The sequence below is a fragment of the Ananas comosus genome, linkage group 22, assembly GCF_001540865.1.
Source record: "Ananas comosus cultivar F153 linkage group 22, ASM154086v1, whole genome shotgun sequence".
Classification (NCBI taxonomy): Eukaryota; Viridiplantae; Streptophyta; class Magnoliopsida; order Poales; family Bromeliaceae; genus Ananas; species Ananas comosus.
The window spans coordinates 10,105,860-10,242,181 of NC_033642.1; the positions used below are offsets into that span (position 1 = coordinate 10,105,860).

Sequence of the window (136,322 nt, forward strand, 5' to 3'; positions counted from 1 at the left end):
AAGCAGCGCGCACCGCAGGAAGATCGCGGTTACCCGAGCAACCAAGGCATCTCAGGGCTCAACGGAAGTGAGCACGATGTTCAGCACGACCTAAGGATCATCGTGCTCACTTCCCGAGGTCAAAAAGACCATTCGGATTGCCGAAAAAGTTACCGGAAAGTGGGAAAACAGTGCTGGAAAGCATAAATGGACACTCACAGTGAGGGGGGAGCTAGGGTTGGCCGCCGGCGGTATTCCGGCAGGCGGTCCGGCTGGGGAGGGGTGCACCAGGTGGCGGGGCTCCGGGGCACTCCACGTCAGGCGGCGCAGGGCGGCCGGAGGTGCGGCGGCGGCGTACGGAGCCGACAACTCCTTTGTGGTTTGGTGCGTTCCAACAATTGCCGGCGGCGACGCGGCGGCCGGGGCAGGTCGGGGCCGGTCGGGGATGATGCCAGGGGTCGAGGCGGTGGCCGAGCTTGCGTCGGCGGGTGGCGGCGATGCCCGGGAGTGAAGGCGGCCCGCGTTCGGCCCCTACAGCACACAGGCGGCGGCAGGGGGCTCCTGCGGCGGCCGGCGGCCCTCGAGGGTGGCCGGGGTCGGGCGCGGTGGTCGCCGGACGGTCGGTGGAGACCTCCGCGGCCGTCGGGAAACGGCGGCAGGGCTCACACACCCGAGCCACCCAGCTTCGGCCTGGGTGGTGTCCCCGGGGCCGCAGGCGGCTACGGCGGCTCCGGCGGCGCACGACGACGGTGGGGGTCGGCGGTGACGGTGCCGGCGGGGGTGCCTGGGTCGGGGCTCACCTCACCCGAGGCTTGGCCGGCTCAGGATGGTGCTTGGTACTTCCTCGGCCAAGGTGGAGGGAGAGGGAGGAAGGTTGGAGCTTGGGAAATCTTTTCCGGCGACGGCGGCGGCTGCCGGCCGCCGAGGTGCAAGCACGGCGTGGGCAGGGGGGCCTCCTAGGCGGCTGGTGCACAGGGAGGGCTAGGGTTAGGGTTTCCACGAAGCCCTAGGTTCCAACACACATATAAATATGTGGCAATATGCAATTTAGCCCCTCTAATAAGAATATTTCTATCCCAGCCCTTCACAACGCGTGAAATATGCGCGAATACACCTTCACAAACAAATTCACGCGAAACGGCACATAAAATATCGCACTTTTTGCGAAGTTACCCTTTTGCCAACACCGACCTCTCCTCGATCAACGTGCGATCTCCGCAGATCCGTCCGTCAGATTTGCGAACGGATTGCACCAGTGCGATCAGCACCTCGGAGACAACAAAGCTACGATTTTGTTTCACCACGATCGACCACGGATTCACGACAAAATCCAAACTTTCTTTCCAATAGAAGGAATAACACATAAATACATATAAAACACGTATTTTCGGATTTTCTCGAAATTCGTGGATCAAACTCAAAATCCGTCAGCGCCAGTAGTTCCAGAATAGCTGAACCGATCGAAACGAGCTATTGGACTGATATGAACGGAGTCCGATACGCACCAGAAGCCAACTCTACTCCGTGGCTTCTCCGAAAAACCGGAGTTACTATTCACTTAAGTGAAAACTAAAATCGCGTATCTTCTCCATTTTAGCTCAGTTTCTCCTGAAACTTGACGAGTGCTTATGTAACTAGATTACACACATAAACATCATCAACCGAGAGTTAAGTTGCACAGTCAAAAATCTCAATCCTTACATATAATGAAGGAAATTTTATTTCAAAGTCACCTATAATTATGTTGAGATATTTGAGAAATTTATGGATATTATATTGCGAAAGAATTGGCGGTGCGGATATTACGCGTGAGAAGAAAAATATTTATCTTTATTTGGAAATAAATTATTATTTAGTTAATTATTTAAAATGATTGATTGAAAATTTCTGGACATAAAAATATTAGTAAAAAAGGATAGAGGCATTTTTGGAAAGAGGAAAAAATTTAAAACTCACATCACTCCTGTAATTTTCTTCGCTCTTAAATATTGATGCTTTAAAATAGAACGTATTATTTCCCTTCTGTCACTTCTGTAATTTTCATTTCGTAATTTTTTTTTCCTTCTGTCACTCATGTAACTTTTCATCTTCATGCAACAAAGTTTTTTTTCTTTATATTTTTTTGAAAATCAACATCTATATATTTTTGAATTTTAAAAGCGATAGTAGGAACATAATATATGTGTGCTTATTCTAATTGGTGTCAAATATGAAAGTTTAGTTGATCTCATTATATGCTTAAATATTAATGTCATTTGTAATTTTTCATATCAATTTTAGTTATCATTTTATTTCGCACATCAATATATAAATGTAAATTATTTTGCATACCAATTCATAGATAATAGAGCAGGATTAAATTTTGCATTTTAGTTGAATATTTACTTTGGTCCATTTTTTTTTTCTCTAGCTTGTGTACTTTAATGTATACTATAATTAAGATTGATAGTATATTTTTTTATTTATTAAAAAATATAAAATTAATTAGAAAATCTTTTTGTTATCATCATATAATAATTTTTATTATTCTATATTATTATATTAGCCGTGCATCGCACGGGTGAAAATCTAGTTACTATATAAGATGACAAAGATGACATTAATTAATGAATAACTATAAAAAAATAAGTCAATATGTTAACATTAATTAATTATTTAATCATTTATCTTTTTAGTTAATATATTAATTATATAAATTAAAATACTAATTATTTAAATAATATAAATATTAGTTAATGATTGAATAAACATATCATATGGCTAACTATTTAACTAGATAAATAATAATAAATTATAAATAAATTATTATTTAAATATTTATTAATTTAATAATTAAATAATTAATTAGTCGATTATTTAAATATTTCGGAATAATCCGTTAAGAGGAGAATAGTAGTTCTTGGCAATTTTTAACACGGTTTGAAAGAATAAAAGGAATAAATCCCTTATTCTTTCTTTATCCTTTGAACCAAGCATAGCTTTAGAAATCAAATTTTATATTTTTTCGACATCATTTACATTACAATCAAAAGATCTCAAAATTGATAATTTTAAACAGCTGGTATTAGACATTTGCTCTTTTAACGATGTAAAAGAATCGGAATTGATTACATTTTTACAGAAAATTTTATTTACTATCTAGATAAAGATTAATAACTCAGATCTTAAATTGAAAGATCCGATCATCCTTTTTTAGGAGGTCGTTCAAATTTGATTATTCATTTTATGCCCACTTAATGGACTTTATTATGATTTCGAAAAATTACGAAATTTATTTTTTAGAAATTTCAAATGCTCTAAATTTATTTTCTAGAAATTTCAAATGTTTTAGGTCATATTTAACGGTGTGGATCGTCGATTCGGAAGCTTCATCATTGAAAATAATTTATGAGGACAAAGAGTTTCATACTCATAAGAGTATAGTAGCCCTACTCTCTCTCTCTCTCTCTCTCTCTCTCTCTCTCTCTCTATATATATATATATATATAACTAGGCTGAAATGCTATCAATAGCACCAAGTTATTGGTGCTATTAGGTTTTCGACCCTTGGATGAAGAAATGTACGGTTAAGATGATGTGGGCCCTCTAAGGTTGAGTAAATTATTGGTTGAATTGTATAATCTAACGGGTAAAAATAGTCAAAGAAAACTCGGTAGCACCAAGTGCTTGGTGCTATCAATAGTATCCCAGCCGAACTCTATATATATATGAATTAGGCTGGAATACTATTAATAGTAAAACACTTTTTTTGCTATCAAGTTTTTAACCCTTGGATGAAAAATTGTAGGGTCATGATGATATTAGTCGGTTAGAGTTGAGTGGTCCCCCTAGGGTTGAGTGGTCTCCACTGGGTTATAGTATTTAATCAAATGGTTAGAAATAATGAAAAGAGTTGATCCAAAGGCTAAAAAACTGGTAGCAACAATGAGATTTTGCTACTAATAGTAGCCCAGTCCAACTAATATATATATATATATATGTATATATATATATATTGTTATTTATATGTCAGAAAGTTAATCTGATGACACTAACTTAAAGATATTTATATTTATGTCTATTGTTTAGCGGTGCAATATTGACATTAATCGTTCACAAGATCTTTATTTGAGAAGATATATTCCTAAGAGTTATAAATTTGATTTATGTATTTCTTTGTACAAAACTCCTTAAATACTACTAACCAGAGGAATATTATAGAGACGGTGATATTCTAGATAGACCGATGTATGTGATATTGCTTATTGAATGACGAATCTTAAGTCACTAGTATAGGAGCACTAGAGCAAGCATACAAGTGCTCGTTACAGAACAAATATGCTGAGCGCGACCATTTAGTTGAACAGTCACACGAGTCCATACTTGCCAAGTTCATTGTTGTAGTTGTATGAAGTACTCATCAGACCTGAGGCATTATGGTTGCTGCATGTATGAACAGTCGCACAGGCCGATCCATCGTCGATGGCAAGTTGGATGCTATTATTGTCAGGTAGTTTCTGAAATCTACAATTTGCAGAAGTTGCACTAAATCTTTTGTTAACATTTTGTTCATGACCAAATTTTTATGCAATTCTATGATAATTCAGTTCACAAGGAGACATAAGATTAACTCTATAACTAACTACCTTTGCCTAAAGAAAAGGAAATGACAAAGATAGTAACTGATTACTCAACTCCAACACTTCTACTTGACATATGTAACTCATCACACATTACTCATTATTTAAGTTGCAGTATTTTTAAATTTTGTTATGAATCATTTCTGGGCCAGCAAAGAGACTTTAAGTGGCGGACATGCTGTAAATAGGAAAAGAGCTGAGAAGGGTCTCCCATTGCTCAAGGTGTGCATCTTCTTGCCTTTAAAGTTCTCTGTTTACCAACAGTATGGAGCCGCAAGGGCTATAAATCTCGCTCACTTAGCTGAATTGCTTACAGGTTGAAGTAGTTGATTTAATATCCGGAGATACGGACGGTGAGAAGCTAAGCTCGACTACGTTGCGAAAGCTTGAGGCCCAGAGATCCCAGCAGTTGAATGCCCACGGTGATGCATAAAAATGGTTACGAAAGGGAACGAATCAAGCCTTGTATCAATTGTACACTTATCCTATACGAATCTCCACGAATTATTTACACTTATAATCACGAGCAGATGCCGTCGGTGGCTTCTGTGGCGTCAGAAGCTGTTAGGGGCAGCCCTCTACTTCTTCAAAGGCTAGAATTGGGAAGGCCAGGGCAAGTTCTGATCTTCGGCTTCTGAATATTTACATGTTCAATCTTGTAAACTGCCGTTTTTGTGTTCTCCCTCTCTTTCTGAGAGACACTCTTCTCATCAAAATGGTTCTTCTATTTGTACTTTTTTTGTTTCTTGTTTCTCTCGACACTTACATAACAACACCTGTTGTGATTAATTTATACATTGCAAAATGTTTTTGGGGAATGAATTATTAAAGGCTTGCGTTTTAAGTTAAATTGTAAAGATGCCCAACTAAACAAAAGAGCTCAGCTTCTGCGGAGGGAAAAGAATTAGGACTTGTTTGGATGCATAAACATTATATTTAGTGTGTGTATTTTTGTTAATATCGTTTGTTTGTTTGAAGGGTATGTGGTAGTTGTTAATGAGGTGTGAACAAAATTATGTTTGAATGAAATATAGATTAGATTTGTACAATGAAATTACAATAAGTTAATAATGTTTATTATGATTGAAGAGTGGGTGATGGGCCAGTTGGCTAGCGCGTAGGTCTCATAGTTTGTTTGAGTGATCCTGATGGTCGACGGTTCGAGCCTTCTCACCCCACAGTTCTTTTTTATAGTTACCGAATATAATAATTCCCCCCACCCAGGTTAGTACATTCCTACATAGAAGAAGAAAAAAAAAAAAAAAAAAAAATCCTGTATTTAGGGATTCATAAGCTTAACCATCCTTCTTCTTGTATTTTCAACATAAAAACAGAGTTGTAAACTAGAATATCATAATCATCTACTCATACATAAGTAATAGCAGTTAAATTTATAACTATTACTACAAACCACACACAGGCAAATCTTACATTAAAATTCGATAAAACAAAATAAACTTTTGCTTGTAGCAACATCTCTTCTTTTGGCCTCCACTTTTAGGCCTTATTTCAATGCTTGGACATAAGCCTTTCTTCAGTTCCGTCCTCTGATCTCCCTCAAGCTCATCTCAACCTCGCCGTCCTCCCCGGTCTCATTGTAGAACCCCCATCTTCCACCTCCATACAACCGCGCTCCTCGTCCGCGAGTTCACCCGCAGCATCCCTAGTTTCCTGCGGCATTTTCGGTCCTCTTGCGCCAAAAGGGCCGAGCGTGTATGGACATAATTTGCTGTGTACCAGCATCAGGTTGGAGGCACACTGTGTGTTTCGACTCGACACCGCCCAGAGTTACGCAGGTTTCTTGCTTCGGGCAGTGAAGGCCGTGCCAGTCGTCTGCTATTTTGAAGACGAGATACGCAGCATATGCAGTTTTCGGGGAGAGCGCGCTGCTTCCAATCCTGCCAACAATCTCCAACCAGCACACGTCGAGTAGCTCAGCAACCTCCCCAAACCTGATAAAAAATAGAAGAGTTTCACAGTATAGTTGGCATTGCATTCGTGTGGCTTCTTTTCTTAGTATGGAAGCCACAACACACTTTTCACATCTCAATTACTGCTACATTTTCAACTACTGCAAATAAGTCCTAAGATGTCGGCGACGGTAGATAAGAATTTTCGATCTGGGGTTCAACTACTGCAGATAACTTGTAACGAATAGGTTGACAACAAAAGATAAGGACTTTCGATCTGGACTAACTTGAGGCTGGGACCAATACCTGGGAATGCACCTTAGATTGTAGTTGTTAATTCGTAACCAAAATAGAAAGAAGCAAAACTTTTTAAAAAAAAGCCAGTGTATTTGCAAGTTAATGCGTGTCGAAGTAGAAAACAACTCGATCAGAGCATTTCAAAACCTTAGGCTCCTATTTTTTATGCAATTTTTCATATGTGTTGCTTGTTTCTCATGCTTCGGTGCACGGACGCAGCAAAAACTATACCCGCTATATTCTATGTAGGATTGGTGGTCAAATGTATAACTTAGTGCTAGATATAAATTTTACTTTAGGACAGTGCACTACACCTAACAACATAAGAGGTAACTTATCACGAGCAAATGCGCAACTGAATCAATATAGTTGTTCATAGTATATGGTGTAGTCATTTATTATGCTATTCGACAATCGACAAACAAATGATCCTTGCGCAAAAATGGAGAGAGGATTCGAGAAGGCGCAAACCTTGCATCAGGAATGCGATTCCACGCCCAATATTCGGGAGTATCGCCCCATGCAATCGACAGAGCTCTCGCCAACAGCATATAACACTTTGCTCCGCTCGATTTGTCCAACCAAAAGCTCTGCGATCACCACCACCAATTCACCAAATCTTTAGATCAAATATAACAGGAAAATTTGCAACAGCATTATATATATGAATATATCTGACGTTGCCGGAGTTACAATCTCTTTTTCAGAGACTAGTTAACTCATAACTAACTTTATTTGCTATTAGCCATTAACTATTAAATTTAAGTAAACAATTATTGATCGTAATAAGTAAGTTTATTTGATGAAAATCATATACCAGTCTAAAAATAAATAAAAAAGTTCAAAAGTTAAAAAGAAGAAGAAGAAGAAGAAGAAGAAGAAGAAGAAAATACGATGGGGGTGGGCGCGTGGAGGAGGAGGAGGGGGTGGTGGCAGAGGCGGAAGAAGAGGTCCTTCTTGGAGGAGCAGCCGAGATCGACGGCGGCGGCGGCGGCGGCGCGGGAGAGGATGGAGGGGAAGTCGGGCGGGAGGAAGCGCTGCCAGACGGCGTCGGAGGCGGCGGCGGAGCGGAAGGCGGCCGACACCACCGACAGCCGGCAGGCGTCGCGTGGGCTCGTCAGCGAGATCACGTGCGCGATGCACCCCTCCGGCACCCTGCTGAACTCCCCCACGCCCACGCCCTCCTCCATTTCATGACTCTCTTTTTCTTCTCCTTTTCTTTTTCTTTTTCTTTTTTTTGGGGGGGATTGTTGTTGTTGTGCGGATCTGTGTGCGTGTTTTCTACTTTCTAGTTCTGAAAAGGGAACGAGAGGAGGAGGAGAAGCGATGAAGGAGAACACGAGGCGAGGGACACGAAGCTTATCATCTAAGTAGTTAGTAATGTTTATTACGATCGAAGCGTGGGGTGGTGGCGCAGTTGGCTAGCGCGTAGGTCTCATAGCTTGTTGAGTGTGATCCTGAGGTCGAGAGTTCGAGCCTCTCTCACCCCACAGTTCTTTTTTGTACCGAATACAATAATAAATTATTTAAGGTAAAATTTTAAATTTTTTTTAAAAGTTTATCACCTCAACAATTTACCTGCTAAAAACCTTTTGCCCCCCAGGTAGTACATTCTTTCCTACGAGAAAAAAAAAAAAAAAGAAAAAAAAAAAAAAAAAAAAAATCCTTATTGTGTGGATTCAATAAGCCTTCTACCACTTCGTCTTGTTATGTCAACATAAACAGAAGTGTAACTAGAATGTTCCAACTCATCTTCATACATAAAAATAAGTAATAAGTTCCAACTTTACACTCATTCTACAAAAGCCACAAACAGGCAACTTTAATTAAATTCGAAAAGACAAAACAAACTTTGCCATAGAGTTAGCAACACTTTTTATGAGCTCTAATCTCAGGCCTTATTTTCAATGCCTTGGGACAATTAGCCCTTCTTCCAGTTCCCTCCTCTGATCTCCCTCAAGCATCTCAACCGTCACCTCCTCCCCGGTTCGTTGTTAGAACTCCCATCTCCACCTCCATCCAACCGTCGCTCTCTATCCGCGGAATATCACCGCATCCATAGTTTCTGCCGGCATCTTTTCGCTCCTCTGAGGCCTAAAGCGCGGAAGCACTAACACGCATAATATTGCTGTGTACCAGCATTCAGTTGGAGGACACTGTGATGTTTCGAGTCGACACCGCCCTAGAGTTACGCAGTTTCTTGCTTCGGGCAGTGAAGGCGTGCAGTCGTCTGCTATGGAAGACGAGAATACGCAGCATATGCCGTCTTCGGGAGACGCGCTGCTCCATCCTGCCGACCAATCTCCAACCAGCACACGTCGATAGCTCAAAGCAATCTCCCCAAACCTGATAAAAAATAGAAGAGTTTCACAGTATAGTTGGCATTGATTCGTGTGGCTTCTTTTCTTAGTGTATGAACGCACAAACACACTTTTCAATTCTCAATTACTGCTACATTTTCAAACTACTGCAAATAAGTCCTAAAATGTCGGCGACAGATAGATAACGAATTTTATCGATCTGGTTCAACTACTGCAGATAACTCTGTAACGAGTAGGTGATGAAACAAAAGATAAGGCTTCTCGAAAGCTCGGCTGGAATACCGGAATGCCTTAGATGTAGTTGTTATTCGTAACCAAAATAGAAAGAAGCAAAACTTTTAAAAAAAAGGCGAGGTGTATTTGCAAGTTAATCGTGTCGAAAGTAGAAAACAACTGCGATCAGAGCATTTCAAAACCTTAGGCATCTATTTTTTATGCAATTTTCATATGTGTGCTGTGTTTCTCATGCTTCGGTGCGCGGACGTCGCAAAACTATACCCGCTATATTTTTTGTAGGATTGGTGTGTTCAAGATGTTAACTTGGTGCGTAGTATATATTTTACTTTAGGACAGTGACATACACCTAGCTACTAAGAAGGTAACTAGTCAGAGCCAACATGCGCAACTGAAATCAATTTAGTTTTCTAGTATATCAGTGTAGTTATTATTATGCTATTCAGCAATCACAAACAAATGATCTTGCGCAAAAATGGAGAGAGATTCGAAAGGCGCAAACCTGCATGCAGGAGATGCGATCACAAACCCAATATTGCGGAGTATCGCCCCATGTATCGAAGAGCTCTCGCCGACAGCATATAACACTTTGCTCCGCTCGATTTGTCCAACCAAAAGCTCTGCGATCACCACCACCAATTCACCAAATCTTTAGATCAAATATAACAGGAAAATTTGGAACAGCACTGTATATATTGTTAAAGATATGCCTTCTTTTTTATTGGTTTGATCCATACACCGGATTTACGGAATATATTAATTCTTAAAGTTGATTCACGTTGGTGTAAGAGATGAGACTGAATCTAATTAATATTGGGATTGCATGCATCAAAATCATATTCGGTTTATACTTCTCAAACCGACTCCAATTAACATTGGTTGACTTTGACCGGATTAATTAGCACTATATATTCATGCTGGGGTGAACCGTACGATGCATCATGTGGTAGAAAACGTCATGTGGTAGAAAATTAATTAGTATCGGGCTAATTAATTCACAGCTTCCTATAGCCGTACGGTAGCAAGAGAAGGAGATGCGCGGTAGCACGCATGCGACGGATTGACGTTGGCGGCGGAGCGGCGGTTCTCAACCAATTACCAAGAAATTTGGTTAGAGTTTCTATACTTCTCTAATTTGGTCTTCTCGGTTTTACGAAAAGCTTTTTCGGTATTTTTTTGGAGTTTTCGTTGGAACAAGAAAGGTGGGATTCACCATAAGATTCTTGATTTTTTATCCGGAAAAGACATAAGGTGTAAGGTTGTACTTCTATTTTCTTCATATTGTGGAATACATCTCTCTCGCTCTTCCCGTGGACGTAGACAATTGCCGAACCACGTAAATCTTGATTTCTTCTTTCTGCATTTATTTCTTTTACCGTTCGGTCGATTTTTTTTATTTTTCGTGCATCTTTGTTGGTAGCACACGACGGACGATCCATCCGGTTCCCAACATATATGAATATATCTGACGTTGCCGGAGTTACAATCTCTTTTGCAGAGACTAGTTAACTCATAACTAACTTTATTTGCTATTAGCCATTAACTATTAAATTTAAGTAAACAATTATTGATCGTAATAAGTAAGTTTATTTGATGAAAATCATATACCACTCTAAAAATAAATAAATAAATTCAAAAGTTAAAAAGAAGAAGAAGAAGAAAATACGATGGGGGTGGGCGCGTGGAGGAGGAGGAGGGGGTGGTGGCAGAGGCGGAAGAAGAGGTCCTTCTTGGAGGAGCAGCCGAGATCGACGGCGGCGGCGGCGCGGGACAGGATGGAGGGGAAGTCGGGCGGGAGGAAGCGCTGCCAGACGGCGTCGGAGGCGGCGGCGGACACCACCGACAGCCGGCAGGCGTCCCGTGGGCTCGTCAGCGAGATCACGTGCGCGATGCACCCCTCCGGCACCCTGCTGAACTCCCCCACGCCCTCCTCCATTTCATGACTCTCTTTTTCTTTCTCCTTTTCTTTTTCTTTTTCTTTCTAGTTCTGAAAAGGGAACGAGAGGTAGAGAGGCGATGAAGGAGAACACGAGGCGAGGGACACGAAGCTTAACATCTAAGCAGTTAATTACTTAATTAATTACTTAATTAAGAGAGTCGCTGTCGCTGGACGAGTGAAAGGGCCAATAGTATCTTTACTCACAGAATAATGGTGCGGGCCTCCAGAATACACACACACACGAAAAAACGGGCCTATATATGATGGATTAGAAAGAGCATCGCTATTTGCTTATTATAGAATTCCAACCCAAAATAGATTATAATTCTAGATCACACTATTGAAAATTCGAAGCCTAATTAATTTATACTTTTAGTATCATTGATTAAAATTTTAATAGTTGATACTTAAGTTACTGAGTTCGAATTCTAATTATATTACATTTTTGGCTGAGTTCAAATCTAACAAATGAATAAAAAAACGGATAATTTATTATTTTTCTCTCAAACAAAAAAGTTTACCTTTTTACAACAAGTCTTATTTATTCGTAGATGATGGATCGTAGAAATTATGCTCTTTTTTGCATTTCTCGATAACAAATTTTGAACATCCATAACTAACAAAAGGACCAAGAGGACCAGTGGCTCTTGATCCGTTGATTATTACAACTAATTGATGTTTATAGTATAAATTTTATATATATAAGACATATTTACATTGGTTGTGATGTGTGGGAAAAATGGGTCCAGAAAATAAAGCTTTGCTACGAATTCTATATCATCACGCTTGCACTACGTCATCAATAACAAGTCAATCATCTTTCTTTTTTCAAACAAAAGTATAATAAAAATACTTTTTTATAATCAAGATGGAACATATATCTCTAAAAAGAGATTTTTGATTGATTTGTTACACCACATCACCATTCTAGAATTTTTCGATCCCGAGAGACTTTGTTTCGGTACAGGTGTTCCCCGTTCGCGTTTCGTTCACAAGGATAATTTGGTGCAATTGATTCGTACGACAACAAGTGTCCCCTCCCAAAAGGATAATTTAGTGCAGTTGATGCACACGGCAACAAGCGTCCCCCCAAATCGCATTTCACGACTTTGTGGGTGGCGCAAATTGACGAGCACCAACACATTTTTAAACACAATATTTACACATATTATCACTTTCCTTTTCGTTACATATTAATAAATGTAAGTTTAAACTGAAGTTTCCTTTACGTAAGTATAAGAAGAATTTCGATCTGATTTGATCGCAAACTTTGTTGCCTTTTTCCTTTTTTACTTATTATATAAAGAAGGCGACTCAGTTGCTCTATTGTATATCAGTTATTCGATTCCATTTTATTATATAAGATCGACAACTTCGTTGATCTTCTTTAATAAAATAAAATGGAATCGTATAAGATCAACATCCATTTCTTTTCCTCTTAAAAGTTTTCAACCTTTCAAAATGTCCGAGTATAATTAAAATAATGATAAAATATCCGTTGTAATTGATATAATATTTTCTGCTGAAATCAAATTATCGGGAAACAAGTAGCAAAGTTCGAAAAAAACACCAGGGTACAAACACCACCAACTAGCCTACAATGCTGTTAAAAAGGATAAAAAACAAAAAAAAAAAAAAAATCNAAAAAAAAAAAAAAAAAAACTACTAAAGTAAACAACCAGATGAGCCTTTTAAATATCAGTCCCTCCGCAATTCAAGGGGGAAAAAATAAAAATAAAGTTACTGAAGGTAGTAACACTGACCTACTATAATCAATCATACAAATTTCTCAGCCAAATCCTTTCCTATGATCAAGGGAAAGAAAAAGAAAGTGTAGTATACAAATTTCTTTCTCCGTTGTCATCCGAAAAATGCGGATTAGTTGTACCTCAGCAGAACATCAAAAATGAAACTACCTTTACATATGAATTGATAATCGCGGTTCAATCATCTTCATCTTCATCTTCATCTTCTTCCGGAGCTTCCTTCAGCCACTGCAGTCGAATTACAAAAGATTTATCGATGTATCACACTTTCTGATTGAATTATGGATATCAACATGCTGATAACTTCAAATATAGTTTTAATTAAAAAAAAATCTACAAGCAATTATCATTTAAATTAATCAGATTGTTATAAAAACAGAAATGATAAAAGAAGAAAGAAATCCACAAGCACAGTATCACAACTTTCTCATTCTAACCTAAAATGCATCTAATTTCAGCTTGAATTACTCTTAACAGTTGACAACCTCCAACAAACACTGTCAAACAATAAACTACTTTGGCAGCAGAGTTCAAGGGGTACAGTATTCCATAATATAATCCTAAACGCATACCGTGATGAATGCTTCTGACTGCTTAACAAATATTTTGTCAGATTCATCCGCTCCCTCTTTCTCCATTGCCCATGACAAAATTGCATCCTCTGTTATAATATCTTTATCGTACAGGCGGTGTAATATCTAGTGGAAAAAAAAAATAGTGCACAACAAACAAATATAAGTACACCGAACCTGAAAAAGTTTCAGAAAATAATGTGAAACGACTACAATCCTGAATCCGCTATAAAGAATCCAATTGTGCCAAATGCGGAGAAAAAAAACAATCAATTTGTATGGACAAAGTAGCACATTGCATTCATATTCGGTTTTTTTTGGGGGGTGCTGCTTTTGTGGAGTCCCAACTGTGAACTCTACATATAAAACTAACAATTTACAATATAAGCATAGTAATTAGCTCAACTGGTTAATCGAACTTTAATTCAGCATCTCAGACAATTATCAAAGATATTGGACTGTTCCCATCAGTCTCTCTTAGGCCGACATACTATTATGTTCTCAGGTGATGAGATGAATGTTCTACGACAGTTTTTCCTTTTCCTTTTCTCTTTTTTTTTTGAGAGAGAGAGAGAGAAAGAAAGGTAGCATACTACCCGTTTCGTTCATTTTTTTTGAGAAATGTTCAACGACAGTTTATAGCCAGCATTGGCTTTTTATTATAACAGTTCTAGCTCAACAATAGAGAACAGATTTAGTTGGTTAAGACAATTCTTCAGCCGCTAGTTCCCCAAGTCTATCATGGCTCTACTAGGTTAAAATAAACTTTGCAAATGTTGAAATTCCTGGCTTTCTGCTAGGCCTTAAGTACTTCTAGCAAGAGCAATTGATTCACGAGTTGATAAGGTACTATCTTATTAACATTATCTCTGGTGCATGTTTAGTGTGCTATCCTGTTACAATCATTCTCCATATTAAGAATAAAATATTCTGTAGAATTATGCACTATTCTGTAGGCTTGATTAATTTCCTACCGTTGCAAAGAGCGGAGAGAACTCTTTTGCAGTCTCCTGGCACATCTCCTCAAACTTCAATATCACCTCAAACTGCAAGAACATTACGCACAGCTAATCAAGATGCTTAAGAATAGAAGGGTGGTTATTATCAAAGAAAAAGGCTTCCAAGTCAAAGTAATTGAAACCATTACAGGAATCAGCTACTTTACCAAACAACATTAAGTGTTTTGGTTTTCAATCCAAACAAAGGTACAGAAAATATCAAGTCATAAAGGTATGAAGAAGAGTATCTAAAAGTCGCGTTAAATATTTTCCCATAACGCAAGTAGAATGGGAGAAGGATATGAATAATTCTTCCCATCTTAAAAAAAAGTATTATCAATAGTCATATGTTACAGCACTGGCACAAGAAGATAATTAAAAAGGAAGGAAATAAGGAAATTCCACAAGCATACCTGCTCATCCTCACTTTTGATGTATTTCCCGAGAAAACCCTTCCACTTGTCAATCACCTCATTAGTTGTCTGTATTAGATTACCTGTACACCAGAGTAATGTCATTAAGAGCGACTATGTTACCAGTCTCCAAATGTAAACAGTAGTAAAGGCTCACTGACTGCATGTTTAGAGAATGAGTCAAACGTATATTCATATTTAATTTTACACAATGCCCATAACAGCGGGATGATAAGATAAATTTTAATCTTGCACTCAGATGACACCTTTGTTGAAAAATGTGCAAGGACATTCTGGAGCAATTTCGAATGGGAGATCAGGCTCCGTTTTACTTGTGTATCTTCTGAAGTGATTTCATATGGAAGAAGTGAACTTTATGCAGTTATGCCAAACATATTGCAGAAGAGTTGCAACTTCCAACTAAATGCTTACTATTAGAAGATTGAGCAGCTGCTAATGCACTTCTCATTACAGAGTAAAACACAGCCCCAGCACAATCCAAATGCGACTTGTCGTATGACAACCTGAATATCAAAAGCATAAAGATACGGCGATTAGGATAGAAAACATTACTAAACAAAATCAAGGGGAAAAAAGTTACAGCCGACAGAAAAGAAGTTAAATAGGTTTTCTTTTATCAAAACTTCACCTAGCCAAATATTTTCAGTCATATCTGCCAGTAAAAATGCTAGTTCCAATACCAATAAGAGATGAATTAAATCAAATGTTAACCAGAAAAAAGATTTTACCTAAGAGCATTCATTTCCAATACCAAATTATCTTCATGCACACCACCAAGAGCTCGTTGGAAAGTTTCTTCCACCTGAAATAGAAGTAATAAAATAAGCCTCACAGATGGACATTTTGCTTAAATATAATATTCACTGTTAGTAACCTCTTTCTCAAACTTGGAATAAGTATCTCTATAATCTTCACCATCTCCCTCATCAAAGCCGGTACTCTCCGAATCATGTGCCAATTCTCCGGATTGTGGAATACTTAAATCATGATCTGATGCATCATGATCATCATAAGCCTCATTACAATACTCCATAATTTTTTCAGCTGTAATCGAAGCAATTGAATATCTCCACTCTTCTTCATTTCCTCCATCACTGTTTGACCATATATAACCAACTCCAGAAATCCCAACCTAGACAAAAAATTTCTCTGTATGATTTACGGGTTGGCAAGGAAACCATACCATATTTCACAAACATTGTAATCAAATAACAAAAGAGGAGTGCAGTTTCTGGAAAAAGAACCTTTCAATTTGTGTGGTTGATAACATATAACGTTTTAAATAGAGATTGTAAAAGATATCAGAGAGATAAAGAACTGAAGGTTACTAATCGTACCTCAGAGTTGTCCAACTTTTCTCCATCAGATGAGACAGCAGTTTGATCAAAATTTCCTGCATTTCCCATACTGGTAATTGCTGCATAGAACACATTATCAAATTACAAACAGCAACAAGTTTCATGAGAATACAGATTCCAAATAATAATAAAATTAAAGAAATCAAGGTGCCAGTTACATCTCAGTTATATTTCTATAACATGTATCCAAGAAAAAAAAACAGTTCAAGCAAGCTAAAATCAACATATGAAAATTTCTGAAATTTGTACTTACTACAATAATTAGATGATAATGAATTTGCTAAAAGTTGCTTGTCTGGGAGGAAAAAAAAGAGAGGGTTTGCTACCTTCGAAGTTTTAACATTTTGCAGATATAATAACTAATGACTGCCTATACTAAAGGGGGGAAAAAGCCAAAAGGACTACAAAGGGGTTGAGACTTACATGGACTCTCTACAACTCCACTACTGGCATCAGCATACTCAAGTTCCTCATCACTGTCTTGGGTGGATGGCTGGGGAAGTAGTGAAACTTTCGAATAAGCAGGAACAACAATATTTTGCCCAACTTCAACCTGGACTAGCACAATCCCGGCATGGTACATATAATGTGGGAAGAAAAAGAAATGAATATCCGTTTAAGTAAAAATCAGAACGTTAGAGGTAACAGATTGCAAATATCCAGCTAAGAACAAGAACTATTCTACAGCAACACAAAGAAGTTCACTACAATTCAGCAATAAGCATATTAACAATGTTCACTTAAGCAAGTTTAACTAGGTTCAGAAAAAGTTCCTTAGCTAAGTTGATCTTAACTTATAGTGTAACTGATATTTGAATTTGAGCAGAACCTCCTATTTTATAAGCAAAGAATTTTGATTGTTATTCTGTTTTTCAGTTATATAAGTTTCAATGACATAGGCCAACTTCAGGTATTCTCCGTCCTTGAAACATTACTCCCTATGTTAAGGCTGAAGCTTGTAAAATGACAAATATTTGCATGTTTGATCAGATTTTCTGCCATGAAACTCCACAAGCACCTTAGCTATAAGATGCTAATCAGCAAATCTTCCAAGCAGACGATTCTATGAACACTCAATAAATCAAATGATGTGACAAATAAAAATGCAATCAATCACTATTCTCGGAGATGGTGTCTGCAATGCAGTAGTGTTCCATTTTGCGGCTTTAAATTCACAAAGACATTATATTCATTTCCTACACTCTATGAACTATGAAGTAAATTTTACCTTGTCGAATATTGTAAAAGATTCTTACTTGGATCTAAACATAGATATATAAATGACAAATAACAATATTCCATAATGTACCTTAAATGACAATATGACGCCAGGTTCCAGAACTACTCCAGACCTTAAATGGACACCGTCACAGACTAATGCATGGCTTAACTTACATCCATCTTCAATGACGACATTATCCCATATGTAGGAACCATGAATTGAAACATTTCGACCAATAGTGCAGCAGTCCCCGATAACTGAATTCATTATAACACTGTTGTCGCCGATACTCGTTCCACTCCCGACCGACGAATAAGGACCAATTCTCGCAGAATGTGATAGAATAACATCTGAAAAAAAATACGTAATTTATGATCAGAAAGAACTCTTATTAGCAGAAGAAAATGATCTGGATACTGATAGAGGTACATACAGTCATATTCCAGAAGCTAATCAATTTAAAAAATGATTAAATAAACTGTTAAAAGTAGTTGGTAGAATAAAGCAATGACAAAAAGAAGGAAGTTGTTGAGGGCTTTTTGGCCCAACCGGCGCTTCCATTGAAGTGTTGCTCTGTAAGGTTGTTGACAAACAACATTTTTGTAATACCCCTCCAAATTAAGCTTTTGCTGCACTAGAAGCACAAACTTTTAGTTGAAGCTTCTGTTATTGGGCCTTAGGAGCTCATTGCATTGTTCCACCAAAGCAAAAGCGCCAAACCTTTCATTTACCAAAAGCATAATGCTACCTATTAGAGACTTAAAAGTAGACAAGCTATTCAGCAAGCCATGCTAAAGTAGCAATAGGTAACAATCGCTATATTACTCTTTTACGAAGACCAGGGTTTCATGTAAAATCGTAGCTTTCCTGTCCATTGTTGGGACGAACTGTAAGAACTACGTGAAGTTAAGAACAAGAATATCATTTTGATTACTATAAAGAAGGAACACAAATAAATAATCTCCAAGAAAAAAAAAATTTGCAAACAACAAGATTTTTATACGCAAGGAACTAAACAGAGGCTTCAAAAGAAAAGGATCAAGCATAAATCAAATGATACCATCCAATCCAAACATGAAGAAAGAAAAGCAAAAAAAAAAAAGGCATCCTATTCTGCAAGTTCTCCTGTGAATATGAGGTTTAGGGAAGGGAAAATGCTAACCAAACCCACTGCTGGAGAGGTTTTTAGAGAACTCAAATTTTTGCCTCTATAATGCTTGATGTTAGCATTACCGTCATAAGTAATACTCCCAATATATACATCAAAAGAACAACTATAGAAAACAATGGACAAAAAGCAAGATGATTGTTCATAGCAACAATATGGAAAACAGGACAGGATTAAGATAACATGTTGACAATTGAAATATGTTTTCTTCCCTTACCAGGTGCTTTCAAAATTCCTTGCCTTTGTAACTTCATTGGTGTACGACTTCCAAAATAGAGTATATCTGGCACCAAAGGATAAGTCCACCTTTGGATTATGTCTTTACTTATTGTGTCATAACTCCTGAAATTATCTATTCTCGCTGCATAACTTGATTGAATCTCATGAGTAAAGATTTTGTAGCCCGAAACCTCAATAATAAACCAACAAATGACGAGTCAACTATGAGGAAAAATATACATTTGTTTTAAAGTATGTGAACCATAAAAGTAGAGGAAATCAAAATTGACACAGGAGTCCAAGGATAAGAATCCTAGTTATCAGCAGAAAGAAGCAAATTCTTATCAGTATCAAGGAGCAAGTTCTCAATTTGGCATCCAGTGATATAATAACTTAAAATGATACAGACCAAACATCAAGTGTATAGATAAAAATGAGAGCAAAATCAAGAATACGACGCTCTCACGGGTAAATACGAAGAGAAAGGCGACTAGTCTTTCTCATCCTAAGGATGTGCAGTCAACATGATGGAAAACCAAGGTGAACTTTCCACAAGTGATACTGCAAGGAATTTTATGTGACAACAACATGCATAATGCATAAGTATACTTTTCATCTAAATTTCAAAGTTGAGCCATATTCCATCATTGTTTACTGAATATAGCATCAAACAATGGCATAGGTAACAAACAAAAATCCACTAAATATTTCCTTTTGAATAATGTTTATACATGAATTTTACAACTTGTTGTGTACATATTCTTAGCTAAGCCCCAAACTTTCATGGGATATTTTCCTACAAATAGACCAGCTTACTGCATATGCACAAGGCAATCCATTGACTTGTTGCAGCAATAATTCAAGAATTCATCATAAATGAGGATCCAATCAAAATATCTGACATCAAAAAATAACTAACAACCAAGGAACCATCATATAGAACTATGATTCTGAAACTTAGCATGAAAAACTAGTGGCTAAACAGATGAAAATGAAATGAAAAAGGGTCTTACATCGTCAACTAGTAAACCCTTCACAAAATGACGGCGAAGATGTTGATAATCAAAATTATCAGTAAAAATGCTAAGAACATCTGGAGAGCATATATCAATGTAGCAATCCTGCATGATTTAGAGACAAGTTAGAAACTGAAAATTTCTGTCGCAAACAAAATATTAAACAGTATTAGAATAAAAAGGGGGCAAAATCACATACGAGTACTAAGTAACCAGTATTTGTGCTTACAGGCAAAAATGTTACAATTTTCATTGATATGGGAAATCATGTAGCTCACAATATATGCCTCAGCGATCACTTGATAAATGTTAGTGCATTTGAAGAATTGGGGTATAATTGGCACAATGTAACTGAAGAGCTTCTTCTAATCCAACTCACTTCCAAGTTCATATCAGCTGGAAAGCTTGGAAAGAGATGAAACAAAGTAGAAATGACATATATGAAGTCCGAAAAAAGGATATTGGCACGGCTTTCCATTTTTTTTGTGTACACAAAAATCAATTCACAGAAACAATACTCTGGTACTACAGACTAATATATCCAAATTGTTATCAGTTTAATTGAAGGGTCCAAACTACAAAAGTATACCACAGATACATATTATATATGCATATAAATATACATGTACATGCATTCGGAGTGGAATTATCAAGTCTTGTCATCCAAAAAACATATATCTGCACAAAAAAATTAGAAACATAAGTATCATCCAGCACAAGCATACTGCAATAAACTCACAGGATAGTCATCAATCCAGTCAAATAACAGCACAACCAGAAAACAGCACAAACATTAAAACAATCAGGGAGAAAAGAAAACAAAGACGAGCGCTTCTACCAAAATCCAAACAGTTAAGCATTCAAAAGCATCTGTCATTCCTGGTAATTTGTCAAATAAAAGTTGAAGCAAGATAAAACCTCCTTATCATTGTGCAAAATCAGAGAAGGATTATCAGCGAGTAAGCTCTTATCGAGAGTAATTAGCCGCCGTGAGCGATCAGCCTTATCTTCATAGTATAGGAGCTCTTTCGTCTCAGGATCAATACCCATCAGAATCTCATCAGTGCCAAGTCGAGTTTGGTGTAATTGGGGCAACGGTTTAGAACGTTTGATAACCATAGTCATAATTGCATGTGGATCTTTCTTCCTTCTCTCCTTGTGCTCCTGAAGTGCTTGTGTCAGGCTCATGTTGCTGATTGTATCGCCAGTTATGAGAATGAAATCTCCACGTATCTTCAAGCAGGGGGGGAAAACATCATTCAATTTCATAGAAGAAAACTCATTCTCACCATTAGAATTCAAAAAGATAGTTGTAGTCACGCAAAAAAGCTCACACCTCACTCAAATAAGAGAACTGGCAACTACAAAGACACTAAATAGATCCTCTACTAAGTTCTACCATTTCAACATAAAATTCTATCCTCCATACCCATTCCAAAACTTGGTTTAAGTTCAGTTCAGACACACTATTTCTACTCCAAACATAATCAATCGTACTAATCAGACTAAAAGCACAAATATATGATTGAAAGACTAGGACGAGCAGAATAAACTTCTAACGAAACGGTAAGAACAGAAACATCTAAACCATTTTCGATGACATTGTAACGAAGGAAACTGAAGATCTACCAAATTCTAAATGCAATAATGGAATGAACACTACTTAACCATATTAGTAAGAAACTCATGAACTAGAGAGGGAAAGGATTCGGAGTGGTAGGGGGCTCACAACGCCGTGATTGTAGACGAAGCGGAGAGCGTCGCCAGCACTGATGGAATCGTGAGACTCGATGGTGGTGACGGAGAACGCGGAGGGGTGCTTCACCCAATCGGACCCGTCGAGGTAGTCCTTCACCTGCTGCGCGTGGGCGCAGCAGAAAACGAAGACCTCCTCGACGCCCACGGATTCGAGCCACGCGAGCGTGTAGTTGATCATCGGAGCATTCACAAGCGGGAGAAGCACCTACAACATGGAGATGGAGAAGTCGAAACCCTAGAAGGGGGTTTAGAGGGTTGAGGTAGAAGACGACCTTACCTTAGGGCGCTCGAGGGTGATGGGGCGGAACTTTTGGGCGAAGCTATCGGCGAGGAGGAGGGCTTGGAGAGGGGTGCGCGCGAGCTCCTCGGGGTCGTCGGAGGACGTGCGTTGCCCTTTCTTCAGCGCCATTGACGGACGAGGGGGAGGAGGAGCAAGAGAAGCTCGAAGAGGAAGAAGAGCGGACGCCGCGCGGTCAAAAAGCGCTTTTCGAGAAGCAGCGCCACAAAGCGCTTTTTGAGAAGCTCTGCGGCTAAAGGTTGTGTCGGTGATCTGCGAGGAGGAAGCGTCGGGGAGAGTCACCGATGCAGGAGAAGCAGAAGAACACTGTTGAAAGTTGAAACAACAACAGGAGAGGAGAGGAAGAGAAATCATTTCCTGCACCGGGTGTTCAGGTACGTTTCGTACACCGCATCCTTAAAAAACAGTAATTAGTGATAGAGACCTTAAATTTTTTTTTTAAAAAAAATAACATTGATAATTCGCATATAAAAAGTATAACTATACGATGCTAATTTCTCATAAATTAAATTACAACAGTGATCATCAAAAAATTTAGGTGCGGTTCATGAGGCATTTGATACACCGGGTGCAGGCAATAAACCCTAACAGTAGAGAGGAGCGTTCGGGTTAGAATAGGACCGACCCGTTATCCAATAAGCGAATGCTTTAAGTTGCAAATGGATGGGGCCACGGCTGCTTCGGATTTTGACACTAGTTCCCATTTATATGGGGCTTGGGTCGAATTGTGGGCAACATTCTTGTTCCCCTTGAGCCCAATGTTGTCAACCTCTTTTTGGGCCTCAGTAACGAGCCCAGTAAATTATGGGCTTTCTTTGATGCCTTACATGGGCCGGGCTAAATACTACTCAAAGCAGTCTCCTAATTCACTTGCAACAGTCTCCAACCAACTCTACAATAATAAGAGATATATCCCAACAACTTATCCAGTAGTAGTTGTTAATTTGTTATAACCTACGAATCTACTTTTCAGATTCTGAAACTGGCGATTTTTCTCAGAAAAGGCATTCCACATGCACGAAGGTTAATCTTATTGTAAGAAAGAATAACCTGGACTTTCTCAACTGAGTGATACAAGGTTATGGATTAGTTTTACTAATAAGGAGAAAAGTGGGGGGCTCGAGGAAAGAATAACTAAAGCACAAAGTTCTTTCACTTGCATTCACGTGGGACTAGTGGGCACAAGTATAAAATATAAAGGGCCGCCCAAGCAACAGACCGAACTTGGTTAAATGGCGATGGACCTCCAACCAACTTTTCACGGTTAAATTTCTTTACCAGTTCATCACGGACGCTGAACTGCGTGTTCCGACGAATCAGCACATCTGGAAGCTGAAAATTTTCGTTAAAATTAAAGTCTTCATTTGGGTGCTCCTTCGAAAGAGACTACCCACTGCCGACAGATTATTCATCCGAGGCATGCACGTAGATCAGAACTGTGCTTTCTACGCAGTCCTCACGGAAAGCTGCGACCACCTTTTCAACGATTGTGTTTACTTTCGGTATCTTCTTCTCAGTATGGGAGGACCGGACGCAAACGACGTCAGCACAGGTGACGCCAGAGGTCTCTGGGCCGAAAGTATTGAAATCCATGTCGACTCGTCAAGAAAACAACACTTGATCCTTCTGGCTGCGACTTGGTGGGTAATCTAGACGGATAGAAATAACTATGTTTTCAATGGAAAGCCGCATAATGTTTCCGGGTCTCTTGAACGTCTCAAACTACTGATCAGCAATGGACCACAATGCTCTAAAGCCCCTCTTATACCTCCTTTCTTTGTTCCTCTCTCTTTTGCGACCTTAACCTTTCTTTCTCTTTTTCTTTTGCTTTTAATTTAATTTTCACCTTTTTTTCGGTTTCTTGGAGACCTAAGCTGTTTCCAATTTGTACGCTCAGTTCATTTGATTTAATGAATGAAGCAGGTAGCTTGCTACTTATTTCTCAATATATATATATATATATATATATATATAGAGTTCGGCTACTATGCTATTAATAGCATGAAGCACTTAGTGCTACCAAGTTTTTCACCGTTAGATCTATCCTTTTGATCATCTTAACCGCACATCTCTTAATTCAATGGCCAAAAACTTGATAGCACTAATAACTTTGTACTATTAATAGTATATTAGCCTAGTATGCGCACACACACACACGGTGCAAGATAATGAAATGCATCTGATGTTATGCCATGCGTGAGGTTAGTTTAGCTGTTGTCTTCTTGCGTTTACATGTTTAGTAGTTAATGAGTAACCCATCAATGATTGGAATCATTTGCAAACCTAACTTTGATTCCATTTGTGCACCCTCCCAACAAACAACTGATTTTTTTTTTCTTTTATACACAAGAAAGTTCATAGAATAATAGCGATGGTTGCATCATGTATATTCCTTTTGTTTCTCTTATTTTTTTTTCAAATTCGAGGGCAAAATGAATGAATCAAAATTTAAACCACTATAAAAATCTTGCAAGGCTAAATCTTTTGAGCTGTGATTACAGTTTCAAATTAATCACCTCATGACATTGTTCTAAATGAGAATGATTTCTCTCCAGTATACCTGTTCGTAAACTCCTTAATTTGACACCTAGTATGTATGATGTACCCCAACTTATAAGCTTGGATCTCATTATTTTAACCTCACCCATAAACTCACCTATATATATATATATATATATATATATATATTAAATGACCCGGCTTTTAATATTAAAGACCTACGCACATGGTGAGAACACTAGGATGTGCCAAATCCAACAAAAAAACATATTAAATAGGAGTATATCGATCAACAATCAGTACCACACTAAAAAAGAAACATATCTTATTTTTCTTTTTAAATATAATTTCCACTACTCAAATTAAAGTGTTACGGCTAAACATTGACCATTAAAAGGTATAAAAATATAGTACCTAAGTCCTTTGTAAATATAATACCAGTACTAAATTAACAATAACGGCGCTGTTAAAGTATCGAGCGCCGTTTCTCCCCCACCATGTGATGTGTAGACATTTTAATCACTTGTTTATCATTCATACTTTTGCGGTTAGCGAATTAACTTCCGTCTTTATCATAGTGCCATTCACATGTCTCCGCTGAGTTATTATTCAATTCAATTCTTAAATTGTTTCAACAAGTTAACACATTTAAAATTTATTCAATTTTATATTTAGTATAATTTGTTGGCATTTTAGATCACTAATTAAAAATTGAATATTTAATCTTCCGCACACGTATTTATTAAAAAAATTATTTAGCTTTTAGATTTTTAAATAAAAAATTATGACCGTAGACATGCCTGTAAATAATATTAATTTGCATTAAAGAGGTTTGTCCTTCATTTGCAACATAATTTTTACTTTATTAAACTCTAATCGGGATTAGACCATTTAATGAATTTTTTTTTTTTTTTGGTCAAACTAGTCGTTATCACTATTTAACGTGAAGGAAGAGGAAAACTCCACCTGGGCCCCACCCGCCTCATCCTCCCCCACTTGTCGCGGCACGACTATCAAAGCAGCATCATCGTCGTTAATATTATACTATCCCTGTAATAATCCCTCCGAAGAAAAACTCCAATAATGCGAAATTAAAAATTAATAATCCCGTTGTCATCTTCCTCCTCCCATAAATTCCCTATTACCCTAACCCTACCTCGGAGCTCGGCCCGTTCGGAATCCATGGAGCCTTACAAGTATTCCTCCTACGAGGGCGACTCCTCTCCTCACCCCCGCGAGGTGGAGTACGAGGGCGCCGTGGCCTGGGACGACGCCACCCACTCCTCCGCCGCCGCAGCCGCGCGGGTGCGGCTCATGGTGAGCTATGGTGGCCGGATACAGCCGCGCCCCGGCGACACCCAGCTCTCCTACGTCGGGGGCGAGACGAAGATCCTCTCCCTCGACCGCTCCATGCGCTTCGCCGCGTTCCAATCCAAGCTCGCCGCCATGGCGGGCGCCGACGAGGGCTCCGTCGTCGTTAAGTACCAGCTCCCCGACGAGGACCTCGACGCCCTCGTCTCCATCACCAACGACGACGATCTCGACCACATGCTGCACGAGTACGATCGCCTCCTCCTCCCTCGCTCCTCCTCCTCCTCCACCGGTTCCTCCTCCTCCCGATCATCCGCCCCGCGCCTTCGCGTCTTTATCTTCCCCCCCAACCCCCCGCCGCCCCCCTCCGCCGCGCTCCTCGAGCCGAGCAGGACCGATCGCCAGTGGTTCCTCGACGCCCTCAACTCCGCGCCGCCCCCTCCCGCTGCTTCCGCCCCACCCCCCGCCCCAGCGCCGCCGCTCCAGCAGATCGAAATCCCCGCCGCTCCGCCACCGATCGCCACCGCTCCGCCACCACCCGCGGCGCCGCCGGCGCCGGCGCCGGCACCGGCACCGAGCTCCGATTACCTCGTCGGCGGATTCGACAGGGGCTTCGCGCAACCCCCTATGGCGAAGGCCAAGGATCCGCCCTTTGAAGCCGCGTGGAAGCCCGATCCGACGAGGGAGAATTGGCAAATCGGAGGCGATCCGGCCTTCTCCGCCGTCTATCCGGTAGAATTACAGAGGCGATTTCAGGAAAACCTCAAGATCACCGATAATCAGCCGCCACCGCAGCAGCCGCCGCCGCCGCCGCCAACGCAGAGGATGAGCGGCGAAGAAACCTTTGCTAGGGCTTACTCTTCTCCTGACTACTACCTTCCAACTATGCAGGAGAAGCCCCCCGCACCGTCTCCACCGGTGGGGCCAATGCCTACTGGCTACATGCCGGTGCCGAGGAACACTGTAATCCCCCCCGGGAGGTTCACCTCAGCTGCCGGAGGGGACCAACAACCCGTGTACTTCATCCCTGCTCCTACCACCGCAGGAGCTGTTTACACGCAACCGCCACCGCAGCCGCCACCGCCGCAAGGGTACCTCACCACAGTGCCGAATTTATCCCCTGCAAATGTCTACCGTGAGCCGGTAGTTTACGCGATGGCGCCGACGCCAGCACCGGCTCCCACTCAGCCGCAGGGATCCGTAAAGGTTGTGAGCCAGCCATCGGAAGGGGTCGGCATGGTGCGCATGCCGCAGGGGCCGGAATCGACTTTGGCCTATGCGCCACCACAAGTGGCCTACGACAGCACGGGCAGGGCGGTTTACTATGGCGCGTTCCCGTCGTATCAAGCGGTTACCAGCATTCCTCTCAGCACAGAGCCTGCGAGGCCGGTGAAGCCGTCCCAGATTTCTTGATCACTTTGGCAGGATGATGCGAGATACGTTCTCTGTTCTATCCATGTTGTTGTCCTTATGTTTAATGTTGTTTGGTTTAGTCTAATGCTAAAGCTATCGCATGTAAATACTAATTGTTATTGTGAACATGATCATAGTGTAGATGCAATGTGGGAGGTGGGCATAGTTGTACTGCTTTGTTTTCCTAATAACATGGTGTTAATTTATAACTAGAATGTTGCAGTGGATACTTAGATGACACTCTGCAAGTTAGCAAGTGGGTTGATTTAGATATTTGTTGCTTAATGATCAGACGAAACTCCGATATCATTTTTTTCCCTTTTAATTACATCTCTGATGTGCTTGCAATTAGGGCGCACTGAATCAATGCATTAGTCTCTTCTTCCATTTGTTGTATATACATTTTGTAAATGCTAATTTTCATCACAAGTGGAAAATAGAAAATCTCAGTAGCATCTTGTTTTAGACAATCTATCGAGGAGTCATATTCCACACATCTGTCGTACGTTCGAGACTTGCTGAGGAATTTGTCTGATGCTGATTCTTTTCTTCATAACTCAAAATTGGTGCCCTGAACACATGAAAAGTTTGTGGTTTGAAAAGCTTTTATGCATAACAAATGTGAGTTCACACTGACCCTTTGTGTTTAAATTAGCAATCGGAGCCTATGTTATGGATTGAAGTTGTGTAGAAACACCTGGTTGAATAGTAGATTAGAAATTTTACTGGGTCATTTTGAGTCTACTTGTTCTCTTTCTGGTGTGTGTATATCCTTTCTAGCAGATCCTATGCAAAGGCAAGTGTGACGTCCACATTTGACGAGCTAATCACAATTCACAACTATCTTTTTTTTCCTCCACCTAAAGATAACAATTATAACTATTTAAATTATTTTTAATGCAATTGTTGTTGACCCACTCACAACAGAGGAAAAAGAAAAGGACGAGAATAATAAGAAACTAGGAAGAGTTTCTGGTACTCCAATTACTCTACAAATAAGTGTGGAAAGTGACAGGATATTTGATCCTATGAGAACTTCCAAGGGGGCAGGTTAACATCTTAGCCATATTCAACAATAAATAGTACAAGATTAACATAAAAGATCCTATCAGATAAAGGAAAATCGAGCCACAAGAAATCGCCCAAATAATAAGAAAGTTCCGGTCAAGGACCAGTTTTGCCAAATGAGAAATATAATAGTGTTATGAGTAAAATGGCCTTAAATAAAATGTAACAAGTCATAGTTATATATCAGTGCGAAAAGTTTTCGATTTTGAATGGCTGCATAGAATAACATTGCCGGCGTAAAAGATAACATAATTTTACTCTTTAGTGAACGTATTGTTTGTACAATAGTCTCTTTCAAATAGAGAAGAAGAAAGAAAGAAACTTCCTCAAGATAAGCCAAAGGGTACATAAATCATGTTTGATGGACATGTTGAAAGAGCCACTCAACCAATGCCATGGAGAACTTAACAGGAATTGCATCTGTGTGTTGACAAAGAAAAATGATATGAGTGTGATTTATCGCAAATCTCGCCCTCTGGAGATTCATCATGATTTTAATACCTTTTCTTTTTGTTGAAAGTGATTTAATACTAAATATGCCGATTAATTTTCTTCTTAGATTCAGTCTCAACAAGAAATACTGAGTTGCTCGCATATAACACTAGAACTGCATTGCAGCATTGCATGCTTTATCCTTTCTATGAATTCTGCTGCTTTTTTTTTTTAATTAATGATCAGTATTTACCCCAAATATTATTATCTAAGCTATTACTGAGCTTGTTTGTTATATAATATGGTTTATGTGGACTTGGACTGTTCTCACCTCCCCAACATCATGCATGACCATGGCTCAAACTAAACTACTGTACAATGAAGCTTCAAAACAAAGCTCATTATACTTGGTTTGCATAAGAAGTGCACAATGGACTACCATTAAAGCAATTTGTCCAACAAAGTAACAACTTGTTAGGTTCTCTCTTACGGAAAATAGGGGAAAAAGAAACCTAACTAGTTACACACACACATTTACAAATGAACCACTGAACACATTATTAGAAGGGACAAAACAAAAGAACAAGCTACCTATTAGAGTCAGGGTTAGGACCACTTGGAACTTCATGCATGCTTGATCATTGAACTGATCAAAAGTTGTGCTGGAGGAGCTCTTTGAATGCATTCTCATGGATTGAGAGGTGGAAGGAGAAAGAAGCGGCCGCTGCCGACTACTAGAGAATGTAGGGATAGAGAATGTCAAGTGCTCAAATTGGTGAAGCAGCAAAAAGAGTTTTAATATAGTGTTTTTAGACGAAGCACTACTCAGACAGTATTTTATCAAACAACACCATAAGCAAACAGGCCATGCATGTGTTGACGAGGGAAAAGGCCAAGGCTCTGTAACTTTGAATCCGTAAATAAAACATGACAAGAAACCACTAAACAGTGATGGGAGAACTGAAAAGATGAAAAGAGGGCTCTTTTTTTAGTCTACTTTGGAATAGATGGCTTTGGTTTGGAACTTTGTTTGCTCATTAAATTGAGACGACCATGTGCCTTCACAGGTGTGAGAGGTAGCTTTATTGCCCCAGATTAAAGCACTGTGACTCCTGAATCTGATGCTACAGCGTTCCTAACCATGAGTAGTCCAAATATCACACAATGCATGGTATGTATGGACAAAGTGAACAAAAGGTTGCCTTGCTCTAGCTTTGTCTTGCACATTCTTGGAGTAGACACAAAAAGTAACGTTACAGATCAAAAAAAGAAAAAGAAAACACAAGACTTAATTAAATACTTGATTGATTAAATCTTTCTTGTATTATCTTAGTTAATTAATTGTGCTTACCAAGTAGAAAGGGCATTAATATGAATTCCGGAGTCACAGATGTTTGGTTGCCGTGTTCGGGGTTAGCTATTTGCGACAAACTCTGCACGTTGTGGTGCTCCGCTGCCGAATATTATAGTATTAGGTTTTTACCAAGGATTCTGCAATTCGACTGTGTCGTCGCCGACTCTCAATTTAGGGACCACGCTGCAAAGTTGCATCCTACTTAGTAATAATCACTTATTAAGCATCACAATTCTCTCTCTCTCTCTCCTAACTTTATCTTACACTGCGCTTTCTTTGTTCTTGTGCTAATTTTTCTTCTTCTTTTTTTAATTCTGTATACCCGTAATGAAATTTCAAATCCAGAGCGTTATAGAAGAGGAATTTTTGCTAGGGCCAGATTATCTTATAATTTTACCCTCATAAACAGTTTTCGTTGAGTGAGGCTACTACTATGAAGTGATAAGAAAAAAAAAAATAGTGAACTTATCTTATATTTCCAATTAAACAAAATCGGTTACCATAAGAACTAAAATATAAAATACCATAGGTCCATAATAACCTTTTTCTTAGTTGGAATATGGTTGCTGTAAAGAAATTCTGCTTTTGGACTTTGGTGGGGAATAACAAAAGAAGATGATAATGTGGAATACGGACTTTAAACACGCTTTTCCAAAGACCCAAAAAAAAAAGAAACGAATCCTATCCCTACTACTGCACCCTGTCAAATTTTAATGGCTTTTTCTCCATATATATGAATGAACAGGGAAAAAAAAGAAAAAAAATTGCATATGGGGAGCACATTAGGATATGGATATTTAGAATCATGTAATCAGATTTCTCCATAATTCTCCACAATCAATTTCTTTGATCAATTAATCCCTTTGATTAGGTTTCTATAAGATTCATTATTATTTCCTGTAGATTTTGATTCGAATTTTGATTTTGCTCTATCAAGATACAAGTTCGTGCACGAAAGAAAAATATCCAGCGCACTGGATTGTAGAAAAATAATAATTAAAAAAGTCTAAAATTTTCTTACAATGAATGGTCTACATATAATTTTTTAGAGTATAATACGAGTTTTGCTAGAATACTATCGATAGTAAATAGCTCGGTCTATTATCGATTTATTTTTAGTGATAGAGCTTCCAAATTGACTATTGATACTGTTAAACATGCTCTAAATTATTTAAACTATCTGAAAATTAAATTTCACATTTTTTTTGATATTATTCTCTTATCCATCAAATGAACAAAAAAATGAATGGCTGAAAATGAATATTCTTCAAAAAATGATTATACAATTTTTGTATTTAAAATCTATCGTCTACATCTTATTTTAAATAGTTTAAAAAATTTTCTAATAAAAATTTAGTTGATTTGGACCCTTCTATACTGTTAAACATGAAAACACACAATATTGGCTATTAAAACTACAGATTTTGTGACTCTTTAATTGCTCGGTTAATAATATTAAAAAATTATGAAATTTAATTTTTAGATAGTTTAAATGGTCTAAATCATATTCAACAATACCGATTGTCGATTTGAAAACTTTATCATCGAAAATAAGTCGTTAGTAAATCGAATCGTTTACTATCGATAGTAGCCAGTGAAGCTGGTATGATACATAGGAAATAAATACAAGAATGAATATTTATTAAGCTTAGATATTCGTGTAGCCAAAAATAATGTGTTACATTTTTATTTAGTGGAGTGCCGAACTACACACTAGCTAACTGTTCTAGACACTAAGGGTGCGTTTGGTTCGCATTATGAAAAATTACTAGGAATAAAAGATATTCGAGAATTTTATTACTATTCATTCTATTACTAAGAATGTGAAATTTCTGTGTTTGGTTCACACGGTAATATTAATTAGCCATGTTATTTAATATTACAAAAAATATACAATTAATTTATTTATTTATTTATTTAATTTTAGATAATGTTACCAAAAGTTTCAACATCTTTTTAGAAAAAAGAGAGAGAGAGTATAAGAGAGAGAGAGCATAATTAAAAAAATAGAAAGAAAAATATAGTCGAAATTAGAGGGAGTGAGAGAGTTGAAATTTTAGAAAGAGAAAGAGAGAGAAAGCTTAGTTTAGAGAGAGAAAAAAAGTTGAATTTTAGAGAGAAAAATAAGTTGAGAGAGAGATATAAGGTTAGAGTGTAAAGAAAAATAATATCAATTAGTCGGCGGGTAGAAAAAAAGAAAAAGATTAGACATATTATGATTATCCCAATCCATTAATATGAGGATACCCACCCTCTCTCAAGGAAATGAGATTAGTATTTTGGGGTGAATCTTATTTTCAAGTAAATCCAATATTACCAACTAGATTACTTAGTGCGTTTAGCCAAATATCATTATATTTTTTTATTCACATTAGATTACTAGAAATCTTTAAAGGATAGCACGAATCAAACACACCCTAATGGCTAAATATGTTTGATTTGTGTGTAAAGTTGTACAACATGAAGGCGTTATCGTTACAGCTAGGTGGAATATAGTACAAATCTTTACTGGGGTCGGGATAATTAGTTGGCTTATTTCTGGGGAGGGTTCTTTACTTTTTCTCTTTAAAATATAATTTTATAAACAGGGTTATGTACTCTTTATTCCAGGATCTATTCACTCTACATTCAAATTCGTGCACTTGTGATTGATTTGTATATAAAAATATGTTACTTTGATTAATGTGAAAAGAATTAAGCAAGCACGCAGTGTGCACATCCTGTGTTGTCTCCGAGAAATAGCAACACTATTTAGATGATTACTTCCATTACTGTATTTCTTTTATTCACTTGCAAACAAAAAAAAATATCTGTATTTTTTTTTAAAAAAAAAATTATGTAATTTGATTCTTGGAAATCCAAACGATGTAGTTAAAATTGTATCAAAGTCAAATGCAGTTTTAATTACAGTAATCAAATGTTTTCGTGTAATTCGCGCTATAGCAATTAGGTAAATCCCAATGCAGTACTGTAATAAACTAGGAATTAATACCTCGTGCGCCACACTGGTGATGTGGCTGAAATTTTGACTCTATTTTTTTTAAAGTTAAATAAATATAATATTGGTGTCAAACCAAAAATCTAAAATTAAATTTTTTTTTTTTTTTTTTTGTTATGAATCTGGTGAACCAGGTCCACTCAAATGGGCGCACAAGCACCCAACAAGCGTGGGCCGTGGACCGAGTGGGCCCCCATAATAAAACGGCTCATAACAACGCGAGCGGAACTCAAATATGATCTCAAATCCGGTTTTCAGAGGATTTCACGTCCGCCACCGGATTCGCACAACCGTTGCCATCAAATCAATCCAGCTGGCAAATTTGATGATTCGTGTGATTTTTTTTTTTTTATATTTTTTTTATTTGGGAATTTGGGATGATTAATTGTGTTATATTCGTTTGAGCAATAAAACATAATGTATCATCACTTTTTGTTAAAATTTAAAAGTTTAACTTTTACTAGAAAATATTTGTGTTATTCATGACACTAATAATAGCTGGAATAAAATAATGAAAAAAAATTCTGATGGACAGATTATTCGAATAATTAACACTAATTTTTAATAACTAGAGTAATTATCTATAAACAAGCAATTATTCAGATAATTTTATGCATTTTTATTGCTCTTTATTAAAATTTTCATCCATAGTAGCCAAAAAAAAAAAAAATCACAAAAAGAACATATAATACTGGTCCACCAACCAAAAGTGGTTTATTCTTATCCTATTCCATTCTCCTATGAATGTAATAATAATAATCATAAAAATAATCATAATAATAATGATGATGGTTCCCTTTGCTTCTCCCCTACTTAATTTCTATGCTTACCTAATCTAACTTTTACGGAAAGAATACAATCAATCACCCTTCAAATATTTCATTTTTCAAAAAGTGGTTTGGTGAATTCAATGATAAAGTGCTTTCTTCTTTTTTCTTCTTTTTTTTTTTTGTGGTAGATCAAACAACCACCTATACATGCTTCCTAAGTAATGATTTAAATCTTAAAATTTAAAGTCACATGCAACAGTTGAATCACTCAATCACCTGCTTTGTTATGGTGGTATTATTTATTGAAAATTTAAATAAAATATGACAAAACATGATCTACGATTGATATAAAAGTTTGATGATTTTTTTTTTTTAGAGATAGGTAGCACGCTATCCGCTTTGTTTATTTTATTTAGAAATAAACTTAGCTAGAAATGTGAATCAACTAAGATTCGAACTTGGGTCTCGGGTACCAACCATCAAATCCTTCACCACTTGCTCTAGAGACGGTCAGTAAGTTTGATAAATTTTTATTATAAATAGCTATAGGGATACGAGAGAATGTTCTTATATATTATTTATGTCTTAGCATATATAATATATAAATTTGTAATTAGTTTATAATATGAATTTACTAACTGTTTTGAAATGAGATTAAGAAATAAAGTGAATGTTTTGTTTCTCCTAGAATATTGTCTTTAAGACAGTTAAATGTGTGTTGTCGAATACATGTAATATGCTCAAAAGGCATAAATAAATTAAAAGATAATTATCTATATACCACTCAAAACTTTAAAAATATCTTATTTATCAATATTATTTTTTTTTCCAATATACCCCTCATATATTTTTTCGTTATTTAAAAATACCTTCACAATTACTACCTGTTAAATTAACTTGAATTAAACGTGAGTTAAATATCTACCATAATTAAAAAATAAAATAAAATATTTTTTTTGCCCTTAACTTAAAAATAAATAAGAAATATTGATGATGATAGAATGGTATATTTGAAAAGACAAAAAATTAAAATATTTTTTGTGCCCCTAACTTAAGAACAAATAAGAAAAGTTAGTGATAATAAAAAAGTATATTTAAAAGGGCAAAAATAGTAATTTTATAAAGATAACAGCTATTGCTAATCGTTCATTAATAGAATTTAACTCTAGAGATATATTGAAAATATGTTAGAATGTAAAAATGATATTTTTAACATTAACCTTATAAGAGGAGTAAATTAGAAAGTCAAAAAATTTTCAAAATTATATAAGCAATTGCTCCATAAATCAACCAAAGATTTGTCACATTATCTATACTACCACATCTTAATAGTTGATACTGGAGGTATCAACTTCGAAATTAGTTTATGTTTTTAATTAAGTTTCATTTATAAAAAAAAAACAACTCAGAATAGCAGTAATTTTGGTGAACCTACACCAGTACTGGAATTTATTTGTCTTCAGCACAGGTTACGTTTTCCTTCAGTGCATCATCATTTAAACATTTTTACTTCTACTTAGCACCTCTATAGCACAATCATCATCAGCACAAAAGCTTTGGTTTTGGGACCACACAAAGAGCTGGTGAAGGAGAGAATATGTTCTGCCTCAGCCCCAAAGGTTTCCAGGAAAAAACACACACACACTCTCTCTCTCTCTCTCTCTCTCTCTCTCTCTCTCTCTCTCTCTTCTGCAGTAGCTGATTGTTCTCTTCTGCCACAATTGAGGAGTTATGGAGGGGAGATCTTCTTTTAGCAGCAGATGAGACCATCACTCTGCCACACACAGGACATTATTGAACTCTGCAGAAGAAGCAGAGCATCCCCTGCTCTTATGACTGGGGACCTCCTCTCATTCTCAAAGTACACTTCATTGTCTTCTCCTTATTCTCTCTCTCTCTTTCTCTCTCTCTCTCTGTTCTATGATTGTGTTGATAGGAATGCTATAGATGATGAGAATCTTCTTTCTCAGAGCCAATTTTGTGTTTGTAGTTCCAAAATTCTCCCCCTTTTTTTTATCCTTGCATAATTGTCCTTAGTGAATTGGTAATTGGGTTGCATGCACAGATGCCATATGTTAAGGGTTCCACTGCATCATTTGGCACCTGGCATGGCCCTTGTATTACTTGGCTTCTTGGGTTTGGCTTTATTCTTCCGATTTCTTTCCTTTTTCAGGTTCAAATTAAGGGGTTTATAAAGGCTTTAGCTTTTATTTCTTCTGTTTCTTTCATGAAATTTTGGTGGATTCTCTGATATGGGTTTTGAAGGAATGAAGAATCATGTGATGCAGTAGTTATAAGGGGAGGAAAAAAAAAAGGTGGTGAGGCTCATTTATTTTGTGGCGAAGTTTGAAACGTTTTGGCTTGGTTGGTTTTTATGACAGTGTAATAAATGAAGAACCTAGAATGATAAAAGAGTACAATTTCCTCACATTTCAGGTTGAGTATGCATGAATGCTTTACTCTCTGCATTCACCATTTGTGTTCTTGTGTTCCTTGCAATTGAATTAATTTGTTCAAAACTGGGTGAAAAATTGGTGAGGGTTCGTTTTCTCTGATTCTAAATTTGTTCGAGAAAGATGGAGTCCGCAAACCAGAAGAGCCTTGAAAGGGCAATCTCTCAGAAGGCCTTGCAAATGAGCAGCTCCACTCCTTGTAAAATTTGGGTGTTGGGTTTCTTCTGCGGCGTATGCATCACCTATTTCTTCCTTGTTGTTCTCTCTCCGTTTCGGACGGATACTTTTGGGTTGGGTTATTCGAGTTCCCAAACGGCAATTTCGCCGATATCAACCTCGGTTTATTCGGGTAAGGGCTATCTCACATCATATTCATCTGGGCTTCATTTCTCTATAAAATGTCTTCTGTATGTTAGTAGTTTTGTTTTTGTTGTTGTTGAATTTTAATTAGGAAAGCGAATTATACATTATTCTTATCAACAGTAATCTTGCTTCAGCCTTGAACATGACAAATGAGGTCATGATATCTTCTAAAATTTGGATCGACAATCGCTTTTGGATGATAATATATTTTCTGTATGATGATTTCGACACGCGGCGAATCAGCACCAGCTTTGCTTTACTTGGTTATCAGCATTTCTTTCAAAAAGGCTTCGCTAAATTGCCACTGAATGTCTAAATATATAATTACTAGATGGTTTATTTTATCCTGGGTTCCGTAGTCATGTTGTTGAGTCACAGTAAGGGGAAAAAAAAAAAGAAGAAAATTATACGTAATAATGCCTTTTCATAGATTGACTGAATAGACTTTATGAAGTTTCAATATATTAGTTATATTTATTATCAAAAGCCTCTTCTACATGCATTAATTAATTTTACGTTTTAAGTTGTGAAGATTACATTTTCTCTTACATGTTTGTTCCTTTAAGTGCAGGGAATGGCTCAAGTAGGAACTTCATTAACATACAGCAAAGGCTAAGAGTTTTACAGAGTGGAGAGATAAGCAATGAAGAGAGGATTATGAATCTATTCTCTTCTTGGAGTGCTTTGCTCAATGGACCAAAATATGGTGAGGGCGAAACGCTCATGGGGGAAGCGCAGAGTTCGGCTGTGCCACGACCTCCTCATTTAGAGAACTGCAGGTTAAATGTGGAGAGGAATAAGCGTTTTGACAATTATGGCGAGAACAGAAGTTTTCCTCCTTGGACATTGTGGAGAGGATTACTCGGTCTTGAATTACTTAAACCGACCACGTCAAAAGGGTCGGAGCATAATCATTTGGAGCAAACGGCAAAGTTTGATGGTGCTTATCCTCCTTGGGTATGTGAACTTTCATTGGCATAAACTACTTTAGAATATTAAAAAAAGCATCGACTTTTTTAGCTGATGTACATTCCGGTGGTCATTGTATATGAAAACTCAGATTTGACGGGTGTATATATGTTTAAGCTCCATAATAATTGTATTGAAATGCAGATGTCTAATATTCGGCATCGCTTGCGTCTGTATTTCCATTTATGCTTTTCCCGTCGGAAACTCTTATCTGAATATAACTTTTTGAATGCTGAATCTGATTAGTGCTCGAACACTTCTTTTCTGATTCTCTTTGGGATGGTTCTTTTATTCTGATTATATGAGTGCTCGAACACTTCTTTTCTGATTCTCTTTGGGAAGGTTCTTTTATTCTGATTATATGCTGCTCCTTTTGTAGATGCTTAACCATTTGTGTGCATTCTAAATTTTCAGATTGTTGGATCAGATGAGGACAACTATCCTCTTACTAGACTAGTCCAAAGAGACTTATGGATTCACCAACACCCGAAATATTGTAGCGATCCTAATCAGCAATTTCTTGTTGCTGATTGGGAGAAGCTATCAGGATTTGGAATGGGGGCCCAATTTGCTGGAATGTCGGGCCTTCTTGCCATTGCAATAAAGGAAAAGCGGATTCTGGTTACAAACTATTACAATCGAGCCGATCACAATGGCTGTGAAGGTGAAGAGTTGGTGACCATCTGAGCTAGATGATACATACATATCACGTCAACGATATTTATCAATTTGCCACTGCAAAATTATCTATTTGCCATTTATACAAATATCCATATATACATGAATAATAAGAATCAACTTTTCCCCCTGAATCGGATCACTACCCAACAAGATGGTTATTTTTGTAAGAAACTGTACTTTTGAATGATATAAATGAATATTCAGATTTTACTGAGGTACATAGATAAGTAGATGATTTTATTGGCATAATGCGTTTGTGTGGTACAGAGTGATCAAGTACTGCCCCGATGTTTAAGTTAAAATACTATCGGTGATAGTCAGAAACCCAATGTTTGGTTTCACTTTTGCTCAGAAAACATGTCTGAGTGAATAAAACAATCAAAATTAAACACTAAAAATATTATTGGCAGGGTCATTTCGGTCACGCTGGTCTTGCTACTTTTTCCCTGAGACCTCTCATGAATGCCAGACGCGTGCCTTTGAGCTCATGCAGAGTGCAGAAGCTTGGGAAAATAAAATTATAACGACAAAGGAGAACTACACTTCGAAGGAAATATGGGCTGGGAGGGTACCTAGGTATAACGTCCATCGCACATGTTTTATTTATTTATTTTTTTTATTCGGTAGATGGTGCACAAATTTTATCTCTTTGGTGCTTTTGAAATTTGATTTTGTAGAGTGTGGGGTGAACCATGGAGCTATTTGCAGCCTACTACTGAAATAAATGGAACCTTAGTTACACATCATCGTAAGATGGATCGGAGGTGGTGGCGAGCACAGGTTTATTTTTATATATTTGTTTTATTTAGTAAATTTTCATTATTTTAAGATCACTACGTAATATGAGCTCCATTTGGTTATATCAACAGGCGTTGCACAAAATCTAATATAGTTTCTGAAAGAGAGGCATTTCAATTATCTACCAATTCTATACTCTTTTCGACTTCTCATTCTGAAATTCATATGTTATCAGAAACTTTTTGCAGGCCATACGATATCTAATGAGGTTTCAGACTGAGTATACATGCAATCTATTAAATGTGGCCCGGCACCAAGCCTTTGGTCTGGAAGCTGCAAAATTGGTTTTCAGTAGTCTTCATTCAAGTTCACCAAGGGTAAATTAGAGTCGATTTACATTTGTCATTTTCTTCTTTTCCGTCGTTTCGACTCTTGTTATTTTCAGAAATTTTCTATGCAGCTTCTACATGGTATCTACTAGTTATTATTGGCTCAAGTTCATTTGGCCATTTATATAATGAAATAAGGAGGTTTCAAATTTCTAGGTTGGTACTAATAACTCACAAGCTGATATAGAACGCTTTGTGTGGTCCGGGCATAAACCATGGGTACCAAGGCCGCTTCTTAGCATGCATGTAAGAATGGGAGATAAAGCTTGTGAAATGAAAGTAGTTGGGTTCGAAAACTACATGGAACTCGCAAACCGCATCAGGGAGCGCTTCCCAAACCTTAACAATATATGGCTCTCGACAGAAATGCAGGCATGTTATTTTCTTTTGAGATGTATAAAATGTGAGAGTAGTCATATATGCTTCCAGTTTACAAATATAACCTTGTATGTACAAAATTGCTCCTCTTTGAGTGACTTTTTGTAATACATCTCCAACTTTCCCCTAAAAGATTTGGGTGACTTTGGAGCTTAAAATAGGAATATTTTTGGAAGAAACTACACTTTCAAAAGGTCCATATGAAAATTCAGATTTAAAAGGATAATAACATACAGAAAGATGATTTCGCAGGGGTTTACTTTTAAAAAGCTTGAGCCTACTTCTAATAATGTTCCTCTTGCAGCAAGTCATTGATAAAACCAGATTATACCCTAATTGGAACTTCTACTACACGAACGTAAGACGCGAGGCTGGAAACATTTCTATGGCCACTTACGAGGCGAGCCTTGGGCGGGAGCTCAGCACTAATTATCCCCTTGTCAATTTCATAATGGCTACGGACGCCGATTTCTTTACTGGAGCTTTGGGTTCGACATGGTGCTACCTGATAGATAGCATGCGAAATACTGGAGGGAAGGTCATGGCTGGCTATCTAAGTGTGAACAAGGACCGTTTCTGGTGACCAGTTAGTTTTTTTTTTTTTTTTTTTGGTTTCTCATTTTCTTAAAAACTTTATGGATATGTACATGCATGCAATTACTCGGTTTCCTTACCTTTACGCATAAAAAGTTGTCTTTCACTCTTTTTTGCTTTTTCTCTGTGGAGTTTTAAGTGTTTGGTGTTGTACATATTTTGAAACACATTGTATATACCACATTAATCAATAATATCTAGTGACATCTTGTTGCTATCACTTAATTTCCGTTCGTTGCAAACAAGATTGCTACTTTTCGTATGTTTTTGCCCTGTGGTAACTTTTGTCAGCATGATGATATTTGGAGAGATAAAAATGTGTATAATAGTAAGTAAACCATGTTTTCTTATACGACCCTTCAGTTGCATCAGAAGACAGAATTCTGCTATCCACCGAAAAATGGTTCTTTATTCTGAGTGGTGATACACTGTGTTAAAGTTTGAGAACATAATCAGGATCTAATTGGTTGAGCATGCACAAATCTCTTTGGTGCCACCATCATTATGCCGGCACTCGTTGCTGCAACTTGCTTCTGTTTATGATGAATAAAGTTTTCCTCTATTATAGTTCCACAACTTAGCAGCAGTTTAACCGAGTATTACAGCTAACTTTCTGCAGTTTATACTCTTTTTTTTGGCAGTTTTGTAAGCAGCAGTTTAACTGAATATTACAGCAGTTTTTTGCAGTTTTGCTGCTTGTCACAAAGTTTTTTTAAAGGAATATCATTCTTGTATCTATCTTGTTCAGCTACATATGGTGAAGTTTGCTACTACTTCACCATATATGGTGGCTTTTGCCGCATTTTTCTTTTGATTCTGTTCCTTATTATCAATAATTGCATTAAAGCTTAATCTTTTCCGCATTGCAAGAACTCATGGTGATGAAATATACTCTTCTCTATGACAAAATCACTGTTGGCTGCTAAACCCTCTATTCATGTAGTGCTTCCAACAATGAATGGGGCCTGTGAAAGGTGAAGTGGAGGATATTAGACTTTGTGTCTTAATGCCACTTACTGACAAGAAACAGCTCTATTTTTCCTCTCTTTTTTTTTTTCCCTTCTTTTTCTACCCACAGAGAGGTCACTCCAAGTGTATTGTCTCTATCTGCTCCTAATAGCAATTTTATGTGGATGGAGATCCACTAGAGAGAAGTGGGTGGTCATAATCTCTATCTGCATTTTAGAATGCTTCCCACCGGGGGCAGTGGCCTCAGTTGATTGTGTCCTTCCATGGTGGGATTGTGGGAAGCTCCTTCCAGAGCCCAAGTAGGAGGAAACTGTGTAGCCCCTGTTAAGCTGCAAGTCCAATTGTACATGGGAGAGCATTTTAAACAATTGAAAGCCGCTGGGATTGGAGGAGATGTTTGTGACATACTGAACTTTAGCAAATTGGCAAGATTACAGTATAAATTTATGTTTTATTGAGTTAGAGACGTTTTATGCAAAGTAAACATAAAAACGGACTTTGAAATTCAAAGATTTAATTTGTAGAGGGCTAAAATTGAAATACTTAGTTTTGGAGGGACCTTTGGCATTTTTCCTATATTAAGCGGCGCCATAGTTATTCATTTCATCCCTCATCTTGAAACATCAAGAGATACGCTTGAATGACCCCTTCTCATAATAAGATTTCTCATAATAAGAATGTACACCCGAGCGATCCACCTGGAACCCGTGACCTCTGCCTCTGATACCATTTGTCGGATCGTTGGCGCTAACCATGAATTCCAAATATTCGAGTTGTTAGAAATAGGCAACCAATTCACTTAAAGCATACAGATACAGCCCCCACGGGTCTCAACTGTGACTCAGCCCAAACAACCTCACGCCACTTCGAACATGACTCGGCCCACCCAGCCTCACGCTACCTCGAACATGACTTGCCCCAACATGGCCTCCCGCCACAGGACAGGATATTGACCCATTTAAGCCAACATAGCCTACGTGGTAGCGGACCACTATAGGTGGGTGTTGGATACGAGGCGGCATAGGCTAGACCTGACTGTTGAGTCGGTCACTATGATTGGATATTATTGCAATATTTTATTTAGTATTTAATTGATGCATGTAGTACATGATTTACAATTTCAGTTACATTGTAGAGATATGATAGTAATAGTTATTGTCTGCAATTATTCATATTAATAACTGTTCCTTTGTATTGCTTAGTATTTACTATCTTTGCCTCTTATAAACCTAGTGGTGTAGACCGTCAGCGTTGTCGACCATACCTACTAGTGACTATTGATTATAATTCTCATACCCTCTTTATTAATATTTTATTTCAGAACCTTCAGCATCAGCGACTGATCGAGATAAAGGGATTGCGGATAGTTAGTATTTCCTACCCTTCTTGTGTGTATAGTTGAACCACCTATTAGTGAGCAGTCTGTATAGTGTTTTGAAATTTGGAGTGGCTAAATTAAGATGTTGTATTATTTTGAGGACTGGTGTGATAATGATTGTATATCTTTATAGTGTTGCTACAGTATATAGTTTTTATTATACTCTGATACCTACTGTTGTTAGATTTTAGTTAATTTTGATGAACAGATTTTTCTAACGATTCGTATGTATAAAATATATCCTTGTGCGTGCGGCGGGTCTGTTGACGTAGCCCGGACTTCCGCTGTAACCCAGGGCGTGACAGATGTTGGAAGCATGATTTGTTGTGATATCAATTGTTGAAAGCGTGATTTGCTCTGGTACTACTTGTTGAAAGGAGAGGAGTATTACAACGAATTAAACTAAAAACTTTATTAAATAGTCTTGGACTAAATTTCGATGGGAGATTATTTTTCACACAGTTACAGCAGTCTACATATGGGCATAAATCAAAATCCTAATACCAATAATTGAATAAGATTTAAACTTACCTTTTATATCTAACCAATAAAATATTAAAAGATAAACCTAATAGAAATAAATCTAAACGTATCAAAATATTGGGCTACTTATCAACAGGAGAGCTGAAGCTTTATAGCAGAACACTGTTCTTCGGGTTGCAGCTATATATGTGGAGAGGACTCATGCACAATGGCATCACATATGGAATTTTTCATTAGTGGAAAAAATTCCATTCAATTGCTTAGCTGAGAATCAAATTTGACTTTTTTTTTACTTCTTTTATGGATTATAGCAGTATCAAATACCTGCCTTAACAAATTCTACTAATTAGTGTTGTTATTTGCTTTCTTATTTGCCAAAGGTCCTTGAAACTCTGCATGCATCTAAATCTTTGCACTGTTGTGTACATCTAATTAGAAGTTACTATACCCTTTTTTTTTTTCTGAGGAAAGAGAAGTAACTTTTCTGAAGTGAATGCTTCTCCTTCTGGAATGGTCATTCAATAGTTTCTAAAGGCATTTCGCTTTGTTGAATGAGGTGTTGATGACAATCGGAGATTGCGCTTTATACTGCATAATGGAAGTTTTATCTCTTTCCTGTTTTCTGTAACTTTGCTTGTAAATCATTTTAATGAGGTCTTCTATCCTTTTAACCTACCTTTTTTTTTCATTCAACCTTTTTCTTTCTTTGACCTAAACAGGATGCTATCTCCTAATTATGGAGTGAAAAAATGAAAAGGTCTGCTGCAGCAATATAGAGAGTTCCTTATACCACTAAAGGACCCAAAAAAAAGTAAAAGGAAAACCATCAAAAAAATACCACAAAGAGAAGGATAGCACTAATAATTTTTTGGAGTTTCTGAAAAAGTGCCTTTTCTAGTATAATAAACGTTTGGAAAAGAATTACCAATCTATTTGTAGCCCTAATAATAACTATATATTATAATAGAAACCTCAAATTTGAACATCTTCCAAGACTAGAAAAATTCACTTTCGCTTGTTGTCATATTTTTATATCCGTCTTACGTCAAATGTCTCGCAGTTACTTTTTAAAGTAGAAAATTTATTTTCAATTGCCAACCTAGTTAGGCGCATAATATTTAACCGCCAATCATTTTTGAAAAAAAAAAAAAAAATCTACCCACCAATTGGAATTTGTGGAAAGACAATAAGCAAGTATTGTGCTGCGAAGAAAGATTATAAATATATAAGACAAAGCACAGAGCTAGCTTCATAATGCATGATCATGATCACTCTTTTCCAATCAGATTGACCATTATTAACAAGTCCAGAGTCCCATCTCCTATGACTGAGGCTGTACAAGTGGGAATATTCTCTGGTTATCTTTTCCATGTGAGCATCTCTCCCTAGCACATCACTCCTGGAAAGTGAAACAGGGGCAAAAGAGAGCTTCACAGTTCATAGTCCCTCAATGAAACATGATATATATATATATATACATATGCTTACTAATGAAATTTGTGGGGGGTCAGCATCATGCATTCATGTTTCACATCAATTTCTCCTCATATCATCAGCTCATCCAAACAGTAGGATTTGCTCCTCTCTGATTTGAAAGGTTCACAATCAATATTGCCAAACATTTAAGCCATGAACACTGTAACTCCTCTATCTCCACCACACCCACCTACCCATCCATCCTCTCCAGTGTATATTGCATGTCTTTAGCTGGGTATGGAATTTCTTCTTCTTGTCATAATTGGCAATATGTGGTCATAATGTGAAGAGAAACCCACTACAACTAGGAGATTGCAGATCCAAATGGTCCACCAAATTTATTCAATGGGAACCAAATGGACTATCCTCATGAATCTACAAGTGACATCAACATATTGTCATGCCTACAGAGAAGTGATTCTCTCCCATTCAGAGAAAGCAAAAGCTGATATTCATGCATGGCACCACCTACTATAGTTCTATAAATAAAAGAGAGAAAGGGCACCAAAACTACTTTGATTAAGTAATCACCAATAATGCGTTTAATAAGGGGTTGAAGATAATATGATCATAATGGCAAAGATTTTCCACTAACTAACCACAGCTAATATCTCATCTCTAACATCCTCAAAATGGGTCTTTGATCATCATTGAGAAATGTCACGTAAAGTTCGGTACCACTAGTCCGGTTCGACTCTTTCGTTGGAGGATCTTAAATTGTAAATTAGAACATGGACATGCCATTAGGATTTGTTTAAGCCCGACACGACGAAGAAACTCATAATCTCGAGTTTAAAATTGTTTCATTTAGTGCCTTCCCTGATTGATGGCACGTAAGTTGTTGATATGTGTACGTAAATTTGCTTCGTCATCAAAATATTGATTGTCGGAAAACGACCTACGTAAATGTATTTTCGTTCTTGAGAAGTACAATCTGCTTCTCTCGTTTGAAAGATTGACCTTTTAAATCGGCTACTCGGTTGTTGAGATTATCTGATGCTTAAGAAACGTCTTTTAGTTGTATACGAACGACACCGCTTGAATATTTTCGCGAGATAATTAAACCCATTAATGAAAGATGTTACATGAGAACTTTATATAGAGTTACGCATTAGCAAATCATCAATATTTAAAAATTGCAAACTAGGCTAAACACTAGGATAGAGTTCTCCTCACGTAATTAACTCACAAAAGCTTTGCTGTGAAGGAAATGCATCTAACTAATTAGCACAAGTAATTAGTGCAATGTCAACTAACCCACCTCAAATCCAAAGCATGTATCTGATACGCACACTTGTTTCGCATTTAGTGACCCTTTACTCAGCAAGCAATAAAAACCAACTGACCAATGGGCTCTCACTAATCAACCAATTATGTACACAAAATAGACCCAAAGGGGCCATGGCCCCCCTCAACTTTTCAATATTTACTTTATAGTCCTTTGATAGCTTATAGATTTTTAGTTAATTTTTAAAATATATGGGATTATTTTGTAAAAAAATTTTAGTACTAGTATAGAGCTTTCTTTTTTCTTATGTGTTTTATAGGTGAAAATACACTAAAGAATCTCTTAATTATAGTGCATTTTAAAATAAGTACTTTCAGCTTTAAATATTTTATATATTTATACATTCTTAGCTTTCTAATTATTTTTTGTGAGCTAATTTATTTAACGAAATAAAATAATATGCTAAATTTAATAGTTCTGTTAGATATTAGCCATTAGTTGTTATTATTTTATTAACAAAAATTAAATAAATTAATTTCTAACTAAATTACTATTAGATTTAGTAAAACTTTTAAGTTATTTGAAAGGAATAATGCAAATAAAATAATTAGAAGTTAAGCGAGTATAAATTAAAGAAATAAATTTAATATTTTTTTAACATTAATTATCTAATCACTAAATCTTTTTATTAAAAATTTGAGTAGTTAACATTTTATTTATCTGCTAAAATTTTTATTTGTACATATTTTGACCTTCTCGTCGTGATTGAATTCTAGCTTCGTCCCTGACTATGTGGCAAATTAAGGGACAAAAAAAAAAAAAAGAAAAGAAGATTACATTAGAAATTAAACTGGGGACTTTATATTATATGAATATCCCTTCTTGCAATGATGAGAGGATTACAAGGGAGCTATAGTGGAGAATGCTCTGACTTTTTTCTTGAAAAACACTAACCAATGAGGTGGTGACCTAATTGGGAATGATGAGCCACTCTAAGTTGTACAAGTAGCCTCTCATACTACATAGTGTTAAGTGGACATTCATGAGAGAGCAATATCAAACAAAAGGATCTTTAATTTACTTAATTTTCCTCCCCTCAATGGAATCAAGGAATTAAGCCTAGAAGAAGTTGTTGGCCCAATATGTGACATCCTTAGTGGAAATTTTTCTAAATTTCTATATTTTTAAAATATTTGCGCCTTAAATGTACTAAAGCCTAAAAAGTTCTGCAAGGCATTGGAGATACTGCTCTCATTAGTCAGAAAATTAATAATGTTGAACAAAAAGGATTGATATATAGTTTCTTTTAAGTGGCTTGTCTAGTGGGGTGAGCACAAAAAGGGTTTGAGTGCCAACCTTATTCTCCAGGAAAGTGAAGAAAATTATATGAACACATGGCATGCGACACCATAGTATTTTTTGCCAGATACTTTGTAACGTCCCAATAGTCCTACATTAGATGAAAAAATAATTATGAATATACGAGACTTCACACGCTAGTAATAATAAATTTTTTTTTGAAAGAAGGGTAGCATGTTACCTAATAATAATAATTGAGTTTAAACATTTTGGACCAATGGTTTGGATCCAATAAGTTATTACTATTAGCAGGTTGGGCCGTTACAATTGGCATTAGAGCCGAATTTTACCCGAAAATATGAGAGCTAAGTGCTATATCAATAAATTTGATGGGAGCCACCTCTTGAATCCGTAAGTGTCATCTCTAAAATCTCACATTGCATGATAATTCTGATCTATATATGTGATATGGGTTAAAATAATTATAATCGGATTATAAGAGGCCTCGCACCCTACTAATAATAATTGAATTTAAACATTTTGGACCGGTGGTTTATGTCCAACAAATTATTATTATTAGCCGGTCGAATCGTTATATACTTTCATCATTTTTGCTTTAAAATTCACATAGAAATTATGCGACGGTATATATTCTAGTTGTCCCGCGAGACATGCATGTCCCATCAAAATTTTTCTTCCTGCTAAAAAACAAAAAGGGATAATTGCCTATAAACCACTCAAAACTTCAAAAATATCCCATTTATTTATTTTTTTTCTTTCCAATATACCCCTCATATGTTTCTCCGTTATTCTAAAATATCCCTGCAATTACCACCCGTTAAGTAACTTAGATTAAACGTAAGTTAAATATCTATGAATACTTCTTTTGCCTTTAACTTAAGGGCAAATAAGAAATGTTAGTATAGTAGAAGGGTATATTTGAAAAGATAAAATATAAAAATATTTTTTGTCCCCCTAACTTAACAAAAGTCGGTGATGGTAGAAGGGTATATTTGAAAATGGTAAAATAGTAATTTCATACAGATAACATCTATTGCTAACTATTCATTAATAAAATTTAATTTTACGGATATATTTGAAATAGATTGAAACGTAAAGAAGGTATTTTCAATATTAGTCTTCTAAAAAAAATAAATAAAAAATTGAGAATTTTTCATAGGTATATAAACAATTGCCCTTAAAAAAAAAAAGAAAAAGAAAAAAAAGAGCTTTATATGGGCCTCAGGTGACATCAGCGAATACAACATCAGATCCCACTAACGAACTACTGTTTCTTCTTCTTCTTTTTTTTATGTGAATAATGCTATCTCTTCTTAATTTGGTGCCCCATCCTGTGTACTGTTACTAACGAATAGTTTCTCTCTGTATTGTATTGGCTTAATAATACACTAGTGGCTCGAGGGAATGATATGGTGGTGGCTTAGGATGATACACGTGTGCTCTGGTTTGTCAAAGGGCCTTTTGACGTCACTTTGGTCCAATTAAGAATGGAAATGTGTAAAAAACTCTAATACGTTAATTTTTATTATTTATTTATTTTTTAAAGCATGTATATATACATATTATATATGCGTGTTTGTAGATAACCCATGTTGTGTGTGTTAGGGAAATAAGTAGTGACATGCTGAATCAGCCATTTCTAAATCAGTACCATATATTTACTCAAAGATAAGAGTATTAATTTCATAAATACCATTATATATATTTATAAGGAATGTGGAAGGAGGAGTATATATAAAAATATAGCTCTCCTAGTGAACATGGTGTATGTGAAAATGTTAATTAATTAAACAGTGTTGGTGGATCGATGCAGAGTACTTTAACCATCATTTGCATGGTGATCTTCGATTAACTGTAACATGTTAGGATTAAGAACCATTCTTTGAACTAGTCGCTCATGTTCCTCGCGTCCTCATACCACCATTTTTTTTTTGTGAGTAATGGTGCACTCCATATTCTTCTTTTTCATAGTGGACATCTAATTGGATGGATTGTTCATCACAAATTAAACATAGTCGGAATCCACAATTTCAACCACCTAAAATTAATTTTAAATCGCGCAGTGCAAGAGATGTACATCAATTATTATATATCCATATGATACAACTACGAATATTAAAAACTATACTATATATGACATGCACAATTGCACCATCTATATTGTGTAGGGGAATAATAATATTTGTCATTAAGCTCAGGTGCATGACAACTAAAAGCCACCCAAATTCCTATCCCTGTGTCAACCGTCCCACACCAGAATCCAAAATCTTCTTTGATACACATCGATCCCCACCCAGGTTTTCGGGTTAAAATGTGTTGGATTTTTTTTTATTTTTAAATAAAATTTCAGAAACGCATGCATTTATCTATCCTATTTTGAATTCAAAAACATACACTAATTTAAACACTCGAATTATATAATATTCCTTGGACAACCTACATTTATGCTTGCTAGCTATAACTCTAATTGCAGTATCCATTAGTGCGGTATTTTATTTTTTATTTTTTATTTTTTTTTCCTTATTAGGAGCAAAAAGTGGCGAAGGATAAAGAGTGCAACCACTTCACAGCAACAAATTCAAATAAAAGCACTTCTCTTTTAAGATAAAATTCGAGATAAACAAGCATTAATTAATCTTCAATAATAAAGCAATTTCCACTGCAACACTCCATCTTTCTCCTCCTCTTTTTTTTTTTTCCCTTTTTTCCTTCTCTCTCTCTCTCTCTCTCTCTCTCTCTCTCTCTCTTTTCTTTTTCCCCTTTCTCTCTTCCTCATTTCCCTCCCAATTCCACTCCTCCATCTCTATATATAACCCCTCCCTTTCCTTCCCTAGCTCTCCTCCTCACGCCACCTCTCTCCCCCTTCACCTCTCTACGAAACCCTAACAACACTAGTAGCTCGATCGATCGACTGACCGAGAGAGATAGGGGTGGGGGGAGTGGGGAGCGAAAATGGTGAAGTTCTCGAAGGAGCTCGAGGCGCAGCTGATACCGGAGTGGAAGGAGAAGTTCGTCGACTACAAGCAGCTCAAGAAGCACGTCAAAAAGATCAAGCTCTCCCCGGCCCCGACCTCCGCCGCCGACGATGGCGAAGCCGCCGCCGCCGCCGACGACGACGACGACGATCACCTCCTCCACCATCACCGCCGCTACTACGACTACGGCTTCTCCATCCTCGACCCGATCCGCGCCATCGTCCACCGCTTCTCCTCCTCCTCTCGCCGCCGCGATTACCCCTCCCAGGTATCGATCGTACTCACCCCACCCCGCAAAATCGCCTTACTCGATCGCGATCGTCGATTTTTCTCTCTTTTTTTTAAAAAAAGACCCTTTTCCCAATCCTTCGATCGATCGGTCGATTCGATTTGGGAAAGAGCGGGGTGCGAAGAGGCGCTTTTTGTCGCGGTTAGTTCGAATTCCGTTACGCTTTCCGTTTTGGACGCTCTCGTTCCTCGGGAGAACAGAAAAAGTGAAAAGCGCAATAAGAAGAAGTCGGCGCCGAGTCGTATCGAACGTCATCGGGCGTTAGGACACAGCGCCGACTTCATGTTTCGAAGCGTAGGGTTACTTCGACAATAAGTCACAAAGAGAGAGAGAGAGAGAGAGTAACAGAGAGAGAGAGAGAGAGAGAGAGAGAGAGAGAGAGAGAGAGAGCTTCGCTCAATATGGTGACATCACGAAACCATCGTGATTAATTTGCTCCTTTCTTTTTTCGTTTTCTTTTTCCGCTATAACACTAATAGCTAACTGCTATGACACTGTACATCTCGTGATTCTCATCCGACGGTTCATATCTCATCGTACCACGTATAGTAGAAGCTATCTTTCACATTTAATTATTTAACAGTATTTTATTATTTGCTATTTTCGTAGACTGATGAAGAAAATCTGTACGACATGGAGCTGGTTCAATCAAGAGATAAGGAGGTAACTGATTCTTAATTCTCTCTCTCTCGGTCTCTCTTGGTACATATGTATATTGTAAAATTCGAACATGTACAAATTAACATATAATTGATTAATTAAACAGGTGAAGGAGTTTATGGAGATATTGGACAAGGAGCTGGGGAAGGTGAATGAGTTCTACACAGCCCAGGAGAGCGAGTGTTGTAAGCGAGGCGAAGATCTAATCAAACAGCTTCAGATTCTCGCCGACATCAAGCGGATCTTACACGAGTACCGCCGCCGCCAACACAGCCACCGTCACTGGCCCTCCTCACTCGGCTCGCCTGCAACGCCAGGCTCTGCCGGCAGCCTCCTCTCTGGCCTCAGCTCTCCTGCCTCCCCTCCTGGTTAGGATTCTATTTAATTAATTTGACTAGAGCGTAATTCTATCTCAAAATGTCAGAAAAGATTCTGAATTCAAATTCCGCCAAATCAAACTGTAACTTAAGACATCGGGGAGAGTCGTCAGTATCGTGAATTGGGCTCTGAATATAAAATATTAAAATACTGTTCTCTGTTGACTTATATATATATATATAGAAAGCGGGGGGGAGACGGATCAGCAATCGCAGGGGGAGTGCGTGACGCCGATGGCGGAGGAGGTGATGGCGGCGCTGGAGCGGAACGGGGTGAGCTTCATCGGGTCGCCGCGAGGCAAGGCGAAGAAGGGGATGAAGCCCAAGATGGCGTCGATGCGGATCGACATCCCCGCGACCACCCCGGGCCGCACGATCTCCGCGGTCACCTCCCAGATCACCATGATCTGGGAGGACATCATCAACGGGTCCCGCAAGGACGGATCCAACGGCGGGGACTACATCACCCGCAAGAAGATCCAGCACGCCGAGAAGATGATCCGCTCCGCCTTCGTCGAGCTCTACCGGGCTCTCGGATTGCTCAAGACTTATAGGTTGGTTATAGCCTGACGAAATTACTAATATGCCGCAGCATTCGGAGATATCAGTTTAGTAAAGCTCGTGGGTAAAATGGTCTTTTTAACCCTCCCCATGCAGAGCTTCACGTACGTCGTGACATATTATATATTTTATATGAGTATGAACTTGCGTGTGGGGACGTTGCGCTGACCATTTTACCCCGGCCGTGTGTGTGTATATATATATATATATATATATAATATACACACACACTCCATCTATTACAGTTCGTACAGTAGTCCTTTTTGTGCAACCGCTCATAATTTGACTTATTTAATTTGTTGCTCGATCATCTGATGCAGCTCGTTGAACATGAAAGCCTTCACGAAGATAGTGAAGAAATTTGAGAAGGTAATTGATGGCAAGAACATGCATGCCTATAATACAATCCGATAAACTTTAATTACAACCCACGAGAGATCGTAGGGATCGCGCAACTAAAGCTTTTGCAGAATAATTGTTTGGGTTAGAATAATGGTTACTCTAGTGGAAATAATCCATTAATTGGATTCCAACTAAAGTATAGCTAAATAGTAGCTTAAAATTAGTTAGAACGTAACGCCCACTTGATTATTTTTATTTTTTTTTTTCACTTTTTAACAAAGCAGGACCTGCGAAAAGTTTAGCAAGTGTACGTACATGCATGCGACTTAATTCTGATTTTCAAGGTATACAAGTTTTAACTAGCCACATGCTAAACTGGCTGGCTAGATAGAGCATAATTAATAAATAAGTATGGGGGATGATCAACTTATTAGTGAAAGAAATTAACCATCCTGATGAGTGGCGTTGTTGGGTAACAGAATCTAATCATAAGCCCGATAGATCAAGGTTTCAGAAAAATCCAAATGAACGGTTAAAGAAGCACGGAATAAGGGGGGGAGGGGCCCTCACCGTCGCAAGTTAAGGAGGGACAATACATTATACATATAGAACCTCCCAGTCACTATGAAGAAGCTGCAGCCGCAGATTCCACTCTGGACCGTTCATCGTCCGCAAGCTGCGCGTGGGCCCCACGTGATCGGACGGTCGGGAGTGTTCGAAGAAACCACACACGCTGACGCTTGTTTCCCATGTGGGGCCCAATTTAGTACGGGGTGTGGTGATTGGTTGGTGGATTCTGTTCGCTGTCCTTCTCGGGACAGCTGAGCCGGTTACGGAAAAAGGGCAAAACATAAAATAAAAGAAGAAACAGAAAAAGCTACGCCCGTATTTCACATGAGAGGCATGAGATCGACGTTGAGTTTGTTCGCTTCACTGACCGAAACTGAAGTGATAGAGAGGCTAAAGGAGGAGTGATATATATATATATATATATATATATATATATTACTTTCTCTTGCTTCTGCTTTTTTGCTTTTTTTTTTTTTTATTGTGACATGTTCCGTAGGCCTGGTCCGTAGGGCCGCTAAACCTCACACACACACACACACACACACACACCTGTTAATCCACTCCACGGGGGTGGGTTATTAAATTCTCAAGATACGCACACACAGAGGTCGAACTCTTGATCTTCAAATATTCGTCTAGAATACGCACATACGGAGTTTGAACTCTTGACCTTCAAATATTCGTCTTACGAATACACATCACTTTAAGTACAAGAAAGTTAACATTTCTCTTGCTTTTTACTTGGTTGCATGTTTGAAATGTGATTTTCCATATATCTTTTTTTCTCTGATTATTGACGGTGACATTTATTCATTAATTAATTCGAACTAAAATTGGATTGTATATAACTTGATGTGAAGGTATCGAACCAGCGACAAGCTGCGGATACTTTCTTAAGGAAGGTGAAGAGATCGCACTTCATAAGCTCCGACAAGGTATATATTCACGCACATATGTGTGCTCTATATAGATAGATATCTTTGCATTGTTTTTTTATATTAATCTAAGAATAAGTTGGTGGTATGCGCATGGGTGAATCATGCTAGATAATAATAAGATAAACAAGCTGTGCTCCGCCCAGTAGTATACTCCACGTAAGTGACGCTATATATAGATAGTTATTATTATTCTCATGCCTTATAAAAAATAAAAAAAGATTATTCTTATTCCTATTCGGGTTCCTATTTGCCATGTATAATGTGGAGGGGACGAAAAGAAAACGGAATATCGTATCAATACGCTCTCCCTGAACGTCATAGCTAGTGGGTTCCCGCCACATTTTTCTTTTATAGGGAGTAGTCTACCACGTCATCTGTGGACCGGGTAATTTATAAAATTGCAACACTAATCCACACAGGGGATGAAAATATTTCGAACTTAATTTTCGACTTCCACCAACTAGAATACTTTGAAACGCTTTGGCAAGTTTACTGGGCCGTGTCCAGGGAACATGCTTCAGAGACAAAAACCCTCCGCCTCAATAAATAAATAAATAAACAAATAAATAAGAGCAATCCTGGCTTATAATTAGCTAATTATATGGATTTGTTTTACTATTAGACATGTATTGAGAATTATTATAACAATGAAGTGATAATAAGATGGGCTTCTATTTATCGAGTGGGAGGGACCATTATTTTTTCGGTGCTTTATTAACGTTCGTAAACTGAAAAAGGAATTAGCTAAAATAAGGTAGCAATAATCTCTAGTTCTTTCGCTTTCGTGCTTATTCTTACTAATTAAAATAGTAAACAAGGTGGAGGCTTCGGTGTCCTCTATTATCAATATAATAATAAAATCTAAAAATGGAAAAAAAAAAAAAAAAATTTGGACAGGTGGTAAAGCTGGAGGACGAGGTGGAAGCCATTTTCACAGAGAAATTTACAGACAAGGACAGGAAAAAGGCCATGAAGTTTCTAAAGCCTCAGCAACCCAAGGATTCGCACATGATCACCTTCTTTGTAGGTATGGAAGCGAAAAATCCGTAAATTACTTACTAGAAAAGTTTACCATGTATTTCAGAATTAGATAACAGTAAGAAGAGCACTAATTTGCTTATATTGTTGACTATTATTATGGAACATTATAACACTCTTCTCGGAAAACTTAAAAAAGTTTTTAGAGAAAAATGGTTACTTGCGTACAAAATTAAAACAAAAGGTAGCTTGAGCTTTTAAACATTAATTAAGGTTATTTCTACGACTGTCCTAGAATTTCACATTCAAATTTGAAACGTCTTTGGCAACTTTAGAGAGAGAGAGAGAGAGAGAGAGAGAGAGAGAGAGAGAGAGTGAGAGAGAGAGTGATTGTTCAACAAGGTGAACAACAACTAAGGCTTCGTTTTCTTTTCCCTAATAAAGCCTTTTCTTTTTTTTCCCCCTTTTTTTGGGGGTTATTGCAGGATTGTTCACAGGGAGTTTTGTAACTTTGTTTAGTGTGTACGCCATCTTGGCTCACTTCTGCGGCATCTTTTCTTCCTCCACCGAAACCGGCTATGTGGAGATTGTATACCCTGTTTTCAGGTAAAATCAAAAGCTCCTCCTCCTTTTGCTTCTTTTCTAATATTTTACACTAGGTGCTGTGAAAAAGCTTATCAACATTATTAATCCATGGGCCTCATCCAAAATACTCGACCTAAGTATATGATAACTATATGATTATTATGCTAAATTTAGGGGGCCATGATATACTAGTTGTAGGTATCATTAGTAATGGCACCCCCACTTACTGCTATGGGTTTAATTAGTATGGACCTGTCCTTGTTTTCCATTACCATTTTTCCAATCCCCCTCTCTTCACATGGTCTCACAGGTTGCCCACTAACTAGGAGAATGACCACAAAAATATATAAAAATTCTAACTTTTTCTGGTGTACTAAGCTCCCACTAACCACAGAGAAGATCCTGAGAGATCCAACACTAGTATTTTAAAAACAATACTAATTCAGTGTCCCCCCTTACTCAGTTTCCACCTTTTCACAAAAATTCATAAGTAAAGCAACAAAAGACTCACAGCAGATTAAAACAATTAATGAATAATAATCAGCTCCAGCTAACTGAGAACACTGGGAGATAAAACATGGAAATTATCACTGAATTTTGATGATATTTTATCTTCTTGATTGTGCAGCATGTTTGCGCTGCTCAGCCTGCATATCTTTCTGTATGGATGCAACATTTTCATGTGGAAGTGCACAAGAATAAACCACAACTTCATATTTGATTTCAACTCGCGCACGGCCCTGAAGCACAGGGACGCGTTCCTTATATGTGCGTCCTTCATGACCACCGTCGTGGGGGCTCTCGTGATCCATCTCTTTCTTAAATCTGCCCACGTCTCTGATCACGTCGATGCCATACCCGGAGCCCTCTTAGTGGTAAAAATGTTCTTTCAAATAGTCGCCATTAAATGCCAATATCTATCAATGAATGATTCAGTTCATGAGATACTTTACTAGTCCGCTCTAACTAGCTTCTGCTATTTCATTATTCTATGTTTCAGGTTTTCGTCGGACTACTGTTTTGCCCATTTAATATCCTATACCGCTCAACGCGCTATTGCTTCCTCCGAGTCATCCGTAATATTGTTTTCTCACCATTTTACAAAGTAATGAAACACCGCCTCAATCTTCTTTACGTCTCCCCGTAAATACAGCATAGAAAGCATATTTATGATCACAAAATGTTAATCTAAGAAATACTACTGCACTTCAGGTTTTGATGGTCGACTTCTTCATGGCTGACCAACTAACCAGCCAGGTGAGGCTCAATAAGATAACACAAACTTTAGCTAGACCTAAACACAACTGATCAAGCTGCAATACCAACAATCCAACACTATCATTTAGTGTCGGTACATTCTTTTGTCATGCTATTTGACTCTACCTGGTACTTACACAGATCCCCCTCCTAAGGCACATAGAGTTCACGGCGTGCTACTTCATGGCCGGAGGATTCCGAACTCACCCAATCGAGACTTGCACACGAAACCAGCATTACAAGCTCTTGGCTTATGTCATCTCGTTCCTTCCGTACTACTGGAGAGCCATGCAGGTAGACCACATGCCGCATGCCCTTAAATTTAGCCAGTACCCAAATTATAAGACATAATAATATCATCGTTTGGACATCCTCGGAATATTTGATTACTCTCTAGTATGCATCATCATCATAAGCAACCTCATTTAAGTCTTTTCACAGCAATGTACCGTCGTCTATCAAAACACTCAATGATAACAAGGCTACAAAAGGAAACATTTTAATGTTGGGATGTCAACCTGGTTTCAATCTTCTACTCCATACTAATAATCATTCCTAGGCAAACCAAAATAAGACAATGAAAGGGGCTTACTTTGATGTTGCAAAAAGATGTATTGCAGCATGAGTATCACTCGATAAAATAGATCTATATGGGTTCAACCTTTCCTCTAAAGTTTAATCTACTACTATGCATACTGATACTTCGGCTATATTTTCCAAGTGTGCTAGGAGATACCAAAATAAGACAATGAAATGGGCTTAGTTTGATGTTAAAAAAAGATGCATGCAGCATGAGTATCACTCGATAAAATAAATCTATATGGGTTCAACCTTTACTCTAAAGTTTAATCTACTACTATGCATACTGATACTTCGGCTATATTTTCCAAGTGTGCTAGGAGATATATTGAGGAAGGCTATGAGCTCCATCATCTTGCGAACGGCGGAAAGTACGTATCTGCAATGCTGGCAGCGGCTGCCAGATTGAAGTACGCAGTGGAGCCCACCACATTTTGGCTGGCCGTTGTCGTGATCTCTTCTTTTGCAGCTACCGGCTACCAACTGTACTGGGACTTTGTAAGGGACTGGGGATTTTTTGACCGAAGGTCTAGAAACAAGTGGCTTAGGGATGACCTCATCTTAAAGAACAAGGGCGTTTACTATGTTTCTATTGTAAGTGTAGAAGTTCTTGCTAGTCTCTCCATCTAACACAAAAAATTATGTGTGAAAGGGTAATATATCATGGTTGGTCCATGCAGGCATTAAATTTGGTGCTTAGGCTTGCATGGATTGAAAGTGTGATGCAGCTCAACCTGGGTCCAGTTGAGCACCGGTTGGTCGATTTCCTGCTGGCATCATTGGAGATTACTCGCCGAGGCCATTGGAACTTTTACAGGTAATTAGTTGAATCGATTGAGCTGCAATAAGACTAATTAATTTTAGTGGTTAGTTTGATCTAATATATGCTTTATCTCTTGTATCTCCATTGAAGGTTGGAGAATGAGCACCTGAACAACGCAGGCAAGTTCAGGGCAGTGAAGCAAGTGCCACTACCATTCCGTGAAATGGAATCAGATGGATGAGATGAAGGTGCCCACCAATTGTACATAAATTAAGGGCTTTCCGAGGAAGCAGGGTACAACATAAGCCAGGAGATGATTGCTTTGGCTATCAACTATTATTCTACATAGAGACTTTTGCCGATTTCTGGTTTCAGCTTGAAGGGAATTCAAGGATTATATGCAATCAAAAACAAGGTTATTCCTGATCTGAAACCGGAATCAGGTCCAACGGAATAAAGAAATTAACTTGACCAGGAAAATGCTTCAGAAGATCGCATGGATAAAGTAGATATATACTAGGTCCAAATTTGAAATTGATTGCTGATTACTTTTACAAATTGGACAGCTGGAAATGCAGTATGGAAGATGCAAATAGAAGATTAGTTGCAATCTTCGTAAACTGTAACTACGAATGGAACTAGATTTGGATCAGAAGTTGTATCCATTAATTTCGATGAATACAAAGCAAAATATGCTCATTTTGCTCTAACATTTTAATATCCATAGTTGTCGTCATTAATAAATTGTGCTAGGTGACAGTGCCGTAGAGAAACTGGAGTTTTGCTATTTTAACTGGTAAAGTGGTTCTTTCAAACAAGATCGACTAATGAAAGAGCAAACTCTGACCCAATCATGCTGTTCTAATTAACCAGTTAATGCATATGTTTCTTTTTAAAGCCAGATCCTCCAAAGCAATAATGATAATATTCTCAAAACTCACAAAATCTACTGCTGAAAAAAAAAAAAAACAGAAAACTCCATATGAACCATGCCAAGTGCAGTCTAAAAAGTAGCAGAGTAACCAAAATGACTAGAACAATGCTTCTTATATGCTAACAAACGGACAATTCGGTAAAGAAAAAAAACACACTTGAATCCAAGTTTCTACAACTGAGATTAAAGCAATATGCTTTACACAAACCGTTAAGTTGCATAACTAAAAGGAGATTATAGCATATTTAACAGGAAAAGTTTTGTGATGCATATATATAAGGAGAGCTATAGCAAGTACCTCCAGAAAGCAGGGCGGTCTCTCGAGACAAGAAGGACCCTCGAACCCAAATAATCAAATGTAGGGCAATACAAATCATCTGACCCAATAGTTTGTTTTACTTTCACCTCTACTGTGTTTCCTTGATCAACGCTAAAACTGCGCAATGCTTCATCTTTCACAGTATCAAACACAAAAAGCCCAGTACCACATACAGCCATCACAAGAGAGGAACTTCCCCACACCTGAGTCACTAGAGAGTGGTGAAAGTGAGCATTGAATTCAGGCAATTCATATGTAGTGACAAGTTTTCCTTTCCGCAGCGAGTAGTGCTGCACTTGCGAGCGTGGACCACCTTTAATTGGTAATCTAGCTTCGGTACTACCAATAAATATTGAGTCACCACGTGAGAAGATTGAGTGTCCAAATGCACCATGTCTTGAAATTTTGAGGCCAATACCACCCAATACACGGAAGTCAAAAACTTTTACGCTTTCTTGTGTACAGAAAACACCATCATTGCCCTCCACTTCAAGTGAATTTACTCTGCAATCGAGAATGCAACAACTCACATTATAATTCAGAAAAAAATTATATAGTCATAGGTAATTTTTCTTTTCCCATTTTGAAACAAAACGATACCTTTGACGAACACCCCCACCCAACTCAGCATCTGTATTATTAATATGTAGGGAGTAGACTCTTTTGCCAGCAGAAGAAACAGACATCAAAGGCTGTGGAGTGAGCGAATTCACATCCCAAAGTGAAATGGCTTCTGTTCCAACTATAACCACTTTACCCCTGCTTCTCCATTGAAGAGGGCTTGAGAATTCCATTCCCACCACCGGATTGTTCACTTGCCACTTCATAACTAGATCCCCATCACGTATATCATACGCACTAACTGCCTTTTGCCTGGTAGCAGTGGAAAGCAAAAGGGGCCCACAGGGTCTATACCACCACTGCTGTCTTTCTGTAGCTGGCATGGCGGATGAAGCACTCTTGGATAAACCACTACTAGAAACAGAAGATAATGACTGTGGACAGGAATCAGGTGTTTCTAAATCAATGTGGAATGCTGTAACGTCTCTCTTATAAAAATCCCATGAACAAAATCCGGAGTTCAAACTGCTTCCAGCTGAAGCTGCAACCACATATCTCCCAGAGCATCCATCTGCACCAGGGGCACGAATTAGCCAACAATCACCCCATAAGTTGGGTGACACTCCACCTGGCGGCTTATATTCAGTCTTAATCTGAAATGACAAAATATGAGATTGGTCAATAACTAAAATGTTCCAACCTATGTTTCACGATGTGCCTATGTGATGTGTCAGCATGATGGAGGCTAATAGCCTACAGATGAAGATGAAAAGGGACTATATGAACTATATCGCGTTTTGAAATTACCACCAGAATTATATAAGTTTAGGTGTCCATCTCAAAATATCCAACTTTTAAGAGAAAAGAACTCCATATGTTCAGAAGATCAAAAACAGCCAAAAAAAGGTGTGGCTCAACACTGTTGACAAATTTTAGAAGAATTAAGTACCTCACAATTTGCAATGTCATAGTAAGAACAGCCAAAAAAAGGTGTGGCTCAACACTGTTGACAAAGTTTAGAAGAATTAAGTACCTCACAATTTGCAATGTCATAGTAAGAACAGGTACCATCACTATGAGCAAGAAGAACAGCTTCTCCTTCAGAAACAAACCATCCACCAGTTGAAGGCTTGCGTCCTATCTCCCATAACTGATCAATCTCAGTTTTCTCGGCCTCCTGCTCCACCATGTTTTCAGGCTTATTGTCCTCTTCAAAGAGATCTTCAAATGTTTCAGTTGAGAGCAACTGAATCTCCTCCTTGCTCTTGCCACCAGCCACATTATCAGAACCACATTGTGCAGAGGAAGTGCTATCACCCCCTGGCTCACCACTTGCTGCCTGTTCTGAACTATCAGTATTGCCATGTTTGTCAAGCCCACCTTCATTAGCATCTAATGAAGCCAAAAACTCCATTGCAATGACATTTTCATCAATGTAGTTCAAAGAACCATCTTCTGGTTTCCGATTAGCGCCTTCGTTTGATATATGCGATAATTTCTCACTGGAAATAGAAGAGGATCTCCGATTCCTTAATAACTTGTGATGAGGGAAGAACCTTGCTTCCAATTCTTCATTGTTCAAACCTTTTGTTGGATTTGCCATGTCACCCCCTTTCCCGACACGACCTATCTCAACATTTTTATTTTGTGAAGCATTATCTTTCTTTGAATCAGATGAACCAGCTTGACTTTTAGTTCCATCCATCACATTTCCTACGGCTTTCTCAATAGCAGATATTTTGCTCTGGATGTCTGAAAGAATTAGCTTCGACTCATCAGGGTTGTTGTCATCCAAGATTGCCTTAGTCCGCTTGATTTCAGAAGCAATTTTTTGGACTTTCCCTTCTAACATTGCCAACTTCTCATGCAGCCTACTTGAGTACTTACTCCCAATTGGATGAACTTTTCCCTCTCCACTGGCCTCCTCAAAAACCGTGATTTTTTCTGATAATTTATCCTCAGAGTGCATATTACGATCCGAGTCAGCTTGTCTTCTACTTCCCTGGTTGTCCCCAACTACAACACCATTACCTGTTTCTTTCTCTGAACACTCTAAATCAGGAACAGCCAAATCTTTCTTAACCTTATTCAGGGGAACAACTGCAAAATCTCTTGTTATATCAATTTGAACATTCGAAGTAGAAATTAAGCATCCTCCATCTTTCATATTATCTGAAACCTTAGAACTAGGCACAACTTTCCCATTGGTAGATGCAATATTTGAAACTGCAATGACTTTATCTTTGCCAATGACGGTCCCATTCATTTCAGTTCCACGACCTTTAGCAAGCTCCACGTAATCAGCTCCTGTTCCATCAAAATCTTCTTTGTTGCTGCATGCCCGTAAACCACCTGAAACTTTTGCTGCTCCGCCACCAGATTTTCCTGAACTTGAATTTGAAATCTTAGAATCATTCTTCACTGATTGCAAGCTGGAAAAACCACAAACCTTAGAGTTCTCTGAAACCCTAATCGCAGCAACCGATCTCCTCTCCTTGTCTTTGGAATTTGAATCCACCACGCCTTTCCCCTGCTGACATTTCTCCAAAACCCTAATCCCACCGACGCTTCTTCTCAAGCCCGTTTCAGCTTCCAGATCCTTCCCGATGGTTCGCCCCATCCTATCTACACCCGAAACCCTAGATGCGCGGAGATTGGACATGAGCCTACGTAAGTCCGATGAGTTAGGGGCCTTACCTCTCGGCATGGACGAGGTCGACCACCGCACTCCGGCAGCGGCGGGTTTCTCGGCGATCTTGGGGACGGGATTGGGGCGGACGACGGAGGATCGCCCGCTGGAGATGGATCTGAGGTTCTCCTTACCGGAGGAGATGGGGGTTCTACGGCCGACGATGACGCTTCCTTTCTCCTTGGGCGTGGACTCGGGGAGGGGCTTGTGAGGCTTCGATGCCATGATTTTGCCCCCTCCGCCGCCGCGATCCTTGAGCCGCGACGACATTATCGCTCGAGAATTTAGGATTAGGGTTCGAAGAGCGAGAGCAAGAGAGAGAGGGGAAGGAGAAGAGGGTTAGGGTTTGGGTTTGGGTTTTTCGTTGCTTTTGATGAATCGGAGGTTCGGAGCGGAGAAAGGAGAGAGAGAGAAAGAGAGAGAGAGAGAGAGAGAGAGAGTGCGGGGTTTTGTCGTTTTCTGCGGGATATCATTTTGCCGGGAAATGTGTGTGGTTTGAATTTCGAATTTTTTCAGTTTAAATCCGCCTATGCTGCCCGTGGAATATTCGCCAGAACGCATACACATTTTATTAGGCTTGAGAAGTTTTTGGCTGCATACATTTTATACACCACACATAATATGTAGTATAGACTATAGAAACTGCGCGATACCAGGGATAAAATTATAATAAAAATCTATAAATTAAATAAATAAATAAAAATATTTAAAAAATAGTAAATAATTATAATTGATTGGTCAATAATAAAAAAAATATTTTAAATTTTTTTTTTAGAATGAAAACACACCATAGCGACAAGAAAAAAGAAAAACGAAAAGAATTAACTATAGGAAAATAAAAAAAAAAATATTGTATAGATATTCTGAACAAGGGGGACGGGTCTGCTATATATAACATTAACAGTAACCAACAAAATAATATATTAAAAGTCCACTTTTCTACTAATTCATTATGAAAAAATTTTCATATAACCACTCACGCATTATGATAAAATAAAAAAAATAAATAAAGTCATAATTTCTAAAATCCAAATATTTCATTGTCTCCTCCTCCTTATTCTTCTGGTTATTCTATCAAACAACACTCAGGCACTACACAAATAAACCAATTTAGAAATTTTTTTTCTTTCTTTGCATAAATATTTCTGCCAATGTATAAAATAGTAGAGACAGGCCTAAAAAATTATTATTTGATATGCTATAAGAGAAAAACCCTTTTTTTTTAAAAAAAAATGGAGATTACAATCAAGACAAATCACACACTTTGAAAGTAAAAGAATAATATTCAAAGGGCTTATTTGTGGTAAATTACAGTTAATGGCGTAATAACAATAGAAGAGGAGGCATATTCCCTTGGGCCCTCTATAGCATATGCATGATGCACATATCTAGAATATTTCGAATCTTCTCACTCCTATCATAGCGTGGATCGACGATGCCACCGCTATTGCCGTCGACACAAGTGGGGAACTGGGGATGCGCCTAACGACACCTTCTCGGCTGATGGCGACGGCAACAGCAGTAGTGGCTCCTTCAAAGTTGGCGGATGCGAAGGTGTATAGGTTGAGGGAGAGAGATTGATGTTGACAGAGAAGAAGAAAAAAAAAATAGAGAGAGAAAGAGAACAAAAAGAATGAAAAACTACGGTCGACGATTGGCAGCAGGGAGAGATGGATACATTAATTATAAGGCCACGTATGGAAGGCAAAAGGTTACTATTAGTGCCTATTTGAAGATAGAAATGTGAAGCATTAATTTATGAGAAGATTAAGGATTATGTATAATAATAAAGACTCACAGATAACCTAGTTAATTGAATGAGAAAGAGAAAAGTTGCCAATACTGACATGTGGGTCCCATAGTAATTAAATTTAAGGTCATCAGTAGTTTATAGATTATAGATAATTAACTTTCATGTTATAGATATGCTATATAGTATCTAAACTAACCATTGAAAAAAGTTACATATTTATAAGTATCACATAAACCCCAAACAAAAATAATATAGGAGATAACATAGTTTGATTTACTAGATTTCTCCGTCCAAAATTGATGTATAAGGCTCTCTAAATTAGTAATGCAGCAAATAAAATATAATATATGGATATGCTCGTTGCAGGCAACAATTCGCCATTTAATACGCAGCTCAGCCATTTGTTAGCCGACCGGTGTTCCCCGAGTTAAGAGTATAGCTTTGCTCTAATGAGCATGTAGCAACAATTTACCCTATAATTTCTCTTTGCTTGTGTAAACAAATAATGCCCAGGATGTAAATAAATGAAGTGCTCAAACATTTAGATTGGAAGCAGTGAGAACTATTGTGAAACCCCAGAAACAGTCATTTTAAAAGCCGACTTCAACAAGCACAAAACTGTACAAAAGCTTATACAGCAAAGCAATTCAGATGATTAAATCAGTGCCCCCTGTGGGTCTACAACAACAGCACCGTCTAATGGAGCATTTCACAAATTGAACAATTTGCAGTTTTTGCTGACGCTAAGAGGTAAGTCGATACAAGATTTTGAAACATTTAATCAAACAAAAATTATGCAACAATATCGGTTCCCATCAACAGCCAAGGATTAGAAGACGAATAGATCACTAGCAGCAGCAGCTAACCTCTCCTGCACATATCACATTTGGCCTCCTTCCGGACAAAGCATTGTATTAATACAGTAGTGGAAAAAGAGAACCCTCAAACTGAGAATCTGCAACAACTGATATCTTCAAGCAAACATCAAAGATAAAAGATTAAAAAAAAAAGAAAGAATTACAGATAAACTGAACGGCACATAATCATTCAATGAAACTCAAGAGGAGAGGAATCACTCCATAGATATTAAATACCGTGTCGACAGAAATCAAAACCATATCGCCATTTAATCCTCAAAACCATCCACCAATTGCTGACCCGACGAGCTTTTGGACGAGTGCTTCTTACTAGTGCCGCTCTTCTTGCCCTTGGCTTTCTTGGCCTTCATTCGGCGCTTCTTCTCGTTGGCGTCGACCCAAGTATAGTCAGAAGGTATATAAAAGGGGTCAACATCTTCCTTAAAGCTTCGGCCACCGATGCTGTCCCCATTAGACTGTGGGGCCCGGCTTCCTCTAACCCATGAATACCATGAGCCCGACGAATCTGTTTCCTTGGATTTGCTTTCCTCGAAATTGGTCGGACTCGAAGGCGGAGTGGCAAACTCGTCAGTTGGTTGGAGCTCTTCGAATTTCGTGAAGGTAACGAGGACCCTGATTGTTGGGACAATAGGGATGGCTATCTGAAATTGAAATTGATGATGATTCGGCAAAATGGTCAGTAAATGGAGGTTATTATTTATGCAGAACTTAAATCTTCAGACTTGCTGTCCCGTGTAGTTAGAGTAACATGCCGATATGGGAGGTTACTTCAGAAAAAGATAGGAACAATAACAAATATGACGATAAAAGTTTAGCTCTGTTAACCAGAGTTGGGTAACAAAATCTTACAACATCAGAATGTATAACATATGAACTACAAAGAGAAATCTTGGACGATATAGATTTTTGTAGAAATGTGAGAGATTACAGGAAGGCTCTCATAGGAAAATGAGGAGGACCACCATGCATAAGAATTGATTCAGTGATTAGGATATAACCACCTTAATTTATCTAGCAAAATTTCCCAATTAGTGACCTTAAAATGGCTAAGAGAGCCAGGTTTTTCACACATTTATTACTTCTGTTTGCATATTAATCCTCCAAAAGAAGATTAAGCATATAAAAGGAATATGGAAAAGACGAAGAAAGGAATAACAAAAAACAATAGTTAGTCTTTCATTCTGAGAAGTAGCACATCTCCAGTCATGCCAAAAAGGCAAAAGCCCAAGGAACCACGGAAATAAAGTACTTCTCACGTTCCCCGTTGTATTTTAATTTAAAAAGAAAACCCATTTGAATTGTTTACTCGTAGGTGCTGTGCATAGAACTTCAACCTTCTTTTTGAAACATGTCTACATTAATCATCGGATTTGGAAGTCATAGAAATGGTCTAAGCCTAATTTTATCTCTATGCAGTAGCTTAGAGCCTGTTAGGATGTTGGAATAAATTATCCAGTGATATACAGGGATTATCTGTTTTTTATTACAACAGACCCCCCTTCATAAATACAATCCTTACATCAATACAAGCCCTACATGAACTTAAGATAAGAGTTGTCGTTAAGCTTGAGTGACCAATACAAGTTCTCTTTTATAAACAGCATGGTTCATTTGCAGTCCTAAAGACTTGCCAAAAGAGGTGAAAAGAGCAACAGGGTGGGGGATTGCTCAGTCACTGACATTACCTTAAACAACCATGATTAATCCCATTACTCCTAGTAATTGTGTGATTGCAATGGGACACCTCAAGGCTAAGAATAGTCCCACATTAGATGTGAAATCCACGGTGCATGAGTATGTAAGGTTGGATGGGCTAGACTTGGCCCGACAGGTTACCAGGTCTAAAATACCCAGTTAATCGAGCCGCAGACTCAGCAACGGGTGACCCTCTAGGAAGCAGGATGTGACATGCTATGTGTTTCTTGATTTCACAAATTTTCGTGTGGAAAACACAGGAACACCCCTGGGTTAGGTTAAACTCACCATAGCCTGATCAATACTTTGAGATTATCTATGTAACTACAATTTCACCATTCTGTGCATCTAAATTTACTACAAGAAGTACAACTACATTTAGAGGTAGCACTGGACAAGGCAGTAGGTATTTCACCTAGGCCTTTCAGTAAGTAGCTGCGAAGGCATTGACATATTTCCTTGAATAGCAACTTCAATCATGAGTAACCAATTAGTCTTAATAGCAGCATTTAAGATGCAACATGCAATAGCCTAATAAAGAAATAGAAGTTAGCACTTACCACCACTCAAAATAAAGAAAACCAACACACTCCTTGATCAGTTATTGAAGATTAAAAATGACGAGTTACAGCGCTAATAGGACAAGAGATGGCTAAAATTATAGGACAGTGGATATCATGAGCAGACCAAAATGTTGGTAGAGATAAAGGAGGACAGGAATTGCAAAGGGCAAATAATGGGCAGGTATAGTGCTATGAGTAGAATTCTGTAAGAAGCTCAGTGACTAAATAGGGCAAATGACTATGAAGGGGGGTATGCATACTATAATCAGATGGTACAACAAAAATGTAGACATCAAATAGAGAGCTCTGAGTAGACAGCTAAACATGCATGACGAATATTTTGCAAAATTACCTACAAAGTATTTTGGGCCAACATATTTTGCGACGATAGTTAGTGCTGACTGAAAGCGTAGCCACAGGCCAAAAAAAGAAATAACTAGATTTTCTTTACCAAAAATGAACAGGAAGACAAAATTAAAAATGATGAAGCAAACTCCGTTGCCGCTAGAAGAAATGTAAAGGAGATTGATCACCTTCACGGGGAATGTTCCCAGAGGTAGCTTGGTCGTTAAAAGCTCCCTCAGCCTCCTCACAGCCTTCACTTTGTTCGCCAGCACATCAAGCAAAGGAATAAGCTCCTCCGTCTTTAAAGGGAAATCCGGTGTCAGCCACAACACAGGCCTCAAACCTTTCTTGTACACGCTCTCGTGCTTTTCGGATTCTCCGCTCTTCTTCTTCTTACTCCCCTTCTCCTTCTCCTTCTCCTTCTCCTTCTCCTTCTCCTTTTTAGTATCCCCTAAATCATCCTTTCGATTCTCACTCTTGTGATTCGTATCATCCATGCCGTTCTTGGACGTCCTCTTACTCGCCCAACCGAACCACCCCTTCCTCTCTTTACTGTTATTAGTAGCTTCTGGAGCATCGCATTCCTCTGAACGCTCCGGGCTCCCCATACTCAGCGCCGACTGCAGCTGCTGCTTCTCCTCGGAAGTCAAGATATCATCCAACTCGCCGTCGATTTCGCCGTCATTGACCGGCCTCTCCTCGGTCTCCCCTGCGAAGAGCTCCTCGTCAGTCATCGCACCGGGAACCCTTCTCGACTTCACGCTCACCATCACGTGAAGCATGTCGTACACCTGAGCCTTCCAATTGCCGACCGTCTCGGCGATCACCTGCCTCCGCCAATTCAAGTGAGGCACGAGCTCGGCCTGGGTGACGTCGATTCCCGGACGATACATGTTAGTGCGCGACATCAGCGCGACCTCGTGCCCCACCTCGGCCTCCGTCGGAGGCTCGCCGGCTCCTTCGAGCGCGTTTGTGATCTCCTTCTCCTTATGGGCGAGGACAATGAGGGATCCGGGGGAAACAGGCCGGCCGGCCTCCTCGGCCGACATGCCGTCGCCGAGGAAGAGGAAGGTCTGGTCGGATCGCTGGATCCGGAATCCGTCGAATCCGGCGAGGGTCATGTCGGCGCGGAGGTTGGCGCCGCGCTTCCAGATGCGGTAGGTGTCGGAGGGGGCGATGCGGCTGATGAAGGGGATGACGGAGCTGTCGAAGTGGAAGGAGATCTCCATGTAGAAGTCGCGGATGCGGGCGATGGAGGAGACGATGCGGGGGAGGCGGCGGCACCACTTGGCCCAGGCGAGGGGCTGGTAGTGGCGCGCGATGATCATCGCGATCGCGTCCTCGCGGGCGCACACCGCCTCCTGGAGCGCCGACCACCCGCTCTCGTTCTGCAAGGACCAGTCGGCGCCCGCCGCCATCAGGATCTCGGCGGCGACGGGGTCGCGGAGGCGCACCGCGAGCTGGAGCGGGGTCTCGCGGCGGGGGACGTCGCGCCGGTCGATGGCGGCGGAGACCTCGTCGGCGATCCGCTCCCCGCGGAGCGACTCCTCCTCGGTGGTGACCTCGCCGGCGCGCGGGAGCCGGGGGAGCGCCGCCACCACGCGGCGCAGCGCCGCGTGGTCGCCCCGCGCCACCGCGAGGTGGGCGGGGCTGTGGGCGTACTTGGAGACGTCCTCCATGGCGACAAAGAGATGCCTCGATCTCGATTCTCGAAGCGCCCCCCTACCTCCTTCTACTCATCTAGCACATGTACGAATCCAAAAGCTCCGCTCCAGCAGCAAGCCCCAACTACTGAAGAGATCGAACCCTAGGGTTTATAAGAGTGAGCAGAACCTCGGATCGCCACAATCGCGAATGGAATCTAGGGGGGAACCGATGAATCGAAGCTTAGAAAGAGAAATCGGAAGCATGATCTACGCCGATCTTCTTCGAGATCGAGCTCGATCTTCTTCGAGATCTCGCAGCTTCGACGCGAAGATGGAGTGTGAGAAATATCGAAGGAAAAAAAAAAAAAGGGAAAGCGGAGAGGGGCGAGCGCAGAGAGAGAGATGGGATGGGATGGGATGGGATGGGGAAGAGAGAGAGAGAGAGAGAGAGCGAGGGAGGAGAGAGAGGTGGGGAACAGTCAGACCACGCGACCTTCTCTCTCTCTCTCTCTCTTCGTCTCTCTCTCTCTCCCCACATCGAACCAGTTAAGTTTGGGCAAAAAAGTTTGGGAACCCCCTCAACTTCACAGGATTTTGAAAAAAGCCTCTATGAATTTATGCTTCTGATTGATTTTATTTTTTAAAACTATTCTGATCTGAGTTATTTGATTCCATCTATTGACGATTAATTATTAATGCATGCATAATTTTACCTAATGAAATAATATTTAAAGCAATGAAATTTGATGAATTACAATTAAATTTTTAATTCAATATAATATAATAAAATAAGTAGAAACTATGTGTCATAATAGAGAAAGAAAATGAGGTGTTAGTTTCACAAAAGCTGCTTGTTTAAGGGACTTTGTGGATTTTTACCTTTCTATTGGTATAGGTAGGAGGAATTCTACACTGTCACACTTGCACCACGTCATCAATAACAAGCCAATCACATTTCTTCTTTTCAAACAAAAGTATAATAAAAATACTTTTTTACAATCATGATGGGACATATATTCTTAAAAGAATTAATTTGATTGGTTTGTTACGCCATGTCACTAATATACCCGTTGCATTCTAGAATTTTTCGTATAGGTAGAGGGGCAATCCAGCTTTGCAAGTCAATTCATGTTCGACTTGATATCGAATCGTCCGTTTAGTAAATAAATAAAACAGAGTTGAATTTATTTTATATATATATATATATTCTTTCTAGTTTTTTTAACTTGTTGTTCATGAACCATCTCGTGTTCGACTCGTTAAATAACAAGCCGAACACAAACAAAATTTTTCGACTCGATATTTTAATGAGCCAATTTGAAATCAACTCGTTTATAAAGACTTATTTATAAAATGAGCGGAACACGGGCCTACCCCAACTCGCTAATGTGTTGACACCCAAATTATAGTACTAGTTGCGAGCCCCATTTACAAATTGACCTCGTATCTTGGTTAAATTACAACTGTGCCATTGTTCCGTTGGAACCTGGACCACAAACGGGCCTTTGTGCCTCACCAGATCTATTCTGATTGGGGCCTCTCCTGGATCAAGATCTACTTCGCGGGTTATTCTCTTTTTTTTTTTTAAGATAATTAGCATTGTCAATTTGTACTCTATTTTGACTAACCAATTACCTTAAATATTACTGAACAAGTCCTAATGAACAACAATTATGGATATTCTCTGAATTTAATTGTGCCTTTGTCACATTCCTTTATGACATCAAAAGTGTAATGCTTCGAAGAAGATGTCTCGTAAAAATAAAATTAAATGTAACTCCCAATATCTGTTTGCAACTAAATCGCAAAATTAGAATGATTAGTCAATACTAGATTTTTTCTTGCAGTGAATTCTACTGCAAACTTAATCACATTTAGATTATCTATGTATCCAAAAAATAATAATATACGTACAATCTTACTAGAAACATTATCCCGTGAGATGTCTCACTTCTTACACTCTAGTACAAATTCCAAAATCACATGTAAATCAAAAGCATCAAATTACAGTGGTTACTTTCAAAGCCATAAATGTATCATTTTTAACATTTCGCTATAACAGAAGTTTTTAATTATTTTTCTTTGCTAATAATTGCTATACCTTAAAATGTTTTATTTTTGATGGAAAGAAATAAAGAACTTGAACAAATTCATTAACAATTATGTGGAAAACAAAAAATGCATGCCTTTGTTAGTATAATTATCATATGACACATTTAATGTGCCATATATTGACTTTTACTTCGCAAGTGAGATTATCTACATTTCCTTAGGGTGCGTTTGGTTCGAGTTATCCTGGTAGGATTACAGACAATCCTGTCAGGATAACTGTGTTTGGTTAATCCGCTATATAATCTAGTAGTTAATATAGCATTACAAATCGAGTAGGATTACATCGAAAATATTAACGGGAGGGGGGTCGTTTATCTTGCAATACTGAAACATGTTAATACTACATATTATGTAAAATGACAATTTTACCCTCCAACAACCGCAAATCTAATTAACAGCATTATTTTTATCTCTCTCTCACCTTCCCCCTCTCTCTCGCACGCCGCTTTCTCTCGCACGTCTCTCTCTCTCTCTATCTCTATCTCTATCTTTTTCTCTCTCTCGCACAAATACCTATCTTCTATTGCGTCGTCCTCCCAGGTCTTCTCTCCATTCGTCATTTCCGCAAACAATAATATTCAAATGACTACAACAAGGACAATTTTGAAAAAAACTATACTTTTATGTCGGGATTACTAAATTTTATAAACTGAACCAAACGTATTAATGCTATAAACACTGTAATCTAGTATTATATTACTGCATTAAACTAAACGCGCTAATGCAGTATCAGTAGTAATCTCATCCCAAAATTTAAGACACCTAAATATGTTGAGATATTTTATAATATTACATAACTCGAACCAAACAGGCCGTTAATAACATGACGCCCTAACCTCAATAGTTTGGTCTCCTCATGGCCCGTCATTATAGCTTGGTGGTTGAGTGGCCAACTTTGCTGCTCTCTTTTATCTTTTTCTCTTTTTGTCCAGCCACTGATGTGCCTCATTTTTACGTTCTCGTCACGTGAGTACTCCTTTGCGCTGTTACACATGCATTATATATATATATATATTTAATATGGTCCCCAATTCATGTGACCTCGCCTCTCAAAGTAAATCCTTTTTACTTTTCTTTTATGCACAAACAAAAAGCGCACAATCTTCGCTGTCACGGTGCATTGCATTTCTTTTGAGCGGAACTAACATACAATTCAAGTTCCAACAAATATAATGCGTACTCTATAAAGACCTATAACCTACTTTAAATTACAATTTTACAACAAATATAATTCAATGGCTATTTTTCGTTCATTTATTTTTTAAATTTTTAAGAAAATTTAAAATAGTTGGTAAATTTTTAAAATTCGTAGATAAGAGATTATAGGTATTACAATTCGTTTATTAACCATATGACTCATCATATTATTCTGCAGCTGTAGAGTGGCAATTTAGCATTTTGGTCTCGATACATTATGTGCTTTGGAAAAGTTTCATTAGGCATATCCACTATAAAATAAATAAATATTTATAATACTGAGATGCTAAAGCATCATTAATTTCAAGTGCTTTTTCAACCGCAAACACCCTTAATACATGAAATCTGGGTTCTTTCCTAAGCAATTAATCCATAATTTATGGTGATAGAAATCGCCAAATCAAGCAATTAGCGGCGGATCTCTTTTTGTTAGGTGCGAATTAATTGAAGCCGTATCATACAGCTGGAATGGTGAGAAGTTTTATTCTAGAGTTCAACCAATGAAGCGAAGGGGGGAGTTGACATGTGCACGTAGGACTTCTCTTATTGCGGTGGTGTTGAGTAATAAATTTTAATGATTTGTTGGAAATTGTTCTTTCTCTATCGTGAATATGTGGCAGATTTGTAGGAACAGTTCATGTACGTGACAATCTTATGTCGCAATCAATTCCAACCAACCCAGATACTTGTTCCCATGGACAGTAATAAGTTAATCTTCTTTGCAATATTATAAATAACGGTCTTGTTAAAGCATACAATTATAAAATATTAACTTGATTTAAAATCCTCAAAATTGAGCGCGACAAAGCCGAAACATGAAATTATTAGCGTGTTTTTTGATGGATTTAGAGTCCATCCACGATTCTTCACATATAAATTTCTAAACTATAATTGGTGACTAATTGTGGCTTATCAACTCATCGAGTTCAACTTTAAATTATACAAATAAGTTGGCGCACACTCAGCTGGATTAAAAAGGGCCGAGCTTAAGCTGACCTTATATCCCTCGGTCGTGTTCGGCCCATTCATGTTTCTAAGCAAAGGGGCCCATGCCTCACCCGGCCCAAGCACGGGCCCCAAACAAATAAAAAATGTTGTTGGATTAAATTTTTAAATGGGGAAGGAAACTTGGCAAAATTTGAACCAAGGAACTCCACCCGTCTCCATTTATGAGCTACGTCTCTGTTCTAATGGAGAGAGAGAGAGAGAGAGAGAGAGAGAGAGAGCCATGGTGGAGGAGGAGGGGTGGAGAAGGAGCGGGATCGAGGTGAGGGGACTACACTTCGCCTACGATGGCCAACCCCCGCTCTTCGTGAGTTTCGACCTCGAAGTCGCCCCGGGCTCTCGTTGCCTCCTCATCGGCGCCAATGGATCCGGTACGATCCGATCCACCCCCTTCCCCTCTCTCGCAACCCTAATCTGCTGCTTATTCCAGCAATAGAGCGGTAGATCTCGCGATCGAATGATCCGGTTTCCTTTCTCGCAATTTACTGAGTAATTTTGTGTGGTGGCGTAATGTATCGCCTCTATTTGAGCAAATTTAGATTCGAAGTAGAATTTATAGTTGAGTGGTTTATGGGTGAAGCGAGTTATTCCGCTGATTTGTCCCGATGCGATAGCTCGATCTCTTTTAGCTCCTCCTGAAATTTCCTAATTCCATTTGTTTGGTGGAGGTAAATCTTTAATTGTACAAGTATTCAGCACCAAATTCTGTAACGTAAAGCTAAGTATACTTCTTACTTCTAATTTCTGATGGTAGAGATCAGCTGTAGTCGATTGGGGTATGTATAGCACGATTTTAAAGAATAGTCTCTACACTGAATGTAATACTGATTAAATGTTCTGAAGGAGAATAGGTTACATGCAGAATACTTTAATTGTACTATTTTCTCGAGCAATCTCTTTAACACAACCCAAATAAGCCTCACTCACAGGTATGTGAGCAATTCTTCCGAATCCGGTTTATGTGGTAAATGCAGCTTTCATTACCGGCATCTAGATTGTGATTATGTCTATCTAGGAATTTCGGTTAACGTTTAGAAGATACTGATAGAGGTCGATGGCACTATGCAAGAAAATAAGCATAAATTATACATTATACCAGCCCACAGCAGACTAAGGTTAATCAGATTTGAGATTAAAATAATTTGTAATAACCAAATACAATGCAGAAAATTTCAGGTTAAAAACTATATGGAAAATATTAAACAAAGCAGCTTGCTCTTTATTAACAAGTAAAAGCAACTGTACAGTTTGCACTTTTGAAAGTTTAGCAACTTTCAGTAATGATTTTGTCACTAGAAATGGCAGCTTGTAATGCATCATGGTTGGATGAATTTTCTATGGTTTCAATTTTCATTTTTTAATCCCCATTTTCTGTGGTGATGGTGATAGTCATAATTTTTAAGTTTTTTTTTTGGTCTCTTACATTTTGTTGTAATTGGTATCATTTATGATTGATTTTATTTTGTTGTGTAGGCAAGACCACCTTGTTGAAGATTCTGGCAGGGAAACACATGGTTGGAGGAAGAGATGTTGTGCGAGTACTTAACAGTTCTGCTTTTCATGACACAGAACTCGTGTGCAATGGTGACCTGGCCTACCTTGGAGGTTCTTGGAGTAAAACTATTGGTTCAGCTGTGAGTTTCACATTATTTTGTTTTATGGCTTCAAGAAAAATAAATAGAAGTTTGATATCCTGTTTGTAGTACATTTTGGCATTCGTCCGGACTTGTAATAACAGGCTTTCTGCACTTTGTGGAGGAATCTATCTTTTTCCAAGCAAGTCAGGAGTTAAAACTCAAAACTTGTCACTAGATTCGTAGGGGAAGGAAAATTAAAAATGGAATAATATTCTGATATTCATATATTTGGAGCTTGAGGATGGTAATCCGTTGGATGTATTCAGTGCATTCTGGTTAATATAGCATCACCCATAAGATTGCAAATCTATCCAAATGAAGTTTATAGCTTCTCACTGTCACAAAAGCTCTATGATGAACTCCTGGAAGGAATAGATTCCAACAAACAACTTCTTTTAACTTGGAAGCAGCATGTTTTGAAGGGTGTGTTACATACAACAGGACTGTTTCTTAGACAGACACAATTACTGCAGGCTGTCTTATACAAGATCATATTTGTCAGGGTGATGTTCCTTTGCAAGGTGACTTTTCTGCTGAGCACATGATTTTTGGAGGTATGGTGTTGTACTGAAATTGTTCACTGCATCCTAGTTGTTTCGAAGCATGTATGAAGGAGAACAATTCTATTATATATTTTATATAGGTACTAGCTAGAATGCTAAAAATTCGAAGATAAAAAATGAAGAGGCTTTTTAAATGCGATGCTTTAGTTTATATTGGTCCTTGTTCGGAGTCTCAGTTGCTGCCGCTGAAGTTGATTATTCTTGATCTTACATCTCAGTTATTGTCTAGTCTAATATTTCCCTGAACTCAAGAGAAGTTTAAAATTGGTAATTCCTGGCTAACTTACAAACTGAAAGTCTGAAACCACAGTTTTCTATAGAGATATAGCTATTCTTCTTCTTCCGTTGTATTTTGGATTTTGAGCAGTTGAAGGGGTTGATCCTGTTAGGCGAGAAAAGCTGATTGATCTTCTCGACATCGATTTGGACTGGCGTATGCATAAAGTTTCTGATGGACAACGCCGCCGTGTCCAAATTTGCATGGGCCTTCTTCATCCGTACAAGGTAAGATGCTTTTCAATTTTAATTGGTTATTTATTTTGGAAAACTGGATCCTGTATAACTCTCAGAAAGAAACAAAGGAGCATAGCAAAATTTAAAGAAGTATAGAACTTCCTAAGATGTTTGGATGAGCGTAGTGACAGCTACAGAACTAAACTTTCTTGAGATTTTTGACACTTAGGAGCTTTGACACGGCGCCATGCTTGATTACACACACAGTTCTATGTTATTCATCTTTACGGTCAACTGACGCTGCATGAATGAGAATGATTAACGTTGCGATACCATGCCTGAACACGCATCCTTTAGATTGTAGCAATGCATGGGAATCTAAGACTTACGGAAGTTGTAAGAAATGTGGAAAATGGACTTTCAGTCTTACGTGTGAACATGCCATCTCTCTTTGCATATTGTGGGTGTTTATATATTTATATCATTGCTTCTACAGTGATATATTCTAAACCTCTGAAGAAAACAACAGGTTCTACTGCTCGACGAAGTTACAGTCGACCTAGATGTTGTCACAAGAATGGATCTGCTCGATTTCTTCAAGGAAGAATGCGAACAAGTAGACTTTTAGTTCATCCATCAATCATTGTGTAGCCTCTCATCTTCTTTGAATCTTACCTAACTATCATGCTATCATTACAGAGAGAAGCTACCATAGTTTATGCCACTCATATATTTGATGGGTTGGAATCATGGGCCACACACGTGGCTTACATCCAAGATGGTGAGTTGAGAAGATCCGCAAAGATGTCCGACGTCCATGAGTTGAAGAGTGCAGAGAACTTGCTTTCGGTAGTTGAGTCGTGGCTCCACTCGGAGGTCAAACGCCCCATAGAGAAGGAATCAGTGAATTCTACTCTCCAATCCCTCAAATCTTCTCCTTTTGATCAATCTCCTTTCAGATCATCGCGGCATATGGCCTACTACCGTTAACTGCTACATAACCAGTGTATATGCTGTTCCACCGTAGTCACTGGGTTGTATTAAGTTCTATAAGGATGGTTTTTCGTTGTAGCATTTTATACGGCTTTCCTCTCAACCATGCCAAGGAGTTGCGGGTCTAGGGAATTCCCCTGTCATGTTGTCAGTTTTTTCTTTCAGCAGCCCCACACCGCAGTGGGCACCCGCACCAGCATGGCTCGGCACGGGCATGAAGAAGAGAGGCAAACTTCTCAAGGTGAGGCATAAGAAATATCTTCTATTTATGCTGAAAGTTGACTAAGAGAGGAAAACTTCCAAAGGAGTGGCATGGTTAGGTCTTTTATTTATGCTAATAGTTATATGGAACTGTGTGCGACATGTTTCATCTCCGCATTTGCATCATCCATAGCACTATTGTAAAAGCTCTAGATAGGAGTTTCCCCATTATGCATGCGGTGTGGGCCCATGGCCCGTAGGCAGGCATAACCCCCGAGAAATGCAGGCCCTGGGAGAAAGATATATCTTTATGAAGATGCTCTTTGACCAAAAATTAGCTTTTGTCGGTGGAGTACATCACCATGGTATCTCTTTAACTTAAAGAAAAGCTTATAAACAGATCGTCCCGTGCGGACTACCAGTAATGATTAAGCTAGGCCGAGGTGCTGGCTACTAACTGCCCTGCACTTCCTTGATATAAAAAACCCTACTTTGAGTTCGCGTAGCCCATTAATGATAACATCCTTGGCCCACAAAGCCCATCTCCTCCTAATACACTATGGTCAAGTTATAATTTGTTTCTTTTTTTATTTTTTGGGCGAAGCGGGTGGTTGGCTGACCCAACATGTGTATATATTTATATTTTGAGCCCAAACAGAAAGGCCTTTTGCCTCCGGCCGAGTGCCGCGAATCACGCGCACCAACTCAATAAAACCTTCGCGCGGGCCCCGCCAAACTGTCTCCTCAATTGGGTGCGCGTTACGAGGCGCTTTTTCAGAAACCGCTGCTCCCTACTGCATATGTTTTTTTTTTTTTTTTTTTTTTTTTTTTTACCATCAAATGTCGCGGTAGTTTCCTCTGTCCCACAAATCTCAGCTAGTTTGTAGTTACATCTTTTTTTGGTTTAAAAAAAAAAAGAGAAAAAAAAAGGGAACTAAATCGTCTTTTTGATATACGCGCATTCGGAGAATCGAAATTGTGGGCTTTTTTAATCTACACTCCGCCCATCCGACTCCAGGTTACGTGCGTCCGTCCCCCCGCCGCTAGAAAAAGTGTCACCCGCACCGCCTCAAACAGCAAGCAACGCTTCCCGTCGCGTCCGCACCGTCCACATGATACATCAAAATTCGTGCCGCGTTGCCTCTTTTCCGTCTCTCAGCCAACAACCGTGTGATCCGAAAAATTATCCGACACGCGTCGCTCATCCGCGACCTTACGGCGCACCGTCCCACGCTGTGGTGTGCGAAAACCCAGCGCACGATTCCGTTCCGGACACGTAACGTGAGCCGTCGGACCACCTCCAGCGGAGAATCATCCTCCGCGGGGGTCCGGATCNGCAAACAGCGATGCACGTGCCATCACAACCGTCCATCTCGTGAACTGACCTCATCAGAACCCGTACGTTTGTGGTGCTCCCCACCACTTTAGTCATCCGCAGATCGAACGGTTCTGATGCTCCGCTCCAGCTAGAGTGTCTTTTGTGCCGGCGCGTAGCTTACCGAAATTATTGCTTGCACCAGGTGTATCCGTACACGTCATACACCGTACCTTACATTTCATTACGATTGTCATGAAATAAAGATCTAATTTAATTAATAGATGTTATCCAATCCAAATTCATCATCTGAAAATCAAGTCCGAAAAGATAGCTTTAAGCAGAGAGAGAGAGAGAGAGAGAGAGAGAGAGAGAGAGAGATTGCTCGATTCGTATGAAAAAAAAAATTTCCAAAATTTTATGATTTTCTGTGTTTCGCCCTTTTTGAATGCTTTAGAATAATAAAATCCAATATGTAATAATTTCTGATTTTGAGACATTTAATATTTTAAGGCTGCGGTCTATTCGATGTGTTCGTACACCAGGCGCAGGGAATAGTTTCTAGTAGCCTTTTAGGTAACGTGCGCCGCGCGAAGGACCGGAACTAGTCAAAAAACTCGACGCTTACTTTTCCTTGATCACGCTCATAATGGTTTCATGCGCAACATTCGATCTCAGCCGCTGTTTCTTCTGAACGTAAGGCAGATCTTTCAACCCGCATAGCAAAATTCTGCTCCCGTTCGTACAAACGTCTTCTGATACGAGAATACGGTGGGTGTAAAACGTGTCGGCCAGTAGACACCATGCGAAAGGAGCGGTTCACCCGTTGCTTATATCTTAAGACCAATTTTTTGTTCCTTTTTTTATTTTTACGAGCTTATTACCAATTAATTATTTATCAATTAATTAATTTAAAAAATGAGATAAAAAACTATAAATGTAATTAAAAAAAAAACCACTACCTTTTCTCTCATTATTATTGTTGCCTCGTCTCCTTCTTCTTCGTCTTCACCGCTGCTTCTTCACACTTCATCGCACGAATTTTGCGAGATTTGGGGGAAAATTTTTGGTCTCCGGATCTGCGTCTATGCTCGATTTTTTTGGTGCAATTCATGTGATTCGATTCTTTGATTTGATCGTAAGAGGCGATTTTTTAAATTTTTTTTACTTATTTTTGGCTCCGTCGATCTACCCCTACTTCGTGAATTAGGGTTCGGATTTGTTGTTGCCCCGGGGAGGTTTTAGGGTTTCGATTCGGCGGTGGGTGCGGCTGCGAAGGTTCGATCGGAAAGGGAGGGATTTTGCTTCGATTTGTTGTAAATGTGGATCTGTTCGTAGATTTTTTTTTTTTTGGGGGGGGTCTGAGGGTGGGGGGGGGGGGTAATGGGTATTTCGGTGTAGTGATTTGTGGTTCCTTTTTGGTTGTGCGATTTTGGAGCAATTGATTTCTCAAGGCGGAGTTGAGTCCCGTTGGATTAAAGTGTCGGCAATTGATTAGAATTAATTCCTGTTGTTGGTGGTGGAGTTCTAGGTCCTCTATCTCTTAATCTAGTTTTCTTCGATCTGCTGTGGCGGAGATTAGAGGCTGTACAGTGATTTGTTAAAGGAGAGTGCTTTGTAGGGGATTTGTGGCACTTTGTGCTATAAAAAGGACTTGCCCTCTTTGATAAGTGCGGAGCACTTCTATCCAGCTAAGAAATTTCTTTAAATGGATCATGCAATTGGTGGGAAGTATAAGCTCGGTAAAAAGATCGGAAGCGGCTCTTTCGGAGAGCTCCATCTTGGTGGGTCATGTTCTTATATCTATTTCTATCAATTAGCTTGGTTGATTTAGCTTATCGACTTACTGCTTAGGGATGCATGAATCAATTAACTAGTTCTGAGTAGTTTTGATGTCTTGGTGTAATGTTGTTCAGGTGTGAACATACAGACCGGAGAGGAAGTCGCCATTAAACTGGTATGAGCTGTTTTTGACAGTTGATCTTTTTTTTTTTCCCCTCCAAAGTTGGGAAAGCATAAACACTTATTGCAGTATACAGGATATTGCAATTAGGTTATTTAGACCATAATTTATAGTTGGTAAACATTATTTTGAAGTTGTAGTACCTTTATTATAAAATTTTTAATTACGACCTGGGAAAACTCTCCTAGTTTAGAGAGTAAGAACCAAGTGTAGGCCATTATATGTTGATCTTATCTTACACTAGCATCTTTGCAAAGCCATTTATAAATTTCTAGTTTTGATTTGTGTACTACTCTTGGTTATCAGGCCGAATCCTCCTTGTGAAAAAATTGTTAACGATGGTTTATTAGATATCGAGTTCCGAGTTCAAGAATCTCTATCAGGATGACGATAACCTTATTTTCATTACCACTTTAATTGTGTTGTGGCAGGAAACTGTAAAAACGAAGCATCCCCAACTCCATTATGAGTCAAAGGTCTACACACTACTTCAGGGAGGAAGTGAGTTATTATTCTGTTTGGTTAGGATGCTTGTCACTTTAAATGAATGTTGAAGATGATTGTCTATTAACCCTTTTTCTTTTTCTCTCTAAAGCCGGCATTCCACATCTAAAATGGTTTGGTGTGGAAGGAGAGTACAATGTGATGGTTATTGATCTCCTTGGTCCTAGCCTTGAAGACTTATTTAACTACTGTAATCGGAAATTCTCACTGAAAACAGTACTCATGCTAGCTGACCAGCTGGTAAGTAGATGATCTTTCCTGTTTTTGTTTCCAATATCCTCTAATTTTTTTTTGAATGGAATATCCTTTAATTTAAGAATATGGAACTGTAGAACTAATGAATTTATAAGGTAATGCTTCTTTAGTTTGTCAAATTTATTCCAACCAATCTGTCTAACTGTATAATTTGCTGTTTCTCTTCAGATTAATCGAGTTGAGTGCATGCACTCAAAAGGTTTCCTTCACCGTGATATAAAACCGGACAACTTCCTAATGGGTCTTGGTCGAAAGGCAAATCAGGTGCATAATCATCTTTTATGTACCTCAGTACTGTAATGTCCCAGTGCTCATGCTTGTGACTCACATTTGTTTATCTTATCTAGTGTGAGAAATATTGCAGATGCCATGTTAGGATTGATATTCTGGTTTGCTTAGAGACCTCCTGTGGGAATTCCTATCTGCCATGTGTTGATTCTGGTTGTGTTTTTTCCCCCTCTCTTGATGACAGGTTTATGTCATTGACTATGGGTTGGCAAAGAAATATAGAGACCTTCAAACTCATAAACACATACCCTACAGGTAAACCATGAATTTCTCTCATGTGCTGCGACTAGTTTTTCTTTTACTTTTTACCTCTTTTACCAGTTCATCTAAGATTAGGCATATAAAAATAGCAACAGTGAGAACAGTTCTGAGCAGTAATAAGCAACTAAGTATCTGTACTCTTTGTTCGACTGGTTAATTGTCTGTACTCTTGGTTCAATCAGCTGCATGTGGACCTATCTAAATCCTATTCAGATCTGCCAACGGATTGCATAGGTGTGCTGCTGCATAGCCGCTATTAGAATGGTTCAGTAATCCATCCAATGCTGCACTACATATGCCGACTCATAAGCTGAAAATTCAACCTTGTTTCATCTTCTTCATATCTTGCTTGGTGATTGAACTAACAAGTAAACAATGTTATTTTCCTTTTATCTTCAAAATTTTTTGGCTGAACTAGTAGCTTTATTAAGCTCTATGAAGATGCATTACTAGTATAAAATCTTTGTCTGGCACTGTAAAAGGCTATCCTAAGTAAATCATCCTTCAGGTAAACTAGTACCAATCTCATCTACTTCATTGGTTATGTAGACAAATGGATGTCCTGATACTTCTATTGCTTTTCTATTTCCTTCTTTCTTTGTGTGCCCACTCTTCTTCTTCCTCTTCTTTTTCCCTTTTTTTTTTGGTTTTTCTCCTTTACAAAGCCACTCTTCAGTTAAATGCATCCCTTCTTGGCTAGATTTGTTGATGAAGTACAGGGCTGTTTTACAGGGAGAACAAGAACCTCACGGGAACTGCACGCTATGCAAGTGTTAATACTCACCTTGGTGTTGGTTAGTTTCTATTGATTTTGTAACTATATTTTGAAAGTACTTTTTATTTTATTTTATTTTTAATACTTTTATATGACCTATATCTTTACTTACGGGAGTAATAATTACTTTTGTGCAGAGCAGAGTAGGAGAGATGATTTAGAATCTCTTGGTTACGTGCTCATGTATTTCCTTAGAGGAAGGTTCGAATCAATATCCATTATTTCTTCTTATTTGTATTTTCTTTTCTGGTATACGATGCAGTTTTGTGGTTTACCTGGTTCTCTGTTATATATATATTGACCTTTTCTTTTTGTCTGGTTGTGTTCTTTCATTAGCCTACCCTGGCAGGGACTTAAAGCTGGCACTAAAAAACAGAAGTACGATAAAATTAGTGAAAAGAAGATGCTTACACCTATAGAGGTACTTTTATTATCCTACCGCACTTCCTATTTCTGTTCGAAAATTATGTACTTTAATGTTTTTGACCTTTCCTTCTTCCCTTTTTGACAATTTCGATATATACAAAAATTATTCATGTTGTATTAATCGTAATTCAGGTCTTGTGCAAGTCATATCCGTCAGAATTTATATCTTACTTCCAATATTGCCGATCCTTGCGTTTTGAGGATAAGCCAGATTACTCTTACTTGAAGCGACTCTTCCGTGACCTCTTTATTCGAGAAGGTAAATCTGGATATCATGAAGAACACCAAAATAAACACACACCACACACACACTGGATCTCATTTTTAAAGAAGATAACTAAAATAAACACACCCATTCAATTACAAATAGTGCATATACCTGGAGCAGACAAAAGTGACAAGTTGAACAAGTTCATGCATATGAACGGGCCCTTAATTTTGTATACTTATTTTTATCTGCAAAAGGGCACCTGGTCTGAGCTTCCATTCGTTTACAGATACCTCTCAACAATTTTTCTATTGCAGGTTATCAGTTTGATTATGTCTTTGACTGGACTATTTTGAAGTATCCTCAGATAGGTGTCAATCCACAAGTACGGGTATGTTTATTTTATTTGCCTTTTCATATTGGCCCATGTTTATTTTTAGTAATCTTGTTTGTGTTCAATATTTTCTGTTAATCTCTGTCAAACAGTCTAGTGGAAGAACAAGCGTGGCTGTTGGAACATCTCATGAAAGGGCCGAAAGAACTACAAGTAGGTTCTATTCTTGAAGATATCATTTTAATTTTAGTTGCTGCCATGATGCCAATGATTCATAGTATTGTCGTGCTTTATGTTTGTAGTGGGACAGTTGTTTCGCGAAAAGCTCCCAGATGCTTTTGTTAGAAAGAATGCTTCGGACTTGGTGCACCATAACGACAATTCAAAGCACAAAGCACCAGACGGCATGCCTTTGTCTTCCAAGGTACCTTGAAACACTTTTGGTTACTAGTTAAATACAGGGACAAAATGGCATTTGTTGTTACTTACGTTCTCCTAGATAGATGATAGGGCCCATAATTGTATCCCCATAACTTTGATGCTTAGTTATTTACTGATTTTCTGCTACAATTTTTGCTGTACATTTAAGTAATGATTATCAGCATTGCCCATTATATTAGGCCCATGATTCGGAGAGGCCATGGTCATCATCTCGAAATGGAAGCACTTCAAAGAGAGCGGTCATTTCAAGCAGCAGGCCGAGCTCTTCTGGTGGGCTGCCCAGCGAGCAACAATATAGCCGAACAAGCCGGCTCTTCTCTAGCAGCAGCAGCCGCCCCCCGTCTGCTGCACAAAGAGTTATTAGTCCTGCTGGGGCCGAATCCAAAACCTCCTCTCTCTCCCGAACCGCAGCTGCTATGAGAGGCTCCCGTGGTGAGCCTACACTTCGGAGCTTCGAGCTCCTCTCACTTGGCTCTGATAGGAGGAAATAAGACGATGAGCTGTTGGAAGGGGTGTGAAGATATGTCTCTTTTCTTAAAAGCGGACTTGTTATCCTTTGCTATTAAATCAAATCCAATTAATGTGAGCATCTTATAACTTGGCTCTGCCCTGTTTATATCCTTTTCGATAATGGCATGCGGAGGGAGGAAAAAGAGAGAGAGAGAGAGAGAGAGAGAGAGAGAAGAAACTTAAAATGGCACATCAGAGCTAATGCTTTGACGCTATTAATTACTTGTTAATTTGAGTTGATCTGGTTGTTCCTCCATCTAAAACAAAATGTCTCTTTGAACAGTCTTAGTGTTTTCCTATCTTGATGAAACCATGGCCGTGCAGACAATTGTTTATACCGGCAACTCGTGCTTCAATAATAAATAAATACCTTTGGGATATTCTGGTCTCTTCCATGTTGTTTATTGTAGTTATTTCGATTTGGATTTGCTATGGGTGTGGTCCCTTTTTAAGTACTTTGTGAAGTGATTGGCTGCTTGTTGTGTGGCCTCTTGTTCCTCATTTGATTAGCTGTTTAGGGGTAAAGCTCACCATTGCTATACCCACCTGGTTTAATGAATGAATGAATTTGATCACTATAGTAATTGAACTGTAGATTTCCAATTAGATCAGAATTGAATGGCGTAATACGCGTATGTGGCTTGCTTGTAATGCTACGCTACCACCATATATATATATATATATATATATTTTTTTATATACTCTGAAATGATTAATTTTTCCTCCTTTTCCTCTATAAAAGCAGTATTTGCTGTGACATAGAAAGTTAGAGAGAGTGACCTCCCGGGCTTCAAAGCAAGAAGCTACTTGGAAGCTTCTGATTCTGCATTAAAAAGTTACTGAAATTATTTTTTTTTTATTTTTTACCGCCCCTTCCATCATCAATCCTACTTAGATTAAGTTTATAGGGAAGTTAATAGTTGAACGAAGTAGTCTAGTTTTATGATAAAATATATATCAATAATCTATAAGAATTAAAAAAACAACACTCTTTGGCATTTTAATAATATTATTCTTTCTTTTATTATATAAAAAATATTCCGAGTCTCAAAAAGTACTTTTACTTGTAAATTATTAATATGTCGGTAAATTCTATATAATTTCTAAAGTGTATATTAATTAACTATTTTTTTTTCCCATTATAGATACACACACATATATAAGCACATAAATAATCCGCAAAAAACAATAACTGGGGACCCCCTATAAAAGGGTAATCCTATTCATTCAGTTAATCAACCTTCTACGGCGTTAGAGGCACATGCCGAGGTTGCTTTGACCGCTACAGAGTCAAACTGCGTGGGAGCGCTCCCGTGTGGAACCGAACCACCAGCAATCCCACGCCGCACATCACCACACAGCCGAAGCAGAATCAACGGCCGACCGTCGAACCGCATACTCCTGCTCTCTATGCGCGCGTCCGGATAGTAGAACTGCCCCTCCACCGGGGAGTCGCCGAGGTGGAGAAGCTCCGATCGTCCGATGGGCGGGTAACCTCTACCGATGGATCCGACGGTCGGGATCGTTTGAGTATGACGTCACGTAGGGGCCATTTGCGTTGAGATTCGCGTGCGATCTCCGGAGGTCGTTTTTAGTGCTGAGGGGAAATGCTTGAGACATGAGCCGAGCTGTCCCTTAGATGGTCCCATCTCTCTCTCTCTCTTTCTCTCTCGCTCGCTCTGAGGGTTTGAGTGGTTCGGAACTCGCTCTCCCTTCGTTCTCTTCTCCCGGAATCGACTGATTAGCCCCGCGATTCGAATGAATCGAGATCTCTGAGATCAATCCTCGTCTCCTCCACCGCTTTGTTCGATCGATTTCCTTCGCAGGCGTTGAGGATTCGAAGCTCGATCCGAAGCAAGGAGGCGATCGCTCCGTTGACGAGAAGATCCGACCTTCTTCGTCCTCCTCGAGCTCGAAATATAGGGTTTCTGAGCTACCCGAACCGAAGGTGGGGGGGTGCGATGATCCTAAGTTGTTGCTCCAATGGCGGTGGTTAGATCGAAGTCGAGAAATGTTTTAAATTTGTAAATTGTAGGGAATTTTTGATCGGTTTTGTAGTCTAGGTTTGGTGTGAAGTGGTTTTAGATCGGACTTTTCGTGCTCGATCTTCTCCGTTTGGAGGAGTTGTTGGGGCTTGACGAGAGATTTTTACTTGATGGTTGGGATGGATGTGGAAGTAGTGAGGGATGTGGCATCGCTGAACCCCGATCTGCTGCAGCTTCCGGAGGTGTCGACCGTGGTGCTCAAAGAAAACCCTAACATCGCCGAGCAGCTCTTCTCGCAATGGCTTGCTCTTCCGGACACCGTTAAGCTGGTAGTCCCATCATCATCTACTGACTTGCTTTTGTGTTTCTCATGATCAGCATGCTTTGTTTTCTCCTCCTGTATGGAGCCTTGAAAATATATGTTTTATTTAGAGTGTAATGCATGCTTATTGCGGAATTGAATAGTGTAAATACTCGAGGGACAGAAAGAAGCTAGAATGCAGAATGATTAATGCATTAAGTAAATGCAGATAAATTAAATACAGCTCATTGAAGCAAATTGCGGTTTATTTTGCTTGCTAGATGCCAGGTTTTAATTGCATTTTCGTATGCCACTTTACAGTTAGCAAAACTATTCCTGTAAATTAAAAGGAGTAACATTGTAAAACTCTGTGCATTCACGTGCATCGTTGCATGTATAGCATATATGTGGATGCCGTTCCTTGACTCCCATGTGTTGTCATTGTCGGAAGTATATGCATAGAACCTATGTGTCGTCTTGTAAGGACATATGTGAGTTGCATAATGCCCACTTTATAGTTAGAAACTAAAAGTCTAATTATCGAATTCAGATTATTAGATCTTAAAATCCCTACATCAAATTCTGTACATTATTCTTTTTTTTTTTTTACCTTGAATATGCGTTATATCAATTAAATATTGCATTAATATACTTGAAATTAATAATTACTCCCTGATCTTTGTTGTCCGCAATGTCTCCTGATAATCTCTAGTAGGCATCAGAAGTTCTTATTTCTTGATCCTACAAAACCGAACGCCAATATTATTGTAAAAATATATAGTTGTTTGTTACATGGATTGCATATGCGTTTGCTTTCTTTATAAGCACATTTTGTACATCTCCACAATTTTGATTTGAACATCAGGAATGAAGTATTACACTCTCATCAACAATCTTACTAAATTTATTTTTAAATATGTTAGTATTATGAGGACTGTGTTTGTTGCAATTGGAACTTTTTTTTTCTTGGTTATGAGGACTGTGTTTGTTGCAATTGGAACTTTTTTTTTCTTGGTTCAGTTGGTTGTTTATTCTTTTGGTGTTAATCGTACTAAGGAGGTTCCAATATAGCAGATTGGTTGTTGTTGAGTCCGCATCATGTCAACTGTCCCAACTAATTCAGACAATATATCTTTGGTTTTCCTTATTCCCTTTTTCTTCCTTTCAAACTCAAAAGCTGTAGGTTTGCATGAGTATATAGAATTCTTGTGTTTAAACTTTATGCTCGATCTAACTTGATTTGAATATAAAGAAGAAACAAAGAGTTTAATGTAATTCATTCATTTTAGATATGATGCATTGGTCACAATTTTAGTATTGTTTTGATTTCGTTATGGTAAATCTTCAACAATAACCTCTGCACCAGTACTGGTTCACTACGGAAAATAGGCACAGTAACAACAGCTTATGCTGTTGACCATTTACACAAATATCTCTCTTTCAATAGCACCTTTATCATTTTTCTCTAGGTTAAATCATTAGTTGATGATGCGAAGACTGGCGCACCGTTGAATGCTTTTGGGAGTTCTAGTAGTACAAATGCTTCTGGTAGCAATCCATTGCCTTCCATGTTCCCTGCTGGCAGTGCACCTCCACTATCTCCAAGAAGCACCTCCGGATCTCCTCGTTTTGTGAAACGTGGCAGTAATTTGGGGCCCTCATCTTTAGGATCTCCTCTAAAAGTGGTTAAGGATCTTCCAAGAGAAGTCATACCTCAGGTAACAATCATCTGCCAACTTCTGGTTAAATTTATTGCTACTTTAGCAGTCTGAATTGTATGTTGAAGGTGTTGATCATGTGATCTTTCTGTCATTTTGAATGGGCTTTGATGAGTTTTTTGATACCCTGATAGTTCTATTTTCAAAATGGTCGTCCACCTGCATATGAACTGAAAGAACAATGCTTATCTCGAATCAACCAGCTTTACTTTGGGCGCACTGATGGTCTTCAAATTCAAGGTGGAACTTTTTCTTTACAACTTTCAGTATTAAGTGGTTTCGAATTGGGTATAACGTTAAAGCTATTTCTCACTTTATCAGAATTTAAGTTTGTGACAAAGGAAATCTGCAAGCTCCCATCTTTCTATTCTGGTGTACTTTTCAGAAAGATTGATGTTGGCTGCACTGGCATTGTTTCAAGGTAAGCAAAATTTTGTGCCTACATTAGGTGAAGCAGTATGCTAGAGAAAATCTTTTCATATTTGTTTGTCTTGGTTCCATGCTATTGACAGTTTTCAAACTTGTCCGATTGTTCTTAGTTGCTCAGTTCGAAGTATGTACTCGGATTTCGGTATTTGTTATGAATGTACTTTATATCATGCTGAACGAATATCGCAGAGTGCTGTCAAAGCCTCATCCTTTTTGTCCATTTATACTGCTATTTAGTGTAAGGTACAGCAAACCATGTCTGGAGTCTGGATCATTATGTAGACTTTCTTGGCTTGTTTGCGACTGGTCTAGACCTTACTTGATTATCACCTCTGCGCAACTACCATGTTGCTGCTTGCTTTCAAATTACATGATATAGCACCTTAAGGTAGCAAATTTATAGTCATGGAATATTCTCCATCTTCAAATTTTTCGCACTTTGCTTGATGGAAGTGACTTAATTGTCTACATAAATGTTTTTGGCACCTAACGAAAACATTTACAACTGTCACTCTATTGACTGATTTCTATATCTTATTACGACTGATTTCTATAGCTTATTACGACTCTAGGGATGCCTTAATTGATTTTTGGGTTAACGGCAACATGATGACTATGGACACAGCAACTCAGATATATGCAATTTTGAAGCACCCAGACCGCTGTTACCTAATTCAGGTTTGCATCTTGTTATAGCTTCAGATTTCAACTCTCTCATAATAAATATATTAATATCACTGTGCCATGTAAAGTACTCCCTTAGGACATGGTTAGACATTAGCTTATGTTGGTCTTAAATTTTCGTACTGGAGTTCATGGTTTTCCTCTATACATTTTTCGTTTCTAATCTGATTCCTGAACCATATAGGAGGATTTCAAACCTGTTCTTCGAGAACTTTTGACCAGCCATCCTGGATTGGAATTTTTGCAAAGTACACCCGAGTTTCAAGAAAGATATGGTGAGCCTGTTTGGTGAAACAACTAATTATGATTATGGAAAAACTTAGTAATGTTCAGAAAGTAATATCAATTGTATACGACTTTATAGTTGATTACTAAAGATACCTCTGATTTTAGTGATAGTTGTTACTTGGTTTAGCTCCTAGTTGTCTTTCCTTTTTGAACCTTTTCCCTCTGATGAATCGAGAACTGTTAGTTCTTACACTTATGATAACAAACCTGTTGTCCAGCTGAGACGGTCATATACAGAATATTTTACTACATGAATAGATCTGGAAATGGTCATCTTACCCTCAGGGAGCTAAAGCGTGGAAATTTAATTGCTGCGATGCAACATGCTGACGAGGAGGATGATATAAACAAAGTTTTAAGGTACTTCAGAAAATTGGAATTTGCATATTATAAACTGCTTGTCTCCTTTTGGAATTTGCATACTAATAACTGGTAATCTGCATAAAATCAAGATTAGAATATAAGAAATTAGCTACACGTTCTTAATTATTCATATTTTGCAGATACTTCTCGTATGAGCACTTCTATGTGATCTACTGCAAGTTTTGGGAGCTTGATACAGATCATGATTTTCTGATTGATAAGCAGAACCTCATCAGATATGGAAATCATGCACTTACTTATAGAATTGTGGACAGAATTTTCTCACAGGTTTGTTTAGTTTTAAATAAACTGCGGATTATAAATCACAACTTTGTTTTAGTATGCCTGCAAAAGCATCAATCTTCTGATTTCTATTCGGTAATTGTCTGGTAGGTTCCCCGAAAATTCACCAGCAAAGTTGAAGGGAAGATGGGGTATGAAGATTTTGTTTACTTTATATTATCAGAGGAGGATAAATCAGCTGAGCCTAGTCTTGAATTTTGGTACTGTTACATTCTTAATTTGTTTTATTTGCTGTATTTTGTAGTTCAACCTGCATCTATCATCGTCCCTATTTTTGTTCATTGGGGAAAACCCCATGGAATGGTTATTGGATGGGTTTTTTAACTGACCTTATCAATTATTGATTTCTCATAATACTATTGGTATTACTGGGTATTAATGTGCCGGCGGTTTTACGTTCATCTTCACACTATTGTATAAATATGTTGCAATTATCAAATCCTACTGAGCACTCCGTGCAAATCTTTTACTTCATTTTATGAATATGTATGCTCTCGAACAGTACTTCTCTAACAGTGGCTGGTTCAATTTTGTCAGGTTCAAGTGTATAGACCTTGATGGAAATGGAATACTCACACGCAATGAAATGCAGTTCTTCTATGAAGAGCAGTTGCATCGCATGGAGTGCATGTCACAAGAACCTGTTCTATTTGAGGACATTCTATGTCAGATGATTGATATGATTGGACCAGAGGTTTGTTTTTCATCATGTGATGATTATTATGCATCTTATATGTAGAGATGTCAATGGGTCGGATTCGGGGCGGATTTTTAAATACCCGAACCCGAACCCGACTCCAAACCCGAACCCGAACCCGAACCTGAACCTGAACCCGATGGATTTTAAAAATTCATATCCAAACCCGAACCCGACCAAAAATCTGAAACCCGAACCCAAACCCGAACCCGAACCCGAAAATTTGAACCCGAAACAATTATTTCTTTTTTCAATATTTCAAAATATATTATATTAATTCTAAATTTTTAAAATACAAATTCAAATATAACATCAAATTTTTTTATATATATTATATATAATACAAAATAAATTCGGGTTCGGATCGGGTTCGGGTTCGGGTTCGGGTTCGGGTCGGGTACAATCAAAATCNTCCATATCCGAATCCATATCCGTCGGGTTTGTATTTTTTATATCCATATTCGAATCCATATCCATATTCATCGGATATATCCGTTTCATTCGGGTTCGGGTTCGGATAAAATTTCGGATATCCATACCCATTGACATCCCTACTTATATGTGAAAAATAACCATTTCTGGGCTCATCATTTTTAACTGTATGTTCTTATTTCTTTTTTTGTAGAATGATAGTTATTTTACATTACGAGACTTGAAGCACTCCAAACTGTCAGGAAATATTTTCAATATCCTTTTCAATCTTAACAAGTTTATGGCATTTGAAACTCGTGACCCTTTTCTTATTCGTCAGGTGAGTCATGAAGGTGGCACTCAGTTTGTTATCTTTATGGGAGGTCAGATGTTACTTCCTGGAACTGATTAGAAACTGTTATATTTTGCTTTCACTCGTGAATTCAGGAGCGGGAGGAGCCAACTTTGACAGAATGGGATCGCTTTGCACGCAGAGAATACATAAGGCTGTCGATGGAAGAAGATGGTGAAGATGCCTCCAATGGAAGCGGAGACGTTTGGGATGAGTCACTTGAGGCTCCATTTTAAAACTATACTCGGGTAGGTTGATGATTTCAGCTGCATCCAATTGCTATTCACACTAGGCAAGTGATTGATGTGCCAACTCTGCAGAGAATTTAAGATGATTGAGGTTATTGGTGCCAAAGAAGTCACGCTGCTGAATGCGGATAGGCAACTCTCAAGGAGAACTTTAAGTGCATTAGCTTGGAAGGTTCTCAATCCGGCTGTGGGGTGATAAATTGTGAATCTCACTGCAAATAGTAGTTGGTATGTTTCATCTGGTACAGAAAGTCTGCTAAGGGTTCAAGTAAAAGAGAGTGGCATTGCTCGCATGGTTATTTCTCGTCAGTGCCAGGAAAATTAAAGAACGTGGTTGCTGATCATTTTTCTCATATGCATAATCGGGTAAAAGGAGAAAAAAAGAAGAAGAAAAAAGGTGTCCTTATTTGTTGCCTCTTCCTTTTTGCCTCGTAGATGCATGGGTTAATTGCATGTCTGAAGCTTTCCACTGGTATGGGTTTTCCTGTTTGGTGGTATGAGATGCAGGTGATTGTTGCTTCTTTGTTGCCTAATTCAGTTCCGTAAAAGATGATATTTAATTAATTTGTTTTATTCCCCAGTTGCTTATGTTAATCCTAATAAATTGCAGCGTCTTGAATGTTTTTTCTAAAACTAAAAAGAGTGATAGAATATACTATTGACAGTAGTCGTTTGTTTAACTACTGATTCCATCATAGCATGCTTATGAAGTGCTTGCGTTGCATTTGATGGATTCTTCAGTGGCTCCCATCCATGTTTCAAGTCGGGTGTCTGAATTTGTGGCTTATTGTTGATTTAAATTCATAATTTAATGTATTACTATTATTTTTTGTTCTCCCCTCAAATGGTTATCGCAGGCACGAAGCAGATGTGATTTTAAATGTCATTAAATTGGCAGGTCGAGTTACGGGATCAATGTGAGGGGCCTGCAGGCTGGTAAAGCTGGATTGATCCGCTGGTAGGTTAAAATCAGGTTCAGGGAAATCCAAGATGAGCTTCTTAAATCACGAATTTAACTGCTTGCGGTGACAATCAGCGGAGCTAGCAAATAAAAAATCCATACTAGTAAACTGGGCATAGCAAATAATGAGTCATGAGTACATTTAACAAATTTAACAATTAACTTAACAGAATTAACTTCACAGAATTGACGGAGGTCTAAGAAAGATTCCTTAATTGCTCCAGAAATCGAATTCATTGAACCAAAACACAAAAAAAGAGAGAAAGAAAGAAAAATCTGAACTAAATCATTGTGACTGATAATTAAGCATTGGAAAAACATGAAATCGACCAGCAATCACTCCTCCAGACGTATTTTTGTTTCCTCAGCTTTTGCAAGCTCCTGCTAAAGGGGAGGCGCTCGCCAAGGCTGCAGAGCTACGCCGCGATCTTGGGAGGGTCAGCGTCAGTGTTCCGCCGTCTCCGGTTGTTGCTACTTGGTTCTAGTTCTTCCGCAGTACACTGTATTCCTGAAAAACTCCCTTATTAAAGTTTTAATGCAAAACATGTACAAAACAATGTTTGGGTTTATTTATTTTTTAAAAGCAATAATAATTTGTTGAGTCTAAACAATCAGCCTAAAATATTTAAATTCAATTATTATTATAAGTGTATAGGTCTTATATATTCTAATCAGAATTAAAAATATTGGGATTTGGAATTATTAATCTTACAAGCTAAGCTAATTGTTCTATAGACATACAGAAGTTATTAATTATATATTTGAGCTGTATGCACTGATTGATCAAAATTTTCATACTATATCACGGCGAAGGTCTGCTGATGATCGCCCATCAGTGGACAGTGGACAGTGGTGGTAGGCCAGTAAAGAACTAAAGATTCATCCAGTCGCAGAAATCGGGTCTGCAAAAGCATCGTCAGAGACAGACAGATGGACAGATTCCGCGCACGTCTTCGTCGCGTCGCGCGCAATCAACTCGACATGCCCACCTTGGAAACTGCCGCCGCCCTCCGTCGTCTTCACGCGCTCCCTCTTCGCTCAAAATTCTACCCGTCTCCTCCTTCCCAAACATAATCACCAATTATTATTAGACCCTAATAAAGCCCTAATTTCCAGCTTAGGAAAGCAAACCCCTCCCCCCGATTCTCTCCCCAAACAAGCCCTTTATAATCCCCACATCGTTGACCCCGGAACCCCCTCGTCCCCAACTCTCTAATTCTAGTCGAAATTAATTTGCGGAGCCCCATTTCCTCGATTGCGATTTCATTGGTTGATTTCGAGGATTTAGGGGGAGTTTTTTTTTTTATCGGGAATCGATGCAGTGTTGTGCGGCGAATCCCGACGCTGGTGTTGTTGTCGAAGAGCCCGATTCGTTCTACGCCATCAGGCCCGAGTGCCGCGATGATGTCCCCAGGACTCGATTCAAGCCCAGGGTATATCTCCTTCTTAATTAGTCAATCTCTCTCTCCGTTTTGTCTTTTTTTTTTTTTTTTTTTTTTTTTTCCGAGGGAAAAAGAAGTCCTATTGATTACTTATCTGCTTCTTAAGTTGTTCTGAATTCTTATAATTATACAATTTTATGTAAGTTAGTAGATTGAACTTTGAATTGAGTTGCTGACTTATTTCTCAGTGTAATAATTAATGGTGAAAATTTTGATTTTTCTGATTTAGGAACTAATTTGTAGAAGCAAAATGAATTTTTGAACACTAGAGTGGTTCTTAGGATCATGGACTTTTGTATTGTGGGTCTCGCGTAGTGTATGACGTGTTTTTCTACTCTTGCAGCCTGGCAGGACGCTTAGTGCAAGGCGTTGGCATGCCTCTTTCTCTGAGGAAGGTTACCTGGACATAGCTTTGGTTCTTAAACGAGTACAGCGCGGGGTAAGATGCTTGTCGTGATTAATCCATTATCTTGATAATTAGTGCTGTTGCTGACTTTATGCATTTGCCGACATCCTATTAATTGTTGTTCTCCGAATAGTAGTAAATGTTTCATCAAAATATTGAATTCGTTTGTTGAGAAAGAGGATGCTTGTATTGTGATTTGGAAGCGTGATCCTCTCAATTTAAGCCGTCATCGACCGCAAAATATTGCGTAGTATTATTGTTAGGGAAAAAGGATGTTTCTCCAATGGCATGTGATGATATCGTGACTTTTGCACGGGTTTATTTACTTTAACTCCATGACAGGGTGTTCACCCGACAATCAAAGGAGTGGTTTGGGAGTTCCTGCTTGGCTGCTATGATCCTAAGAGTACTTTCGATCAGAGAAGTCAGTTGAGACAACAGCGAAGGTATAATTCTTCTTAATCAGATTGGTCATCCCAGTTGAGTTTTATGGTGGCTACTTTTAATGCCACCAATTCTTCATTATTTGCTCTCTTCTGAGTTTTGCGCTAGTTTTAGTTGACATTTTTGTATTGTAGGTTCTTTGTTTATGTTACCTCTAACTATTAACTTGGTTGAAGCTGGGCTGTTAACATCTTCTTCACTCAATGCTGCTGATAGTTATTTTGGCAATAAACATACTTAATGTGAATCACGGCAGGTTAGAATACGAGAAGTTAAAGTCAAAGTGCCAAGAAATGGAGAAGGCTGTCGGTAGTGGAAGGATAATTATGACTCCTGTCATTACAGAAGATGGTCGCTCTATTGAAGATCGCACAAGCACCGGTGCTGCTTCGCAAGAGGATATTACATATGATTTTGGCGATTCTTCCTCCATGACAGAACAGCAAATGGATAATGTGCTGTTGGACAGAGATGCCATCCAGTGGAAGCTCACCCTGCATCAAATTGGTAACAGAACATGAACAGCAATCACACTATTCTTGTAGTTTTTCACGCACAAATAATCATTTTCAGTGGGAAATGCCAAATTTTTCCTCAATCCTTTTCTCACACTGTCAGACAACAAAGGGAGCCTGAATCAGCACAGAATTATAAATTTAGATATGTTTACTGGTGGCTTAGATCCCTTTGAGCAATTGTGTTCCACAACTCCCTTAATGTTCACTGGCTATTAATTGGTGCTGCTATTATGTAACCGATTGTAGGCCTTGACGTAGTTCGTACCGATCGTGCACTTGTTTATTATGAAAGCCAAGAGAATCAGGCCAAGCTTTGGGATATACTCGCAGTTTATTCATGGGTAGACAAGGATATTGGTTACTGCCAAGGTGATTGAGCCATTAACATAACTGGTTGAAAGGAAACTTTCATTTAATATTAATTTAATCTGATGCACTACTTTTATGCAGGAATGAGTGATCTTTGCTCACCAATATCAATTGTTATTGAAAATGAAGCAGATGCTTTCTGGTGCTTTGAGCGTTTGATGCGCAGACTGGTAGGTACTTTATCTTGTTTCACTTAAATTATCAGATGGAGCTTTCTGTTTAATCTAGTTTTTGTTTCTTCCTTGGAAAACATTGCTAGTTTCACTACTGTTCCAAGTATAATCCTTGCTTTTGTTGTAAAATGCATAACTAGCATCAAGAGGTACCACACTCAATTCTTATATCGCTTTGAGTTGTCTTCTTATACATTAATAGGTCAGGTAAATATTCTAGACTCGGAACAAAACTTCAATGGTATTTAATTACATTATACTATGGTTCGGGCAATTGCCATTGCATTGCAAAGAAATACTGTTACAGGGAGTATAAAAAATGTACTGTTAGATCACAACAAACTCGAGAGCACTTAACATTTTTTCTTAATGATTGTCGTATATTTGCATAGTAACATCAAATATTGCTAATAATATTTCTGTTGTTCGGAAGCGAGGTAACTTCAAGAGCACAAGCACTTCTATTGGTGTTCGTTCTCAATTGATTGCACTGGCATCTGTCATAAAATCTGTTGATCCGAAGCTTCATCGACACATAGGTACAACTTTGTATAACCTGTACTAAGTTTCTGGATAATTGATGCCTTTTACAACTCCTATATACATACATTGAGATCTGAATGAAAATCGTGGATTTATACTTCTTTCTCTTCTAGATATGGAATTGGTTGTCTACAGATGGAAATGTTCATGAATGTAATTGGCAAATCGTAAATGCAGAAAATCTAGATGGTGGGGAATACTTGTTTGCCTTCCGTATGTTGATGGTTCTTTTCCGCAGAGAGTTCTCATTTGTTGATTCATTGTACCTTTGGGAGGTAACTTCTCTCTTCATTATTCCTTCTGATCTGAATGCTTACTGCAGCACGATTTATTTATTTAACACCATATGAACCAATCTGCTCAAGAATCCCTCATTCTCTCATCCTTTTGAAAAGAAATCCCTTATTCTCTTATCGCTCTTTAAACATATAAATGAATGTGGCGAAAACGATTCCTTCAGCCAATCCTAATTTATTCAGCATGTAAAATTACCCTTTTCTTCCTCCCCCTCTCCTTTCATGTGTGTGCGCGCGTGCTCGTATGTGTGTGTGTTCTGTTCTTGTCCTTGTTCTTGTTAAATTCATATTAGATATAGGCATATTGTAAGATATTCAATTTTAACTCGAGGGTTCCCATTAATTTCAGCTTATGTGGGCTATGGAATACAACCCCAACCTCTTCCCCATGTATGAGGCGGATACAACTGCTAACAAAAGCCAGGCAGAAGTAAAAGATAGAAAATTGCTTAAGCAATATGGGAAGTTTGAGAGGGAGAATCTGAAGGCCGGTTCAAAGGATCAACAGATTCCTTTATCCATCTTTATTGTAGCAAGTGTTCTCGAGGCCAAGAACAAGCGGTTGCTGAAGGAGGCTAAAGGTCTAGATGATGTCGTCAAGGTTCCTCTCTCTCTCTCTCTCTCTCTCTCTCTCTCTCTCTGCATTTATATCTCATTTGCTCTTCCGGGTATGTACCAGATCTTGAATGATATCACTGGAGACTTGGATGCCAAAAAGGCATGTAAGGGGGCACTGAAAATTCATACTATATACTTAAAAAAGTAAGTCCTGCATCGAGTTTTTTAACTTTTTATGATCAGCGCTGTTTTGAGGGAGTTTTAAGTCGTGCCGCACAATCTCATGCAGGCAAAGGTAGCATAGTAATGTGGCTGTGTATAAACACAACGACAACGAGCAACTCGACTGCTGGTGAAATGTAGCCATGAGAATATATTTCTTGCTCTCTCTCTTTTTTTCTTTTTTTCTTTTTTTTTGGTTTGGTGTGCGCTTTTTTTGCTTCATAATTTTTCTTACTATTCTTTGATTCCTCCCAGATCCCCATACAGTATTGTTGTATTTGCACAGAAATAAAGTGTAAATGTGATTGTGTCTGTTATACCTTGTAATTGCAAAAGATACGTTTGGCTCTGAAAGAACGGAATCGCGCAATATACACTTGTTATGGAAAGAATGAGTTCTTTTTTTTTCCGTAAGAGAAGTCCCATGTTACTTCCTTTCGTTTTGTGTCTTTTCAAATCTAGTATCTAAACCATCATTTGCAGTAGTTATAGTTGATAGTTGAAGATAAAGAGAATTATAATTGTTATTTTTTAATTATGTTATGTTTGAGAACCATTTACACCTTCATGTAAGCCTGATAATAAGCGATTACTTGTGGCTCCATTGGCGCTCCTATACACGTGCTGCTAATAAAGAGCTTGTTTGAGCGTAAGACTCGTTTACACGAAGCCCAAATAAGGCTATTGTTTATACCTTTTAAATTAAGCCCAAAAGCTGCACACAGATTAAAAGCTGTGAATTGAATTTATCCTATGTGTTACAGAAATAAATAAATAATTAATTCAATAAAAACTAAAAAAAAACAATCTTAGGAGTTAGCAGTGAGAACTTTTAATCTAACCTCAGCGGCTCAATCTGTATCACAATTTGTGAATCGTAAGCGCCAATTAACTATCCCAACAGATAGGAATAGGATATCCATCGCACTTAAATGCTCAATCATAGTGCTCGTGGACTTCGACTTGATTCAACCTATCTGAAAGTTAAGTTTACTATTGAGCTTCTTGTCATTAGGCCTCTTATAAACCGCAGTCTCACTCAACTTATTATACTCACTTAACGCAACTTATTAGTCTTCTGATACCATCGTCACGGGACAGAAAGTTAGATCCATTTTAACTCCATAATAAAGAGCCAACACAACCCCCGCACGAGTTGTCCATTTTACCCCTGATGAAACAATTGTTGGTGGTCGCTCACCCCAAAACCGAGGGGGTCGCGTTTCATTAGTTAAAAGATGAAGCCTCTGCTAACTACCTCCTACAATTCCGACCGTTAGCTTCCCGCCTTTCGCGCTTGGACCGGTTAAAAGACCCTATCCCTATGCGACCCAAAAGCCCAATTACCTTACATTAAAAACAAAAATAATTAATAATAATAATAATTAATGATTTTTTAAAACATAATTAACGACCTAATATTCTGATATAGCAGAAACAAAATTAGGCGAAAATTTATCCACCCCTCGCATTTCACCTAAAAAAGAAGGAGGCCCTTTTGTTGAATGTTCTGCATAGCATTGGCCGTGGGAGCCCCCGGTTGAAGCCATATCCTTGGCTTTAAACGGGGAGGGCGAATCTAATCTCTCTTCTTTTCTTTCTTTCTTTCTTTCTTTCTTTCTTTTTTTTAAAAAAAAAAAAATTTCTCCTTCTGGTTAACAGTGGATTTAATTTGAACAAATTTTCCTTTCGGGATTTTTACGAGTTAAGGGCCTTAACGGCGAACAGAAATTCGCGAATGATGCTCTACGAGTATAGGGCTGGAGGAGACCGAGTGCGAAGCTAGGGGGAATGTCGTCGAGTCTGCGGCATTAGAGCTTTAGATATCGCCGGAAAGTCTAGTCCGCTTCGGAAGGTAACGAACGGTAGCTTGATATATATATATATATATGTGATTCTATTTTGATGAGATTTCGCGCCCCAGTTGCTCCTGCAACGGGCAATTCATTATGAAATGTTTTATCAATCAAGTTATCTGAGCCAGCCATTTAACATTTTAAGTTGTTTGTTTGATCTTCAAATTGCTTCTGAAAATTTGAAGTTTGTATAGCGGCAGTTAAAGGAGGTTGTCCGCCGATTCCCACAGCATTTATTATGGAGACCAAGATGAAGGGCCTCCTCAGGGGCCTTCGCTATATCTCCCAAATATTCGGTAATAATAAGCATTAATTAATTAATTAACTAATTAATAAGGAGACCAAAAGTTTTTCTTTAAAAAAAGAGTAGATAAATAATTTTTCTTTTACCAAAAAATTAAAAAAGAAAAAAGAAGAAGAAAGGGCACTACTACTAACGATGAGGAAAAACCGACAATAAAATGTTGCAGACAACAAGGAGCAGGAGATGCAGATCGGATACCCAACCGATGTCAAACACGTGGCGCACATCGGCTGGGACGGCCCTTCCGCCGCCGCCGCCCCCAGCTGGGTACATTTCCATTTCCCATTTCCCATTTCCCATTTCCCATTTTCCATTTTCGCTGCTTCAATAAATATAGAATATAAAATATAGAATATAGAATATTAAAAAACACCGCGTGTTCTCTGTGATGGATGATCTCTGTGATGATGTTATGGTCTTTCTTATATATGGATTATGATGTTATCAATTAAAAGTGAACAACACATGCAACAGATGAATGAGTTCCAATCGGCGCCCGCCACGAACGGCGAAGGCGGCACCGACTCGCCGTCCGGGGAGCAGCAGCAGCCGCCGGACGCGCCGCCGGGCCGGCACTCGCGGCGCAACGCCTCGGCCGGCAACGTCTCCGTCGTCGACTCCCCCTCCCGGGACTCATCGTTGCCAGAGGGTTCGCGCCGCGGCCGTCGGCACCACACCACCGCCGCCGGCGGCGGCGGCGGCGGCAGCGGCTCGTCTGAGTCTGCGGCGTCGTTGGACGAGACTCCGGCCGTTCCGAAGCAGTCACGGCGCCGGAAGCCGAAGGGATCGTCCTCTTCCTCCGTCGGCGGCGGCGGCTCAACCCGATCGGGACGGTCGAAGGCGGCCCCCGCCTCGCATTCAGATCCGGGGATCGACAACTGCAGCGGCGACCTGCCGGCGCCATTATCGCCCACCAGAGAAGAAGATGGCTTCTGACGTCGTAATTTCAGGACGGATTTTTTTTAAACAAAAAAAAACAAACAAACAAACAGAACAGACTTAATTCTTTTTGTTTTAAAATTTTTTATTTTTTGGGTGTCGTATCATACTACGTATGTACGTTAAAAACTCCAAGAGAGCCACTATGATTTGTAAGGAAAGGAGTACTGTTTGCAAATAGTCCCGCATTTTTTATCTTCATGATTTTTTGTGTTTTATATATCGGCCCTTCCCTTAAGAAATCTCAAACAATTTGTTTTTTTTTTTTTATTTCATTTTAAGAAAATATAGTAAACGACATGTCTCACTTATATATCGGCCCTTCCCTTAAGAAATCTCAAACAATTTGTTTTTTTTTTTTTATTTCATTTTAAGAAAATATAGTAAACTATATGTATCATCTTTTTAAGATAAATGAACTTAGCTATATAAGTGAGACATGTCGAAGCACATGAGAAAAGAAGCCGCAGCAAAGCGGAACTGAGAAGAAAGAAGAGGGAGAAGGAAAGGAAAAGAAGTAGCAGCTATGGCGGCGGATGCCGGATAGGGTTAATTTGGTGGGGAATTGTACATAGTTATTTCAAGCAGAATGGAGAGGAAGGTTTGGTGGGTGCGTCTACCACTCTGGAGATGGAGATGGAGATGGTCTAGTGTTTAGAAGCCACGGATTCAGGGTTTGGGGCTTGGACCATTTAATTTAATTTAATCACATTCCTGTCCGGGACTGTAACTTTTTGTTCTCTTCGTGGCAACTGCCTTCATTTTCTGGCGTGATGTTTGATTGATAATCTCGTGTGCTGTAACTCTGTCAAAAATGTATAATAATTGTCAGCTTTGATGTTGAAGCGCATTAGCTGCTCCGTGTCACAAAAATTTGCAAGTAGTTGTGCAAGTCCAGCCAGGGAAGTGATCAGCTCATCTACTTCGGATGTCCGTTTCAGAAATTTTGCCCAGAATATTTTAAAAAGAGGGGGTTATTATTCTACCCCGCAGGCTGCCTGCAGTTTTGATTAATTTAATCCTCACAAAGCAATCCTGCATTCTCTCTGGTTATGTATGAAATTTTGGATGCTGCACAAGTCTTTTAATTTGCTCTGCTGCACTCGCGTCCGCACAAAGATTGTAGGAGTCCACCCCGAAAGTGACCGGAGCGAAAACTCAGCACAGCTCGCTGACAAAAAAAAAAGAAAAAAAAAAAGAAAAGAAAAACAAAACAAAGAAGAAGAAATTTTGTTGCTTTGCTTTTAGGAAGTCTCTTCTTCTCCCGACGTAGACTTTTTGTTCTTTTTTTTTTCGAATACCGTCAGAATACGTCGAGACATCACAAGGTTTGGTGAGGTTAGGCCTACTTTTCTTCGTTCTGGTCGATCTGCTTCGATGTAGTTTTTATCAGGGCGAGCGGAGGACAGTTCACCAAACTTTAGAAGAATGGTTATTTTTTCAATGCCGAAAGATTTAGATGCAAGCTAGGTTGCTCGGTCCTGATGCATCAGGAGGTTGTTTGCATGGAGCCTGAATTTGTATTTCGTTAGTTCGACTGGTCGTGTTACAAGCCGGCAAAACACAAAAGGAAAGAAAGATGGCCTTTGCAGAGGATTTATGATCTGTCGGTGTTTTCTTCTCAAGAATAAAACAAATCATCCGATCCGGATATGTTTAAATTTGTAGTCAACATATATGGTTGAAAAACTGAAACACAGGACAACCACATTTAACCAGTTCCTTCAACATGTTACGCAGTTGAATTTGCTGCAATGAATTAAAAGTATTGCCGAATTGCAGTTAATTGTGATTAATATATTCGCGACGAAGATTTCGCCTAATTAAGCCTCGTCAACTTTCTTATCCGAACTCCTATTCTCTCTACCTAAATGACTGTAATTGGGAAGGTACGTGAACATGAATAATTTAATGGTCGCGAAGGCTCAACCACACTATCTATTGTTATCTATTGTTATTCTTTGACCGGGAAAACATTGAATGATTTGATTTCAGTTGTGCTGCTAATGAAGTTTTATTGCCTGGTTATGTACTACTGCACATTATTAAAAGAAGCAGAATATATTCCACAAAGAATGTGCAAGGAATCGGAGGAGTCAGAAACCAAAAAGCTAGCTAGTTCTGTAGAATTTCCGTAGAGTAAGCTATAAATAGTTTTTTTCCATTCAATCTTATTACTTGGTTACCGAAGGAATCGTGCAATCTAATTATACCTGCAGAGAAAACCCAGAATCAGTAATTGCAATGTATTTTGTAGCGATTGCTGTTTTTTTCTTTTTTTTAACGAATATCTAGTTTCCTCCTGTAAAATTTACTCTCTGTGGAACTAATTAATTAATTATTCCCATGCTGTACATTATTAAAAGGAATGGAATATAATCTATTAATGTAGATATGGTTTTTGGCCCGGGAAACACACAAATATTCCACTATAACAGGTTAAAGATTTGCAAATCTTTCGAAAGATTTGCGATCCCAAAAAGGATTATTTTGTCTGGGGAGAGTGAGTTTGGTAGATTAATTAGTACTCTTGTCTTATGTTATTCCTCAACAAGAGGAAGAAGCCCTCTTGTGATAGTTATATTGTATTGTGTTAATTTTCTCTGCTTGTCATGTTATGGTTTTTAGATATGCTCCTTCAATTCTTGAGCTAGATCGATGCTTCATTAAAGGCAAGTGGGTTTTTTTTTTTATTTTCTTTCTTCTTTCCTTTTCTTTTTTTTTTTTTATTGGATTCATAATTGTGGATTAAACAAAATTGAGCACATGCATGCATGCATTGATCTTCGGTGTTCCGATTAATAAAAGATTGGGGGTGGTACAGATTTAAAGAATATATTAATGTCCTGGATCTTAATATTAGGGGACGATCCATGTATAATGTTGGACGATTTGTCTTATCTGAAATAGGCTACTCAAGTTCCTGTACGTGAGTCACTCTTCTCCCTATTTTGGACGTCTAATAACTGGACTGTTTTATGTGCAGTTTAATTCCGTAAAACTTCTAGCAATAATAACAAAAAAAAATCACAAACATCTGTTGCAGCCGAAAAAAAGAAAAAGAAAAAAAAAGAACGAGATTTTGACCTGTAAAAGAGTTTTGATATATTGATATTTTCCATCGACCCTATATTTTATTGAACATTATTATACCATTCGCAAAAATTAGATAAGTCTACGGTCATTAATTTTGATAATTTTAATTACGTGAGAATTTATACAGATCTTTTGGTTGAAATCTTTACGTCTTTTTTGTTTATAAAAGTATTTTAAGTTTTTTATTAAAATTTTTTATAAACTGCTAGTATACATGTTGACAAATTTATATAACATTTTGAATACAAATTAATTAAAACTTTTTTATATTATGTTTTGTATACGCAAATATATAGCAGCATCGATCCTTTGTATATCCATGATATATATGTAATCGGAGGAAACAACAATCACCTGTCAACATTAACAACAGTTCTTTTTCTCTCCCATGATGAGTCTCTGTCTCTAGCAAGTGGCCATCCAGGATCGTTGGCTTTGTCCTGCTTATGCTTTCGATCATTTAAAGCATGTTTTAAGGGGTAATTAGCAAGTCATATATATTATTATATTGCCAACCTCTCGTTGATTAATTACACTCTGACATGAGATTATCCCTCATACTACTCATTAATAAGCCGATATTAATTTATTTACATTGAGTTGGGCTCTGATCCATACTCTTTTCAATCTCAGCCATGCATCTCACTCCAAATAAACTTGGTGCGTAAATTGGATAGGATCGTACCCTGTAAGCCCAATCCCATGCAACTTGGTGGGCGGCATATCGATCGATCATATCGTCCTACTCATTCTGCAACATTTAGTGCTAATAATTATTAAGCTAGCTTTTGGGTTTCATCCATAACGTACGTACTACTACCTCACTTATTAAGACAAACAATTAAGTTACGTATAATTAATTAACCCACACAAAATTTCTCATATCATCCTTTTTAAATTAAATTAATTAAAGGGTGTGGCGTGGAATTTTCGATGGTATTAAATCCCAAGTTTGTCGTGCAAATCCTCAGCTTTGTCGAGATGCTCGGGGGAAGAAAATGTTGTTAATTAATTATAATTAAGCCTCGCTTTTTTACGTTTCATATATGCTACATATGTTAATATAATTATTATCTCTATAGTCATTAATTAATATAAATATAATGTCTCTCTCTCTCTCTCTCTCTCTCTCTCTCTCTCTCTCTTCTTTTGCTTGTTGATTGATTACTAAAGCGGTGTGATCCCACGTCGCCACGTGGCGTTCTCCCAGTGGCCGTCGACGGCAACGTGACGTTGACTCGCCGGAGGTATCGATCTGTGGGGATCATCAACCCGTGAATGGCCCCCACTTTACACGAGAGAAGTTATTAACTTGCATGGACCGTGGTCTATAAACCGTGGGTGCTCGATCTCTAAAGGCCAAAAAAAAAAAAAAAAGAAAGAAATTTTATATAGTAATCTTTTAATATGCTCAAGCATATCTATAAATAATTTATAAGCTCTACGAATAATTTTGGTTTGCTCTATTCTGTAGTTATTCGAGGCGGATGTTATGTAATTTTAAAAATTTATTATTAATTAAAGCTATCAGATGTATATATAGATGTATAAATGGCACTGTCCATTGTGTAAATAATTAACTAATTGCTAATAAGTTAATGATAAGCGAAAAGGATATTCAAATAGGGATGTGTGCTCTTGTATGTATGCATAGATATCGATACACATACATGCATACACTTATTAATAACAATCTTTGTCCTTTTGGGCGTAATAATTAATGGAGGAGTTTGGGGGAGGGAGAGGAGGAGCGAGGAGGGGGTGTGGGGGCTAATAATTGGTGCAGATGGTGTTGCAGTGTGGCCAATGTCTTCGCTTTCAAGAATCTGGTCAGTGTCACCCCCAAAAGCAATTCTTGTAGACAACCATTTCCCACCCTCGCAAGCCACCCATGACCATGATCATCCCCAACCAGTTCCTCCCAAATCCAAACTCTTTCCCATAACTGTTTAGGTATCTCAACAAGTTACCCCATTATTATTATTATTATTATTATTATTATTTATATAATAATATTAATTATAAAATTATTCTCTTGCTTTTCGTTTGTTAATAAGTTATAATACACATGCAGCGCATGCGTATATACTCGTGCGCTTTTGAAAATAGATGAAAATAGAATCTAAATGATTTGAGTTGTAGTATTAAAAAATTTACGCACCTCAGCTTCGGTACTGTATATTATCCCCACGCCATTACTGATTTTATACCATCTTAATTCTCTTGCAATGTTCGCTGAAATTTACTATATTATTTTTAACTAATTGAAATTTTAAAAATATCCTTGCGCGCGTGCAAATTAATAAGGTTGATTCTGATTGTGAGCTGAGGTGTACTAATTAGGGAGAGAGAAGGCCTGATTTATCCGTATGTGTTGATCTCGTCATACATATTATTATATATACACATATGAGCATATCGTTTTCTTGGGAGAATGAGATGACGAGCAGCTACATTTAAGTCATTCAATTAGAATGATATGTGCATTATTAGGACAGGACAAGCCTCTCTTTTCTCTTCTCTCTCTTTCTCTGACTGTTTCTGGGATAAGGCGGCGCGGAGAGGTCATCATAGTATGTATATATATAGCTGCTGTATATGTACTACTAATCTGTGTATTCTAATGATACTCAGCGGTCATTTACTAAACAAATTATTTATAGTTACAATATTTTTTATTCCACTCAATCAAACAAAATACATATAATTATAATTAATTACTGTATTTTTAATTATATACATCTCCAACTACATGTAATTTATTTCTAATTATATCTAACCAAACGATCCCTTATATGCATACACGCACTAGTTTTAGTTTTGTTGGAGCTTAAACTTGATATATATATATATATATAAAGACAAAGAAAAGTACTTAACGGGCGCGCACCACACTAAGCAAATTATGGCGAAGTAAATTTTCATAGATGTGAAGGTTAGAGGAGGGAGGATTGATCTTTTTACATTTCATATACAATTTCTGATAGACCTCATCTTTATAAATAAAACTAAATTAAAAAAAGCCTAAGTTCTTTCTCCTCAAAACTTAATTTGTTGCCTCACCCATTGAGCCAAGTTAATTTTCCTAATGATTACGAGTAGCTTACTATTTTTTTCTTAAAAACAAAAAATGAAAAACCATGCCTAGCTATATAGAATATATGAGCCTAGCTATGTAGAATATATGATTAAGTAATGCAAGACGTAGTTAACTAAAAAAATCGATCTAATAGAAAATGGATCTAAAAATATATATTAATTAATTTTTTTTTTTTTGAGAGATAGGTAGCACGCTATCCGCTTCGTTTATTTCATTTAGAAATAAACTTAGCTGGAAATATGAATCAACTAGGATTCGAACTTGGGTCTCGAGTACCAACCACCAAGCCCTTTGCCACTTGCTCTAGGGATGGTCNCCAGAGGGAAAAAAGAGCAAAAAAAAAAAGAAAAAAAGAAAAAAAAAAGAAAATGAGAAGGTGCATACACGGACAATCGTAAATCAACTAATAAGCGTTAGCAATGTTCAGTCCAATCTCGCATCAGTGGTGTAATAAAATCTTGCACGAACATTTATTAAAATACCTCAAATAATCCAAAAACTTAAGCAGATAGGTGAAAATATCCTCGTAAATTGTGTAATTTTTTTTTTTTTTTTGAGAGATAGGTAGCATGCTATCAGTTTCGTTTATTTCATTTAGAAATAAATTTAGTTGGAACTGTAAATCAGCTAGATTCGAACTTGGAACCTCGGATACCAACCACCAAACCCTTTGCGCGCCACTTGCTGTAGGAACGGCCGGTAAATTGTGTAAATGTTAGAATTATTTTTCTCTATCCGATATTTTGGGGCAAACTACCACATTTAACATCCCCCTGGTGTTGAGACTTGAGAGTGGAATTAATGAGGATGGAGACTTGCTGAGTGTAACAAGGAGCAAGTTAAATAGACATGTGGCCTTGCACTCTTGCTTCTTGTGATCTTACAAGGTGTAGCCGTACTCTCTTGGTCAAATTTCTGATGAAGATCGTTCACCTTCCGAGGGTGATTCTTATGGCCAGATGCAGGAACATTGATTGATTAATCAGAGTTAATTTACAGAGAAACGACTAAATAACCCCTTACATATTCGGATAATTGCACAGATAATTCCATGGTGTCATGGCATATATGCCATTAGTATGAGAAATGCAAAGTCTACATATGACCCAAAGCTAGCGTTGTAGCATTACAACCCTCAATTAATCCAAGGGTTAAGTAATTCTACTCCCTACTAGAGTTTTAAAATTTTTCTTCGGATTTACTGATAATTAAAAAAAATGATAAGATTAGTAAAAAAAAAAAGAAAAAGAAAAAAGAGCTATTTGGTGATCATAGAGTTGTAGGATTATAATTAAAAATGGTCGTAGGGCTATCATTGCTCATATTAATAATTAGCACGTAGCCAGTGCTTTATTTTGTCTTGAGTAAAAGAAAATTAAGAAAAAGTAATATTGAACAGTATTTGGCATAGTAAGTACGTACAATATTGTCACATTTGTTCATGATCACCCTCACGACCGATTTGTTTTATTGCAGCCGCAACATTCGTCGTATATGTTCTCGCTAGCTAACTTCTCGGCCAAGAGAGAATTCATGCAAACATGTTGACAAGCTATATTTTACTGTACTTGGGTTGCGTTCTCTTTAAATGCTTTACTGTTTCGGATCCGTCTAGCGAGCCGATCTCGTAACTTATGCTGGATGGTCAGAGAATATACTAAATCACTGTGCAGTGAAGACGTGGAGATTTCAAACATAAATAGTTGCACGTACTTGATGTGTCATGTAATGTTACTAATATATATATATATATATATTTTTGAGAAATAAATAACTTGTTATCGTTTCATTTATTTATATAGTTAACTTGACTATATAGTGAGGCAACCAGGCCTCGGCGAACCCAAAAAAAAGATAAGAAAAAAATAAAACAAAAGAGCTGGTACCAGGATGAGAATTTAATATATTGAATGTGTTTTATAATTTTCAAAAGGATAAGCACGAACAGATACTATATATGCCATGTATAAAAGTATACTGTTCATTAATTCCACTGTAGAGAACTCCAGTGTTGTGCATCGGTTATTACTATTATATAAATATTATGTAATCGCATTTTTATCTTCTTGGCAACGAAGTATTAATTAGTTGTGGTTTGTTTCTCGTACACGTCGCTTCTTCTAGGAGAACTTGAAAGAACGTCATGTTCATGGGAATTCCTAGATAACAACTTCTTTTCTTTTTTCTTTTTATTTGAAAAGAAAGTGTAAATTACTTTTGGTGCGATATCTACATATTTTTTTAATCCGGAGGACATGGCGCAATCAAATTGGGATTAATTTAATTTGATTTTTACGTACTTCCCAACATCACCAAATTAATCTAGAGAGAGAGAGAGAGAGAGAGAGATTACTTGCGAGGAGGGATATTCTCTTCTCTCTCTCTCTCTCTCTCTCTCTCTCTCTCTCTCTCTCTATATATATATATATATATTTATTTATTTATTTATTTAATTTTGCAAACAGTAGTGCAAAGGGCGACCCGTGTGGCTCGGATCGAATATATACATTTTCCAATCTAATTGTTGCGGGATAATATCATCGCAAATGATTAAAATGATTTCGACAGATTCCTAAAATTTTGGACTAATTAAACAATTCAATTTGGAGTACTACAGACCACGTGTTATTTTACAGAATTATGGATTAAGGAGAATTTTATTTTGATAAATAATAAAAAATAATAATAATAATAATAGTAATAATTAAGTTGGTGATTGGTAGAAGAAAGGAGAGTATGGAGCCGTCACTCTACCAGCAAGAACAAGGTAGCCGAAATTTCTGAAAGGTGAAATCTTAATTTCCAAGTCCCTCTAACTAAACAATCATAGAGATGCATATAGTTCACATCATGTGTGTGTGTGTGTGTGTGTGTGTGTGTGTGTGTGTGTGTGTGTGTGTGTGTGTGTGTGTGTGTAATTAATATTTGTGTATACTAATTAGTTAAGAATGCTCAAAAAGAATAATGCTAGCTACTCCAGTTAATTAAGTAGTAGAGCTTATTTATTAATTAGTCTGATTAATTGTGTATGTAAATTTATATCCATTAATGGATAATAGTAACTAGTTTATAATCAACTTGAAAAATTCAAATATTATAAAGGGCAAAACGAGCAACTCACGATGTTTAACTGCTAATTAATTTGAATCTTAATTACTTGATTTCTTCTTTGTGCCACTACCATGCATGGAAAGTCATCTCAGGGAGTTTTCTGAAAATTGCCAGATCCTTCCAGGGCCCCATTGATAGTTAAAGAATAATTCGTAAATTTTTTATTCTAGCTAGCTAGCTATATATCTAGTACGTAATAAAGACAAAATACTTACTATAATATGTACATAATTATCTGATTTATCAATAATATATATTTATATTATATTATATTTTAAGGTGCACGACTACACATAATTAAGTAGCTTTCACTAGATAAAATCTTTTTTCTGAGGAAAGATAGCAAGTTATTCGCTTCATTCAATAAAGGAGGTGAACTAAGCAAACAAGGTAGAAGCAACCAACAGGCCTCCTAAAAAAGAAAAGTGTACCAGAGGGAAAAAAGAGCAAAAAAAAAAAAGAAAAAAGAAAAAAAGAAAAGAAATGAGAAGGTCCATACGCGGACAATCGTAAATCAACTAATAAGCGTTAGCAATGTTTAGTCCAATCTCGCATCAGTGGTATAATAAAATCTTGCACGAACATTTATTAAAAGACCTCAAATAATCCAAAAACTTAAGCAGATAGGTGAAAATATCCTCGTAAATTGTGTAATTTTTTTTTTTTTTGAGAGATAGGTAGCACGCTATCAATTTCGTTTAGTTCATTTAGAAATAAACTTAGTTGGAAGTGTAAATCAGCTAGATTCGAACTTGGAACCTCGGATACCAACCACCAAACCCTTTGCGTGCCACTTGCTGTAGGAACGGCCGGTAAATTGTGTAAATGTTAGAATTATTTTTCTCTATCCGATATTTTGGGGCAAACTACCACATTTAACATCCCCCTGGTGTTGAGACTTGAGAGTGGAATTAATGAGGATGGAGACTTGCTGAGTGTAACAAGGAGCAAGTTAAATAGACATGTGGCCTTGCACTCTTGCTTCTTGTGATCTTACAAGGTGTAGCCGTACTCTCTTGGTCAAATTTCTGATGAAGATCGTTCACCTTCCGAGGGTGATTCTTATGGCCAGATGCAGGAACATTGATTGATTAATCACAGTTAACTTACAGAGAAACGACTAAATAACCCCTTACATATTCGGATAATTGCACAGATATATAATTCCATGGTGTCATGTCATATATGCCATTAGTATGAGAAATGCAAAGTCTACATATGACCCAAAGCTAGCGTTGTAGCATTACAACCCTCAATTAATCCAAGGGTTAAGTAATTCTACTCCCTACTAGAGTTTTAAAATTTTTCTTCGGATTTACTGATAATTAAAAAAAATGATAAGATTAGTAAAAAAGAAAAAAGAAAAAAGAGCTATTTGGTGATAGAGTTGTAGGATTATAATTAAAAATGGTCGTAGGGCTATCATTGCTCATATTAATAATTAGCACGTAGCCAGTGCTTTATTTTGTCTTGAGTAAAAGAAAATTAAGAAAAAGTAATATTGAACAGTATTTGGCATAGTAAGTACGTACAATATTGTCACATTTGTTCATGATCACCCTCACGACCGATTTGTTTTATTGCAGCCGCAACATTCGTCGTATATGTTCTCGCTAGCTAACTTCTTGGCCAAGAGAGAATTCATGCAAACATGTTGACAAGCTATATTTTACTGTACTTGGGTTGCGTTCTCTTTAAATGCTTTACTGTTTCGGATCCGTCTAGCGAGTCGATCTCGTAACTTATGCTGGATGGTCAGAGAATATACTAAATCACTGTGCAGTGAAGACGTGGAGATTTCAAACATAAATAGTTGCACGTACTTGATGTGTCATGTAATGTTACTAATATATATATATATATATATTTTTGAGAAATAAATAACTTGTTATCGTTTCATTTATTTATATAGTTAACTTGACTATATAGTGAGGCAACCAGGCCTCGGCGAACCCAAAAAAAAGATAAGAAAAAAATAAAACAAAAGAGCTGGTACCAGGATGAGAATTTAATATATTGAATGTGTTTTATAATTTTCAAAAGGATAAGCACGAACAGATACTATATATGCCATGTATAAAAGTATACTGTTCATTAATTCCACTGTAGAGAACTCCAGTGTTGTGCATCGGTTATTACTATTATATAAATATTATGTAATCGCATTTTTATCTTCTTGGCAACGAAGTATTAATTAGTTGTGGTTTGTTTCTCGTACACGTCGCTTCTTCTAGGAGAACTTGAAAGAACGTCATGTTCATGGGAATTCCTAGATAACAACTTCTTTTCTTTTTTCTTTTTATTTGAAAAGAAAGTGTAAATTACTTTTGGTGCGATATCTACATATTTTTTTAATCCGGAGGACATGGCGCAATCAAATTGGGATTAATTTAATTTGATTTTTACGTACTTCCCAACATCACCAAATTAATCTAGAGAGAGAGAGAGAGAGAGAGAGATTACTTGCGAGGAGGGATATTCTCTTCTCTCTCTCTCTCTCTCTCTCTCTCTCTCTCTCTCTCTCTATATATATATATATATATATATATATGTATATGAATGATGCGATTAATATATATTGAGGGACCCCAGCAGTGTCTCTCCCCTAGATTACGACCGACGCGCACGCCTTCTCCTCCGGCGAGATGACAGGGATTTTATCAATCATTGTGTGTGTTTGTGTATGTATGTGTGTGTGTATATGAATTTAATAGAGAGCATAGGTAAGTAACTAGCCACGTAGTTAATATATTAACTTAATTTGCTTCTTGTGCTTTCTCTCTCCCTATATATATGTGTGTGTGTGTGTAGGCCTGCTTATACATCCATTAACCACCAACGACTACTGAAACTAGCTAACTTCTTTTCCTAGCTAGAAAGTTTCCTGCATATATATATATACCAAGAAAATTTAAGGTAGACATATATATATATATATATATATNGCTAACTTCTTTTCCTAGCTAGAAAGTTTCCTGCATATATATATATACCAAGAAAATTTAAGGTAGACATATATATATATATATATATAATTTGCAATCCAATTCAAGCTCTCTGCAAAATCCTTTGTAGCTCATCCTCAAATCCTGTCTCGAGCACGCTCTCTCTCTCTCTCTCTCTCTCTCTCTCTCTCTCTCTCTCCAGAGATTGATATGGGGTTAAGGGATATCGAGTCGACGCTCCCACCGGGGTTTAGATTCCACCCAAGCGATGAAGAGCTCGTGTGCCACTATCTATACAAGAAGGTGGCAAACGAAGGAGTTGCGCAAGGAACCATGGTGGAGGTGGATTTGCATACTCGCGAGCCATGGGAGCTACCAGGTTTGATTAATTATTTCACAAGAAATATTTAATCCTCTCATGCATGCACGTCTTCTTGATTAATTACAAGTACTTTAGCTTCATAAATATTAAATTGACTTTTCCCCTCCTTCCTCTTTCTATGTCATTTTAGAGATTAATTAATGATTATCTCTACCTATTATATGCATAATTATTGGTTATATATATCAACTGTTCTTGCCATATACCATATGTGCAGTATATATCTGTTTACTGTTGATTGAGAAGGGTCAGAGACAACTTGCAAGGAAGCAATGATCAGAAATTTCTTTAATTTGTATTGTTGCTAATATTGCTTTATTTAGGGAGTTAATTACTATTTATGAGACATCCAGCTTCAAGCGTACAATATATTAATTACTTAGCCCGAAAAAGAACATATAGGATTAATTAAACAAACGCAATAGTAACTTCTTAATTATATGTCGCCAGGGAACTAATATAATCTTGTTCTGAAGCAATATATTTATCTTGATTAACCGCTGTTATATGGTAACTAAATTGAATTCACCATGTAAATAATATTCATTTGATATCTAATAATTGTATAGCAGTTTCTTATTGGTTTTTTTTTTTAAGGTATAGATCAATGAATCATTCGTCTATGCCTCATGCAAAGGCCTGTTTTGTACTTTTAATTAACAGGTTAGTTTACCTGTAACTGCGTGAATTTGTCATCTTGCAATGATAGAGTTAATATCATGAAGAAACATATACACGTACACTAGACGTTCCTCATGGTTACTAAACTCCAAATGAAGTTTTTGTCATTTCCTCTTAATATGTCAAATTAAGCTCCTTATAATTGGTGACATGAAGACAAGGTGCGCCATTACATCAACTTCTTTGATACGTAATCCTCAGCTTTCTTTCTTGGGTTGCAGTGCTGTTGCATTCATATATTTAAAGCTGTACGTAGTACAACGCGAGAGTGCATACATTAATTTATTTCATTGTTACATTAGCGTCACTGAATTATTACTACATGCAGCAACAAATTAATCAGAATTTAAAATAATCTAAGTGACATGATCTTGATCTATCTGTGTGCATGGCCCTCAGAGGTGGCCAAGCTGAGCGCGAACGAATGGTACTTCTTCAGCTTCCGAGACCGCAAGTACGCGACCGGGTTGCGCACGAATCGGGCAACGAAGACCGGATATTGGAAGGCTACTGGGAAAGATCGCATGATATATTACCCGAAAAGCCATACAATTGTTGGGATGAGGAAGACGCTTGTGTTTTATAGTGGAAGAGCTCCGAATGGGGTGAAGACCAGCTGGGTGATGCATGAGTTTCGACTGGAAAACCCTCACACCCCACCTAAGGTAATCCCTCCATCACTACTTCTTCATCAACTGGTTTAATTAATTTGATCGATGCTGATATTTATGTTACATGCATGCAGATAAAAGTGCGTTGCATCTAGTTATTAATATCAATATGATAATTAAACTTGAGCAGAGCCAATATTGATGCATCATATATATATCCGTGGATAACAATTTTGTTCTGTGAATAAAAGCACCGTCCTTCGAGTTTGGCATGCATGTTTCTATTGTTCATGGCCGACAAAGAGAAGTTAAGGCGGGTGCATATATTTGAGAATCAAACTAACTAATTAACTACCTTGAATATGCAATATAATATAGTTAAATATAAAATACAAATGATGTATCATTCTCTGAGATTTGGTTTAACTACGACAACAGCGAAAAAGATCTAGCTGGTCGGACATAGAAATACCAAAAAAGAGAATTGAGAAAAAGTAAAAAAAATAGGGCAAGCATATAAACTTTTACGTGGTTTGTTAATTTGCTAGCTTACGATCACGGGCGAAAGCAGTTAGCGACTAAAATTTGATAAAACTAGAAATAATTTTAATAAAATTAGGCATATATAATTTTAACTTAACTAAATGGGTTGATTAAAATAGAATAGAGTTAAAAAATTTTGTGGCTCAAAAATCCGTGATATATCAGACACAGACAATAGATCATGTTTTTTTTTTTTTCCCCCTAGCCTTTTTTGAGAGAAACCATCCTCCCTCAAGAGAGGGATTTGGCACGGCCCTACGTGCTCATGTGCAAAAACGAAATATACGTGTGAAAAGAAAGGGAAGAGTTAGCTACAGATCTTTAATTTGTTGACTGAATTTGTGACTGTAATTAAATTTTCGTTTCCACAGTCAAAAAAAAGAACAAAGAAAATCACAAAACAATAGGCTTTATCAGAAGGTGCGAAGTTTCTCTCATTATTACTAATCATTGATTTTGATGTAGCTATGGTGACAATGATCATAGTGTCACCATCCTTGCATTAACGACACCATATATGTAGTTTATTTTTTTTCCTGTAATTCTCTCTTTCTCTCTCTCTCTCTCTCTCTCTCTCTCTCTCTCTCTCTCTCTCTCTCTCTCTCTCTATATATATATATATATATATATATATATTCTGCTAACTTTTGCATCTGGTAATAATAATTAATATTACCTTATCTTGCTCTATATGGAAGGAGGACTGGGTGCTTTGTAGAGTTTTCCACAAGAAGAAATTAGGCGATGATAACACAACGGATTGCAGTTACCTGGAAACTTATGAGCAGGAAAACACCGCCAATAACAGCAGCAGCAACAACAACAACAACAACAACAACAGCAACAGCAACAACAGCAACAGCGACGACAACAACAACAACAACAACAACAACAACAACAACGCTGGGTGCTGCTCATCCCATTGGGATCATAATCAGTCAACTCCTCCGGTGACTGACCTGCCAATGCCAGATGCAGGGCACATTAATGATGAGCAAGCGGGTTCATCACTCTCAAGCACACCACACTATGAGCAGGATCAGTACTGCAACAGCAGCTTCAACAACAACTTGTTCAACCTGGCTCTCTTGCGCTACAACTTCCTTGAATTTCCACAGGAGGTGAATAGCTCTGCCGTTAGCATCGGAATGAGCTCGAGAGATGGAGATGATTACAGCTTGTTGCTCGACCTCGGCTTAGAGGACCAAGATTTGGTGGGAGGAGAGATAGCAAATTAATTTTACTTGGGGAAATTTATTTGCCTATCAAAAGGTGGGGGGAAAAGAAACAGCTAGCTAGCTTCTGTTCTAGCATAGTGCATTTCATCTTCAAGTGTCCTACGTAATTACGGGAGTGATTGAAGTAGTAGCTGGCCAATATGTAGATAAGTGCTAGTATTTGTGATTTGGAAGTTCATTTGCTATTATTTGTACATAACTTACATACTTGATTTGTGAAGATCTCATCTTTCCTGTCATCTATCGCCGCAGAAGCAAATTTTTTACGGTTAGTACAGCAATTTATCAAACTTAAAGAACTCGGAAACAATCATAACGTACAAATAGAAAAGGAAAACTGCAGTATATCAAAGAAAATACAGAAATTTGAGAGTACTCCATGATGATCGAAAAGGCTTGTAAGGGATCTGTTTAACTGGGGAAGTTAAAAATTAGATAACTTGCATGTGCATCTCGTTTTCAAGCCACATTAATGCATGTCTTTCCCGACATATATAGTAATACCAACTTACCAGATGTACATCTTACAAACATGTACATGGAGTAATTTCTGTATTTATTTATTTCATTTCAATTGTTTGATTCTCTCACTACTTGTCTGTTCTATTGGTTTGATATCACTTTTGGACTATTCGAGTTGTGATTGGTGATATTTCCTTGCCTTTCTGTCCGTTTCAATAAGGAGCCAAGGACCACATTGCACTGTCGTCCTGGCATATGTGTCTCCTCTTGTTTCCTAAGCCAAAAAGACACTGTAGAGTTCCCTGTACCCTCAACACATGCAATATATAGGACACCATATGCGATATTGTTTGGAGTAAAAAGCTCTTGTGACACATGATTGCTTGATATGTCTGCATGCTGTGCCATAATATATATTGTCCTTAATTTGTTTTATCCTATGCTAGCTAGTTTGATATCTTACAAATCAGTAACATGCAATAGAAAAAGTTGATTATTGTTCTTCTCTCTTTTGTTAATTAATACATATAAAGGTCTCTCGGTAGATAGATAGATAGATAGATAGATAGAGAGAGAGAGAGAGAGAGAGAGAGAGAGAGAGATTAACAAGTATAGTAGCGAGCAAATTCATGAGAAACAAGTGACACAAGGGATGAACAGCACTTCTGCGCATTAAATCTAAAGAGAATGCTCAACATACTGCTTCTTGCAAGATATCTTATTGAACATTGTTATATATATTCTAAGCTCAAAGTATGTCCTCTCTTTTACCGACCGTCCCTAGAATAAGTGGCGAAGGGATTGGTGGTTGGTACCCGAGACGCAAGTTCGAATCCTAGTTGATTCACATTTCCAGCTAAATTTATTTCTAAACGAAGCGGGTAGCGTGCTATCTATCTCTCTCTCAAAAAAAAAAAGAAGAGTATGTCCTCTTTTGTTTCCTTTGCTTTCTTTATCAGCTGTTCCAACAAGAAAAAGAAAAAGAAAAAGGGAAAAAAAAAATGATGTCCAATGTTCTTGATTAAAAAAAACTGACGTCCAATGTTTTTCTTTTTTGTTTCTATTTGTCTTTTTTATTTTGATTGCTTTGAATGTTCTCCGAGGCCACGTTGCCTCAACCTATGTAGCTAAATTCATCTGCTAAATGAATGAAGCGGGTTACGTGCTACCTTTTTCTCAAAAAAAAAGAAAAAAGAAAAAAAGTTGGACATATCACAATATTGAGATATTCGTCACCTTAATTAATTATCGGCATCTTCCTACATGCTGAGCTTTTAATATCATGCATTGGCTTTGCTTTTTTTTTTCCCAAATAAATACAGCAATCTGGCACACAAAAAAAGATGCCAGCATCTGTTTTAGCAGGACCACTAGAGTACAGCAGCGACGGATTCCTTTCTTTTCTTTTTCTTTTTGAGAGATAGATAACACAACTTGAGAATTCGGGTACCAACCACAAGCCCTTTGCCACTTGCTCTAGGGGCGGTTGGTGGCGGATTCCTTTCTTAATAACATAATTGTTTCCTTTATATATATATATATATATATATATATATACTCGCTAGAAATAGGATATGTAGTAAGATATTCTTTTCGCCCTTGTACTTCTTACAGTTTCATCCAATTAATCTAGTTAATTTGTGTAATGTTAGTGTATTTTCTTATGTTTTGCCTGTAATTGAGTGCATTTATACTAATATATACTAACAAGCTGGTCCGCCATGTAGTCGCATATTAAAATATTGTATTTATACATGTATATTACAGTAGGTACGTAGCATATTCCCATATTAAAGGCGACTCTTAATTATTATAACACTTTCACATCACAAGAGTGAAAGAAAATGATATACGTTGATATGTGCCTGATCCTGGTTGCTTACAAAAAGCTGGGACATAAACCATCTTTCTATCTTACTAATGGAAAAGGCTTTGCGAAAAAGCTTATCTGAAAAATTAATTAACAATGTCACCTAGGTGGTACCGATGCTAGCTTCAAACGGTCACAAAAATGAGTGGGGCTCGAGCGAGCGAGCGAGCGAGCGAGCGAGCGAGCCCGACTCTTGGTCATGCGAGTGATCCCCAAGTTAGCCTTTCTCTTTGAGAATTTCTTGTAGGTTTAGTTCAACATGCAACTAGAGAAAAATGTTCCTATCTTACCCACAATAATTTCCACACCAATCTCACACGTTATTAATGATCTCTAATCCACATTTGGAAGTCTCCGATTGATGTGTACTTGCACTAATTATTGATTAGAAATGTTCAAGCATGACATCACTTAACATATGAAGACACTAAAATTAATTAGACAATAAAATTTGCTTCTCTTTCCTTCGCCAATTTGCATGCGACTTGTTGCGTTTTTTGCCGCTGCATGCATCGATCGAGGCGAACCTCAATCGGACTAATTGAAATTCTTCATGAAATAATTGACATGCAATAGTTAACTACTGCTTTGTCAGACCAGCATATGCAGCCTTAATTAATTTGTATCTAGAAGATCTATATACCTACGCATGCAAAATTAATTATTGAATAATTAATCGATCTACATTTTGCAAATTGATCAGCAAAGTTTCAGATGTTACCTCCAATTGTAGCTAGCTTCTCTCTTAAGAATCATTAACATCACTTTTCCGAAGAAATTTGACAGGTAGATCTTAACAGCACGTTCAAAAGGTGATTGAGAAGGGAGAAGTGCTTTAAGAGGTCTAAAATCAGACGAAAAGAAAGGTTCTCAGGGTGATCCAAGCGTCCTCTGGCTAAATTGTTCACTTCATTAAAAAGCATCCTCTTTATTGACTTCTACATCCCAGTTTTAATTAGTTGGGGATCTGCAGGCCAATTTTCATGGCGGATTTCATTTTCCCTGTTCAAATCGCTTTGCACTACGTGGACACGGCACCATCGCTTAAATGACGGAAACTCCGGGTTCTTTTACTTTGATTAATGAAAGTTTTGATCAATTAATTAAATAGGTCAGTTATCAAATGCTTTATATATAGCAGCATGCAGAGTCCCAAAAGTTTTCTTAAAGGATGAAATCAGAGTCCCCAAAAAGTGAGGGTTCAGGTAGCAATTAAGAACAACCCTGAGTACAATCAAAACCTTAATAGTAATTAATGGATCATAAGCTTTGCTCAATATTACTAAAGGATTATTATCAGTGCCAACCAAGTGTCTTAATATGCTCGGCTTTCAACCATAAGGTGAAAATTTTTCATAACTAGCGAATCACAGTTGGTAGGTATATTATCCTTTATATTTTAATTTGTATTGTGTTGAATTAAAAAAGTGCTGCTCCCATTCGTCTAATGGAGATCTTCGAAAAAACTAAAGAGTGTTTAAAGGAGGAGGACCTAGAAATTTCATAATTGAGCTAACAATGAGAATAAATGTGGTTGTGAGTAACATCGACATGCAAATAATTGTACCAACTAGAGGGGAGCAGCATTAGATATATTGTACTGTAGATGTTGATCTATAATGACAAAATGTAAATTATTTGGGAGATAGGGACTGGGATGTACCATGATGATAATTGTCATTGTTATCATCATTAAGAGAATTAGTAACTCCAAAATCCATTACCAAATGGAAGTGGACATGATGATCGCAACAGATCATGACCCAATCACACTTAGCAGCTAGGATTTCGAGGTCGAGAACCTGCCCACTGAAAATTATCAGCAAACTTTTGATCTTAAGAACATTGCTAGGTGCTAAAGTAGTTATCTAGGTAAGTACTCCTAGTCGGCACAATATTGTCGATCACAGGAATGCAAAATACTGAGAGCTTATTTTGAGATAGCATTGCTGCAATCTTACTTTTCGACTTAGGAAGATGTTTTGACTTAGGAAGCACTTAATTAAGAAACTACTCGAAAGTTGATTCACATCTAGAAATTGAAAGTGAAAATTTCACAGTATTTCAAATTTTAGAATGAATAGAGCTATAGAAATGGAAATAGAATAAGCCTGTCAAATTCCGACACCTCTAAAATTAAAAAAAAAAACACAAAACAAAACAAAAATAGAAACAAAAAGGCAAGGGAAATCCGTCAAAACCCTGAGAATACCAAATGATGCTGCCTTATTCAAGGTGTCGTTTTGCAGCTTTATGGCAGTGAGAATCAACATGCTGAGAACGAGAACAGATTAAACACGGAAAAACATTAGGAGCTAATGTAGTGATTTCCCAGATAGTCAAAATGCAACCAAACTAAATCAAGTTTAGTATCTTCTGATTTCAGTAACCTGGAAAACATCAACAATTACAACCAGAATCTGTTGCGAGTCCTACCGATCCACCCTGCAACTAGAACAGTTTACTTGTGATTGGCATTAAAAAATAACCAACATGCAGGTGTTAATATATGTCCTGATGAGGGCTGTATCAGAAAAGATATCTATATTAGTAGGCATGCTGAAAAGGGCTGTGAAATCAAACTGGAAGTCGTCTATTAGCAACAAAACCAACCACAAACAAACATCCACCTTGTAGTTGACAGCAACCATCCAACAACTGATTCTTCAAAATTTTGATGGACCATATCAAATCAGCATACTTAAGGAGCATAAGCAAAAATAATGAATCAAAATTCCAACAAAATGAAGTTTACCATGATTTCTCCATATACATATCTAGAAGCCCAGCCAGTCAGGAAAAAAAGAAACAAAGTACAAGGGCAAAACATAAACAAAAAGTTCCGATAGAAAACAAGGAAAATTAGCTGCATGGGAGGTCAGGATGAATGCAGAACAGATTGATCAAGCAGAATACCCACTCAACAGTTCGACCAATTCACCTTTCTTCAGCTTTGAGTAACCTTTAATGCCTCGAGACTTTGCAATTTCCCTTAATTCCGTCAGTTTCATAGAACCTAAATCAGGGCTTTCCACAGTAGATGGGGGCTCTACAATCTCTTCTGTGTGAGATTCCTCAGTATCAGAAGTATCGGATTGATCATGTAAAAATACATCGTCGGGCTCATCCAAAGGTTCAGGCTCAGCCTCTGGGACAACCTCAGGCTCACGAATAGCAGTCTTCTTCCCCTGAGCCGTCTTAAATGGAGTAAAGCTATTACCCTCATCTGCTGAAAATATAGGTTGGAACTTAACTTTAGGAACTGGAGAACGGCGTCTGAAGTTTGATGCTGGTCTACTAAAAGGCGCAGCATCTGGCTCATGAACTTCCTCTTGGGAATCGTTATTAGGGCTAAAATAGTTCGAATTTTGCTCATCTTCAAAGGTGCTGCTTCTTTCTGGTTGGTCCATGTTATAATCAGAGTCCACAGTGTTCTTCTTTTTTCGATCCACCGAATGTTTCCTCAATAACTTGAGAAGGGAATCAACGGTTCCCCTCTCTCCCTGCCCTTGTTGTTGCGCAGTTTCAATCTTCTTCTCTTCTTTAATTGCTGCTCGTTCTCGTAGTTGTGCTTGGACCTTTCTGAAAAGCTCCACGATCTCCTTCTCTCTTCGCCCTGGAGTAGCTGTGGCTTGATGCCTAGGGTTGCTAGTCAAAGAAAGCAGTGGCCCATTTTTGGAGGGTACTGGGTCTGTTTCTTCAACGTTGTCAGAGTACTCCCGCTCTTGGTATTGCCTGCCCCTCCCCCTCGAAGATCCCTTTTGCTGTCTTGAGAAATCTGGGTTTCTCCTGTGGCTGTTAGAACTAGCACTACACACAAAAGAAATTCTCTTTGGGGCGTAAGTAGAGCATTTCCTCAAGAAAATTGCCCCCCGAAAGAATCGGTCTCCATTGCAAACCGGTACGGTTGCTCTTCCAATAGTGCCTTTTCTATCAGTGAGTGTATAACCTGTATTAAGAACAGTCCTTCGTTTTAATATGTAAAATAACAACTAGGAAACAGGTCAAATGATCTACATTCACTATATGCATGCCACAGAAGCAGTTTGGTGAACCAATATAAAAGCCGGCATAGTAAATGGAAAAGATATGGATTTGTCTAGATCAGACTATCTTTTCATGATTCACACTGATAATGCAATTTGAAAGTATAGATTCCTTGTGTTATTAGACGAGAATTCTCACCGAAAACTTCAAAGTATAAAATAATGCCTTTACAAAGCAGGAGCACTCAACATTATAAAGATATGATCAAGGGAAGCATAATAGGTAAGGTAGCACTGGAGGACATTGGGGACATAATAAAGATATGATGGAACAAATTTTGGATAATCTATAGTACTGCATGCTCATCTCTAATTGTCCCTCGTCCCATAATAGTTCTTGTCTTTTTTTGGGGGGTCAAAAATAAGAAATGTTCATCAACTAACTAACGGCAATAAGTTGCTAGAATCTATATTTCTTTAGGAACAGAAATTCCACATGAAGTTATTATTACACCTGAACTATATATTACGCTAATAAGGAGCCCCATGAATTTGCAGATAACAGCCATTTTGAGGTCTAGTTACTAACATACATTCTTCAATGGGAACAGGACAAGCAACAAGATTCTGATTCAACAGAAAAAGGGAAAGAAGCCAACCAATTGATTGCATCGATTGCAATAAATCACCCAAACTAAGGCAGAAATAAGAAGTTTGGCCTTTTACTGTTAAAACAGGGGCAAGCATCCGGGAAAGGAGAAAATGCGAGGAAGTAAACATTGGGAGGTGGGAGAAGGTTAAAATAAGCCGTGAATCAATCGAAATACACACAACCGTTACCAAAAATGCACCTTTTTTTTTCCCCCTTTCTCTTCATGTTATAGCAATCATATGAGCTTCCATACAGAATCCAACTTGGGACAACTGGTTACCAGAGAAAAAGAGCAGAACTTTGGCCTAAAAAGCAGATTAATGAGACCAGTATTGTACAAAGTAAGCTTTACAACAAGGTAGGAGGACAGTGGCACACTGACTCGGCAACGAAATCCACACCATTTCCTCCATAATCCCAACAAGTAACAATGCCTACCTCATTCCCAAGCTTACAGCGCCGTAAACCCTCGTTACCAAACATGTAAATAATCACCACATAAGCAATAAATCGAGTAAAAGAGCATCATCCCCCCATTAAGGAAGGTTATAGTGCGGTGGAACGAAGCATGGAGAGCTCGAAAGGAGGAGGAGGAGGAGGAGGAGGAGGAGGAAGCGTTGTTACCGTCGGAGACGAGATGGATTCGTGCAGAGGACATCGCCGCGGCTCCCGTTATCTTCTTCTTCTTCTTCTTCTTTGGCTAGGGTTTCGAGCTCGGCGAGGTTGGTGGTTCTCAGAGGCGGTCGAACTCGAAGAGCATCATCCCCTTCTCCCTCCCGCGAGTCGGAGAGGAGACGCGACGATGATAAGGGTTTTAGCCTCGTACTAGAGCCCCCCCTTTTTTTTTATTCCCTTTTCTCTTGCTTTTTGCAATTTCCCCTTTCTTTTTTTCCTTTTTTTTTTTTTCCTATAATCAACGGACCGATCCTTGTCCAAATCAAATCGGACGGCCCTCGATGGCGTCCGGGTCGAAGCATACTAGCTACTTCCGAGTGGGCCCGCCGTCTCAGAGGACTAATTTTTCTGCCTAGAAATGTTTTTTTTTTCTTTTTCCTAGTTGTTTCTTTGAGCAAATCTTCGTGTTATAAATAAATAACTAATTTTTGAGAATAAGACCATGCACAATTAATTGGTATCGCGCATGCCGAAAAAGGATAAATGAAAATAGTCTAGCAACGCAATCGAAAAGGCAAAGTTCTTCCATTGCAAGCACCTATCCTGTACATCCTTGATATTGAATGGGCTAAGCAGAAGCTCGAGACGTGTAGTTTCTCTCAGCAGCAGTTGCAGCTTCAACAACAGCGAAACCCAAAACCTTTTGATCAAATTGCAGAAATAGCACCAGTAATTGCCGACGAAACTCGAGGAAAATTGAAGTCCAGAGTACAAACCACAAAGGTCAATATTCACTTTCTATCAGACCATACAAATGAAAACACAATGACAGCTCATCCTGATCATAAACTAGTTCCATATCAGCAAGTTTACAAGGCTTTATAATGCCCTAAAAAATAACTCGCATAAAATGTTGCACAGACCAGTAAGAAATCAAAGAAGATATATATTCCGCATTCCGCATTGTTTTCTTTTGTTCAACCATGATAAAATTGCACGATAATTTATCCTCTCAGCCAGCAAAGGGTTCAGCAAGTCTGATTTGTTTCACTTTGAAGCAGCAGCACCACCATAGGAAAAGGCCATGAGTGGAAGAACAGAGTAGCAGATCCAGCAGGCATTATCTATGCTTTCCTACTCTTTGCCATCTCTTCAACATCCAACTCCACTGCCAAAACTGATGCGTCTTGGTTCATAGCAAAATGACTGGCTCAACAAGCAGAAGCACATATTCAGCTCTTGCAAGAAGTATCCAAGACAACAACGATAACTGCAGCAGAGCTTGAAAAGTTGGATCTACAATACAAACCTGTTATGCACCGGACCATGATCAACAGCAGATTGCAAGGCATATATAACTCTACCAAGAATGTCGGTCATTGGCACAGGTCCAAACAATCGGCTGTCTCTCGCTTCCTGTCGCCAACACAAAATGAAAGTTTCTGTTCAGATACATAAATACTAGTGGTACGACACTGCCATGCTGCTATGGTTCATAGGTCAATAATTAAGTGCGGGTTTCTTTTTTCCTTTTTCTTTGGTGTGTGCATGTGGAGGGTAGCAGGAGGAGGAGGGCGGTGTAGTTGCGATTTATAGACAGTTGTTAAGGAGGAGACAACCAACCAACCAACCAACCAACCAACAAAGGTATAAAAAAGGGACAGCTCTCATGACTCTAACAAAGAGTTTGATGATGAATGACATAAGAATGCTTATGTCATGATTTGCAGGACAAAGTTAATACATACCTTTGGCTTTAAAGATGAATTATCTGACAGAACCCAACACTGATCCTTTTCTAAAACAAACGGCTCATCTTTCTCATCAGTTGAAACCATCTCGTAACCTTCTATAGCAGCCAATCTTCGAATGATATAGTCATTAGATTTCTCAGGATCTTTTATCAGCACAACATCTCCAACAAAAACTTGCCTATGACAAGAAAACTAGGTGAATTACTGATGGTTTACTGTAGAACCTGATGTTTAAGGTTATTAAAAGAATAATTAAGTAATTGAACCATGAAAATTTAAAAAACTGTAAGCAGAACAAATGCAATAACAGGAAGAAACCTCAAACTGTATCAAAGATACTATATAGGAAAAAATTATCTTTGTCAACTAGGGCAAACAATACATAAGAAAGTACAACGATAACTTCATGACTTCACAAACAAGAACGAAAAGTTGTGAAATATTATTACTACATAGATAGCTTAGATCATCCATTCTTTCAATAAATTGCATGGCTAAGAGCAAGGACACCATACGTCGACACCTGGCAAAGTACGTGATAAATATAAATGACAATCACTAATCACCAGAAATCTGAGAAGAAAAGAACTCTCAGAACTTAAACAATTCAGAATGAGGAGATTTCAGGTGACGACACTTGCGGCACAAACGCCAGCAATATTGTTTTCATACTTTCAATACGTTTATACAAACAGTTGGATTATCAGGTCCTACTCCTCAAACAGAGTTCAGGCACAGAAGAGACAACTTTGAAGGTTACAATTCGTCATCACCGATAGTTTTTGTTTATACCAGCAATCAATCATTACTTCAAATATGAAGAGAAACTATGTAAACAACTTCTTACACATGCAAAGCAGGAAAAATAATGCACTGTTATTAATTATTCCTCAGCAGACGAACAAGTGAATACATAAGGACGAATACAAGCAAAATGATGGGAGAGAACAAGTTAAAAATGGCTGAGAGAAAGTACGTAGGTGTTGGAGAAGGCAGCTTTCTGACAAGAAGAGTTCCACCATTTGCAGTAATAGTAGGCACCATTTCTTCTCCTTTGGTCCAATGCATGAAAGTCAGCTTGCCTTGGAAAAAGTTCTTCCAAAGTGCATCACTAAGCTCCCTTGCATTGATCTGGCCAACATTATACTTCTGCAGTTTGGGGGGAGGAAAAGACTATTTAACCATGAGTATTTCATGGAACAAAAGAATAACAGAATATGATTATAACCAGAATCTCAAAACACACATGTTATGAAAAACTTCAAAACAAAAGATGAGCAAACTAGCAATACAAAGTAACAAATAAAACAAATCCTGTATCAGAAATCTACTTCGAAAGTTCCATTACGCAGCAGCAACTGAAGTGAGTCCTGATACAACTTGCAAGTGAATAATACCAATATTGTCAAAAAGAATTAAGACAATATATGCATCTATTTGCTAATTAAGAATGGCATACAAACCAGCCCTGTTAGACTCACACATAAGATGCAAAGATGGTACCTCTACAACTTTATGCAACCTAAGACGATAAGCTCTGAGAGCTACTGGAAAGGTAATAATCTCCACGTAATGCCCTAAAGAAGAATAAAACTGGCATAGAACCTCTGAGAATCATTTTATTCAATACTTTCTAGACAGTGAAATAGACATCTTTAACTCTCTGTAAGAGCACTAAGTTTGACGTTACTAGGACACTACAAAAGCTAATCCCAAATTATCAGGAAAGGCTTGGATGTTGATGATATGACTTTAATTATAGAACTACATATTTTACATGCCAAGGAGATAATCAGTCAAAGTAAAAGGTAAACCTGGCAAGATGCATGCAACTCATATTACCAACTTAATAGACAAGAAAAAGAAGAGTGAGAGTGTCATGTTCACTAAGAACTTTGAATCCTTTTAATACTGAACTCAGGATTATCTGTAACCAGTTGTGTATCTTCACTAAAATTGTCAAGAATTCGTTGCACAACGAACGCAACCTAGTAGGCTACTACATTTGCAACTTTTTTCATACTGTGATACCCCAAGGATTTGAAATTATCCTATATATAAGGTATAATAGGACTAAATCTCTTAACCCGGCTATAGTATTCTGGATGGTAACTAGGCTCAAAAGGTTAAGAAGATTAAGCGTTCCAAGGCTAGAGTAGCGCTAGGATGATGACCCCCTTGGAAAGCGTAGTGTTATAGTTGGATTCAGAGCCGAGATGAGTCTCAGCTAAATTAGGGTCTGACAATGACACGTTAACCCAGAGTCTGAATGACAAGACTAGCGAGATGAGTCTCTCACATCGCCTGGTGCTTGTGAGTGTACTCAAGCCTAACAAAGACCTCAGGGCTTAAAGGAGGAAGAAATGTAGCATCCCTAGGATTTGGAATAGCCCTTTATATAAAGTATAATAAGATTAAACCTCTTAACCCAGCTATAGCATTTTGGACGTTGGTTAGACCCAAGATGTTAAGAGGACTAAGTGTGCTACAGCTAAAATAGTTCTAGAATTGGTGGCCCCTCTAGGAAGCAGGGCGTCACACATACGAACACACTATATTCCATCCTCGACACCGATATCACAAGTATGCCCTATTTGTTATCACCGCAGTTAAACAGACTTAAAATTGCATTCATTATGGTGCAGCATCACTACAAGCATATCTAAGTGAAATTGGTGTTTCTGAGGTTTTCCTCTTGAGGTATATTGTGTTCCACATTTTAATTTGAAGAGGGGAAAAAACTCACCATCCCCATCCCGTAAAGCAAAAGGTTACAAGATCACCAGAAATTGAGGGATGCTTTACTATTCCACAGAATGTGTTAGGGTATGGTTAAACACTCACAACCAGGACGAACAGCAGCATTAACCATAATGACCCAAAAAGAAAGATTGAAACAAAGATACAAGAGAGAGAACAAACTATCAACTGTAGACAGAGCTAAAAGAGGCCAGATCAGAATAATAATAATAATAATAATAATAATAATAAAATAAAACTTTACCACACCAGTAACATATCGCCCTAGAGACAATAATGCAACTAAGAGAGCAAACTTCCGTCTCTTCTTATAGAATAATCTAGAAATTGAGTAGCAGCACGGCGGAAACCCAAAAAGAAAGTGCATGACCCAGAGATTTCCTAAAAACAATCCGATAATAGATCGTAAAAGCCCTTTTAACAGAAGAGGTAACAAGGGTACTAGGTAGAAGATCAAAATCTTTCCATTTTCAAAGGATCAGAGCCCAAAACAACCAATTCTCACAAATAACAAGAAAAAACACGACCAATATCACTAATCAAACCTGAATTGGTACTCGAATGCCTAGAAAACAAGGAATCTAATCAAAACCCTCAATTCCTCATCACATCAACTAAGTTTTCGAAAAGAAGAAGAAGGAGGAGAAAAGGCCAAGAGGGATGGGGCGAGGGCGAGGGCGAGGGCGGGGGCGGGGTCGGGGGCGAGGAAAATAGGGTTTACCTTCCAACTAAGGGAGAGGGAGTATTCGAACTTGTTCACGGCGTAACGAACCCACGTCGAGAGCGAAACCATTTGCGCCTCCTCCTCTTCCTCTTCCTCCTCTTCTTCCTCCCCCCAACTCCAACAGTATCCCCACCTCTCCGATTCGATTCGAGGCTTAAAACCCCAGCAACACCATCGTCCCCGCTATTGCCACGCCGACATGATGATCGCTCATCTATTCGTCGTCGCAGGGTTGGTACTTGGTAGGGCGTGAGGCGGAGACGGGTGCGGTTCGGGTCAGACCCAAACAGGGCCCGCACTCGACTCCGATGAGAGATTCCTAATTGGGTCTTGTTTGGGTTCGATTTTTTTATTAAGCGTGGTCGGACACGGATCAAGTCGAGTGTAAATCCGGCAATTTTTGTTGTCTCGCTGCCGACTTTAACTATTCGGGTTTATTCCTCTGTATTCTTTCTTCTTCTTTTTTAAGATTACAGAGCTAATTAAATAGGGTCTAACATCAGCCATCAAAGTATATCATACTCTTGAGAGTGCATGATCCGCTGAAAATAAACCTTAAAAAATCTCCTCTAGATCTCCGTCTTAACTAACTATTGACTGCTTTTGCTTATGATTACAACAATCTCTACAAGAATGTTTGGTAACTAAACAAGGTGAATCTTAGCAGCGGGGGAAAGGTAACATGCGATTTGAGCTTCAAAGCAAAAGTTTGAATTTAAAGGTTCTTTCTAATTATACTGTAAAGACAACCGCCATTGATACGGCTTAGAGAGTTCCACCTGCTATACGGTACTCTGGTTCATCCCCTCGTTTTAGTCTATTATAGCAAGAGAGAAATAGCATCGCCGTAGTAACAGGACAACAGTTCTTTGTGCTCAAAACTAGAAACTCTATGCCACGCAAGGTGTTCTGGTCTAAAAGCACCATGAATTAAGAGGAGACAGCCGAGCAAAGACCAGGACATAGAGGTCCTCTTAATTTGCTGTTTGAATAATAATCCATTTCAAAATTAGGCTTTCAGCTACTCATGCTTCTTTACAAAAGCATCGTGTATATCACATCGTACAGCCTGCTTTTGTGAATTTTCTATCATCCAGAATAGTCAACGAATTCATGCTTGACTTGAGCGAGCGAAAGTAGAGGTTCTCAGACTAGGCAGTAGGCACACGGTTTTGACTCAACTATTATTATGAAGTGTGAAAAAGGTGGGAAGGGGGTCCAGTCCCGTGGCTTCCTAGAAGGGAGAGGGTGGGAAAGGAAAGGTGAACGACGGAAGAAACAGATCTTATCCAATGGGACGCTGTCTCTCTCTCTCTCTCTCTCTCTCTCTCTCTCTCTCTCTCCATTTTCTTCTATTCTCATTATTGTTCCCTTTTTTTTTGAAAAAAAAAAACTTTTAGGCCTTTGTTCTGTCTTTTCTACAAGACAAGATAAAACTGATCAGTCTATATTCATCCGGAATGCCGGACTGCTGAATCATATGCATCTTCTATAACTAAATAATAATAATAATAATGAAGATGGAGACGAAGCAGCATCAGAAACCGATACTGCAGCTGCTGATGCTAACTTCGCTAGCAGCAGCAGCAGCAGCACTCACTGCCGACTCTCCGCGCTGCCGCACTGCATGCGGCAACATACCCATCCCCTACCCCTTCGGCGTCGAAACCGGCTGCTACCGCGAGGGCTTCGGCTTAGTCTGCAACGACTCCTACCACCCTCCGAAGCTCTCCATCCTCTACTACGATTACGAAGTGATCGACATATCTATTGTTAGCGGGGAGATGCGGGTGTATCTGGAAGCGGGCCGGGCATGCTACAACTCGACCGGGGGGCTAATAAGCAGCAGCACACCTCCCACGGTGCTGATCGAGAGCCCTTACGTTTTCTCCACTCGCACCAAGTACGTTGCAGTCGGGTGCCCCAACCTCGGGTACTTCGTCGACCCCGCGGGCTACTACGTCAGCGGCTGCGTCTCCATCTGCAGGCCGTCGGCGTACAATAACTTGAACGGATCGTGCACCGGCGACGGCTGCTGCCAGAGCTCCATACCCACCGGGCTCGACTATTACGAGCAGTACTTGCAGAATTTCATCGTCGCCGGCGGGGCTGGCATATTTCTGGCGAATTCTACCCCTTGTGCTTACGGATTTCTTGTCGATGCGGACTGGTTCAGATTCACCCCCTCTTATCTATCGATGACGTCAGATCTGAGAGTTCCCATCGTGCTCGATTGGGCGATTAGAAATGTCAGAAATGGCAGTGCTGCGGTGCACAATTCGACAGACTATGCGTGCCGCAGTGCGAACAGCACGTTCTATGATTCCTCTAATGGCGCTGGATACCGCTGCAATTGTTCCAAGGGATACGAGGGCAATCCGTATATTGAGACCGGATGCCAAGGTTTTATCTGATTCTTTTCTTCTTCTTCTTCTTCTTCTTCTTCTTCTTTTTTAAGCCCTCTCTCGCGCATTCCTTTCCTGAGATTACTGGCTAGTTAACTGATATTCTAATGAAAAAAAAAAAAAAAAAAAAAAAAAAAAAAAACATCTTTTGGAGAAATTGGTAGCTTACTAGATGTTATGCCCGAACTTTGTGTTTGTTAATTTTTTTGCCATAGATATCAACGAGTGCGAGCATAAAGACCAGTACCCGTGCTATGGAATTTGCACAAATGTGCCAGGGAGTTACCTCTGCGAATGCCCACGCGGGACTGCCGGAGATGCTTTCACACAGGATGGTTGCAGACCCAAGGACAAATTTACATTGGCACTAAAAATAGTTACAGGTACTTAGTTTCTGTTCTATTTTGTATTCGTAAATACATTAATAGGTCTGATCAGTTCGTTAGGGCTTTTCCTCGTCGACTGACTTTGTACTGTTTCAATGTCATACGTAGTAACTGAAAATTGAGTTCCGGAGAAAGTACTGGTAGTATGCAATTATCTGCAAAAATAACCTACTACTAAATTTACGCTTTCATTTGTTAAGAAAGAATACAAATACATCTTTGGGTTAATTTGCAGGTGCAAGTCTTGGAATTTTCTTTGCTCTGTTTATGGGCTTTTGGGCGTATCTGGGGCTCCAGAAGAAAAAGCTCATTAGAACAAGACAGAAGTTCTTCGAGCAAAACGGAGGCTTGATATTACAACAACAAATGAGGTCCTGTAGAGGTGTGACATTCAAGATATATGCGAAAGAAGAGCTAGAAAAAGCCACCAACAATTTCGACACGGACCGTGTGCTCGGTCGTGGAGGTCATGGCATTGTTTACAAAGGAATTCTGGAGGACGAAACGGTTGTAGCCATCAAGAAATCCAAGATAATGGATGACAACCAAACCAAGGAGTTTGCAACTGAAATGCTCATCCTTTCCCAAATCAACCATAAGAATGTGGTGAAGCTCTTAGGTTGTTGCTTAGAGGTTGAAGTTCCAATGTTGGTCTATGAATTTGTTTCTAATGGAACCCTCTACAGCTTTATTCATGGAAAAGATCAAAGCTTTATTCCTTTTGATGAACGTCTCAGAATTGCAGTGGAATCTGCCGGGGCGCTTGCATACATGCACTCGTCAGCTTCAACTCCCATCCTTCATGGAGATGTAAAGTCGGCTAACATACTATTGGACGACAAATTCACTGCAAAAGTTTCTGATTTTGGAGCTTCGAAGCTTGCTGCCACCGATGAGGTTCAATTGGCTACATTAGTTCAAGGGACTTGCGGTTACTTGGATCCAGAGTACTTAATAACATGCCAACTAACCGAGAAAAGTGATGTTTACAGCTTTGGGGTCTTTATTTTAGAGATTTTCACAAGAAAAAAAGCACTTTATTTCAATGGACCAGAGGAAGACAGGAGCCTTGCGTCGTGTTTTATTACCGCGATGAAAGAAGGCCGGTGTTTAGAAATTTTCGACAGTCAAGTAAAGAGTGAAGCGAGAGCAGAACTCCTTGAAGAGATTGCGGAGATTGCAATGCAATGTTTGAGTATGTGGGGGGACGAAAGGCCCGCGATGACAGAAGTTGCTGAAAGGCTAGAGAGGCTAAGAAGAATCCAAAAGCACCCATGGGTTCAAGCGAATGATTCGGAGGAGATGGATAGCTTACTTGGGGAATCATTAGACACTCATGCAAATCATATCAATGGGCATAATTACATCGAGCAAACCGTGTTTGATTTAGAAGAGGGAAAAGGATAATTGAGGTTTCAAGTGCAGTCCAAACACCTGCCTAGAGTTCCTTTTCTCCAATAGCCTACACCAACAACGGAGAATATTTTCATAGAGTTTGTATATTCATGATAGCATTTGTACGAAGACGCGCAATTTCATCTCATGATGTATTCATCAGAAGATGAAGTTTAACCAGGTCGACCTGTGATCTGTGTATGAAGTTGTTGGATTATAATATGGCATTAAATGTATAAAAGACCAATTGAAAGCAAGTGGCTGATAAAATCAGTGATTTGCCAAACTGTTGAATCTTGGATTTTCATCTGTTGTTATGTGATTTTAGTTCCCTATCTACGTCGCAATGTATCTTCTACTGCACTGCTGTTGAAGTTGTTTTTGCTGATTCCATACAGTTTTTCTTGGCCCTTTTTTTTTTTTCCCAATTTTAATATCTATTCATGGGTAATTCTGAGAGAAAACTTTTGCTTAATGCTTCTTGTGCACTAAGCTTATGTTACCAGTAAAAAATAATTTGTTGGCGGCATAAGATCCAGCACTCTTTAACTATACATATAGAGAGGCATCAAGAATATTATAGCCGGCAGCATCGTGTCTCCTCGCCGTGTTTAGTATAGTTTCGGCAGCTTCAAGCCGACCTTCACCGACTTCACCATGAATTCGGCAGAACTAACGATTTCGTCGCTATGTCCGCAGCCCGTATTTGGTTCGCACGAGTATCACGATGAATCCGGCATCGCATGCTGTGTCGCCACCGACTTCATTTAAACCCCCCGGGCCGTTTTATTAATTTCGAGCTCATTTATTTATTTTTATTTTTGTACAAAATAATTAAACAAAAGTGGGAGAGGTAGGATAGGGGATTCGCCCTTCTTCTTCTTCTTCTTCTTCTTCTTCTTCCGCCTCCTCCACCGCTCCCCTGTTGGAAACCCTAACCCTTGAGAGCGAAATAATGGTGTGCATCCGCAGGGCGACGATCGACGACCTGCTGGCGATGCAGGCGTGCAACCTGATGTGCCTGCCGGAGAACTACCAGATGAAGTACTACCTGTACCACATCCTGTCGTGGCCGCAGCTGCTGTTCGTGGCGGAGGACGACGGGGGGAAGATCGTGGGCTACGTGCTCGCCAAGATGGAGGAGGACGCGTCCGAGCCCTGCCACGGCCACATCACCTCCCTCGCCGTCCTCCGCACCCACCGCAAGCTCGGCCTCGCCACCAAGCTCATGACCGCCGCCCAGAGGGCCATGGACTCCGTCTTCGGCGCCGAGTACGTCTCCCTCCACGTCCGCCGCAGCAACCGCGCCGCGTTCAACCTCTACACCTCCACCCTCGGCTACCGGATCCACGGCGTCGAGGCCAAGTACTACGCCGACGGGGAGGACGCCTACGACATGAGGAAGCAGCTCAAGGAGAAGCACCACCACCACCACCACCACCACCACCATCATCACCACCATCACCATGGCCCCGCCGGCGGGTGCTGCTCTGTTGATCACAAGGCGGCCGATTCAGCGGGCAATTCTTCTGCTTCTGGCGGCGGCGGTGGCGACGCTGATTTATCGTCAGCGGCGGCGGCGGCTGCTGCTGCTGCTGCTGCTGCTGCTGCCTCGAGAGAGAAAAAGGTTGATGCTTGAGGTAGCTATTTTGAACCGATCCGAGGAATTGCCTTTTGCACGCTAGTATAACCCAATTTCTGATATTATGTGTGGAGTAGTTTGAAC

General features: G+C 38.4%; 19 protein-coding genes and 1 non-coding gene across 28 annotated transcripts in view; 13 read left to right on the forward strand and 7 right to left on the reverse strand.

The window, feature by feature from the left end:
* On the forward strand, positions 4,395-5,498 carry LOC109727146 (phosphopantetheine adenylyltransferase 1-like). The gene is made up of 3 exons (XM_020257045.1): positions 4,395-4,468; positions 4,751-4,820; positions 4,915-5,498. The coding sequence occupies exons 1-3, from the start codon at positions 4,395-4,397 to the stop codon at positions 5,029-5,031; spliced, it is 261 nt and encodes an 86-aa protein (XP_020112634.1). The 3' UTR covers positions 5,032-5,498.
* On the reverse strand, positions 6,262-8,187 carry LOC109727147 (F-box protein At2g02240-like). Its single transcript, XM_020257046.1, has 3 exons — positions 7,699-8,187; positions 7,277-7,395; positions 6,262-6,550 (listed from the first exon to the last, which is right to left on the reverse strand). The coding sequence occupies exons 1-3, from the start codon at positions 7,993-7,995 to the stop codon at positions 6,262-6,264; spliced, it is 705 nt and encodes a 234-aa protein (XP_020112635.1). The 5' UTR covers positions 7,996-8,187.
* TRNAM-CAU lies at positions 8,208-8,295 on the forward strand. Its single transcript is given in 2 exon segments — positions 8,208-8,245; positions 8,260-8,295. It is a non-coding gene; the product is annotated as a tRNA-Met (tRNA).
* Positions 9,882-11,405, reverse strand: LOC109727148 (F-box protein At2g02240-like). The gene is made up of 2 exons (XM_020257047.1): positions 11,027-11,405; positions 9,882-9,980 (listed from the first exon to the last, which is right to left on the reverse strand). Exons 1-2 carry the CDS (start codon positions 11,294-11,296, stop codon positions 9,882-9,884), a joined length of 369 nt encoding a protein of 122 aa, XP_020112636.1. The 5' UTR covers positions 11,297-11,405.
* Positions 12,966-22,409, reverse strand: LOC109727334 (translation initiation factor eIF-2B subunit epsilon). Its single transcript, XM_020257414.1, has 15 exons — positions 22,088-22,409; positions 21,782-22,015; positions 20,971-21,285; positions 20,050-20,157; positions 19,035-19,227; positions 17,737-17,999; positions 16,851-16,980; positions 16,407-16,486; positions 15,944-16,201; positions 15,798-15,871; positions 15,481-15,572; positions 15,049-15,131; positions 14,612-14,683; positions 13,638-13,763; positions 12,966-13,293 (listed from the first exon to the last, which is right to left on the reverse strand). Exons 1-15 carry the CDS (start codon positions 22,217-22,219, stop codon positions 13,243-13,245), a joined length of 2,211 nt encoding a protein of 736 aa, XP_020113003.1. The 5' UTR covers positions 22,220-22,409; the 3' UTR covers positions 12,966-13,242.
* On the forward strand, positions 25,640-27,656 carry LOC109727520 (extensin-like). Its single transcript, XM_020257660.1, has one exon. The coding sequence runs from the start codon at positions 25,790-25,792 to the stop codon at positions 27,329-27,331; it is 1,542 nt and encodes a 513-aa protein (XP_020113249.1). The 5' UTR covers positions 25,640-25,789; the 3' UTR covers positions 27,332-27,656.
* LOC109727219 lies at positions 35,454-40,735 on the forward strand. Of its 5 annotated transcripts, none has more exons than XM_020257226.1 (9): positions 35,454-35,814; positions 36,127-36,755; positions 37,336-37,726; positions 38,153-38,402; positions 38,830-38,995; positions 39,097-39,199; positions 39,406-39,534; positions 39,703-39,918; positions 40,229-40,735. In XM_020257226.1, exons 2-9 carry the CDS (start codon positions 36,640-36,642, stop codon positions 40,505-40,507), a joined length of 1,650 nt encoding a protein of 549 aa, XP_020112815.1. In that variant the 5' UTR covers positions 35,454-35,814; positions 36,127-36,639; the 3' UTR covers positions 40,508-40,735. The 5 variants fall into 5 exon arrangements, with proteins under 5 accessions (XP_020112815.1, XP_020112816.1, XP_020112812.1 ...); XM_020257227.1 differs by having other exon boundaries at positions 36,530-36,755; XM_020257223.1 differs by having other exon boundaries at positions 35,458-35,814; positions 37,341-37,726.
* On the forward strand, positions 50,147-58,968 carry LOC109727225 (phosphate transporter PHO1-2-like). 2 transcript variants are annotated; one of them, XM_020257235.1, is made up of 15 exons: positions 50,157-50,615; positions 51,246-51,299; positions 51,403-51,664; positions 51,858-52,227; positions 52,555-52,603; positions 54,007-54,081; positions 54,982-55,111; positions 55,548-55,668; positions 56,276-56,522; positions 56,648-56,752; positions 56,860-56,904; positions 57,046-57,198; positions 57,796-58,077; positions 58,164-58,300; positions 58,397-58,968. In XM_020257235.1, exons 1-15 carry the CDS (start codon positions 50,325-50,327, stop codon positions 58,485-58,487), a joined length of 2,412 nt encoding a protein of 803 aa, XP_020112824.1. In that variant the 5' UTR covers positions 50,157-50,324; the 3' UTR covers positions 58,488-58,968. The 2 variants fall into 2 exon arrangements, with proteins under 2 accessions (XP_020112825.1, XP_020112824.1); XM_020257236.1 differs by lacking the exons at positions 57,796-58,077; positions 58,164-58,300; positions 58,397-58,968 and adding an exon at positions 57,626-57,759 and having other exon boundaries at positions 50,147-50,615.
* On the reverse strand, positions 59,275-63,226 carry LOC109727224 (KIN14B-interacting protein At4g14310). The gene is made up of 3 exons (XM_020257234.1): positions 61,094-63,226; positions 60,100-60,713; positions 59,275-60,003 (listed from the first exon to the last, which is right to left on the reverse strand). The coding sequence occupies exons 1-3, from the start codon at positions 63,017-63,019 to the stop codon at positions 59,466-59,468; spliced, it is 3,078 nt and encodes a 1,025-aa protein (XP_020112823.1). The 5' UTR covers positions 63,020-63,226; the 3' UTR covers positions 59,275-59,465.
* LOC109727653 (ankyrin repeat domain-containing protein 13C) lies at positions 65,068-69,999 on the reverse strand. Of its 2 annotated transcripts, XM_020257821.1 has the most exons (3): positions 68,172-69,999; positions 65,597-66,021; positions 65,068-65,473 (listed from the first exon to the last, which is right to left on the reverse strand). In XM_020257821.1, exons 1-2 carry the CDS (start codon positions 69,660-69,662, stop codon positions 65,629-65,631), a joined length of 1,884 nt encoding a protein of 627 aa, XP_020113410.1. In that variant the 5' UTR covers positions 69,663-69,999; the 3' UTR covers positions 65,068-65,473; positions 65,597-65,628. The 2 variants fall into 2 exon arrangements, with proteins under 2 accessions (XP_020113410.1, XP_020113409.1); XM_020257820.1 differs by having other exon boundaries at positions 65,071-66,021.
* On the forward strand, positions 74,078-77,963 carry LOC109727654 (ABC transporter I family member 19-like). Its single transcript, XM_020257823.1, has 6 exons — positions 74,078-74,314; positions 75,417-75,577; positions 76,083-76,134; positions 76,511-76,647; positions 77,126-77,212; positions 77,296-77,963. The coding sequence occupies exons 1-6, from the start codon at positions 74,167-74,169 to the stop codon at positions 77,584-77,586; spliced, it is 876 nt and encodes a 291-aa protein (XP_020113412.1). The 5' UTR covers positions 74,078-74,166; the 3' UTR covers positions 77,587-77,963.
* On the forward strand, positions 80,477-85,458 carry LOC109727299 (casein kinase I-like). The gene is made up of 14 exons (XM_020257358.1): positions 80,477-80,889; positions 81,022-81,062; positions 81,500-81,569; positions 81,664-81,812; positions 81,996-82,091; positions 82,300-82,370; positions 83,109-83,170; positions 83,289-83,352; positions 83,488-83,572; positions 83,710-83,836; positions 84,103-84,176; positions 84,272-84,332; positions 84,422-84,543; positions 84,740-85,458. The coding sequence occupies exons 1-14, from the start codon at positions 80,814-80,816 to the stop codon at positions 85,049-85,051; spliced, it is 1,410 nt and encodes a 469-aa protein (XP_020112947.1). The 5' UTR covers positions 80,477-80,813; the 3' UTR covers positions 85,052-85,458.
* LOC109727078 (serine/threonine protein phosphatase 2A regulatory subunit B''beta-like) lies at positions 86,686-93,636 on the forward strand. Its single transcript, XM_020256960.1, has 13 exons — positions 86,686-87,384; positions 88,826-89,074; positions 89,209-89,314; positions 89,396-89,495; positions 90,076-90,181; positions 90,372-90,462; positions 90,694-90,835; positions 90,979-91,126; positions 91,232-91,341; positions 91,679-91,835; positions 92,464-92,589; positions 92,697-92,849; positions 92,922-93,636. The coding sequence occupies exons 1-12, from the start codon at positions 87,226-87,228 to the stop codon at positions 92,835-92,837; spliced, it is 1,635 nt and encodes a 544-aa protein (XP_020112549.1). The 5' UTR covers positions 86,686-87,225; the 3' UTR covers positions 92,838-92,849; positions 92,922-93,636.
* On the forward strand, positions 94,551-99,190 carry LOC109727079 (TBC1 domain family member 15-like). The gene is made up of 11 exons (XM_020256962.1): positions 94,551-95,243; positions 95,596-95,691; positions 96,001-96,104; positions 96,359-96,609; positions 96,867-96,989; positions 97,071-97,159; positions 97,596-97,701; positions 97,883-97,980; positions 98,351-98,602; positions 98,681-98,763; positions 98,849-99,190. Exons 1-11 carry the CDS (start codon positions 95,127-95,129, stop codon positions 98,856-98,858), a joined length of 1,329 nt encoding a protein of 442 aa, XP_020112551.1. The 5' UTR covers positions 94,551-95,126; the 3' UTR covers positions 98,859-99,190.
* Positions 100,204-102,098, forward strand: LOC109727041 (CRIB domain-containing protein RIC5-like). Of its 3 annotated transcripts, none has more exons than XM_020256901.1 (4): positions 100,204-100,636; positions 100,823-100,933; positions 101,108-101,208; positions 101,416-102,098. In XM_020256901.1, exons 2-4 carry the CDS (start codon positions 100,876-100,878, stop codon positions 101,875-101,877), a joined length of 621 nt encoding a protein of 206 aa, XP_020112490.1. In that variant the 5' UTR covers positions 100,204-100,636; positions 100,823-100,875; the 3' UTR covers positions 101,878-102,098. The 3 variants fall into 3 exon arrangements, with proteins under 3 accessions (XP_020112490.1, XP_020112491.1, XP_020112492.1); XM_020256902.1 differs by having other exon boundaries at positions 100,832-100,933; XM_020256903.1 differs by having other exon boundaries at positions 100,838-100,933.
* LOC109726999 (protein CUP-SHAPED COTYLEDON 3-like) lies at positions 114,212-117,828 on the forward strand. The gene is made up of 3 exons (XM_020256846.1): positions 114,212-114,511; positions 115,595-115,860; positions 117,048-117,828. Exons 1-3 carry the CDS (start codon positions 114,343-114,345, stop codon positions 117,585-117,587), a joined length of 975 nt encoding a protein of 324 aa, XP_020112435.1. The 5' UTR covers positions 114,212-114,342; the 3' UTR covers positions 117,588-117,828.
* Positions 122,621-125,396, reverse strand: LOC109727326 (SAP-like protein BP-73). Its single transcript, XM_020257398.1, has 2 exons — positions 125,182-125,396; positions 122,621-123,868 (listed from the first exon to the last, which is right to left on the reverse strand). Exons 1-2 carry the CDS (start codon positions 125,213-125,215, stop codon positions 122,823-122,825), a joined length of 1,080 nt encoding a protein of 359 aa, XP_020112987.1. The 5' UTR covers positions 125,216-125,396; the 3' UTR covers positions 122,621-122,822.
* LOC109727328 lies at positions 125,929-130,623 on the reverse strand. Its single transcript, XM_020257401.1, has 5 exons — positions 130,408-130,623; positions 127,903-128,075; positions 126,921-127,104; positions 126,482-126,588; positions 125,929-126,378 (listed from the first exon to the last, which is right to left on the reverse strand). Exons 1-5 carry the CDS (start codon positions 130,477-130,479, stop codon positions 126,297-126,299), a joined length of 618 nt encoding a protein of 205 aa, XP_020112990.1. The 5' UTR covers positions 130,480-130,623; the 3' UTR covers positions 125,929-126,296.
* On the forward strand, positions 131,604-134,910 carry LOC109727325 (wall-associated receptor kinase 2-like). The gene is made up of 3 exons (XM_020257397.1): positions 131,604-132,813; positions 133,031-133,198; positions 133,437-134,910. Exons 1-3 carry the CDS (start codon positions 131,925-131,927, stop codon positions 134,606-134,608), a joined length of 2,229 nt encoding a protein of 742 aa, XP_020112986.1. The 5' UTR covers positions 131,604-131,924; the 3' UTR covers positions 134,609-134,910.
* LOC109727327 (N-alpha-acetyltransferase daf-31-like) overlaps positions 135,403-136,322 on the forward strand; it is a 1,060-nt gene continuing 140 nt past the window's right edge. The window contains exon 1 of the mRNA XM_020257400.1: positions 135,403-136,322. This exon is cut by the window's right edge and continues 140 nt beyond it. Within this exon, the coding sequence (XP_020112989.1) occupies positions 135,552-136,235 (684 nt within the window). The 5' untranslated portion in view covers positions 135,403-135,551 and the 3' untranslated portion in view covers positions 136,236-136,322.

What these genes read in the sequence shown, in the direction of transcription:
- LOC109727146 (XM_020257045.1), top strand. Translation starts at nt 4,395, where the DNA reads ATGGTTGCTGCATGTATGAACAGTCGCACAGGCCGATCCATCGTCGAT. An exon ending in TTGGATGCTATTATTGTCAG is followed by an intron (nt 4,469 to 4,750) that starts GTAGTTTCTGAA and finishes TTTCTGGGCCAG; the next exon opens with CAAAGAGACTTTAAGTGGCG. An exon ending in AGGGTCTCCCATTGCTCAAG is followed by an intron (nt 4,821 to 4,914) that starts GTGTGCATCTTC and finishes AATTGCTTACAG; the next exon opens with GTTGAAGTAGTTGATTTAAT.
- LOC109727147 (XM_020257046.1), bottom strand. Translation starts at nt 7,995, where the DNA reads ATGGAGGAGGGCGTGGGCGTGGGGGAGTTCAGCAGGGTGCCGGAGGGG. An exon ending in TCCACGCGCCCACCCCCATC is followed by an intron (nt 7,396 to 7,698) that starts GTATTTTCTTCT and finishes TGGTGATCGCAG; the next exon opens with AGCTTTTGGTTGGACAAATC. An exon ending in AATCGCATTCCTGATGCAAG is followed by an intron (nt 6,551 to 7,276) that starts GTTTGCGCCTTC and finishes ATTTTTTATCAG; the next exon opens with GTTTGGGGAGGTTGCTGAGC.
- LOC109727148 (XM_020257047.1), bottom strand. Translation starts at nt 11,296, where the DNA reads ATGGAGGAGGGCGTGGGGGAGTTCAGCAGGGTGCCGGAGGGGTGCATC. An exon ending in TCCACGCGCCCACCCCCATC is followed by an intron (nt 9,981 to 11,026) that starts GTATTTTCTTCT and finishes TGGTGATCGCAG; the next exon opens with AGCTTTTGGTTGGACAAATC.
- LOC109727334 (XM_020257414.1), bottom strand. Translation starts at nt 22,219, where the DNA reads ATGGCGCTGAAGAAAGGGCAACGCACGTCCTCCGACGACCCCGAGGAG. An exon ending in TCACCCTCGAGCGCCCTAAG is followed by an intron (nt 22,016 to 22,087) that starts GTAAGGTCGTCT and finishes TCCATGTTGTAG; the next exon opens with GTGCTTCTCCCGCTTGTGAA. An exon ending in TCGTCTACAATCACGGCGTT is followed by an intron (nt 21,286 to 21,781) that starts GTGAGCCCCCTA and finishes CCCTGCTTGAAG; the next exon opens with ATACGTGGAGATTTCATTCT.
- LOC109727520 (XM_020257660.1), top strand. Translation starts at nt 25,790, where the DNA reads ATGGAGCCTTACAAGTATTCCTCCTACGAGGGCGACTCCTCTCCTCAC.
- LOC109727219 (XM_020257223.1), top strand. Translation starts at nt 36,530, where the DNA reads ATGGAGTCCGCAAACCAGAAGAGCCTTGAAAGGGCAATCTCTCAGAAG. An exon ending in TGGGCTGGGAGGGTACCTAG is followed by an intron (nt 38,996 to 39,096) that starts GTATAACGTCCA and finishes TTGATTTTGTAG; the next exon opens with AGTGTGGGGTGAACCATGGA. An exon ending in GGAGGTGGTGGCGAGCACAG is followed by an intron (nt 39,200 to 39,405) that starts GTTTATTTTTAT and finishes AACTTTTTGCAG; the next exon opens with GCCATACGATATCTAATGAG.
- LOC109727225 (XM_020257235.1), top strand. Translation starts at nt 50,325, where the DNA reads ATGGTGAAGTTCTCGAAGGAGCTCGAGGCGCAGCTGATACCGGAGTGG. An exon ending in TACCCGGAGCCCTCTTAGTG is followed by an intron (nt 56,523 to 56,647) that starts GTAAAAATGTTC and finishes TCTATGTTTCAG; the next exon opens with GTTTTCGTCGGACTACTGTT. An exon ending in ACTACTGGAGAGCCATGCAG is followed by an intron (nt 57,199 to 57,795) that starts GTAGACCACATG and finishes ATATTTTCCAAG; the next exon opens with TGTGCTAGGAGATATATTGA.
- LOC109727224 (XM_020257234.1), bottom strand. Translation starts at nt 63,019, where the DNA reads ATGTCGTCGCGGCTCAAGGATCGCGGCGGCGGAGGGGGCAAAATCATG. An exon ending in ATGACATTGCAAATTGTGAG is followed by an intron (nt 60,714 to 61,093) that starts GTACTTAATTCT and finishes TTGTCATTTCAG; the next exon opens with ATTAAGACTGAATATAAGCC. An exon ending in GGTGGGGGTGTTCGTCAAAG is followed by an intron (nt 60,004 to 60,099) that starts GTATCGTTTTGT and finishes TCTCGATTGCAG; the next exon opens with AGTAAATTCACTTGAAGTGG.
- LOC109727653 (XM_020257821.1), bottom strand. Translation starts at nt 69,662, where the DNA reads ATGGAGGACGTCTCCAAGTACGCCCACAGCCCCGCCCACCTCGCGGTG. An exon ending in TGGGAACATTCCCCGTGAAG is followed by an intron (nt 66,022 to 68,171) that starts GTGATCAATCTC and finishes TTTCAATTTCAG; the next exon opens with ATAGCCATCCCTATTGTCCC.
- LOC109727654 (XM_020257823.1), top strand. Translation starts at nt 74,167, where the DNA reads ATGGTGGAGGAGGAGGGGTGGAGAAGGAGCGGGATCGAGGTGAGGGGA. An exon ending in GCCTTCTTCATCCGTACAAG is followed by an intron (nt 76,648 to 77,125) that starts GTAAGATGCTTT and finishes AGAAAACAACAG; the next exon opens with GTTCTACTGCTCGACGAAGT. An exon ending in TCAAGGAAGAATGCGAACAA is followed by an intron (nt 77,213 to 77,295) that starts GTAGACTTTTAG and finishes CTATCATTACAG; the next exon opens with AGAGAAGCTACCATAGTTTA.
- LOC109727299 (XM_020257358.1), top strand. Translation starts at nt 80,814, where the DNA reads ATGGATCATGCAATTGGTGGGAAGTATAAGCTCGGTAAAAAGATCGGA. An exon ending in CACACTACTTCAGGGAGGAA is followed by an intron (nt 81,570 to 81,663) that starts GTGAGTTATTAT and finishes TTCTCTCTAAAG; the next exon opens with CCGGCATTCCACATCTAAAA. An exon ending in TAATACTCACCTTGGTGTTG is followed by an intron (nt 83,171 to 83,288) that starts GTTAGTTTCTAT and finishes ACTTTTGTGCAG; the next exon opens with AGCAGAGTAGGAGAGATGAT.
- LOC109727078 (XM_020256960.1), top strand. Translation starts at nt 87,226, where the DNA reads ATGGTTGGGATGGATGTGGAAGTAGTGAGGGATGTGGCATCGCTGAAC. An exon ending in TTCCGGACACCGTTAAGCTG is followed by an intron (nt 87,385 to 88,825) that starts GTAGTCCCATCA and finishes ATTTTTCTCTAG; the next exon opens with GTTAAATCATTAGTTGATGA. An exon ending in TGATGGTCTTCAAATTCAAG is followed by an intron (nt 89,315 to 89,395) that starts GTGGAACTTTTT and finishes TCACTTTATCAG; the next exon opens with AATTTAAGTTTGTGACAAAG.
- LOC109727079 (XM_020256962.1), top strand. Translation starts at nt 95,127, where the DNA reads ATGCAGTGTTGTGCGGCGAATCCCGACGCTGGTGTTGTTGTCGAAGAG. An exon ending in CAGTTGAGACAACAGCGAAG is followed by an intron (nt 96,105 to 96,358) that starts GTATAATTCTTC and finishes GAATCACGGCAG; the next exon opens with GTTAGAATACGAGAAGTTAA. An exon ending in GCTCACCCTGCATCAAATTG is followed by an intron (nt 96,610 to 96,866) that starts GTAACAGAACAT and finishes AACCGATTGTAG; the next exon opens with GCCTTGACGTAGTTCGTACC.
- LOC109727041 (XM_020256901.1), top strand. Translation starts at nt 100,876, where the DNA reads ATGGAGACCAAGATGAAGGGCCTCCTCAGGGGCCTTCGCTATATCTCC. An exon ending in CTATATCTCCCAAATATTCG is followed by an intron (nt 100,934 to 101,107) that starts GTAATAATAAGC and finishes AAAATGTTGCAG; the next exon opens with ACAACAAGGAGCAGGAGATG. An exon ending in CCGCCGCCGCCCCCAGCTGG is followed by an intron (nt 101,209 to 101,415) that starts GTACATTTCCAT and finishes CACATGCAACAG; the next exon opens with ATGAATGAGTTCCAATCGGC.
- LOC109726999 (XM_020256846.1), top strand. Translation starts at nt 114,343, where the DNA reads ATGGGGTTAAGGGATATCGAGTCGACGCTCCCACCGGGGTTTAGATTC. An exon ending in CGAGCCATGGGAGCTACCAG is followed by an intron (nt 114,512 to 115,594) that starts GTTTGATTAATT and finishes CATGGCCCTCAG; the next exon opens with AGGTGGCCAAGCTGAGCGCG. An exon ending in ACCCTCACACCCCACCTAAG is followed by an intron (nt 115,861 to 117,047) that starts GTAATCCCTCCA and finishes TCTATATGGAAG; the next exon opens with GAGGACTGGGTGCTTTGTAG.
- LOC109727326 (XM_020257398.1), bottom strand. Translation starts at nt 125,215, where the DNA reads ATGTCCTCTGCACGAATCCATCTCGTCTCCGACG. An exon ending in AATCCATCTCGTCTCCGACG is followed by an intron (nt 123,869 to 125,181) that starts GTAACAACGCTT and finishes TTCTTAATACAG; the next exon opens with GTTATACACTCACTGATAGA.
- LOC109727328 (XM_020257401.1), bottom strand. Translation starts at nt 130,479, where the DNA reads ATGGTTTCGCTCTCGACGTGGGTTCGTTACGCCGTGAACAAGTTCGAA. An exon ending in CCCTCTCCCTTAGTTGGAAG is followed by an intron (nt 128,076 to 130,407) that starts GTAAACCCTATT and finishes CCCAAACTGCAG; the next exon opens with AAGTATAATGTTGGCCAGAT. An exon ending in CTGCCTTCTCCAACACCTAC is followed by an intron (nt 127,105 to 127,902) that starts GTACTTTCTCTC and finishes TTCTTGTCATAG; the next exon opens with GCAAGTTTTTGTTGGAGATG.
- LOC109727325 (XM_020257397.1), top strand. Translation starts at nt 131,925, where the DNA reads ATGAAGATGGAGACGAAGCAGCATCAGAAACCGATACTGCAGCTGCTG. An exon ending in TATTGAGACCGGATGCCAAG is followed by an intron (nt 132,814 to 133,030) that starts GTTTTATCTGAT and finishes TTTTTGCCATAG; the next exon opens with ATATCAACGAGTGCGAGCAT. An exon ending in GGCACTAAAAATAGTTACAG is followed by an intron (nt 133,199 to 133,436) that starts GTACTTAGTTTC and finishes GTTAATTTGCAG; the next exon opens with GTGCAAGTCTTGGAATTTTC.